Below are 142,312 nucleotides of genomic sequence, written 5' to 3' on the forward strand. Positions count from 1 at the left end.
GCAGGTTTTGAGACATTGGAAACCACCCTCCCCCCATGAGCTGGAAGAGACCCAAGCTGGTATATCACCCCTCAAGCTAATACCCCAGGGAACTAGGAGTTCCATGAAGGTGTGTCCTGTGTGCCCCACTGACCCGGTAGCTTGGTGGCCTCCTGCCCGGGGCTGGTAGCAGCCCAGTCTTGGCTTTGGGCCCCAAAAACTCTTTAGTGGGCATTGTTCCCTCTTGGCTGCAGAAACCCCAAAGTCTGGTACCACATCTGTCCCATTCAGTACTGCGTACCTGGGGCCTGGCCTGCAGTAGGTACTTAATACCTGTTGAATGGATGGCTAAACATGAGGTCTGACAGGGTGGCCAATTTGTCTAGTTTTTCCAGGACTTTCCTGGTTTTAGCACTGAAGGTCTGGCATCCCAGGAACTCTGCTACCCATCCCCAAACCCTAGTCCCTTGATGACCCTAGGCCTGAATGCCACCTCCTCCCACCCCCCAAACACACTTCCACCATACACGTTGGCCTTCTTACACTCAGTTTGAAGTAGTGGTCCTCAACCTTGGGCTTGCATCGCAGGGACATGGAAGGCCTACAAGACAGAGTGCAGACAGCACCCCCAAAGCTTCCAATTCAGCAGGTCTGGGGCAGGGCCCATAATTTGCTTTTCTAACAAGTTCCCAGAGATGCTGATTCTGATTTAAAGAAAGAGGTCTGGTGTTAGAACAGCTTGAAAGCCACTGATTTACCTGGCCTGCTGCATGGCCCACACCTAGGGAGCTTGTAAAAGGTGTTGTCCCCAGCCCACCCCCAAAGGAGACTGCAGCCCTGGGTAGCCACCACAACTACCTCTGGGTCTCTCCCGGGGAGCCTGAGGAGACCGGATCATCCCTCATACAGAACAAAGGTCTCTGGGGGGCACCAGCCCTCTCTCCAAGGAGCCTGGAGCCCTGCAACCCCACCTCCCCACCCCCAGCTATCTTACTGAAGTATAAAATTCTGAAGACCCTACTCATCTGTCCACCTCTCCTAGGTGTCCCGCATGAGCCCGGGGGACTAATAGCAGGGCATAGGGAGTAAAGGGGAGCAGCCGTGGGTCTTTCCCACCCATGCATCAGAATAGGTCCCACCCAGGCCTCCCTGTGGGATCCCAGCCCTGGCTTCACTGGCCAGGCCTTCTGGGTGATGGGTGGCACCCACCCTCCCACACTGCTATAGCACGTCTGACTCCCAGAAGTCCTGGGGAGACTGGTCCTTCCCCTCTCCCTACCTCAGACCCATGGAGCCTGCACACCTCTCTCTAGCCCCCTGACATAGCCACTTAGGGTTCACACCCCACCCTTGGCTCCCCGCTTAACCCACACTATTCTCATAATTATGTTACTTTGGGATAGTCAGCATTTCTGGGTGGTGGGAATATGCTGGGGGCCGTTGTCTCTCCCATCAGACTGGAAGCTCCGTGAGGGAGAGGCTGTGTTTCTCCCCTTAGGGCAGTCCTTGAAGGTGGGGCTGTGTCTGCTCCATCTGACTGGCACCCCCTTGAGGGCAGGGCCTGTGTGCTTCCTCCCCTTTCTTCCTACCCCTTTCTTAGAGTCCCAGGCAGGCTGGATGAGGCCAAGGCTCAGGAATGCCTCTCCCAGCTCTAGGTGCTGAGGGGAGCAGAGGAAGCAGCACCCTCCCTGGAAAGAGGGTGATTCTCCCCGCCGGAGCCTAGAATAGGGGCTCCACGGATGTGGGGAGGGCCCCTAGGAAAGTCCTGGGCTGAACAGCAAACCCTGCGCCTAGCTTTGGGCCTCAGCAGGGCAATCACCTTGAGGGGAAACAGACCAGAGGGGGGACAAGGTGCCCAGGCTGAGGATGCCACACTCCCCTTCTCCATCCGAGCCACCCTCCAGGGTGCACACGCGCTGCCCGGGGAGCTCCTGGCAAACACCCCTGGTCTGACAACCTAGTTTTGCCTGACTGGGCTGGAGCACCGGCTACAATCTATTCTGGGGTGTAGTCTTAGGAACCGTCCTGCGAAAGCAAGACCAACAGTGAGAAACAGGCTCTTCCCCCCTCCTTCCCTTACAAATACTGACTGAGCGGAACGCAGCTGCTCTACACACACGCAGTCTCACAGACCCTCCAGGGGAACAGATTTCCTGAGCAGAGGTGCGTGTGACACCCATCCTCCCCCAGGAGTACGATGGGCTCAGCCAGGGGCACTACCAGAGGCACAATCCAGTGCACCAGCCTCACCTCTACACACTCCCCCACACCCAGTCCCAGCCTGGCTCCCACCCGGAGGGGGGGTGGTCCCCACACACACTCCTCCGCACTTCAGTCAGCTGGCCTAGGAGGTGGGCAGGGGTGCGGGGCTGGGGGTGGGGGCGCCAGGAAGGGGCGGGCCAGGAAGCCTGGGCTTCAGCTGCTGCCTGTGGCCTCATTGTGTCACCGGCTCTGTAATTTACCCCTGGCAGGGCCCAGCCCCTCCACTGCTTCCCCTTCCCCACCTCCCAACCTGCCAAGGACGCCAGCTGCTGTGAATGCACACTGGCACACTTGCCGCCGGCCAGTGACAGCCATCCTCACGATGTGGGTGCAGTGTGGACAAGCACCCCTCCATTGGGCCTAAACAGACATTCACGCTACACAGACAAGCACACCTATGGAGGTGCCAGGAGCAGACATGCAGCCAAAATAGACACCCACACCTGTGTCACACCCCTGGCTCACATGGACACACGCTACACTCCAGGCTCCAGGACAGACACACATTGTCTCAGCACCTGTAACCTGGGGACAGGACAGGCAGCAGGGGAGCCCTGGAAGCCAATTTCTCAAGAGGAGAGGCTCAGGTTAGAGGCTGCGGGTCCAAGTCCCGTTGTGAGGAGTGAGAGTCAGGGGAGAGGCAGGGCAGAAATGGTACCTTCCTCAAGGGCTGCAGGGCAGGGGACAGGAATAGAACACCCCCCCTTACTTAGGGAACCTCCAGGGGCAGATTTCTGGAATCTGTTGCAATGAGGGCCCTGGTCCCTCCCTGCCTGGGGCCTCTCCATGCTCCCACTCCCTGCCAGCCCCGGAGGCAGCCTCTACCACCCCAAAGCCCTAGGTCTCCATCACCCACTTTCTCCTTGCCTCCAATTCCAGGCTCTCCTGCTGAAGGTTGAGACAGGGGTCCCCCTGCAGCACCCCCAGTGGATGTGGAGCCAGGGTGCAAAACCATGTGTTTATTTTTATTAGAAATGTTCTTGGTATAAAAACAATCATGCGCTACACATTGTCATCAATAACCATCACCAGACACCCAGGCACTGAACTCCATGTCATCAGCAGGAGGGGCAGGCGGGCAGGCGGGCAGGACTCACGGCAGACAGGCGAGGGCAGGCGGGCAGGCTGCGGGCCACAGGGACATACACAAAGGCCACCGGGAGGACGCGGCACTTCGCAACACACTCGAGATTTGTTTTTGTTTTGGCTTTTTTGTGTTTTGAATTTTTTTCCTTTTTTTTTTCTCTTTCGCCACAAGTAAGAGTTTGTGAATTGGAAGACAGTGGCAGGGAAGAGAGCAAAGGCTGGATGTAATGAAGGCGAGGAGGGGGCCGAGGACAGGAAAGAAAAATGCACGAGAGACCTCGGGTAGAGCACAAGAGAAAAAACTGGAGAGGCCTGGAGACGGAGGATGCACAAGGGAGACGGGGCAGAGGCAGAAAGGAAAGAAGATAGGGAAAAGCAGAGCACACAAACAGGTGGAGACACAGTGAGGAAAGGCAGTGATAAAGACAGGGATGGAGACAGACTGGGACGGTCACCAGTGGAACAGGCAGAGACAAAGGGAGGGTGAGAAAACCAGCATTGGGGCCCACTCGGTCGGAGCCCCTGTGATCTGGGGCTGGGAGGGGCCGTGGTCCAAGATGCAGGCTCTTGGGGTGGCCTGAAGCTGCCCTGGCCCCTTGTCCTCCTCCTGTCACCTGACCAGCTTGCCCAGGCTGCCCAGCAGTGACCGCTGGGGGCTCTGCTGTCCTCAGCACCAAGCCACGTCCGTGGGCGCTCACGGGCAGGCAAGACATCAGCTGGGCCCCTGGGAGTGGCCCTGGCCCGACGTGTCAGCCACAAGGGTCTCGGGTCCTCCTCCTCTTGTTCGGCTCTGGCGGCCTAGCTAGATTGCATGGTTGGTGTAGGTGACGTAGGTCTGTTTGGTGGCCAGTGCTGGAAGGAGAGAGACCGGGGGTACCCAGGTATCAGGGGCTGGCTTCTTCAAACACCCCCTTCCACACGGGCACTGCCCTGCCCATGGCATCAAGTCCAGATTCCAAAAGCAAGCAGTTCACAGCCCCTCAAACTGCATGGTGGCCCCCCACCCATCCCATTGCTTCCCCCTGCTGCCCTCCTCCCACCCTGGGTCCCCACCCCCAGCACCAAGTTCCCCTATCCCTGGACTCGCCCAGTCTCTGAACATCCTTCCCACCTCCACACCTTTGCTGGGGCTTTAGTTGGAACATCCCCCCTTTGAGGACTCCCTCTCAACCCTGCTGCAATGGTAGGGTCCCCAAAACCCAACCCCCAGTGAAGCCCCTGCCACCTCCCGACTCCACCACACTCGAGGAGAATCATTTTTATTTGATATATATAGCCTTAAGGTATTATCAACAGAAGTTTTTCAGGTCAACAGCACACATTCTGGAAGAGCACATGCGAAGAACAGACATGATACGTGGCCTGGCAGCCTAGGGGAAGGGAGTAGCCAGCTGGGACAGAGGGAATGAATGATGGAACCAGAGTGGCGGGCTTGCGAGGCTAGACACCAACTAGTTGACCAGCCGGGCCCTCTGACTAACTCAGCCTCCACCCCTCACTCAAGGAAGGCGGAAGGCCTCCAGGTTCCATCAGGCCTCAGTGTGGCCAACTTCCCATTTCTGAGTGCCCCTGTCTCCCCCCAGCCTTGAGTCTCCCCTCTCTGCAGCCGTCGGCTCTGGCCCTCACTCAGCCACCACTGGGACCAGGGCTGCATGTCTGGGTACCCCTTGTTTCCCGGCCTCGGCCCCCTGGGGCCCTCCTCCTCCCACCCCCACAGCTGGGTGACAATGTCAACTCTTCTGGGAAGCACGAGTCTCCTCTACCTCCATATGGCTGGGGCTCAGGCCTCACAGCAGCTTACTGACAAGGCCAGGTAAGTGCCACCCTCCTGTGACAAATGAGGCACTGAGAGGCCAGAGGGGTGAGGACCCTGGCCAGGTCCTTGGTTTTGTCCTGTCCACACCCAGAGTTTCCCTGCATGGCCCAGGACAGCTCAGTGGAGACAGGATTGCTGCCTGGGGTGGAAGCTGGGGGCTGAGTGCCGGTGTGCAGAGGAAGCTGGGTGGGAGACAGTCCTGGCGCAAAACTGCCCTGACGCTCCATCAAGGGCCTGTCTACTCAGAAAAGGAGTGCATCCACCAGGCTTGGCCAGGGACACCAAGGGGAACAGTATGGCAGGCTCCGGTCCCCTTTACCCCATTTTTGCTGGACGCAGGACAGCAGTTAAGGCTGCATTTCCCACACTCCCCACTTGATGACATTCCTGCTAATGGCATGTGAGTGAAAGGGCTGTGTGCAACCAGCATGTCATTTGATAAAAACAACCTGTTTCTCCTATACTTCCTCTCTTCTGCCTTCTGTGAGCAGAACAGACACAGAGTGACCAGCCTCAGCACAACCCCCTGGGAGCTGACGGAGCAAGATGAAGAAACCCGGTTCCTGATCCTGCTCACCCACTGCACCCGTGTAGCTGGAAGCCCACCAACATAGGCAGGGTGCTGGGCCCAACTCCCAGAGGGCCCATCAAGTGTGGCCAGAAGCAAACTTGTCGGGGTGGGGTGAGCAGAGGGGTACAACGTAGGGCCAATGGGGCAGCACAGGGGTGGCATGGAGTCCAGGTGCACTAAAGGAAGAACTTTCTCCTGCGTGGAGAGGGTGGCCCTGTGTGGTGGCTCAGTTCCCTACTTGAAATATTCAAGCAGAACATGAACAATCACTTGGCTGGGCAGCAGCCAGGAAGTTGCGAGTCTGCGGTGCCACCCGGATAGGTACAATGGGAGGAGACGGGCGCTGCGACTTCAGAAGAGGGTAAGAGCCCGGCACCTCACAGTGTGCCAAGACGTGCCCCCTTCGTTTCTAAAATGACCCATGTGCCTCCAGGGTGCCAGCTGACCGGGAGGGAAGAAGGACCATGGACGGGGCTGTTTTTGAGAGGGGAGCACCCAGAAGGGGACTGGGCTGGCACACTTGGGCACAGGAGCCAGGCCACGAGGGTAGAGGTGCTGAAAGGGAGGCGGGAGAGTGCACAGATCAGCACTCTGGGGACAGAAGCCTCTAGCTCCCTCCCTCTGTGACCTCTGGCAGCTCCTGCCCTGCCAGGCCTCAGTTTCCCCACCCACAACATGAGAGCACCCTTTTTTGCCCAGACTTCTTTCCCCAAGGGGCTCCCCACAGCCCCACATCTCCACCCTGCTCTCTCCAGCGCGGTCAGAAAAAGAGCCGGCTCTGTGAATCACGAGCTGCAGGCCAGGCCGGTGAGAATCAGTTCCCCAGGGCTCCATCACCCCCTGGGTGAACTGATAAAATGGAGTTTCCAAACCTGTAAAGCCGTCAGCAGCTGTGGCTCAGAGGTGAAGGAACACTGCAGCAGAAGCAGCAAAACCTCCACCAGCTGCAGGGCAACGGGCACCCGAGGGCAGGGGCAACGAGGCAGGCAGGCAGGAGGAGACAAAGTGGTGAGGAGGTGTGGGACACTTGGGCCCTGCTGTCCCTCTAAGACCAGAGCTGTCTCCAACAGAAAATCCAGTCCTTGGGTTCCAGAACCTGGAAGCGCATTCGGCCCTCAGCTACAAGCCAGGGGCCCCAGAGTCCTTCAGCGGAGCTTCGGTCTCACCATCTGGAAAATGGGAGCAGTGAGTCTGCCCAGGCCCCCCGGGAGCTAACTGTGAGGCTCCAAAGGAAGCACTCTGGCCGGGAGTCAGGAGACTTCGGGTCCAGGCCTGCCTTCCCCAGTATGGGGGATCTCAGCACCTGCCAGGTGGCCCTTCCAACGAATTGAACCTCTCACAGCCTCGATTCCCTCATCTGTAAAATGGGGTCATAAACCTGGCTGGCTCTCAGCCACAGGGTGGACAGAGTTACTCTTCAAAGCTTGTGAAGTGGTGGGCAGAGGGGCAGGGCTGAAGTCACAGCAATAAGGACAGGGTGGGGAGAGCCACACTTCAGGGGCTTCCCCAGCCTGGAGGGAGGGACGGGGTGTACGAGCCAAGAGCCCCGACCCACCCCTTGCCGGTGACAGGCCCCTGCTGGTCTGCAGTCCCTGCCGCCTCAGATAACAATTAGCCGGGCGGCAGCAAGCACAAGCGGACAGCCCCCATTTGTTGCCTGTGTCTTTGCGCCCCATCAGCCCACAATCGGGCCCCTGAATTATTTATTCTGTTGTTTGTTTAAAGATACATGGCCTGCCAGTGACAGAGTGAAAAATGTCCCTGCTCCACAGGAGTGACATCTCCCCACTCTTCCTGCTTACACCCCCCCAGTCTGGCATCCCCAGAATTAATCACCTGGCTCCCACCCAGCACCTCCACAGCCCCTGTTGTCGCCAAGCTAAGGGACAGGGGATGAACGAACCTGGCCTCTGGTTCCCACTGCAGGGTGGAAGGAGCAAACAGCTCTCATCCTTCCCTTGCAGAAAGTGGGGCCCGGAAGACTGCATCTCCCTTCACTGTGCCTCCACTGCCCTCCTTGTCTGGTTAGGGGCGGGTGGAGTGGGAAGGGGCATAATCCTACCCTGTACCCATGTGACCAGTGAGGTGCCATCAGAGCTGCCAGGGAAGGACCTGCCCTCTGGTTTCCCCTGGCCAGTGACAGCACCATAAGTGTCACCCTTTGGGGTTAGGGCATTATGTCCAGTGAGACTCCCCTCTCCCCATAGCCCCCAGAGGGCTAATGCTCCACTCTGATGGGCCCTGGAGCAGAGCTCATTTGACAGACCCACTCCCACACCAGCAGAATAAGGCATGACAGATGAATCCAGGAAGGATAAAGCTCCGTGGGAAAGAGGAAAACGGCAGTCAGGAGTGTGGGGTGGGGAGCAGTGAGGGATCCCTGCTTAGAACAGAAGGGTCTGCTTAGGGGCTGCATTTGGGGTCTCTGCAGATCTAGACACAAAAGGCCAGAAGAGGGGAGTCCTGGGAGGACCATGCCCCTTCCCATCTCAGAGTGGAAGGCCCAGGGGGCACCTGAAGGGAGTCCCAGGGCTGTAGGTTCCCAAGAAGCTGGTGGTCCGGGAGGAGGAGCAGGATTGAAGAGAACCAGAGGTCCTCTGGTAGAAGACGGGGCAGGGAAAAACACCTTGTCATCAGGATGTCAAAGAAGGGGGCATGTCAAAGCCATGTATCCTACTCCACACAGAGCATGGGACTCCAGAGATAGGGACGCCATGTGAAGTCGGGGTCAAAGGAGAGACAGTGTGGGGCCAGCCAGCCAGCCACCGCCTTGCTGTGTGACCTCAGGAGAGTCACTCATCCTCTCTGGGCCTCTGCCAGGGATCAAACCTCTAGCCCTATCCTGACCTCACAGGACAGCTGTGAAGATCACTCAACAAGGAGAGGCTTTGGGAGTGAAAAATTGTGTGTGGATGTAGGAAGTGACTTTCCTTCTTTCCACAGATGGCAGTCTCTCAACACGTGGGGGCCGTGCTAAGAAAGGAAGAGAAGATGCTTCCCTGGAGCCACAAGGCGGGGAGCCCATGAGAGGTGCTGCCTCAGCCAACACACACCAGGGAGGCCAGGTCTCCTGTTCTCCTGACCTCCTGGCAGGTGACCGTGGGCCTCCTCTCTGGAGCCTGTGTTCCAGACCCTCCTGTAGTCTAGCCCATGTCCTCCTGCTGCCATCAACAATGTCCATTTCTGGCCTTCTCCCCAGGACAAGACGGAAGAGCTGAGTGCTAACTCCCAGGTCCCGCTGATGGAAAGTCTGGGGCGAGGGGGTCTTCTCCTCCCTCCCCACCAATAAGAGCCCCCCAGGACTTTCAGAGAGCCGAGGAGGCAGGAGAAGCTGCCACTCAAACTATTTGGACACTTGGAGGATGTCCAGGGAGGGAGCCATGGTCTCAGTGGGGCGGGGATGACCACAGCCACCCCCACCAGAGCAGCTGGAAGTGAGGCCCATGGAGGTCCACCCCACAGGCAGGAGATCCCATGGCTCACCCCAGGGCAGAGGACTCCAACTCTTTGGAGGCGGTAGGGATACCACTGTGGCAGTCAAGTCCAGCCCCGCCACCTGCTGGCTGTACAACCCAGGTGAGTCCCTAACTTTGCTGAGCCTCCCTTTCCTCATCTGTGTTACACAGAGGATAAAAAATAACCTGCCTTCCAAGGTCGCTGTGAAGATGAACACTGGTACATGGTAGTGTGGGACACAGTCAGGGTTCAAGAGACAGTCGCCATTATTACTGGTGCCCCCGAGGTCTGATCTGTCCTTCACATGCCCTGCCCCTCTCTCTTTCTATCTCTTCTCCTCACACAGGGGAGGCTTCAGGGGGACCAGAGACGCTGGCAAAGATGGTAGTCTTGGTCCCTCCCATGCACATCCCTGCCCAGGCCTGGACCTTAGGCCTGCCCCTCAGATGCCGAGGACCCCCTCAAAGCATGACTCTCTACTACAGAGGTGTCCTTGGACAATCCCTTCAAACACCCTGCCACCTGAGAACTGAGGTGCCTGAAAGCCCTCCATCCAATCTACTCTTTCCCAGACCCATCCTGGGGACTGGCCTCCTGAGTCCCCATATCTCAGGGCCCTGATCAGGGATGGCCAGGCTGGCACCGGGCCTCCATGCCCAGGAAGCAGAGACCCTCCAGACAACCCCTTTTCCCAGAGGGACTGAAAAGGCACAGGCCCAGATGTGGGTACCAGGGCAGAGAAATCCCAGAGTCCCCTTTTACCCTTCATGAACCAGGTTCCCTTCATGGCCTTGCCCTTGGCGGGCAGAGGTCCCTGGAGGGGTGCAGGGAGGGCTACGTGGGGTGGGACCCTGAGGTTCTCTCCAGGTTACCACGATGGGCGGGGCAGAGGGGCACTAACTTGGTGCCTCAAGGTTCTCCTGTAACTCCCACTCACCTGTGGCCTTAGGGCTCTCCCGAGACCCTGGAGGACTAGGCTCAGGAGGGGCATGGCCAGGTTCAGGTTGGAGGGGGAGGCTGGCCTTCTCCCAGAAGGAGGCGGGCCTGGGTGAGCCCTGAGGGGAAGGGGGCAGGGCCGGGCGCTCACCTGGCGTCTCGAGGTTCTCGCAGAGCTCAGACTTGGCCTCACCATTGGGCCGGAAGCTGCCCTTCTGCGTGAACTTGTTGGACATGGTGGCGGCGGTGACAACAGCTTTGAGGCTGCGCTTGCGCTTGGGCACATTCTGCTCCGGGTGGAAGAGGATGATGTAGACCTTGGGCATGTAGAGCATCCCCAGGGACACCGAGGCGCTCAGACTCACCGAGACCGTCAGCGTCGTGGTCTGGATGTACAGCTGGAGGCGGGCGGGGGTTGGTGTCAGAGAGGGCTCCGTCCAGGCCTCACCGCCCCCAGAGACAGGCACGGGGGGATGGACCCAGGAGCCCCGCGCTGGGTCCCACGGACTTGGGCAGAAGGGAGTCTGAAGGGAGTCGTGGTGGAGCTGGGACTTCAGACCAGAATCTCTGGATTCAAAGCCTGGCCCCACCACTTCCAGCCGTGTGATCCTGGGTGAGTCCCACCCTGTGCCTCCGTCTCCTCACCTGTCACCTGGGTGTGATGTTACAGTACTTACCTCATGACAGGACTTGGTAAATGGCGACCGTATGTACAAGGGCCGGCACATGGTAGGTGCCTGGGAATGCTGCTCGCTGCTACATGCAGATACTGGGGGTAGCGCCCCTGGAAGGGCCCTCGGGGGATCACAGGGCCAGGAGTGAGATGAGCGTCTGCTGGTGCCCTGGAGTAACTCCCAGTGGCCGTGCCACAGCCCCTCCACCAGGTCCCCATTCAGTGACTGCGCCTCCCACCGCCACCCTGTGCAGAGCCGGCCACTGGCACAGGAGCCACAGCGCCCAGCCAGATATGGCGATGGCAGCACAGTCAAAGCTCATTTCACGCTCGCGAGCCAGCACTAACGGTGACAGATGTTTAGCAAAATGAAAGTCCATTAATCTGGGTGTCGGATAATCCATTCTTCAATAGTGGGGCCTTCCAGGCAGGGCCTGACAATTCCCACTGCCCCCCCCCCCGCCCCTCCCCGCCTCCTCCCTCCTTCCTAGTTCTCCAAGCCTCTGCTGTCCCTCCAGCACTCCTCCCCACCAGCCTGTGGGAGGTCAGAGGTGGCCAGGCTGTGGCCCCCAGGTCCAGGCATGGAGAGGGCAGGAAATGCTCAGCTTCCTAAATCTGCTGTTTCTAGGCCTGGGCCCCCTCCTGTGGGGCCTGGCTGAGGTGCCACCTCCTGTAGGACGCTCTCCCTGACCCGCAGCTCTATCCAACCCTCTATGACCCCCATTCTCATATTCCACCCATCTCCTGCCCTTCTCCAGAAATGCTTCGTGACCTGGATCTGAAGGCTATCATTCTGGCTACCCTTTGGGAGAGAGGCTGGAGAAGCTCTAGGGTCTGAAAGGAGGGAGGGGTGTGATCCTGAGCAAGTCTCAAGCCCTCTCTGGCCCTCAGTTTTCTCATCAATACAATGGGATGATAACTGCTACCTCTCCCAACCCACAAGGTCACCCAAACCCAGACTGTGAAGCTCTGTGAACTTGCACAGCACCATGGGGAAGGAGGCTGGGACTGTGGAGAGGCTATTTCATTTGTCACCATTCAGAAAATGTCATGGGCCCAGGGAAATGACAGCCTGGTCCCCAGGCTGGAGGAGTAGGCAGGGGGACAGGTTCCACACCACTGGGGAAAATAATGAAGGTCTGGGCTAATCAAGATGAGGCTTGTTTTCTGGATCTTCACCATTGGATGGGGAGCTCCCTGGGTGAGGGTATATGTCTCCCTCATTAGATTGGGTGTTCCCTAAGGGCAAGGGCAATCTCTCCTGTTACACATGGGTTCTTGGGTACAGGAGTTGCATTTCCAAGTCAGATATCCAGTTTAGGCTCTCTGTCCCCACCTTGTTGATTGGGGGGTGGGGCGTGCAGTTGGGCCCATATGGAGTTGATAGAACCAGGGATAGAGGCCCCCTCTCTGGACAGAGTGAGTCCTGCAGTGGACACAGCCCTGTGCTGGGCGCCAGATTCTACTCTTCCCTGACCCACTGTGGGACGCTAGGCCCCTCCACTAACACAGGCAGAGTCAGCACCATGGGTACACACACTTGGTTTCATGAAACCTGAATCTTGAATCCTGAATCAATCATTTTTGAGCAAGGGGCCTTTACTCGCTTTTTGCACAGCGCCCTAAGAACTATGGAGCCAGCCCTGAGCATGGAAAAGAGGACAATCTTTGGTGTTCTTTTTTGCTTTTTCAGCCTAGGACCCTTTCTGCAAATAAAATAAAAGATGGGGTATCAACAGATCAAACCCAAGCAAAGCTGCCCCCATCTTCTGGGGCCCTGCCCTTCCAGCATGAGCCTCGGGGGCTCTTCTAGCCATCACACATGCATATACATGGATGTGGGGGTCTCTCCTTGCTCTGAGCACTGGAAGTCCCACCACACCACCGGCTCAGGCATTAGAGCCCCTGTGTGAAGGTGCATGTTGTCACCAGGAGGTAGTAGCGTGCCGATTCTATCAAAGAAGCAGTGGTCCTCTAGAGCCACTAGAACCCGGCAGGTACCTCCTCCCCCCTAGGAATGGGGCCCAGGCACACATGCAGCTCTGCAAGGCAGGTGGGGTGAGAGGCGACCTCCAGGATGTGATTTCATCTTGTTTCCCAACCACCCATCTTCCAGACAGAGGTGTCTGAACTCCTGCTCCCATCTCTGATTAGGCCAGGCCTGCCTGCTACACTCTGTCCTCTGCAAGAAATCCTGTCTTAGCCTCACCAGTGAGTGCTCCTCAAGGTGAAAGAGGTTGTCAGAGCTAGGTCTGATGGGTGTGGATAGAGGTCACCGTAGGTGGGGCAAAGGGCAGAGTCCGAGGGGCCCTGTTGGGGGCACAGAGGAGTCCTGACGGCTCCATGCTTCTGTCCAGGTGGACCCAAGTGGCTACTAAGATCCCCAGAATCTCCGCAAACCGGATGAATGAACTTCCCCACAAGCTGGTCAGCCTGTGGCCAGGTCCCGCTCAAGTCCAGCTGAGCCGTAACCCCACGCGGTAGAGAAAGGACGCTCCAGACGGCTCAGAGTAATGCCTCGCGGCAGCAGCGACAACCCCTGAAAATCCGGACTAAGGCAGGGAAATCCATCCTCCTGCTCACCAGAGCAGGCTTCACTCTGCGCCACCATCTGCACGCTTGGGGAAATGGGTGCAGCTGAGCCCCTGAAAGTGCAGGTGCGCACACACCTGGGCATACCCACATGCCCACAAACACACACACCCATCTACGCATGCATCTCTGCATTCACACACACACCTGAACTCACAGCTATACACTCATACCTAACTCAGAATCATACTTGGGCATGCGCGTGCACACACACACAACACATTCTCCTTCACACACACTCAGGTGCATACACACAGATACATTCACCCACATCTCCACACATTACTGAATATGCATATACAAGCGCATACACACATCTGCAGACACCGCTGGGCACACACAACTCGTCTGCACACCCACACCAGCAGCCATGAACCTCTCAGCATACACACCTGCCCATCCCCACTCAATGTGCACACATGCGCCCACCTGCACACAGATCCACATACCACCCAGCCACCCCTGAACATAAACAAAAAGGCACACACACCTCTCTAAGCCTACCACAACTCCCCACAGCAACCGCACCCACTCTATCTACACACACACACACACACCAGCCAGGCCTACAGCTTCCAATGCCCACAACATTTTATAGTGCTACAGAACATGCACAGATACACCCCCAGGGCTGCCTTTGCCTCCTCACTCAGAAGCCCGGGAGGCAGGTCCACGTCCCCCCACCCCAGTGGGGGGCAGAGCAGGGCCTTATGGCCACATGTTGCTGTGAGGCTGGCCTGCTGTGTGACCCCAGGCAAGTAAGCCTCTGCCCCTTTCTGAGCTTCAGAGGAGATCATTTCAGAGGCTTCCTTTCAGAATCAATACTGAGCGGAGCCTCCTAAAAAGGGAGAAGTCAGAGGCAGGCCTGGGCGCCAGGAGAGATGTGGGGGCTGGGAGGGAGGGAGGGCCCGGCAGCTGGAGTAGGTGGGTGTGACACCCTGGGGGGGGGGGGGGGCCAGGGCAGCAGGATGCTGGCGGTAGCCCGAGGAAACTACCAGAAGCAGTATAAGGGGCTGCTACCAAGCTGTGGGCCTTCCAGCCAGGTACCTTTCCTCCCTGAGGAACCAAGGGAAGGGGCGTCCTGTCATTGCTGAGGCTCGTTTCTCAAGCTGGAGTAGGGATGGCTTCTCTGGTGGGCTCTATGGGCCCCCCCACCCCCACACTGCAGGCCAAGGGGCTTCTGCCTGCATCTGTCCTCACCAGGGCGGGCCCCCCACAGGCCCTGGGTGCAGGAGCCCTGGCTCATAGTGTGAGCTGGGCCTGGTGGCTGCTTTGGCTCAGGGCACTCACTGCCAACCCCAACGTCCGCTTCTCCGAAGCCCTCAGCCCACAGGCCTCCCTGAGCCAGGCCAAGAGTTTCAGAACAAGAGCACAGCTCCTGCCTCGAGTTGCTGCGGCAGAAGAGGTAGCACCTCCAAAGGAAGCCCCAGGGCAGGAAGGTGTCCCAGGGCTGCAGGGACAGTGTGCACTAGGCTTGGGGTGGGGGGCTCCTGAGGTAGGCCAGCAGGGTCAAGTTCAGCCGTGCCCCTACCGGCAGGAGTGATCTCAAACAAGTCACTTGGCCTCTCTGTGCCTGTGTCCTCCCCTAAATGGGGACAGTGATCCCTACCCCTACCCTGCTACAGCGGAGCCTGCTGGCCAGTAGGTAGTGCATCAGGCACATGACAAGCACCCCACCCATCGTGGCTTTGGCAGCAGCCTCACTGAAGGCCATGCATCCCCGGTAGTTCACACCTGGGCGGGCTCTGCTTCGGATGCTGTCCATGGGCTGAAGACCCCCCAGCAACATATCCAGCCCGGGCTGCTTGCCCTCGGCCCCCAAACAGGCTCCTCTAGTGTCTTCCCCACCTTAGGACGCAGACATTCCTTCCTTCCGATCCTCACACCAAAAACCATGGAATATCATTCTTGATCCTCTGTACTTCTTACCCCACATGCAATCCATCCAGAATCCAGCCAGCCCACCTGCAGACACATCCAGGAGCCCCCACTTCTCATCACCCCTGCCGCCAGCAGCCCCTTGGTGGGGTCCCTACAGGCACCACCACATTGGCCGTCCAGCTCCCAGCTCGCCTTCCTCAGGGCCCCACCCAGCAGCCAGAGGGATCCTTCTAGACCTGAGCTATGTCACATTCCTCACTGTTCAGAACCCCGTGGTGGCTCCCTTCTCACCGACAGTAGGAGCCAGGATCCTTCCCACAGCCTCTGTCTTCCAGCATCTGCCCTGTCATCCTTCTGACCCTGCCTCTGTCACCCTCTGGGTTCCTCAGCCCTGGGCCTCCCTGCATTGGGCAAACTGTTTTCATGCCCATCATGCCATGTGACTGTTACAACACCTTAAGGATTGCTAGAGAAGAATCATGGCCCTAATACACTAATGAGGAAACTGAGGCAGAGAGGCCAGCTGGCTTGCTCAGGATCATGTGGAGCTCAGACCAGGCGCTGGGGTCCTTTGTCCCCACAATTCTCCCCTGTTTCTAGCCTCTGGCTTCAGTGACTCCCAGTCCTTCAAGATAAAACCACACGGGGGCACCCGGGGCACCACTCAGGGGCTGAGTGTCTGCCTTCGGCTCAGCGGGTGATCCCAGGTCCTGGGATTGAGTCCCACATCAGGCTCCCCTGCACGGAGCCTGCTTCTCCCTCTGCCTGTGTCTCTGCCTCTCTCTATGTGTCTCTCATGAATAAATGAATTTTAAAATCTTTAAAAAAAAAGAAAAAAATAGGTAAGACCCCCCCCCCGCCCCCGCCAGAAGCCAGGCAGTGCTGGGGCTGGGATATGGGCAGAGTGCACAGGGCCCCAGGGTGCATCCAGGCCCATGGGATGGCCTGACAGAGCCAGCAGGAGGCAGCCCCTCTGCAGCTCTGGGCCAGTGGAAGGAAGGAGCCTCAGCTGACACCCCAGGCTCCCGGGCTTCGGAGGCTTGGGGACGAGGAGAGAAGGAGACAGTGTCGGATCCATCCCCCACCAGGGACCCATGGGGATCCTATCCTGTGAGGACAGAGAGAGGGGCAGACAGAAGATGAGGAAGAGAGGAGTGGATGGCAAGGCTGATGGGGCTGAGTAGGGAGAGAGGTGAGGGAGAGTCTAGAAGAGAGGGAAGGCTGACAGGAGAGAGGAAGAGGATGGGAGGCAGAGGCAGGGAGGGAAAGAGAGAGGAGGACAGAAGGAGAGGGGGAAGGGAGGAGGAAGGAAAGAGATGAGATGGTGGGGAAGGTAAGCTGGAAAAGAGGAGGGGCGACTCAGAGATTGGAGAACAGACTGGAGGCAGAGGAGGCAGTGAGGCGTGGGAGAAGGCATCTCCAGAGCAGGTGCGAGGCCAGGGAGCCCCAGAGGCTGCCCCCAGCTCAGGGCCCTCACTCACCCACCCCCACCCTGGCGCCATCACTCACCTTGTCTGCCGACTGCGAGGTGCCAAAGAAGATGGGGATGAAGGCGAGCCAGACGATGCAGGTGGTGTACATGGTGAAGCCAATGGGCTTGGCCTCGTTGAAGGTCTCGGGCACACCGCGCGTCTTAATGGCGTACACGGTGCACGTGACCATGAGCAGCATGCTGTAGCCCAGCAGGCAGATGAGCGACAGGTCTGAGATGTCGCACTTGAGCACGCCCCTGGCAAAGCGGGGGTCGAGCGTCCGCTGGTCCTGGAAGTCTACCACCGAGTGGGAGGGGTCCACCACAAACCACACACAGATGCCGAGCAGCTGCAGGGAGATGAGGCTGAAGGTGATGGCCAGCTGTGAGGCAGGGCTGATGAAGCGCGGAGCACTGACCGACCGCTTGCCCTGCTCGAAGATTCGGTAGATGCGGTTGGTCTTGGTGAGCAGGGCCGCATAGCTGATGCTCATGCCCAGCCCCAGGAAGATCCGGCGCAGAGAGCAGGTCCCCAGGTCAGGCTCAGCGATCATGAGGAAGGTGGTGGCGTAGCACAGGAAGATGCCGGCCAGCAGCACGTAGCTCAGCTCACGGCCTGAGGCCTTGACGATGGGTGTGTCATTGTAGCGCACGAAGGTGACCACCACGAAAAGTGTGGCAGCGATGCCCACCACCGCCAGGAAGAGGGGCAGCACAGCCCAAGGCGAGTCCCACTCAAGCTTGATGATGGGGATGGGCCGGCAGCCCGTGCGGTTCTCCGTGGGCCGCATGTCATACGGACAGGTCTTACAGGTGTAGCGATCCACCTGATACTGGTACCCCGTGCAGGGCTCACAGTGCCAGCAGCAGGGCATGCCCTTCACTGTCTTCTTCCGCTCACCCGGCTGGCAGGGCAGGCTGCAGATGGAGCGGGGCAGCTGCTGCCCACTCCCTGGCCAGTGCATCCGCTCTATCTGGCAACGACAGCACAGGGGAGCTAGCCTTAGGATACGCCGTCCAGTGCCTTGGGCTACCCTCCTGGCTGGCACCCTGGGGCCCCACACCTCCATCACCTGGTTAGGTGGTTAAAATCCAGCTGTCCTTCCCAACCATGAGCTGCTGCATCCAACAGCTGGATTTAAATAAGCCCACCCACATGACTTAGACACGGCATCTGGACCAAACCCGAAACCCTCAAGGACCATATGGAGACAGCAAGCCCAGAGAGCAGCAGTGACAACCCAGAGTCACATGGGGAAGCAGAGGGGACTCAGGAGCTCTGACCCCAGATCAGCATCAGCATCACCCAGGGGCTTGAGGGAAATGCCACATTTTGGCCGACCCCAGACCTTCTGTTTCAGGATCTGAGTTATAAGTAGGCCCTGCAGGTGACCATGCTGGAGATGCGCTGCCCCACAATTCAGACCATGGGGTCTCCTCTGGGCAGCCCAGGAATCTGAGCTCAGCAGGGAGCAATGAACAGAAGTTTATGCCGAGGATACATAATCTGTGCCCAGGGGTTAGGGTTTCTTTATATTGTGCTCTAAATTAGTGCTAGTCACCGTTACATGTCTCCAAAGACACAATCGCTGTGAGCAAAGGAGCCACAGGCATGTTGGCACACCCTACTGAATTCAATGTTAGAGAAGCCTGGAAAGTAAGAAAAGTTCAGGGAAGTAGCTTATCCTGTGGCTCTGGGCACGACAAGGCCATGTGGTCCCCTAGAAGCCAAAGAGCACAGCAACAACCAGGGCCACCATCCTGTAGGAACAGTGAGGCTGGACAACCCCCATGCACGGGAGCTATGAGACCACAAGGGACACAGCGCAATGGTAGCTGTTCTGGAAAACTCTGGCTCCCGGGAGAAGAGCCGCGAATGCAGGCAGACCCTGCGATCACAGATGTGTTGCTAGCTGGCTGCAAGCCCTGCAGCAAACATCTCAACCCTTCCAAGCTTTTGTGTTCTCACCTGACCAAAGGGCAGCAGATATGAGGCCACTTTGCCCTTTGCTGCTTATTGTACCACTGCTATTGTGGCTTCCTCTGGCAAGTCAAAGCAGAAACTCTGAATATTTCCCCAGAATGGCTCTGTGCGTGTTCCCTGCCGCGTGTCTGGCGCCCAGCACAGGGCTGGCACACAGAGGGCCCAGGGAATCTCTGCGGAATCTGTGATAGAGGTAGTGAGTCCCAAGCACCAGCCACGAGAGGCCACCTTGCTCTCAGACCCTGGAGGAAGATAGCAGCAGGCGGGGCGAAGTCTCCTCCTCAGCGCCCCCTATCCCAGCCTGGCCTACTCAGTGGACCCCAAACTGAGCCCTCAGGAGAAAGTGGGGAGGGTATGAGGGCTGAAGCCCAGTTCTCCCTAACCCTCCCCACCCTCACTGCCCCAATCCATGCTGGCAGAGGGGCCTCGTATCATCAGGGAGGAGTCCGCTGTGCACCCCACACCGAGGCCCTGCTTTCACTTACCACATCTGTAGAATGAGACAAGAATAGTACCTGCCTCGCAGGGCTGCCGTCCACACAGTAAGGTCACATGCTTACAAGGGTCCCTGTACACAGCAGGTACTCAGTAAGCATTAACTGCCGATGCCGCTAGTCAACTGAATCACAGGCCCCCACCGCTCCTCCCACTGCACCCAAAAGAGACACGCCTCCACCTGGGGTATCGCCTCACTTGGCAAAGTGAGTCTCCGTTCAGCAGCCCAGGGAGCATCACGACAAGAACAGGTTCGGCCCCTGCCCTGCTACTTGGCCTTCAGAACATCCCTCAGGCTGGGCTTGCAGAGATAGTTCCTTTGACTTAGAAGATCATCGGAGCTAAATGGGATCATGGGCAGAAAGGGCTTTGAGGAGTTCAAGAGGTTCGCCGCTGGAACAGATTCTTACAAGAGGGGAGAGCAGGGACACGATGCAACTCTCCCAGGATCTGGCTCTAGGGTAGCTGTGGCCAGACATGGGCCTGGGCCTCCTGAGTCTTCTGGTCCATCCCTCTGACTGTCACACTGTGCCCACCCCAAGCTTGGCTCGCCCTGCCACCAAGGCAGGGGCCAAGTCCACTGGCATTTCCTCGGGGAATGAACCACAGGTCCTCGCTCTCCAAACACCTGGCTCTGTTCACCGCTGGGTACACTGAAGGAGAGGGAGAACCACCTTGTCCCTGGGACGATCACGGGCTGGGAAGATGTCGCTAAGAGGACCCAGGAGAAGACCCCCCACACCCACCCAGCTGCCCCAAAACCCAGAAAAATGATGACCTTCTGGGTGCACTTTGACAGCTTTAAGAAACGCTCTCGAACAATACTGTGCCCTTTGCCTTAGGCCACTGTCCTCCTTCGCCCCATGGCAGCCCCTCCCCACCCCTACTCACCTAGCTTCCCGACCCCTGCTGAGCCGCCAAGGCCCTGTTCCTCCATTTCAGGCAGGAGTGGTGCCCAGGGCCCTCAGAAGCCAGAGTACGGCACGGAAGGAAGCCCCAACCTGGCAGCAGCGCACCTGGGCTCAGGGCTGACCCAGACTGATCGGGGGCTGCCTCCCAGGGGCTGGGTGGCACGAGTGACTCTCTCCATCCCTCCAGGGGCCCCTCCCTGCCCTCCTGCTGGGCACTTACTCTGAGGTGCAGGTGGTCAGTCCAGGAGCCGATGACCTTATACTCAGCAGAGCCATTGCGCAACTGGTACTGGTAGATGTCATAGCGCCCAGGGGCGTCTCCGTTCTCATTGAAGGTCACAGGGTTCCCTGCGATGCCTGGAGGGGCCGGTGAGGGTCACACACTCAGTATATTGGCTGAGCTTTTACTGAGAAGCAGGGAGTACCACGAGGCCAGTGCAGAGACCCCTCGGGGGAGGCTCCTGCATGGAACATGCCCTGGAAACATCTGAGGAGACCGCCCCCCACACACTCCTACCCTACGGAGCCCCAGGACCCCTTCCCCTGGGCTTCAAGGCCCGGGACGCTCACCTGAGAAGTTGACACTGCGGATGTACTTGAGCAGTTGGGTGCCATCCACGGGGTCCATGCGGGGGCAGAGACCCACGCGGCCGGGACACAGGTCACGGTGCATGGCGTGCAGCGCATGGCCCATGGCATACACAGCATCGATCACAAACTGCACCTTCCCCTCCTGCTCATATGCTGAGTCCTGCCCAATGCGTTCTCGGTCTGCAATGAAACGCGCAAGGCGGGGGCAACCATGAGGCTCACCGTCCTCACAGACCATGTGGCAGGGACCAGAGACGAGAGAGGTGACACAGCCCGTGTCTGCACACCTGGGCCTCCTGGCTCCTAGCCCAGGGCTTGCTCTGCCACACAGGAGATGGTCTTATGGAGGCACACGGGGGCACAATTCCAAAAGGTGAAGGGGAGGGTCCACTACCCTCACCACGGTACTGCCAGACCCTATCCTCTGAGGCCCCAGAACAGCCAGGGCAGGTCCCCGTGTCACAATCGCCTTCAGAAGGCAATCGGCCAGGGGGTTTCCCTGTGGCTGTGGCCTCCCTGCTATCCCCCAGCCTGGCCTAGACTAATCTGGGAGCAGCTGGCCCCCGCACAGGCTGGGAAATCGCCAGGACAAAAGCTATGTCTTGCAGTGGTACCCTATGGCAGCCCACTGATGGGCAGCCGCTCCAGCCATGGGACAGATGGGGAAATTAAGGCCCAGAGAGGGTGAGAGCCTGGCTGCAGATCCCAGGACACCTGGCGCCCTCAATGGCTTCCAGTCACCCTGGACACCAGAAGTCACCAGCATCCCCACCCACTCCATCTCCATTAGCCAGGCTGAGTGAGATTTGCCAAGTGGGGAACCACTCCCACCTCTACCCTCACCTTGCTGCAAATGGCAGTAGCTCCCCAGGGCAGCATGGTCTTGGGGCTCTGGTCTCCTACCCTTACTCCCTGGGCCCAAGCTCCTTGGCTGCCTAAAGCTTCAGTGTCCTCTAGTAAAAAGGGGATCATAATCCTGCTCCACAGAGGCTTACATGAGAAGAGGTACAGAAAACACTTGGCACTGAGGTGACTAATCCATGTTATTGTGCAAAGTGGTCAGAGTGGGGGGTTTCTGAGGTCCCTGAGCCAGAGCAGGCCAGGAAGGCTTTCTGGAGGAGGAGGCACTACCTGAGCCTGGGCCAGGGTAGCAATCATAAGGAAGAATAAGGGTTGCTAACTTCTAGCGAGTACCTGCCCTATGCTCAGCATCATTCTAAGCTCTTTATGCATATCAACTCATTGAAGTCTCACCAGGGTGCTAGGAGGTGAGCAGTTATCCCCATACCAGAGAGGAAACTGAGGCACAGAAAAGCCCAGTGACATTCCAGAACCACGAAATGCCGATTCTGAACCCAGGCACGCTGGCTCCCAGCCTGGGCACCACTCTATGCCTGAGGGATTCTAAGAGCGGGATTGGGCGGCGGACAGGAAAGCAGGGAGGTTGAGAGGAGGAGGGGACAGGAGGTGGCTGCAAAGTGGAGGGAGGCAGAGGATGGCCAGAATGCCAGAGAAGCCTGGCTTCGCTCCTGAGGCCACAGACCCTGCCCACATCACAACCTGGAACCTCCTCCCTGGAGACCAGGACAGAGAAGCCCGGCCACAACAACCACCGCCTCTGTGCCAGAGGGCCAGTGCCACACCTTGCAGAGGTGATTCCCCAGCGGGCAGCAGGATAAGTGGCTGCACCCCAGCCTAGCCCCATGGGCCACAGTCTGAGCCTCTCATGTCTACTGTGTGGGGGCCAGGCCGGGCTGGGTCAGCCCCAGGCCCTGCTCCCCTGGGAACTCCAAAGGTCACTCTGTCCCTCCCTCTCCCTTGGATACCTCGGAAGCAAACACCGGGTAAAGGGAAACACACTGCTGTCCCCAGGCTCTCTCTACCATCTAATCCTCTCACCCCGGAAGGACAGATGCCACCCCACCCAGATGTGGGGATGGCTGGGCTATGCATCAGTCACCCCTCAACTGGCCAGGTCAGGTGGCCAGGACCCCACCCCATTCTCAGCTTTGCTCAGGGTTGAGATTCAACACTTGCTGAATGGACAGCAGAAATCATGGGATCATAGTGCTAGGAACAACAGGACCAAGGCAGGTCATCTGTTCCAATTCTGCTATTTTACAGATGACAAAACTGCCTGCCCAGGGCTCCTGCAGAGCTGGGGGCACATTTCGTATCCCTGCCTTGGCCACCAAGACTGACCAAGGGCAGAACTTGACCCCAGTCACCCCAACCTCGGGGATCAGAGATCAACAAGAGTCACTAGTACTCAGATTGCACAGCTGGGGGGCAGATGCCCACTTAGCTCGAGGCGGGGGGGGGGGGCACCGTTCAGTCCAGACAGGGCCCCAGCTCCTCCAGGGTGGCCTTGGGGCTGGAAGCAGGCCAGGCTTCGGAGCTGCCTCACCGGCTCTCTCCTGATCACCAAAGGCCCTCGCTACCTGCTGTCACTGTCCTCTGTGTGCAGGAGCCTGGACTTGAGTCCAGACTGTCTGGGCTGGAACCCCAGCTCTACCACCCACTCTAGCTGTGTGTGACCTTGGACCTGTCACTCCATCTCTCAGACTTCAGTCCTCTCAACTGCAAAATGGGGACAGTGATGGTACTGATCCCAGAGGGTCAGGATTAATAGGTTAGTATGTACAAGACCTGAAGAGAGGCGTGGTGCTTCCCAAGTGCTACAGAGGTTGGTTAAATCTTTGCACCTGAGGGCACAGAGAGGTGTGAGTCCTGCCTTGCCTCAGAGCTCCTGGGCCAGCAGAGCCTTGCTAACAGGCAGCATTATTTCTAGGCCAAGGAGCAAACAAGAATGAACATGAAAGGCAAGTACTCCAGCTTTCCAGCCTGCCCTTGTGTCTGAGCTTCTGATGACAAGGTTCTGAGAACCAGAAGAGAAGCACAGGGATGATCCTGTCCCCAAAGGGAGGGCAGTTGGCGGGGGAGGGTCCTAGAGCAGGATTGCCTGGAAAGCTCCAGCCCTGGACCCTAAGGGGACCTGCTCCACTGAGCCTGAAGAATGGAAGACATAAAATCCCACTCAACAACCCACATTCCCATCACACCTTCATTTCATCTGGGTGAGAGACTAAATTATTAACCAGGACGGAGGGAAGGTTGTGGCCACTAAAGCAAGCTGGCAGCTCTCTCCCAAAGCCAAGGACACATGGGGCTAAGGGGATCTGGCTGCACCACCCCAGCTAAACTGCCCTCACCTCTCCTCTCTCCTCCTCCAAGGGTCCCTCCTCAGGGGGACCAGCTGAAGCATCCATTCCTGGGCCACTTTGGTCCAGGACAAGTGCCCTCGCTGGGGTCACGAGCCGCCTGCACCAACACCAGATTGAGGACCACCCTCACTGGGAGAAGCCAGCTCTGGCTGGGGAAGCTCCCACTAAAGGGGCTCTGGGCTCCTGTGGAGCTGTCATTGCCCCCTCAGCGCAGCCCCTCCAGAATCTCTACCCCAGAGCTGTCACAGTGCCAGCCACAGACTCCTAGAGACTTCTCGACACACCCGCACATCCTTGACTTTTGTCTCACGTCCAGCCCCAATGACAGATGAGAAAATGTGCAGCAAGGCGGCTTGCAAAGGACCTTTATTTTCAAGGGTACCCCAGGCCTCAAGCATGTCCTCTACACACAGGCACCCCTCAAACCCCAAGGGCCCTTCCCCTGCACCCCTTGGAAGGCAATAATGAGAGGGCCTAAGTGGCTCACATGGTGGGGGGCGGGGAGCAGGAATCATAAATACAAGTTAAAAAGGACAAGATGCTCCATCCTGAATGTCTGAAGCTGTGCCAGTAACCAGCGCAGCTCTCCACGTTCCTCCTGATTCCTCAGCAAATAACCTTTTGGCGTAGCTGCTGCTCACCGAGAACCTTCACATGCCTGGCATTTTCTGTTCTGGGAGGCTCTGGGAGGTAGGCAGGCTAAACTGGCCCCTCTCACAGAGGAGGTAACTGAGGTGTGCGAGTGGCCGAGTGATGTACCAGAATCTTACGGAATCCTGGCACCTGGCATGTGCTCCTACGTCCCTGGGGATTGGCCTGGCTGGGAAGTGGCTGAGCAGGGATTTGAACCCGGATCTCTCTAGTTCCATAAGAGTTTTCCACCACCTGTACCATCCCTCTCCTACTTCTTCCACCCAGCCTCTAACCTGCCTCCTTCCCCTTTTCTGGGGTCCAGGCTCAACCAGGAGTTAAGGATCCCTGTCTGTGGGGCTAAAGCAGGTGGTAGCCGTGGAGAAAAGTGGGGATCAGAAAAATCCCCTCATGGGTGGGCAAGACCTTCAGAAGGTCCAGGTGGCTCTGGAAGGAAGCATGACACACACCCCTGAGAGCCACTGTAGGAGATAAATCCCAGACATACGGTGGCAATGACCGCAGCAACAGTTTGAAGATGTCCTAATTGTGTCCCGGGGTACAGTGAGCCAGGGATGCGTTTGGCTCTGCCACAGGTGACAGCCAGCGGGGGAAACTATTGGGAGAGGATTTTCTTCGTCAAAACCCTGCAGCTATGGTTACTACAGTGACTGCAGCCTTTGTAAGCAGGTTGTAAATTGTAATTGAAATGAGTTTTCAAGGTTGAAATAATCAGAGTGCCTCCTTGTCTCTCTCCCATCACCCGCCACGACTCACCCCGCCCAACTCACCCTGCCCAACCGCAACCCTCCGGAGTTCTACGCTCCCTACCCACGCACGCACCCAGTTCTCGAAGCGGTTCCCTCACATAAAGGAATATGAAATCCATTACGTACGCACGCACGTATATTCACATCCACCCATCCAGGGTGGCTGCACGCAAACCTGCAGGCGTTGATACACATGTCTAAACACACACCCATGTTCAAACACAGATAATCACAAGTATATGTATAAACACGGGTAACACATACATCGCTACACAACTAGCATGGCACTCATCCAAACACAGGGTCATCCAGAGTCACCCACTGTTGGGCTGAGATGCTCACAAGTGTTTTCTTTGGGAAGTGATACCTGGAAGGACCAGTAGGGGTAGGAACCTGGGATGGGGAAGGGCGGCCACTGATGCCAGGTGTGCGGCTCCATCCCTCTGGGGCCCTCCAGGAGACCATGTAGAGGACGCCTCAGGGCTGCCCATCTGAGGAGACAACCACTCCCGCTCCCACCAATCTTAGGCCAAGGCCTGCTTCCAAGGGCACTAACTGCACTGGCAAAGACGGGGCTGGTGAGCACTGCAGGGACCAGGGAGTGGCAGCGTGTCTGTATTCACAGGTAGAGGCCCACATGTGCAATCCAGCATAGGTGCACGTACACACATCTGCACACAGAAGCTTGCATTTACATACAATATACAAACGTACACACCAGCTTTCATCTCTTGGGCAACTTCCGGGGAGTAGGATAAGAGGGTCCCAGGGTCCCCCCAGGAACAGCAGCCTAGCAAATAGCTGTGCCTGTCTCCCAGCCTGCCACGGACCAGCTAGTGATATGACCTAGGTCAAGCAAAATGCACATTCCTCAGATGTAAATGGGGGGTAATAATACTGGCCTGCAGGGCCCCTCAGAGGATTAGGGAGGTACAGGTACAACACACAGCATCATACCTTCTATACAGAAGCACTTTATAAACTTGTTTCCTCTCCTCCCAGGCACTCCTCCACGGGATAAGATCCCACATCCCGGGCCTCCCTGCTCCATCCTGCGTGGTGCATACAGGCCCTCCTACCCTCAGGATGACGTGAGCACAGGGTACCCGACCCCATGCAGACCGGGGCCCAGCTGAGGTCCGCCCGCCGAGATCTAGATTCGAGGACAAAGCTGCCACACTGTCCTTCCTGGCCATTCCCCTTCTTTCCCGACTCACCGGTGGTTGATCCATCCTCCCCAATATCTCCCTGAAACACCCAAGTCTTGGCAAGCGATAAATGCCATATAACTATTAGCTGTTATTATCATTGGTGGTGGTGGTGTGGATGCTGGCACAGGCTGGGCGACAGGAATCCCCCACACATCCTCAGCTGCCATGCACCCACCCTCCCTCTCAGAGCTCCCAGCCCCTGTGAACAGAAGGCAGTAAATTTTTCCTATTTCCTCATAAACCGGGCCTTCCTCCGCTCAGCCATCACCTGGCTGGCAGTGCTGTCAAAAAGATGGATGCCACATCTGCCTTGTTTACAGCTTTAATTCCCAAACCCTCTCTGCATGCTCCCAGGGAGGGGGCCAGGAGACAGAGAGGGAGGCAGGTGCTGCCCCTCCCTGGGCCTTGACAGCTGCAAGCCTCCCCCTCAGTGACTCCTTCCTGGCTCAGGTGTGGGGGGAGTCCCTGGGCAATCTGCAGGTGCTTCCCACAGATCACCTCCATCCCTTCTCCGGGAAAAGGTGAGCAAGGTGGCTCTGCAGGGATGGGGCTCTGTGGGGATGGGCGTGGGTAATAGGATTCCCATTTTACAGATGAGGAGACTGAGGCCTCAAGAGGTATAAGGCCCTGCCGAGGTCACACAGCTAGGAGGCAGCAACAGGGGGATTCACACCCAGCTCTGCAGGACCCTGACAGCAGAATGTGTGTACCCTCTCCCTCTTACCACTTTGAGACACACCGGCCCAATCTCCAGCTGCCAGCATCTACTGCTCTTTGGAGACTTTCTGTGGTCACAGCAGCTCTCTGCCCAGCCATCCGGCAGGCAGGCTGGAGGCGCTGAGGAATTAGCACCCTCCAGGAGCAGCCTGTGGAAGCAACAGGCAGAGGCCAACTGTGCAATCTGCTGGCCTCAAGGGGACCAGAGTGGGCCAGTACAAGGCCACCAGTGCAGATGGGCAGGCCTCCTGGAAGAAGTGAGTGGGAAGCCAGGCTGGGAGATAGAGCAGGGGTAGGTGGAGAACACAGAGCACACCTGGGCTGGCTGGAGGCAAGAGGGGGTGCCTGGGAGAGCAGGAGGGCAGGAAATCGGAGATTGGGCAGAGCACCAGCCCTAGAGCCAGGCTGCCTGGGGATAAAGCCAGTTCTGCCAATTCTGGTGCCGTGATGTTCTCAAATGGCCTCTGCAGCCTCTTCTGCAAAATGGGTGCTGCACCTGCAACAGCCTCTACCAACTGCCCTCCCTCATCCTGGATCCTACAGCTGACATGCAACACCAGTACCAACAGATCTGGCAATCCCATCACTCCCACTCCCTATCCACATCAACAACCATTTTACCAGCACCGATCATGCACATCATCTTTCAGCCAGCCTCTTCCTACCCTTCACCTCCAATCCTCACGGCAGCCCACTGAGATGGGCAGTGACTCCCATCTTCTCTGAGACGCAGAGAGGTTAAATGACTTGTCCAAGGTCACACAGCAGGGAGGACACGGAGTCAGATCCAGGCCCGGGGCTGCATCCTTCTCCTGCCCCCCACCAGGTGCCCAGTGCAGAGCCAGCCCCCCACCACTTCCCGTGGGTGTCACCCTGGCCCTCCTGCCTAAGACACTCTCCCAAGGGAGTGGCTCAGCTCAAACCTGGACGGGGCCACGGGATGCTTGAGCCGCCTCCCCCTCACCCGGAGTGGGTCTCAGGTCCCGCACACATTCCCAGCGGCAGCCCTGCTCCTCCCGATACCCTGAGGTGGACCCGATACCCTGAGGTGGACCCACTCACCGCGCCTGACGTGGGGCCACACGGGGACTCTTAGCAGCCTCTGCTGCCAGAAGAGCAAGACGCAGCAGGAAGGATCGGGGTCAGCTGTGAGGTGCCGTCCTCCGCTCCTCCTCCCCACCCTGTGTTCATTCCAGCCTCTGCTCCTTGGTTCGCACCTTCCCCCTGCCCGGGGTGCGTGCCATCACTGCCTCTCCTTCTGAGCCAGGGGCTCCCACACTTTGCTGCACAGGAGAACCACCTAGGCCACTTTAAAAAAAAATCCCAATGCCCAGGTTGTACTCAGTACCAATACACTTAGAACGTCTGGGGGTCAGGCATCAGTAGCTTTAAACAATCTCCAGGTGACTCACTGTGAACAAGGCTTGGGGACGACAGCTCCTACTATGGTCTTCAGCCCTGAACACACACAAAATCACCCAAGGAGCTTTCATGAAGTCCACAGCCCAGACCCCACCCCTGAGATTCTGACTGAACAGGTCTGGGGGTGGAGTGCTGGCATAGTTTTAACAGCCACCTGGTGATTCTAATGCACAGCCAGGCCTGAGAGCCACCATTTTACAGTTCACGAAGTACCTCCATCCATGCTTTCTCATTTCCAACCCAAGACACTCTCTGGGCTGGCTCACCATCAATCCCATTCCTCCAATAAGAAAGCAAAGGCCCGAAGAGGTTAAAGAGCTTGCCTCAGGCTCCCAGCGAAGCTCTACACTCCTGAACTGTGCTCCAGCCCTCCCTCCTCCACCTGCTCTGACAGCCCAAACACCTCCCTCAGGGCTGCGGAGAGATGCCCCTGTCCCCAGTTCACCAGCCAGGCCGAAGACATTTGTGAATCCAGACCCCAGGACTGGGAATCTAGGTAAATAGAGTCTACAGGAGCTGATCAAGGTCCTCTCCTCTCCTGCCCCTCCCAAACCAAGAAGTGACTCCAGAAAGCCCTTTGCCCTTGGCAGGCTGGACACTGGAGGCCCTGTTACCCATCCTGCCCCCATTTCCAGTCTCACCATTCCCCATCCTCCAGCCAGGTCTGGGGATTTATAATCAGGGTGAACATACAATTTTCCATCCCCACTTAGGCACTTTTAAGAATAAAAGGGATGTGGGACGCCTGGGTGGCTCAGCAGTTGAGTGTCTGCCTTTGGCCCAGGGCATGATCCCAGACTCCTAGGATCAAGTCCCACATCAGGCTCCCTGCATGGAGCCTGCTTCTCTCTCTGCCTCTGTCTCTGCCTCTCTCTTTCTCTCTCTGTGTCTCTCATGAATAAATAAATGAAATCTTAAAAATAAAAGAAGAAGAAGAGGAGGAGGAGGAGGAGGAGGGATGTTTTTAGGGGCACCTGGGTAGCACAGTTGGTTAGGCATCCAACTCTTGGTTTGGGCTCAGGTCATGATCTCAGGGTCATGAGCTCGAACCCTGCATCAGGCTCTGTGTTCAGCTTAGAATCTGCTTGAGATACTCTCTCTCTCTCCCTCTGCCACTCCAGCTCATACTCTAAAACAAATAAATCTTAAAAAATAATAAAAGAGATGTTTTCCAAAATTATGTAAGATGCATAGTCACCCTACCCATGAAAGCTCAGTCTCCTGTGCTGTCATTTTTGCATTTCTTAAATCTTCAATTACTGCCTGACAAAGGCATTTGCTGTACAGCCTTTGGCAAGTTGCTTGGCCTCTCTGACTCTCCAGACCCTCCTCTATAATATGGAGATCAGAAAAGCCCTTAGAGCTGTTATAAAAGTGAAAAAAGTGAAATGGGGTAATGTGTATAAAGTGTCTGGAACACAGAAGATACACAACAGTGAGTGATATTTATGGTTATTAGCTTGCCTAGGAACATAAGCCCCCACATCAGACAAACACACACACCCCTTCTCCCATAGACGTACTGACTCATGTACATACACAGTCACACACACCACCATGTACACCCACACATGAGCTTGCCTGCTGGGCCCCTGGGGAATACCCATGATCCTAACTAGCCAATATTCCTGACTCCCAGAGGACCCAGGCCACCAGAGGGCAGCACCCTTCCCACCTGCCTGCCAACCTCCTCAAGCTTCCTCCTCCTGAGTTCTGTGACTCAGGAACCTAAGATCCCGCAAGCCAGGCCAATGGCCCCTTGCTCACCTGGCCCTCTGCCCAAGCCACTTTAATCCGTCCAGGAGGATATGAGAGGGAGATCACCATCCCCTCTCGTGACCACTCAGGTTGAAGGCACCCAGAGCTCCCTCAGTGTCACTAAGGGAAGGTCCTGCTGCAGGCTACCCAGATCAAGAATATACAGGGACCCACATCTGAATGTATCCAAATGTGGACATACCACGATGACTACCCTAGGGGACTTAGGGCCTGGACCTGGGTCCAAATGCTGCTCAACCACCTTCCATCCATGGGAACTCAGATCCTTTTACTTTCTTGCACCTACAAATTGTTTTCCAATCTGTAGAATGGACCCACTGTCCCATTCTCAGGTGGCCCATTCCTCACCCTTTTCAGGACTCTACTCAAATGTTACCTTTATAGGAAAGCCATCTCTTTGTTCTAGTTGTTTCTAGTGTACATTTCCTTTCTGATATATTGTACAGTTCACTATTTATCTCGTTTAAACGTTTTCCTATTAGGATAAACATTCAAGAGATTTTTGACTCACTCATTCAGCGCCATATCCACAGTGCTTAGAACAGGGACGAGTATACCCTAGGAGTCAAATTGGTGTTTGTTGAATGACCAAGGGAACCGCAAGGGATTAGAGATGGTTTCTGCAAAATGCTCTGATGGGTGAATGTCTGGACTCCCACACGGGGCAGCTGGGGTCAATTTCGTGGGCTCATCCCCCAAGGTGGCTACAGGCAGGAGGAACCTCTTGCAGAGACCCAGGAGCCTCCTCCTGCCACACCCCACACCCCAGCAGCATCCCTGATGGCTGAGAGCAAGGCGGCTTCTACTGTTCTAAGCCCTCCTGCCCCAGGCCTCGGAGCCAAAGGGACCCTCCTAGCCCCGCCCCTCAGGCCCCACCCTGCACCCGCAGTCGGCCCGCCCCCAGCCCCTCCTGGCCCCGCCCCTCAGGCCCCGCCCCGCACCCGCAGTCGGCCCGCCCCCAGCCCCCTCCTAGCCCCGCCCCTCAGGCCCCGCCCCACCCCGCAGTCGGCCCGCCCCCAGCCCCCTCCTGGCCCCACCCCTCAGGCCCCGCCCCACCCCGCAGTCGGCCCGCCCCCAGCCCCTCCTGGCCCCGCCCCTCAGGCCCCGCCTCACCCCGCAGTCGGCCCGCCCCCAGCCCCCTCCTAGCCCCGCCCCTCAGGCCCCGCCCCCAGCCCCCTCCTGGCCCCGCCCCTCAGGCCCCGCCCCACCCCGCAGTCGGCCCGCCCCCAGCCCCTCAGGCCCCGCCCCCAGCCCCTCCTAGCCCCGCCCCTCAGGCCCCGCCCCACCCCGCAGTCGGCCCGCCCCCAGCCCCCTCCTGGCCCCACCCCTCAGGCCCCGCCCCACCCCGCAGTCGGCCCGCCCCCAGCCCCTCCTGGCCCCGCCCCTCAGGCCCCGCCTCACCCCGCAGTCGGCCCGCCCCCAGCCCCCTCCTAGCCCCGCCCCTCAGGCCCCGCCCCCAGCCCCCTCCTGGCCCCGCCCCTCAGGCCCCGCCCCACCCCGCAGTCGGCCCGCCCCCAGCCCCTCAGGCCCCGCCCCCAGCCCCTCCTAGCCCCGCCCCTCAGGCCCCGCCCCACCCCGCAGTCGGCCCGCCCCCAGCCCCCTCCTGGCCCCACCCCTCAGGCCCCGCCCCACCCCGCAGTCGGCCCGCCCCCAGCCCCTCCTGGCCCCGCCCCTCAGGCCCCGCCTCACCCCGCAGTCGGCCCGCCCCCAGCCCCTCCTAGCCCCGCCCCTCAGGCCCCGCCCCCAGCCCCCTCCTGGCCCCGCCCCTCAGGCCCCGCCCCACCCCGCAGTCGGCCCGCCCCCAGCCCCTCAGGCCCCGCCCCCAGCCCCTCCTAGCCCCGCCCCTCAGGCCCCGCCCCACCCCGCAGTCGGCCCGCCCCCAGCCCCTCCTGGCCCCGCCCCTCAGGCCCCGCCCCACCCCGCAGTCGGCCCGCCCCCAGGCCTCGGCCCGCCCCCTACCCCTCCTGACCCCGCCCGCGCGTGCTCACTGGTGCACTTCTTGACGTGGCTGCCCTTCTTGAGCGCGTGGCGGCTCAGCTTGCAGTGGAAATTGTCCTCCCAGAACTCGGCAAACCAGATGTTGCGCCGGTTGTTGTCCAGCGTGCGGCTGGAGAAGTAGCGGTCGAAGCCTGGCGGGGAACCTGGGCATCAGGGCCTCGTGCCCCCTTCCCTACCTGCCCCCAGCCCTTCCAGCTCCCGCATCCCCCAAGGGTTAGAGATGCCCAGGCAGAGGGAGGGAGGAAGGCAAGAGCAAGCCTCTGATCCAGGGCCCAGCTGGCAAAAACAAAATGTGGAGCATTTCATTTCATTCAAAATGAAAAGAGCTGTATTAAGTCCCAGGGGTAGCATGTGTAATCTTACAACTGCTGCCTTTATGGAAGAGAGGTGCGTGGGGAGGATGCTTCACGCTTGGCCTTTTAACCACCAAAATGCTAATATCCGGGCTCTTTGAGAAGAAGCCACCTGGGGGTCCTGAGATTAGAGTAGAGAGGCTGTTGGGGGCTGACCAAAGCTGGGGGCACCTGAGCTCTCTGGTTCTGAAGAGGAGGCCAGACAAGAGAGGGAAAAGGGTGACCCAGGTCACATAGCAAGACCAGGGCCAGGATCTTCTGCCTCTGCATCCAGAACTTCCCCATTTCTGACAGAGGCGGCTTCCTCCTCCAGATGTTCCAAAGGAGACTCCCACCTCTGCTCTAAGTGCAGAAAACCCCACCCCAGGGTGGGCAGCCTGGCCAATGAAGAGTGCCTACTCTCTCCCCACAGTGCTCCTTCTGCATTGATGACTGTTCCCAGCAACATGCAGAGTTGACTGAGCTGCTTGGGGTGGGCCCAAACACCTGAGAGTTCAGTAGGGTCCATGCCATGCAGTGAGTGTCCTGCCTGGGGCAGCGTTCAGGTGGAGATTCAGTGGCTGTCGGAGCTGTAGGAGAATGCTGACATTGATAAGGGATTAGGGTTAGGGCAGGGTTTCCCAAGCCGTGGCACCATTGACAGTCTGGGCCCTATCATTCCTTGTTGTGGGGGGCTGTCCTGTGCATTGTGGGATATCGAGCAGCACCCCTGGCCTCTACCCACTAGATGCCAGTAGTATCACTCCCGAGTTGTGACAACCAAAAATGTCTCCAGACTCCCTTGTCTCCCTTGGGGGGTCAAATCGCTCCTCTCCCCTATGAGAACCAATGCTCAAAGTCTTCTCTAGTATCATAGGGAGAAGGGACTTGCCAGACAAGTTCTGGGTTCCAATCCCAGCTATGCCACTTAATAACCATCATATGTCACTTCATCTCTCTGAGCCTTAATATATTCACTTACTAAATGTGTATAAAAGTGTCCTGTGGGGTTGCTGGTAAGAGTAAATGAGATGTCTCTCAACAGCCATAGTCACTACTGTTTTGTGTTTACCATAGCTCGAGGCTGAGAGGGATAATGTGGAAACTTCTGTGGCCTGTGTCCCCTCTAGCTCAGGGTAAAGAACACGCTGCCCTGTGACCTTGAGCAAATGCCTCCCGTGCTCAGGCCTCCATCTCTTGGAAAGCTCAGTAGAGACGGATGTCTGCAGGCCTTCCCCACAATATCAATGCTGGCTTCTATTTACCGAAGCAAGAGCAGGGGAGAAGGCCCTGGGAGCCTGCCTCCCCCCATGGTGAGAACAGTGAGGTCCCTGCCAGACTGGGCCACTAATGGGAACCTCACGCCTCACTCACAGAGAGGTTCTAGTCAGAGCAGGTTGTTCCTACCCAGGGTGATTGTGGGTTCTGCCCCGAGAGGAAGGGATGCCGGACAGGACAGGCCCAAGCTCAACAGCACCCAGGGCCTGGATCTGGCAGGCCCTGCACGGAGAACCTGCCTCCACCCCCACCCCAGCACAGCATCTTCCTCTTGTCTCCTGCTCCCAGGCCCTTTTGACAGAGGACTGGCCCCAGGCAGGGAGAGGGCCTTGGCTCTCCGTCTCAGATGGGAGAAGGGATGGAGGTACGTGGGGATGAAGGGAAGTCCCTGATAAATAACCTTCCTGTATGTGCCACGCATCTCCACACCCAGAAATATCTGAGAAGGAGGAAGAAAACTTCTGAATCTGGATTTGAATCCTGCTGGGTTGAGTGTAGCCAGAAAGGCCACCCAGCCTAGACGGTCAGCACCAAGGGGATGTGGACCAAGGAAGAGGAAGGACAGGATGTGGGAAAATGAGGAATGGAGTAGGGGGACAATAAAAAGGGACAGCTGGGGAGGATGGTGGCAGCAGTCAAGAGCGGTGGGCGTGCCTTGCCCAGTCCTACCTCGCACAGACATCCTCTTGGGGAGGATAGTGACTGCACCCTCAGCCACCTCCTCCAGGTGCAGCACCGGTGTGCTCTTAGAGCCCCAGCTGTCCGAGCCCATCCAGAAGAAGTGGCCTGTCTGGTTGGCCTTCCGTGCCGCCTCTAGCACACGCCTGTGGGAACACACACCAGCCCAGCCCAGCCGTGTCTGCCCATGCCACGACCCCACCCCAGCCACACCTGCTCAGGGGCCGTTAGCTGACCCTCCCCACCCCAGGCACACACACATCCCCCTCATAGCCCATGCCTGTTCCACCAGGCCCATGCTTCCACCTGCATCTGGCCCACACCCTCCTCTGGCCCAGGGTGCTCCCCCAGACCCACTTCTGCCCCTAGGGCCACATCTGTCCTACAAAGACAAACCCATTTCCCTAGGTCCGTGCACGCCCCATATCTGACTTGCACCCCCGGCACCACATCTGCCCAGTCTGTGTCCTCTCAGGCTCATGCCACCCTGGTCCTGTGTCACAGCCACATCTCTTGGTTCATTTTCACATCTATATGCCTGCAAATGCGTACATACACACGCACGTGTGCAAACATACACACACTCCTCTACATGGTTACCCCTCTGCACCTGCTGCTCCCCTGCCAGCAGAGCCCTCTCCAGCCCACCCCCTTCTGTGCCAAAAGCCTGGGCCTCCAAAGAGCTGCTTCCCAGACCCTCCTGGGTAGATGAAAGGGTGAGAGGCAACCAGGTGCTCACCTCACCCCGTCCACAGTCCTACTGTGACAGTGGTTGTAATCAAATCAAATTGGGGACCCTAGAGCCCAGCACAGGGCGGTACCCACAGGAGGCACTCTGGAGGAGAAAACCAGCCAGAACTCCCCCAACCCAGCTCTGGGGAATGCCTCCTCAGAGGAGGGGAGGCAGAGGGGGGCAGGGAGGCCGGAACTCCAGGAGGCAAGCACCGAGCTCAGAAGCTCACAGTGAGGGAGAGGCTGTGATACTAGGAACTGGGACACGGCCCCCAGGGCTTGGGGGTGCTGCGGATCCTGGGAGCCTGTGCAGGAGGCAGCCGCTGGGGCCAGACAGCCCAGGGCTGGGGGAGAAACTCGCTAGCAGGCCCCAGAGCCCACGCCTTCCCTCCTCCAGCAGCTCTCGACTCTCCAAGTCCCCAAACCCACCCTCCCCAGGGCACATTAATGAGGGGGTGAGGGGGAGCTGTTCCCAGAAGCCATGCCCACAGCCTATTAGTACCCGCTAGCATCAGGCCAGCCAGAGATGACCAGAGCTCCCAGACCTTCCTCCCTGCAAAGTCACCTGGGTTTATTTTTACTTCTGTTTGCTTCTGAAAATGCATGTGGATTTCCCGAAATGCCTCTGCCCCCCCTCCCTGCGGCATTCCCTCTGGAGTCAGCCCCTCCCCTAGGTACCTCTGCTCTGGGAGGCATGGCCCAGCGCCCTCATCTTCCCTTCCCAGCACATGGGTCCATCTGAGCTAAGCAGGAGGCCTGGAGCAGGGTGCACTTCTGGATGGGGTATGGGTTCTGAGTCCTGGGCTTTGAGGTGGGGATAAAGATAGGAGTGCAGGGACCAGTAACTGAAGGAGAAGGACTTCTGAAGGGAACCTCCTCCTCCAGGAGCTGGTGACCTGTGGATAACAGGAATGTCCCGATGGCAGAATTTAGGGGGCCTGTAGGCCTTGAGGGGGTCAGGAGCAGCCCTAGGCTCCACAGCCTCTGACTCCTCCCTCCCAGCCTTGGGCTGCCTGAGACGCTGCCCTTAGAGCTGGTCTCTTAGCCGTTTGTGGCCTTAATGATCTTCCAGAACTTCCCCCTCCATCCCTGCAGGGACCTGGCAATGTCTCCTGGGGGAAATCTGTCCAGGATGGGGTCGTCACCAAGTGGGGAAAGGGCTGGAAAGAAGAGGACCCAGATGGACACTGGTTAGCAACAGGGAGGGAAGCACAGGGGGGCAAGGGCAGACAGGCAGCCCTGGCAGAGCAGGAGGGCAGGGGAGGCTGAGGGCACAGCAGGCTATAACACGTCAGGCCAGCCAACTGAGGGGGGAGGCCTGGGGAGGATCACATCTACTGACTCATCCTCCCCCGCAAATGTGGGGGCCTGCCTCCCCCATTGGACTCTAGCAGGGGCTGTGTGTCCCCTGAGCCTGGGGCTTCCTGAGCTCAGAGCTTGCATCTCTCCCCTTGGCCAGGACAATCACAGAGGCCTGGCACATCTTGGCCCTGACATCAGTCTGAGAGGTAGTAGCAGGGAAAAGGCAAGGCAGGAAGAAGGGAAGTAGGTTAAGATGGGTGCTTTGATGTGCACCAGACTCGGGACCAGAAGAGATGGGCTGGCCCAGCACTGCATCACATGGTCCTGGCACCCTAAAGTCCACCTGTTTCCTCAGCAGATGCAGAGACTGAGGCCAGGGAGGGGACGACACCGCCCACAGAGAGTGTGCACCAGAGCCAGGACTAAACCCACAGCCCAGGCCTCTTCCCACTACTCCAAGCTTTGCCAAAGAGAAGAGGCAGGGGCTAACAGAGGTGGGGGTGGTGGGGACTCCACACGCCCCAGGCACTTGCTTGGAGCCTGACTTTAAGCCCTTTAAGCACATTCCTGCATTCAGTTCTCAAATAACACTACCAGGCTTGCATCCTTAGCACCTCCCTCCTTTTTTTAAAGCAGAAAAGAGGCACAGAGAGGTTGAGAAACTTGCCTCAGGTCACACAGCTAGGAGGAGGGAGAGTAGGATTAGACCTAGTTCTTTGGCTGAAAGTCCAGGGCCTTAGCTCCTTTGTTAAAGTACATGCTTACCATCCCCAGCTGATAGAATGGATGCGGGGGAAATAGTGAGGGGGGATAAGAGTGCCCATTAGCAGTAGCCTGTGCCCCAGCTGTCTCCCACCCCACCCCTCCAGATCCTACAGTGCAGTCAGGCTTGTCTAGGAAGGTCTCCAGCGGGACCCAGGGCTCTCCCCGTGACTGGCTCCCAACCCTCACCCCGCTGCCGCCTGCTCTCACCTGATGTCATCCTCATTGGCAAAGATGATGACCGCCCTGGCGTTTGAGGTCTCCAGGAGGCGACGGATGATCTTGTCAAACTCCCCAGGCTTGGGTTCCCGCGGTATCTTCACTGACTGCGCGATGCACACGCCCCCTGTGGGAAGGGCGCCAGTCAGCCTGGGGCAGGGGGCAGCACCAGTCTCTCCCCGCTTCACCCTACACCCTCCAATACATACTCCCTCCAGGAGACAGAGGCCAGGGCTGCCCATGGCCCCCCCAGCCAGACTTCTAGCTCACAGGTCCTGATCTGTGCACAGGCACAGGCTGTGCAGTCAGAACTGCCACGGTACAAATTTTGGTTCCACCACTCACCAGCTGGATGGCCCTGGGCATGTCACTTCAGTTCTCTGTGCCTCAGTTCCCCAGCCTGTAAAGCAGGCTGGTAGCGAGAGGCAATACAGCATCATGTTTAGGAGCTAGACTGCCTGGGTTTCAATCTCAGCTCTGCTGCTTACTGCAGTGTGACCTCAGGGTGGTGACTAAACCTCTCTGTGCCTCAAATACATCATCTATAAAGTGATGACACTACTACTTACTTCACAGGGTTGTTACCAAGCTAAGTGAGTTAGTGCACACAAATACAATAATACCTGGCACATAGGGAGTACTTAGTAATGGTGGTTATTTTCGTTGAAACCATCTCATAAGGTTTTTTTGGAGGAGTAAATCTGAGAAGAGAGCAAGTTGCCCACCCTGGGCTATCAGATCACCACGCATCCACATCCGTGTCATGTGCACCTCCCAGGGCTCTTGTCCCCAGGTCATGTGCTCATCAAAAGGTCCCTTGATGAGACCACTGTGCATGGCTGCTGACTCATACCTGTGCATCTGAGGCCTATCCCTCCAGGTCTTCCCACCCTTTCCAGGCTCTTCAGCAGGTAGGCTCCCCAGCTCCCCCTCTATGCCCTGACCCCCACAGGGTGCCTTGATGCCTGCCTCTCCCCCCATTCCCAGTTCAAGAACTCACAGGAAAGCCATTCTAATGTGTGTGCTTCCGGTGGAGTGACCAGAGGAGCTCTGAATGGGTCAGGGGGTTTGGGAGCCCCCCTGTCTCTCCTCCTTTGGCCCACTGCCTGCCTGGCTGGGTCCTGGAGGAGGGGCCAAGGGCCGGAGCCTGACTATCTCTTGAGCTGTCTGCCTACAAGAAGCCCAACCCCCATGTCTGCAGAAGCATCCAGGAGGCAGAGTCAATACATCCAAGGCCAGATTCACATCCAGGCTGCAAGGCTCACAGAAACCCTGGGAGCACTTCAGACTTCACCCAGCCAGTTCCTAGCCTTAGACACGTCTCCAGTGTTGGCAGGGGACAGATGTCATTCGTGCATTGAAATCCCACCTGACCTCCTGGTACAAAAGCACCTATGGATCACTGTTGCTGTTATCAACAGCATTTGACAGATGAGGACGCTAGACAGGAGGAGAAATCACACAGTCCCCTGCCCCTACTGAGATACAGAGCAAGGGAGCCTCCAGGGGCTGAGAACACCAGGGTCCCTGGTGGCAGAGTCAGGGCTCAACTGATGGAAGAGCATGGGGGATTATTCTTAAGGAAACAGATCTTTTATCTAAGACTGTCAGCCCCTCTGGGTCCTACTCAAGGGTCACAGCCCAGCTCCACCCCAAACAGGATCCCCTGGGGACCCAGCAATGCCTCAAACCATCTACCTTGGCTGGGCACCTGGCTGCTGCCCACGCTGGGGCCACTTGACACTTCTGCACAGACTCCATGTGCCTCTGTGTGGGGCCCACCCACCAGCCCCACCAGAAGTGCCAACAGTACCCAGCTCCACTCCAGAAGGAGCCTCTAGGGGCGCCTGGGTGACTCAGTTGGTTAAGCCTCTGCCTTCAGCTCAAGTCATGATCCCAGAGTCCTGGGATGGAGCCCTGCATCAGGCTTCCTGCTCAGTGAGGAGTCTGCTTCTCCCTCTCCAGCTCCCCCTGCTTGTGAGCTCGCGCGCGCGCTCTCTCTCTCTCTCTCTCTCTCTCTCTCTCTCTCTCTCGTAAATAAATAAAAATCTTTAAAAAAAAAAAAAAGAGCCTCTACCCTTGGAACAGAGGTGGCAATCAGGGAAGGCTGTCCAAAGGCGATGACCCTGAGCTGAGTCTGAAGGAGGAGGCATAAGCAGCCAGATATGAGGCATTCTGGAGAGGAACAAGGTACACTCACTAGAAGGGGGGTAGTTCTGTGCCAGGCACCTGCCAGGCCTGAGGCCACACGACACATGCACACTCTCACATCCCTGTCCCCAGGAAGTAGACCCCACCCTGGTTCTCCACAGCAGGCAAAGCAGCCATGGTGCTCTGCCCTCGCCCCTGACTAGAACCCACCTCCCTTACTTTCTGCCTCTTTCAAGCAGGCCAAGCTCCTCAGGTCTCTCCTAAGGCACCAAAGAAATCCAAAGCACCAGAGAAGACCATGGTCACCAGGAGCTCATGGGGAAGGAGGGAGGGTCCTTGGGCAGGACTGGTCCCTCCAGACCCAGGTCCCACAGAGAGAGCCAAAGGGAGCCAGTCTGCTGCCCACAGCACGGGCCATGTGCTAATGGCAGCTGGGCAGGCGCTCAGCTCCCAACTAAACCTCCATATGGTTCCTTTCCAGTTAGAAAGTGGGCCAATTGTGACATTTCCCTCCCATCTGGAGAGACAGATGGACAAGGGGAGGCGGCTGGACAGGGGGTAAGGGTGAGCCACCTGGCTCCAGGAGGGAGGAGGGGGGCCAGGGGCATAAGGAAATGGGAGTTAATTGTCTTCAAATGGGGAGAAACTCTCAGAAAAGGGGTATTTCTGGGCCACGCCCCTCCCCCCCCCCCAGGAGGATCCACGGGATGGTCCCACCTGACAGCCCAGGGCCTATCTTGCATGTTTCATTTCTCTGGTGAAAGAATTAAATGACCACCACTCCATCAGCTAGAATGAGAGTGAGCCACGAGGTACCTGAGATGGGAGGATAGTCCAAGCAGGATACTCTTACAACCACAAGAGAGGGAGGCAGTTGGAGGCGGGCGGGGGGGGGGGGGGGGGGGGCGGGGAGGATGTTCTACAAAGCTCAAAAATACCAGTGAACATTTATGAAGCATCTAGTGTGCATTGACTATTACTCTGCAAATTTTACATGGATTCATTCATATGGGGTGTCATCAGCACATCTCTAATTTCTAGATGAAGAAACTGAGGCACAGAGAAGTTAAAGGGGCTTCCCAAGGTCACATAGATAGTCAGGGGGAGGGGGAGGGTTTAAACACAGGCCATCTGGCTCCCCCATTGTGTCATGGCTCAGGCCATGTGGGGAAGGGGCTGGTGTACAAGGTCAAGGGAACACCTGCAGCCCGTAGACATGGGCATGTCTGGGCACACTGCCCGTTCTGGAGTAAGAGCCCACTGGCGTCCGGGGTAAAAAGCGAAGTACCCACAGGGTCCCTTTGCATTGCTGCCCAAATGTCAGCATGGCTGCTCCAGGGACCCCAGGATGGGGATTAAGCAACTGGCTCACCGGGGGCTGTGCCAGTGTGACACAAGCTCCCAGCAGTGAGGGGCATCTATCTCAGCTGCCCTCCTGGCCCCTTGCTGCAGCCAGAGAGGACCGGAGTAGCCCCAGAGGGACCAGCATTTACTGAAGCATCCACTCCAAGCCTGGCACGCAGTGAGGCCTCACACCCCCCAGGGCAGGTGCTAGTAGTCCCATCTTACAGATGAGGGCTGAGGCTCAGAGGTGCTAGGCAGCCTGACAGAGGTCACACAGCCCGGAAGTAGGAATGCAATCTGGGTCTGTGTCCAGACCCTCTCTCAGGCAGAGAAAGAAAAGGCCTGGGTCACTGGGTCTCTGTTGAGCTCTGCTTCCCGCAGCCCCTCCCCACCCCTGGAAAGACCCCAATCACATGCCAAACCCGCCAGCCCTCTTGCCTGCTATCCTGTAGCTGTAGCTCCATCACCATCGCTGTGGGGATCATGGCTAACACACCCCTGGGACCCCCTCTTCAACCCTCTCTACCAGGGAGGGAGTTCTCCTCACCCTACTCCTTTCCCCCATGGCCTCCCTCATTGGATAAAATACAAACCCATGAGTCCATATGGACAGTAAACAGAATTGAATTAAACCTAAGTAGCAAGAAACAAGCCCACTCCCTATCTCTGCTCAGAGGTTGAAACCTTCTACGTCTCCCAGACTCCAGGCATAGGATCATAAGAAAGCAGGGAGCATGGAGGAGTCCCTCCTAAGCGCCCCCTTGGCCAGCCCCTCACTCTACACCCCAGCCTCCCAGGCCCTGGGTGAGCACCCAGCTGCCAGCTACAAGCTCTGCTGCCCACCAAGTCAGTGCATCCACTCACAGGGCCACGGGCACGAAGCCATGACCGCTTGCCAAGCACATCTGAGCACTTGGGAGCGCAGGGACCTCACAGACCTCCTGGCCCAGGTTGGACAGGGAGCAAGGAGGACGAGGCCCGAGAGGAGGAGTGCTTTCCCCAGGGGCACACGGCAGTTGGGGCAGAGCCCACCTCCAGATGAGGCTCTCGCCACTGCACCAGGGGGTTTAAAATCCAGGCCAGCCCTCTGTGGCTTCTTCCCACCTGCTTTGTCACAGAATAAGCAGAGCCCCCCCAACTAAACCCAGTGAATGTTGGGACATCCCCTTACCTCTCTGGGACCCCTCCCACCCCCGCCCTCCCTCAGCTGTGCAGTGAGTGCCCCACGTACCCCCAGCTGTGGCAGCCCAGAGCCTGCCCTCTCTCCACGCCTTCCCCTCCCACTGGTCAAAACTGACCCATCCTTGGTCCCCTCAAGGCCCTGCCTCTGCTCCCAGAAAGCTGGGAGAGTGGCCACTGAACACTTTGGAGACTACATAGAGACATTCAGTAAAGTGGGGTGCGCTGATCGCCTATAAGCTGGCACGCCCCTTTCTACATTCCTCCCACAGGAACGCACACATGGGCACAGGAGCCCCACGCAGCCATGCACTGCAGCACCGTTTGCAAAAGCAGACTATCGGAAATGACCTAAATACTTTACAACAGAATGGATAAACTGTGGTGTTTGTACAGTGGAAAGAAAATAGCTCTCACAACAGTACCAGCACAACCGAATCCTGAGAACAGGAAGTTGATCAAAAAGGCAAATTGCAACATGATGTGTCCCGTCTATGAGGAGCTTAAAGATCACATATAATAAGACTTAATGTATAGGGAGACACACATCCATATGAACAAAAGCTGCAGGAAGGCAGGAGCTTCTGTCTGTTGCACTCATCGCAACCTCCCCGGAGCCTAGAACAGTGCCCAGCACATAGTAGGTGCTCAATAAAAGTATGCTGAATGACTTCCTTCTACCACCTTCAGAGTTGTGGTTACCTCAAGAGAGGAAAGCAAAAGAACAAGACTGAGAAGGGCTCCATGGGGTGGGAGGGGGGCAGGGGGATTGGCTTCTAGACAATCCATGTTCCATGTTTTACTTCTTTAAGCAATAATCAGAAGCAAATATGGCAAAATGTAAATGCTTAGTAAATGTGGACCACAGAATCCAAATCAGACAAAACTTTCAGACACAAGGCACAATGATGGTATGCTCGTCCTCATGTGGTTTGTGCTGCCCGATGGAGGACACAACGGGACACACCCCAGCCTTTCCTTTCCATCTGTGGAATGGAGCCCCTTAGCCGCTCCCAGCCCAGTGGCATCCACAGGGCACTGGAGGGCGGGGAGTGGGGAGCCTGCCAGAGACCGCCCTTCTCCCACCAGCCTTCTGGCTCCTGAAATCCTATCTGCCCCTGAGGACAGGCTATTAGCCCTCCCCTGTGCCTCCCCCAGGGTCCAGACACCTGCCCTGACTTGAATGTGACATAGAGACTCCACTAGCAAAACTTGATACTGGCTTCCTGTTGTATTTTGTGGTCTCTGAGCCCCTTCTATTTGCGGTCTGATGACCTTTCCCAGTGTTCTCCAGGTCCAGCCAATGTATCTGTGTCAGTGTCTGCCTCCAACTGCACTCCCCAAGGGCAAGGCCGGGTCCGTGCGTTCGTGTGTTCCTTCATTCATGCATGCTTTCATCCAAGAAGCGCCCTGCTCAGTTCCCAGCACAATCGGATGCTGAGAAATGATAACAAGCGAGGTCCCTACCTTGGAGCTCATGGTCTAGTTGGGAAAAGCAAGACCAGGAAAGAGAGCAATCAGCCGGAGGAGAAGTGCAAGGGGACACCCTCTGGGCTGGCAGGAGTAGACAGTGGCAGGGGATGGCCCCTGGGTGCCAGGCCCACCGCATGCTTCTCTGCACTTCACGCATCCACCAACACACCCTGCCCGCATGCTGCTACTTTCCCTTCATGGAGTCAACAAATGTTTACCGAGCTTGTCTGGTGCCTGGCAAGTTTTAGATGCTAGGGCGCAGCCGTGAGGATGGGGCCCCTACCCTCACACAACCTGCTCATGGTGGCAGAAAACCTCTTGGAGGCGGGGCAGAGGAGGAAACCAGCAGGGTGATGGGGGGCAGGGGTGGGGGCTGCATCCCCTCATTCCACCCCGTTGGGTCCTAAAGGACAAGGAGGGTCAGGCCAGGCTGTGTAGCTTAAGAGGCAGAGGCAAATTTGAGTCTGCTCTGACTTTTCCCTTGGAGCTGCTGCCTTGCCCGAGAGCCAGGAACTGAAAACACTTTAGACTTGTAAATCCCACCCTCAAGTGAGAGCTCGCTGCTAAAATGACCTGGTTTCTCTGTCCCCCAGTGCCTGGGATTGTCAGCACCTGGCTCCCTCCATCAGCACCGGTGACCCAGGGAGTTTGTTTGAGCACAGGGACACAGAAACCGCCAGGCAAGAAGGGACACCCCGGGGGAGCCAGTCAGCCAGCCTTCCTACCTGGAGGGCTCTCCCTCGTGCCCCAGGGGACTCAGGTTTACACACACTGCACCTGTGCCCAGCTTCCTCGTCCTCCCCACACCTCCCTGCCCCCCACTAGATGGCTCTTCCCATTCTACCAGTCTAAAGAAGCCCTCCCCACCATCCTGCCACCCGCCCCCAGGGAACCTCCAGGTCCCCTGCCTTTGCAACACCCCACTTGAGGTGGCCTTCCACCAGAGCAGCCTGCTTTCACCTAAGTCCACCCCACCATGTTGGGGGCAGTCAGGGGACCCGGGCTCTCTCCTTTCTCCTTCCTCCTTCCTTCCAGAGGTCTCACCCTCCAGGCTTGGGCATCTGTCTCTCCGTCCTAGTCTCATTCTCTCACTCACCAGGAGACCTACCCTTGCCAGGCCCTGAGTAAGGAGCTAAGTGGCCAGCATGCAGGCAGCGGGATGGGCCCCGTTGGGCAGAGAGGCCAGGACAGGGCGCCGCATCCATGGCTCCCCAGGGGACTCCACGTCCACCCCGTCTTTCCCCAGCTCCCAGGGCCCTAGGGTCACACTCTTCTACCCAGGCTGTTCAACTGGCCTGAATAGCACCCTGAGTGCTAGGCTCTAGACTAGGGAGGAGAAATTTCCCTACGGTGGAAGCATGCAGGTGGCCCAGGAAGGCCTGTTCCCTCACAGCACAGTGAGCAGCTGCAGACCAGCACAGACACGGGCTCCTCTCCTCTTTTTCTTTTCTTGCTTTTTTCTTTTTTTGGTCCTTTTAAATTTAAAAAGGGAGAAAAACAATAAAAAGACAAATCCTGGGAAATCAAGTGGAAAAATCTACATTACAGCAAAATGTGAAGACAGCAAATTGCAACATAGAAAGAAAGGTGGGGGGAGTTACACAACCCAAGGGGGGTCCCAGGTTCCTATAGGTTCCCAGCAGAGGGGGAGGTGGGAGGAAGGCATGAGGCAGGCTAGGAGTTACCCTGGACCATATGGCACCACACACATACACATACGCACACGCACGGGCACACACACACATGCACAAGCACGCACACTCAGCCCTGCCTCCCACTCCAAAAGCCAGGTCCTCTTCCCAAATCCGCTTTCAGGAGAGGGACCCACTCAGGGGGTCAGTGACTAATCCAGTGCTACTTTTGTTTTCAGGCAGCAGAGCTGTGGCTGGAGGGTGTTTTGAGGTCAGGAAGATGCCAGGCCCTGAGAGACTGCCCCTGATGCCTGGCTGTTCCAGGGTGAGGAGGGCTGTGGGAGCAAGTGAGAGGTAGGCCTGGACTCTAACCAACCCTGGCTCCTGCTGGGTCTGGGGCTCCCCAGGGGGCTTAAGGCCTCTAGTTGGGGGGAGGGTGGCCATTCAGGACTGGTTCACGGCCACTGTCCCTTTCTGCTCCTGCTCCCAGACCTACTCCCCACTACTCTCCACTTGACACAGCTCCCTGCCTACAACCCCCAGTGACTCTGTGCGTGCATGCACGTGAATGTGAGACAGAGATGGAGACAGGGACAGGGATTCGAGGTCCACCCCTCCTCCTCAGGTCTCTAACATCCAGCCTTACCCGGGCCCCTACAAGATCTGCTATCCAACCACATCTGCTGCCTCCACAGGCCTTCGCAGAGGATGCTCCCTCTGCCAGGCCCCCACCTGGTGCTGCAGGGACCCTCTGCAGCCTTCCCTCCCTGCACCTTGGATATATCCTTAGTGTCTGTAGCTCTGCTCAGAGCCTCAAAGGGCCCAGGCCTCGTGCTGTACCTGCTCGAGAGATAGGCACTGATTCATGCTTGCTGCATGAATGAGCCACTGCATAGCTAACTGAGGGGGATGGGAGGGACAGAGGGACAGAGGGACAGGGGCAGCTAGCAGGGAGTAGGGGCAGAGGCTCTGCAGGAATCCAGAGTGGGGACCCATACCTGCTCAAATCCTTCTGCCTCCTCTGGGAGCCCCTGACCCCTGCACCTGTGACCTCCCCTTTGAGTTGCCGCCCAGTCATGCTGAGTGCCCAGACATTTGTATGCCAGGCACTGGGCACCCACTTTGTGCCTGGCACCTCGTCCATGCCAGACTCTGGGCTCCAGAGATAATCCATTCACAGCATCTGCCCTTGCAGGATGCACTTGTGAGCTCTGCGCACATGCATGGGCCGGGCATCACACACACTTGGACATCTTCCTCAGTCTTGCCTTGCTTGGAGATTTTATTTCTCCAACTAGATGAAAATTCCTTGCTGTGAACACTTAGGAAAAACAAGAACAAGTGAGGGGGCACCTGGCTGGCTCAGTCAGTGGAACATGCAGTTCTTGATCTTGAAGTTGTGAGTTCAAGTCCCACGTTGGGGATAGAATTTACTTAAAAAAAAAAAAAAACAGGAAGTGAAGAAAAGTGTAAGAGAACCATACAAACTGGCAGGTCCTCAGAGTCTGAAGATAGCAGGGCCGGTAGAAAAGCATGAAGTAGAATATTCACCCTCCCTGTATGACCAGGGTGACTCTACCCCTAGGGAAGAAGTGGGCCAACTGTGAGAGATTTGGCTGGAGCCAAGAAGACTCAGGTACCAAGGGACAATGAAGAGAAGACAGTCCCCCAGTTTCCTGTCCAGGTGCCTCCCTAACACATGCCACCAAAGGTCTGTGCCAAGCATGAACACTGCACCTGCATTCGGCTTCCCCCCACCCCCGCCCCGCCCCTCCAGCTCAAGAAAGAGCATGCTAGCTGCACAGCTTACTGGCTGTGTGGCTTTGAACAAGTCACCTAGCCTCTCTGAGCAAAAGACCTTCCAACTACAAAATGGGAAAGGACTGGGACACCTGGGTGGCTCATTGGTTGCGCATCTGCCTTTGGCCCAGGGCATGATCCTGGAATCCCGGGATCTTGTCCCCACATCGGGCTCCCTGCATGGAGCCTGCTTCTCCCTCTGCCTCTATCTCTGCGCCTCTCTCTGTGTCTCTCATGAATAAATAAGTAAACTCTTTTTTAAAATGGGAAAGGACTTAAAGAAACTGCACCTGATGGAGTTGCAGTGAGGGTCAAAGGCAGTGGCGCCTGTGAAGACCTGGGTCTGCCTCCTGGGGCCAATGCCTTTGGGGACAGTTGAGGACAGTGGGGGTAGGAGCTGCTCACACAGGAGGGCGGGAGCTGGGAAGACAGAGAACTCATTCCCCAGGCCAAATCAGGACCCAGGGCTGCTGAGGTGTGCTCTGGGGGACCAGGGACACCATGATAAACCAGGACCTGACCCCGGAAACAAATGCTGGGCAAAACATACACGTTTCCCTTCCTGAATAATCTCAGCACCTAGCATCACTCCCAGCCACACCCCAACACACACATACACACACACGTGCACACAGGCAACACACCCCTTCACAAGTCACATACCCCAACCTCACACTACCTTAGGGCCATGGACCCGCATGAGGCCAAACCCAGCCCCACCCCATCACCAGCACGAACCTGATGACAGCCTGTGCAGAGGACAGGCACATGGCCACACTCAGGCACCAACGCACAGTCCCACTCACACAACCAACAGCCACACAAGCTCACGTGGTGACTGCAAGGCCTCACATGACCACTCGCCGCACCCGGCCTCCCTCAGTCACTCAGCCACAGAGCTGGGTACACCAGCACACTCGTGTGTCCACTCCTCCTTGAAGCTGCCACACCAGCAGGACCACACCTGGGCACCATTCATACCTCCCCTGCACTGCTGCCTCTGAGGCGGGCCTGGCTTGGGAGTGCCAGGGGGGTGGGTTAGTGACCTAACGGCGGGGTATGGCACCCCTGTCTTCCAACAACTATTTACCAAGCAGCTTCGGTGGCTTCTCTGTCAAGGCAAACCCTGTCTTCCTGCTGAAATCCTGTCCCTCTGCCTCCACTCCAGCCCAGCCTTGCCCCTGTGGAGAAGCAGGCTGGCTCTGGGGATGCAGGGGACACAGATCCAGAGCCCTGGCCTAGTGTGACATAGGAGGCTGAGTATGGGCACAGAAGGGCCCATGTCGCACTTCAACCACCGGGTTGCTTTGTGGTAAAAGCTACTTTGCCCAAGCTCTCCGAACATCCATTTCTGCATCTGTGATGGAATGACATTACCCCCACCCCCAGAAATACAAGGTTGTCGTGAAGATGGACGGGATCCCCCGTGGACATATCTGGCCTCCAGGGCAATACTTAGGGGAGGGGGAGAGGGCAGGTTAGGGGAGACTTATCAGGGCAGCTGTGGGGCTCACTGCCTTGGAGCTGAGAGCTGCTATCTCCTCCCCAGGAGGCTGCTGGGCAGTGGCAGCCTTGTTCAGAGCTGCATTATTCATGGTGCTCAGCTCTGAGCAGAGGGAAATTTGCTGAGTGATCGACCTAATATCTTAACACAAACCCATTTAGGCAAAACACCTTTGAAGCAAGAAAGGCAGGAAAAAAAAATAGAAAAGAAAGCAAAGAGGTTCGGAGGCAGGTAGTGACAAAAGGCTGGTTCCTATCTGCCCGCACCCCCAGCACCCCCCCCATCCACAGGATACCCCTGCCCCGACTCAGCCCCCCCAACCTCCACTTTCCCTGACTCTCAGGCATCCTTTGGTTGAAGGAATCCCACCCATTTCTCAGATTTGGCTCAGAGAGGAAGGAGTCTGCCTAAGGTTCACACAGCACGTCAGGGGTCAGCCGGACCCAGGTCTGCTGAGTGCTAGCTCAGAATTCTCTGCTAAGGAGCCCTTCACAGAGCAAGACCCCAGAGCTCCAGTGACACCCCTGCTTCCTCAGCCTCTAGCTCCATACCCTCATACAGCAGGACCTCTTTCTCCAGATCAACTCTGATTTTCCCGCCCTCAGCCTCTGCTGGTCCCTCTGCCAGAAATACCCTTCCTGCTCCTCTACCCATCCAATACCCTGGAGGGGCTCATTTTCTCCTCCACTTCCCCCTGGAAACATGCCAGCTCTCTGGCCCAGCTGGAGCTCACCATGCCCATGTGGGCTCTCCCCACACCCTCTCCACTGGCACACGGCATCCTCCTGCTTGTGCCGTGGCCCATCTGCTAACTCTCCTGCTTCAGGGTGCCAGGGCTCCCAGCTCGGCCACCTCTAGGCTGGGTGACTTTGGACAAGTTACTTACCTCTCTGAGCCTTATTTCCCTGTACTACAGTGTGAAGAATACACATAAGAGGTTAATACACATAAGGTGCTCCGAACACAGCCAAGCGCACACGCACTCAGTAAGTGTTTGCTCTTGTAATATTGTCGGGTTTCTCCCATCACCCCATAAGCCCCTTTCAGGGGAGACCATGTCTTTCTCCTCCCTAACTCCCCAGTTTCCAGCAGAGTGCCAGGCACACAGGAGGGACTCATCAACATTGGCTGAACTGAGCCTCATTTCCAGCAGCATCCTCCACCTGGCCTCTCCACACCAGACTCCTTGAGAGGAGGAGTCAGTGATGGGCTGGTTGCGGGGGTGGGGGGTGGGGAGGGGTGTCCCCTGGGGGGGGCAGGGGTGTGAAGATGACCTCTGGCTCGCTCCACCCCCACAGCAGGAACGTATGCTCGGATGGGCAGAGAGAAGCCAGGGCGAGGGGCCGGCTGCCTGGCCTGCGGTTTGGCCAGGGAGGAACAGGCAGCTGCAGGCCGGGATAAAATATTTAGGAGCCCACATCCCCAGGAAGTGGAGACTGACAAGCAAAATGAAATGTTGAGATGTAATTACCCGGGCAGGCCAAGCATGTCTCCCCGCCGGCGGCGGGCTCAGCACCGCCCCAACTGCCACAAGCAGGCACTGGGTAATGAAGTCCTCCTGGGCCCTCTCCCATGCCAGCCCTTGCCCCCTCCTCTTCCGGCCAGGCCAGCAGGAGGGGCAGCAGAACAGCAGGACATGCAGCAAACAGGGCGGGCGGGGAGGGCATGGTCCAGCCCTGGCATAGATCCACCCAAGCAATCCCTTCACCTCCACTGGGCCTCAGCTTCCTCAGCCAGAAAATGGGGCTGCTGAGCCATGCCCAGGAGGGAGGACCAGACGGCGAATGTGCGCGTGCTTCATTAACTGGCATGGGCAGAGGACAATGAAAGGACAGCAGTGAGGACAGCAGCAGACACCAGCCTGACCCAGCATGCCACGAGAGGCATTCTTGAGGCGCTGGGCTGCCCAGGACTCAGCTTAGCAGAAGCTGGTAGAAAAAGGTCTGGGGCTGAGGCCCAGATGTGGGTGGGCCAGTCTGCTGTGCTCACCTCACCCCCAGAAACCTTCCCCAGGCCCTCCTAACATGGTTAGGCCACATCCAGGAGCAGAGAGACAGGCACCTGGACAGGGGCTCCAGGCCTAGATCCTGCTTTGCTCAGACTCTTATTTCTGCCTTAGTGCCCAATCACCCTGCCCAGACTCCTCCTTCCTCAAGTCAGCACCTGTCCATTCTTGAGGATTCAGGGCATGGCCTACTCCTCCAGGCAGCCTTCGTGGGTATCCCCAGGCTCCTTCTCCCTTGGGAGCCTGTAACAATTCCAACATCTCCATCACTGCACTTAGCACAGTGAATGAAAATTATGGGAGATGGCCGCTGTGGGGCCCAGAGCATTCACTGATTCAGCAACCACTTGCTAAGCAGCCCTCCTCCCAGTACCAGGCACTGTCCTCGACACCTTGGCTACAGTTACTAATAGGACAACCAAGAATCCTGCCCTTGTGGAGCTGATAGCCATCTATGGAGTAGACAACAGATGCTGAGGAATGAACGAACTAATTAATTAAGAGTCAGTCTACCGTCCAGAAGGTCTTGGCCTCAGCTCTGCTCCTGTCTTTCTACTTTCCTCTTCCTGTCCTCTCCCACCCCATCTTCTGTCTCTTATCTCTCTCTCTCTCTCTCTCTCTCTCACACACACATACACACACACACACACACACACACTACCCCATTATTCCACAGACCCTCATGTTCATACAGTGCTCACATGTTCTCTCATTAATTCCTCCCAATCAGCCCACAGCTTAGGTGACCATTTTACAGATAAAGAAACCAAATCTCACAAGCCAGAGCCTCATCCTGGCTGCCTCCCTGTTCCCTTTTGCCAGCTTCTCTTCCCACCCCCTCCACCTTTCTAACTCTTTCTCCCACCTTCTGGGGTGACTGGCAAGTTGCCTCCTCTCTCTGAGCCCATTTCCCTCTCTGTAAAATGAGGCAGGCAAGGCAGGCTCTGGGAGATGGTAAATGGGACCCATGCTTCTTTCCCCCATTCTCCACTCAGCAGCCCAAGCTGTGTCCCTCTCCATCTTCATTCTCATCCCTCCCTCCCCTCTCCTCTTGCTTGTCACCTTGTCCTGCTTCCTCCTCCCATCCCAAGGCCTCCCTTGGGTCCCAAGATGTCTGTAAAATGGTCGTTAGCTTTCCTTCCGGCTCATTAAAAATGCGAATTTGCATAGAATACCCATATGATCATTCTGTCTACAGCAAAATGGGACATGAATATAAGGCACCATGCAAGTCAGGGAGAAAAGGGAGGACGGTCACAATGGGAAGGGCAGGAAGAGGCCAAATGCTCACCACTAGAGTCTCAGGCCTCAGAGTCAGCCCCCCTCGGGCCCTTCAGCCCTTCCTTGCCCTTTCTGATGGCTAATTCACCTGTTTTTTCATTCTTAACAGTAACCAGCAAAATAGGGACTGCAATTATCCCCATTTTACAGATGGTAAAACTGATAGCCAAAGAGGAACAGTGGCCTGTCCAAAGACACCTACAGCAGGTCTGTGGCATTCCTGGGGGGCAGCACTCTCTGCCATGGACTAGACTCCCCCAACCCACGTAGGCCTGCTGCTCTCACCAGAATGCTGCCCCTCCTCCCTCTCAGAAGGAAGAGGTCATGAAGAGCCACACCAGTCATGCAGTTCTTCTACCCAGAACAGCCCCTGCTCCTCTGGGACAGGCCCACCTTTTTTAAATTCTCCTCCCATTGCCCTCTCCTCAAGGAAGCTTCCCCTCTCCAAAACAACCATTTAGCCAGGTGCAGAAATTTTTGGAGACAAATGTTTCCAAACCTCTTCTCCCAGCTATAGACAGTTGACCCTTGAGCAACACGGGTTTGAACTGTGCAGGTCCACTTGTACGTGGATTTTTCTTGGCCCAGTAGAGTACTGTAAACATCTTCTCTCTTTCTTGTGATTTTCTGAGTGATATTTTCTTTTTTCTAGCTTGCTTTATTATAATATCACATACAAAATATGTGTTAACCAACTGTTTATGTTATCAGTAAAGTTTCTGGTCGACAGAAGGCAATTAGTAGTTAAGTTTTGAAAGAGTCAAAACTTATATACAGATTTTCAACAGCACAGGGGCCAGTATTCCTAACCCCTATGCTGTTCAAGGATCAACTGTAATTACATTTAGACCTGCCTCATCCCAAAAAGAATTTGCAGCAGTGCCCAAAAAGAAATATACTTGGCTAAAAAGAATTTGATAACAGAATTGAGGAGATAGAACCTCTACTCTATAGATGAGGCTTTGCTCAGCAGCCACAGACTGGCAGAGAACTGGCAGTTTGTTGGGACCAGAGCCAACCAGGGCTTCCCCCAGATGGCCCACCTTGGGGCAATTGTCACTATCCGTGGTGCTGAACCCAGGTGTGCACGCGTGACCTCCAGTCCACATGCAATTTAGGAGCAAGTCCTTCGGGCTGGAGCTTCAAAATACACCCTAAATCTGTCCCTTATTATCAGCCCCACCCCCAGCCTAAGCCAAATCACTTCTCACTTGGATGATGGCAATGGCCTCCTCACTTGCATTCCTGCCTCAGTGCCTCCCTCTGCCCAGTCTGTTCCCCACACAAAGCCAGAAAGATTCTATTAATCTCAAGTCTGTTAACATCCCTCCTCTTCCCACAAACCTCCAATAGTTCCCATCTCATTCAGAACAAAATCTAAAGTTCTCCCAGTGGCCTACAAGGCCCCATGTGACCTGTCCCTCTTCTTCTACTTCCCTCTACCTCACTCACTCTGCTGCTTCCTCTTGGCTATTCCCCAAACGCCAGGAAGCTTCCCACCTCAGGCCCTTTGCACTTGCTGGTACCTCTGCCTGGGGCACTCTTCCCAGAGATCACAAGCCTCACTCTCTCACTGCATTTGGGGCTCTTCTCAAATGTCCATCTCTGCAGAAAGGCATTCCCTGACCACCTTATATGAGATAATCTCCCCTATCTGGCCCTCTCTGTCACTTACACTGATTTATTCTTCTCCATAGAATGTCATCAGCTCCTATCTAAAATTGTATTACACAGTGATGCATTTACTTGTTTGTTATAAGCTCCTTTGGCCCTCTCCCCAAATGGGAGCTCACAAGGCCAAGGATCTTTGTCTGTTTGGTCCACTGCCATAGGCCCAGTGTCCTGGTTGAATGCCTGGCACACAGTAGGTGCTCAATAAATATTTATCCAGCAAATGAATGAATTACCACCCAAAGGCAAAAGATGAAGGAGGAAATCCCTCACTCCTCCTCACCAGCTACATCCCATGGAGCTGGCTCTGTGTAATTTAGAGGCCTAGACTCCATCTTTCTGAGTCCCTAAGAACTCTAGGAACGAACACGAGGGGAGCTAGCATTGAAGAAGTGACTAGCAAGGGATGTGTCCCTCTCTATCTTTGGGGACTGTTAGACAGGGCCTCTCATAGGCTCATACACAGCCATCATGATGGTGACACCTGACCCACCTCCCACCACCACCCCACACACACACACTCTCCATCAGAGGAACCCCTCTACCCTCTCCTCCTACTCTGGCTCTGAGCAGAACCTCTGGCCTTTCTTGGGGACAGTCCCTGTAGGTCCCTCCCTCTGGCTGACCCACCAGCATTTCCCTGGAGAAGGCCAGGTAAAAGGCAGGCTCAACTGCCTCAAAGAAGGCTCTACCTTCCTTCCCTCAAGTTCCAGAGTCACACAGACCTAAGTGTCAACCCCAGCTCTGCCACTGCCAAAGCAGTGAGGGCCCAGGCAAGCCTGTGGGTAACCTGAGCCATACTCGCCTCTACTAAAAAAAAAAAAAAAAAAAAAAAAGGGACAAGTCTCAGAGTGGCTGTGTAGGGGCTCATACTGGGGCCAGAGCCTAGCAGCTTCCGTGAGGACAGTTAATGAGATATCCCCAAGAACTATGTATATTAAAACAAAAGGAGATTCAGGGGTTTTCCCCAGGCCAGGCCAGCAGAGGAGCCAATGCAGGAGTCAGAGCCTGTTGGGGCTCAAAGACCCTGGGAAGGGGCTGGTGGACATAGAATAGCAAGGCAAAAATGGCTATGAGCATCCCTCTGTGTGTCCATGTGTGTGACCCCATTGAAGAATGGCACCCAGCACCTTTGTGGTCTTACTGATAAAGAACTGGAAGCTCAGGAAGGGAAAGGGACTAGCTTAAGGTCACACACGGTAGAGGATAAGGCTGAGAGTCCCCCCTGCCCCAGGACACTCAGAAGCCCCATAGAGGCCTGAAGCAGGAAGTCTTAGGGTGGAGAAGAAAGAAAACGGTGAGCTCACAGGGTCTTTCTAGAGCTGCAGGGAAAAAGCAGTCTGGAGCTTGCTTCAGCTGCATCTCCAAGGAGCTCAGAGTGAGGTGGACCCCACCTCAGATGGGAAACAGGACTGGGGACCCCACCTCAGATGGGAAAACAGGATGAAATCCAATAGTCAGCCACTAGGTGCAGAGGGTTCGTGTAAGTCAAGTCCCAAACCCCAGCAGGGAAAGGTCACTGGTCTTCACTGCTTGCTTTTTAACAAAAGGGAAGAGGTCAGAAGGGATCAGGTTGCCATGCACAGGGCTCCTCTGTGGGCTCAGGTCCAGACCCAAGAACCAGACACACTGGCAGCTGAAGGCCAAGCCTATGGTATCCAGATTTTCATGTGATGAGGATGGACAGAAAAGCTAAGAGAGGTGAGTGAGGCATGCAGAGATGCATGCTGGGGGAACTCGCAGGTCCCCTAACCTATCACCTTCACATTGGCCATCAAGCTGACACTCCAAGAGGGAAAGTGACTGGTTACACAGCCACCCAGAGACAGAGTCAGAACCAGACTGGGCCCCAGTGCCCCTACTCTGATTCGTCATGGTGACAATGGATGCACCTTTGGTAGCCTGGTGTTTCACTTAGGGACCAGACTGTGCTAAATGCCTTACACCAATTCATTCACTAAATGCTCACAGCAACCTAATGGGGGTACTATCTATATCCCCCTTTCATGAAGTAGAAACTGAAGCCCAAAGACCATAAGGGACTGCTCAAGGCGGTGCAGAGTCTGGCGGCAGAGACAGCATCTGGGCTCTTAACCACTCCACTCTACTACAGCATCCAGAGGACAGGGTTCAGAAGGTCAAAGCCACAAAGGGGCTGCAATCCACAAAGGGAAGTTTTTTAAACCCCAAAGAAATCTTCAAACATGTTCCACAAAGGAGGCTGGTGAAAAAAAAAAAATGTTGCTTCCTGTCCAAGAGGGCAGGGATGCAAATTCAGAGCAACAAGGGCTTGGTGTCTAATATTTTCTTCCTCCTGTAACTCCCATCAAGCTTAGAGGCAAACCCAGAATGGAGCACATCCCTGCTATGATAGGCCAGGGTGAACACATCAAAGACGGAATGGAGAGAGAAGGAAAAGTGACCCAATGCCACCCATACCAGGGGACTCACAAAATAAAGAGGTGTCAGCACCTTGCCAAAGGCCAGAGTGGCAGAGAAATCAGAGTGGACAGGCAAAGTCCCCAAGGCAGGTCAGGCAAGCTTGGGGTTATCTTCACAGCAATACAAAGATTGACCTGGAATCACCGAGCAGTCACATTGATGCCAGCACCTTGCCAATCTCCAAGCACTGGCCAGGAGACTCAACTGGCTCGTGGTAGGCCTCATGGGTTGGCAGGGGGTACCCATGCCAGGTCCACTTAATTTCCATCTATAGTAGAGTGACAGGCAGCAGACCAAGGCAGGGGAAGTCATGATGGGTATCAAGTTCAATGAGGACTGACTACTAAGCTAGAATGGTGGGTACTGGCTGCAAGGTGGGGCCCACTTCCCTTCCGCATCCTTGGAAAATACATGGCTAGTGGGCAGGGCATACTGGGCCCCAGCTGCTGGGTCCCTGTACTGTGACTCCCAGAAGCAGCTGGGGGGAGAGTCCAGAGGTCTCCCCCTCAGAAGATGCTACAAGCTCATATATACCAAGCTAAAGCCAGCAGCAGGACCCCTCCCTGCTTCCAGCTCCCCAGCCCTTTGGCTAATGTCAACCACATTTCATCTGATTACATGCTCCAGGCTCTGTCCCTGTACAATTGGCCCAAATCATCCCTGAACCAAAAGACCAAACTCTGAAGTGCTACCATTTGATACTCATTCCTCTGGGTCTTCAGGGATGTCTTCTTTTCCAGCACTCCTCTGAGAGCCTTTGCTTATGGAGAAAAATGCCTGGAGCCCAGGGCCATAGACTGTGAGGACACAGCCTGTAGGGGGCAGAGTTAGACACTGGAGATGAACTGATTACAGATGAGGGAAGGAGGGCCCAGAAGGACAGTGATGGGCCCAAGGACACAGGGCTGGTCATCTGCTGGCCCACATGTTCATTCCATAAACATCTATTAAGCTCCTGCTGTGTGCAAGAGAGGGCAAGGAGGACAGAGCCAAGGAGCCCTTCCTTTCCCAGCCTCAAGAAGCCTAGAGTCAAATGGAAGAGGCCCAGGGAAAGTTCAGTAAGCACTGGGGTGGGTGTGCTTGAGGCTTCCCAGGTGGTGAGCCCTGGGGACAATCATCCTCCCTCCTGGTGAGCATCTCTGCCTCCCAGGGAGGAAAGCAGATGACAGAAGCCCTCAGGGAGGCAGGGCCTTGGCCTGAGCCTTAAGGGCAGAGAGGACCCGCCAGGGCCCTGAGCAAATGAGACACAGAAGGTGGAGACGGTGTGTGCTAATACCATCCCTTGGGTAAGCACACATGACCCCAACTGCCAAAAAATTTTTAAATAGGATTGGCTTGAAAAAAACTCTGTTCAGTTCCATGTCACACTACTCCCTGTCCCATGGCCATGAGGACCAGGCCAAGCCCCTCAGCGGGGTCCCACCTGCCTGACTCACTCCTACCTCCAGCCTCTTACTCATGCTTTCCCCCAGCTGGCATGCCCTTCCCCTCCTCTTCACTTGTCTAAGCTATGTCTTTGGGCCGATCCCCTGCAACCCTGGAGTATATCCCTTACTTTACCAGATGCATGGTAAACTCTACTGAGCCCCTACTGCATGAAGGGCAGGGCGTGAGGTCAGGTGGTACACTGCTCCCCTCACCCTACCCAGAGCCAGCAGGGCCCCTGGGACCTCTCCTCGCCTCACACAGGAGCTGCATACCTGGAGGGTGTGAAGCCCAGGCCAGCTGGGAAACTCAAGCAGGTCTGGAAAGCTCAGTGTCCTCCCCTTGCTGCACTCCAGGAAGAAAAAAAAAAAAAAAAACACCCCCAAGCCAGGCACTGCAGCAAGAAATGAGAGGAAGCAGGGCCCTTCATGGCAGCCTGATGCAGCTGCAGAGCAGCTCCGAGCTCTCATATCCCTGCTTCTGCCTCCGGGAAAGGATTCTGTCCTTAGGGAGTCAGGAGAGGGTCACTGGCCAGGGAGCTTAGTGGGAAGGGAGCTGGGGTCTCAGGGCCCCCGGACCTAAGCCCAGGTGCCTCTGCTCTGTCGACCTCAGTCTGCCCTTCTGCAGGTTGGGAGAACAACCTCAGGCCCCCTAGGAGAAGAGCTAAAGAAGAAAGCAGCTGGGGGTGGAGTCTGTGATCGATCAGCCACTCGTTCCCCAGATATTTACTAGGCAGCTGCTATATGCTGGGGACTTGCTGGGGATTCAGCAGAGAGCAAAACGGGCAAAAAAAAAAATCTCTGCCCTCGTAGACCATAAACAAATATAAATTGATTTGTCAAGTGCTATAAGAAAAACAGAGCCAGGAACGGAATGGAGAGCAATGGGCCAGGGGAGGGGCTATAATACTGTGGTCAGAAAGGCCTCTCTGAGGAGGGGACAGCTGGGAAGACACCTGAATGTGGTGAGGATGTGGGCATACGGACATTCACAGAAAGATGGCTCCAGGCAGAGGGGCCACCAGCGCAAGGCTCCTGAGGTGAGCTACTACCCAGTGTCAGAGGAGCAGGGAGGAGGCTGGTGTGGCTGCAGCAGAGATGGAAGGGAGGAGAAAAGGCCAGGGGCAACGGGAAGGGAAGCAGGCATTCGGTCCACTCTCAGGGCTCTCTGGATCCTGGAGGCACCTCTCTGCTTTCCCAGATACATAAGCAGAGCTAGCATCCCCCAACCCCGGTGGCACAAACCTTTCCGGCTGGCCAACCTCTTCCCCATCCCCTTGGAGCCTCCAGGAGGTGAGTGTTCCCTTTACAGCCAGAGAAGCTGAGTCCAGAGATGTCACATACACAACCGGACGAGGAGGCGCCCCAGCCTTGAGCCTGGGCTGCCGCCCCGCCAGTCACTGCCCAAGCTGCTGCGCTGCTGACAGGGACCATCTAAATGCAAGCCTGAAGCTCAGCAGTGGGAGCTGGAGCTGGAGGTCAGACCAGTAACAGCTTGACTCACCAGTGTCTCCGGAATATCAATAGGGGACACAGGGACACAGCAGGGAGATGAGGCTTTGGAACTCCTCACTGTGCAAGGGACAGGGTGTCCTCCAAGGAGCTGGCCTGATCCATCCACCCCCGCCCTCTCCTGCTGCATCGAGTGGCCACCTTGTTCCCACCTTAGAAGCCCATGCCTGGAGGCACCCAGGAGGCTGGAATCGCTCCCCAGAAAAGACCAGAACCAAACTCCCCAGGTAATTCCATGGAGACGCCCTTGTCAGGAGCTGACCTGTGTCCTTCCTGCCACATGCACTTGAGGTGGGGGGACCATCAGCTGGATTCAAATTCCACTCCTGCTATTCTTCCAGCTGTGTGACCTCAGGGAACTTACAACTTCTCTGATCCTCAGTTTTGCCATCCGTGTAATGGGGTTGTCTTGAGGGCTAAATGAGTTAACATGTATGAAGTACACAAAAGGAGATCTGGTCCACAGAAGGGCTCCATCAATATTACCTACTACTACCATCCACTCTCCCGTCACCCACATAGGAGGCCCTAGGATGCTACTCCTGTTTGACCTTAAGCAGACCTTAACTGACCTTAACTTCTCTGAGCCTCCATTTTCCTCATTCGTGAAATGGAGCCCTACAGGAAATAAACCGAGGCTCACATAGGGCCCCATGGACAAAGAAAGGTTGTGGGGGTATAAGAATTTATACCCCAGGCCCCACCCCTGAGAGGGCCCAGGATGGTGGAGGGAAGCACCCAGGGCAGGGCCATGTCTCAAGGGTACCACCCCCTCATGCCTGGGTGACTCAGTCACATTATCTCCAGAGCCCAGGCGGAGTCTGCTCTGCATGCCTAATCCCAACATCGGTTTCACTCCTGCCTCTCTGCCTTCCCCTCAGCACAGGCTCCCCCTGGCAAGGAGGAGGGAGTCCCGGCATCCAAAGACGACGGGAAGAGCACCAGACACCGCACGTGAGCACGCACACAGGCCCACCAGTCACATGTCCAGAAAATCACAAATGTGCACCCCCACCACCACGTGTGTCCTGCCCTCACGGCTTCTGGAGCTCACCTGGCTGCCCTGTGGCTGCCAGACCAGCTGTCCTATAAGTACCAGCAGGCCTGGGCTCCTATGGCTTTGTCCCTAGCCTTGTCCCTGAACATGAACTACAGCTTCAGTTAGCGCCCAGCATGGTCCCCTCGGGCGTTCCAGCTCACCCGGGGCCTCCCCAGGAGTTGCCGGGCAATGGGGAGGCCGGTAGCCACCAGATCCCCCAATAATAACCCTCCGATATGTGTTCCTGGGCTCCCACGGCTGTGGGCCAGAAGCATGTTCCACTCTGGTAGCAACCAGGTTTATCCTCATTTCACAGGTGAGAAACCCAAAACTGAGCAGCTGAGTGACTTTCCCGGGTTCTCACAGCCAATAGGTGGACAAGCCAGAGCCCAGATCTGCCTGCCAGAAGCTGCCCGCTAGCCACACGCTGCCGCCTCTGCTACGGGGGCCGCGGGGAGACGGGCAGCATAGTGTTGAAAGGCCTGGGTGGGGGATCCCTGGGTGGCTTAGCGGTTGAGCGCTTTCCTTCAGCCCAGGGCGTGATCCTAGAGTCCTGGGATTAAATCCCGTATCGGGCTCCCTGCATGGAGCCTGCTTCTCCCTCTGCCTGTGTCTCTGCCTCTCTCTCTCTCTCTGTCTGTGTGTGTGTGTGTGTGTGTGTGTCTCATGAATAAATAAATAAAATCTTAAAAAAAAAAAAAGAAAAAGAAAAGAAAAGAAAGAAAGGCCTGGGTGTGACAGCCACACTCCAAGGCCTGCTCCAACACCTCACTGTGTGAGCCTGGGCAAGCCCCTCTGAGCCTCAGTTCCCCTATCTGTAAAATGGGAACAAAAAGACCAGCCCCCACAGGGTTGTCACCAGGATTCATGATGGTGCAGGGAGGGTGCCTGGCACAGGACAGGGCTCAGTCAAGGGCCACAGGAAGGTCTGGGGGCTGAGCCACAAGACTGAATGTTCAAAGTAGGAGCACACAGCGCTGATGCGGGCTGGGAAATGCAGGACCAGGGCTTCCTTTAAGCCCCAAGCCAATGGCCCAATCCGTGCTGGGTGCAATGCAAGAGCTCCCCACACAGAGGACAGAGCTGGGTTTCAGTTCCTGGTCCTCCATATCCTGGTTACGTGGTTGGGGAAATGACCTACTCTCTCTGGCCTTAGTTTCTTCTCTTATAAAATGGACACAACTGTGCTCCCCTACAAGACCCCAAGCCCACACAACAGGCACCCAGGACTTGCTGGCCAAGCTCTCCCCTCAGCTCTGATGTGTGTCCTCAGCCTAGCAAGTGCACCCTCCCCTCTACTCTGCTCCCTGGCACTCTTCTGAGCAACTCACAGATGATTTATATTTCAGAGAGTGAATCAATACAATATACGGCCAAAGACATCTTTAATCTTTCACAGGGATTAGGCTACAAGGTACAGTGGCCTCTTTCTACAGGCCGCTCAATTCTGATTTCAATTTGGCCAGCTGGAGCGCAGCTTTCTCTCTCCTTTTTCTTTTCACCACCTAAAGACGTTCCTCCAAATCAAGTTTCATTTTAGCAGGTGGGGTGGGGAGACCTAGCTGCCCATACCCGAGGGGAAGCCTAGCCAGGGCCCTGGGGCTGCAGGGGGACAGAAGGAGCTTTTAAGGACATGGAAGTTCAGGCCGGGTGGGAGGCCAGGCCCTCGGTGATGGGAGAGCACACAGAGGGCAGGGGTGCGGTGACGGACACCTGTACCAGGCCAGGAGAGCCCCTGAGCTGCAGGCGCTGGCAGCACAGCTAGTTTTCTTATTTTTCTAGAATTCTTTGTTTTTAAACCTTTTGTAACAAGATATTTTGTGTGTGTGATTTTCTTTATTTATTAGAGAGAGAGAGACAGAGATAGTGACAGAGAACATTAGCAAGGAGGAGAGGGAGAAGCAGCTCCCCGCTGGGCAGGTAGCCAGATGCGGGCTCGATCCCAGGACCCTGGGACAAAGGCAGACGCCCAACTGTTCCAGCCACCCAGGCACCCCTTTTTAAAAATCTTGAGTAGGCTTTATATTTTCTAGCCACCAAATGAGATGCTTGTGGAAAATTCAAACAGTAGTCTAAGTTTCAGCCAAAACACAAATACCTAGAGCTCATCCCAATCCCATGCTTCTCCCACTCTTAACACACCAGCAAGTGTCCCTCCAGGCTCTGTGTGTGTGTGTGTGTGTGTGTGTGTGTGTGTGTGTGTGTGACTGTCATCCCCCCATCCGTGGGAAAGGGGGGCAGAAGATGGAGCGATGAATACAAAAGCAGTTCCGACGTCTCATCCTGGAGCCAGACAGCCTGGGTTCAAATCCCTTCTTCAACTCATACGTGGATGGCCTGATGTCGGTTTTCTTTCTCTCTATGCCTCACTTCCTCCCCTGTAAAATGGGGATATCCACCTCACAGGGTAGGGAGGATTCCCCAGGACCACAGGTGTGAAACAGGTGTTCAGCAGGGGCCAGGCATGTAGGGAGAGCTATGTAAGTGCTGGGAGTGGCTCCCAGGGCCCTATGGCTGTGTCTGAACACAACTGAAAACTAAAGCTCTAGACCTTCTGTCCGTCCCTCTAGCACCTTTGTTCCCAAAGCCTGTAGAGGTTACACCATAAACAGGGAGGTGGTGGGCTTGTTTGGGAAAGGATTCCAGCCAACGGGCAGAGCAGGGGATGGGGCTACCCCAGAGAGAGGCACCCACCTCCGAGCAAAGCAGCAAAGGACCTGTAGGCAGCCAGAGGGAGGGGGCTGTGGCACCAGGGTCTGACACTACGGGCGGGGGGGGGGGGGGGGGGGGCGGCAGGGAGCTGCAGCCCGCCTGCTTTAGGTGGGAGTGGGACCCCTCCAGCCCGTGCTGCCCTCTGCCTGGCCAGCTGCCCGAGCGGGGAGTGGCCTGGAGCTGCGGCCATCGGTCAGCGCCGCCCCACTTCCGTCCTCTCCACCAGGTTGCAGGCACCCGAGCTGCTCTGGCTGTACAATTAAAGGGGCTTATCTGAGATTTATAGCAGGATTATGTCCGCAGGGTGTTACCAACACCAGCCTCTGGATACTCTGTGGTCCTTAGGAAAAGCAATTAGAGTCCTGAGGTTATTCGGGTATAAATATACAGATGCCATCCTCCAAGGTCGAGGGCGCCACAATGAGCTATTTAGAGATAGAGCCTTGGGAGAGGCCAGGGGCCCCTCTGCGAGGAGCTGCCAAGAGGGGAAGAGCCTGTCTGCCTCCCCCGCACACCCCACCCATGTGCAATGAACCATCCCGCTTGGCAAGGCTCACCCAGACCCGGGTGGAGCCCCCAACCCGGGGCCTGACCACAGCGGCTGGATGCACACCACCACCACCACCACCACCACGGCCCCAGGCAGCCTGCCCTCCTCAGCACCATCAGAACTGAGCCTTGCAGTGCTGGGGGCTTCAGGCTTGCCTAGGTATTAACCCTTGTTATACCAGTCTCTTACCGCTGGCTGGTATCTAAAAGCGTTACCCCTGGAGCTTCTGAGGACAAGTAAGGGAATGGGGGGAGTTTAAAGGGGGAAAGCTGGCTTGTGGTAAGGGTAGGGGGAGGCCTCCAGGAGAGCACATCACTTTCCCAGGTCCTCACATTCCCCCCAGGGGCACCAACTTCCCTGAAGACACCAGGAACCAACACAGCCCTGCTGGCCCTGCCTCTCACTCCCACCACACAGCACAATCCTTCCAAGAACCTGCTGGTGGAGCCCCTGTCTCCCGGGTCCCTGAGACACCCCCCCCCACCGCCCCAGACAAAGCCACCTCCATCCCCACCCCTTCCCCTTCTCCATCTGCCTGAAAACAGCAGCTGTTCCACTGGATCCCATGCCAGGAAAACTGACACTCCCTCTGTCTGCCTGGCCACGCTGGCAAAAGTCATTCACATCCCCTCCTACCCCTGGGGGGTTACCCAGCCAGCTGGGGAGGCCACGGACTGCTCCCCAGGGCTCAGGGGGCTGAGGTCCCTGAGGGGAATGGCCCAGGGCGGGCAGGGCCCACGGCAGGACCCAGAGAGCGGCTCTTGGGCAGTGCTTGGCCACCAGGCCCTGACACCCGCCCCCCTTCCCCCCCTGGGCCCAAGCACGACTCACCATCCTCCCGGGACTTCTGGATGAAGGCCTCCACACCACTCTCACCATAGCTGCCTTCCGAGGCCAGCGTGGACACGTAGTTCCACTTGAGGGCACGGACGATGTCCACCATGGCCTGGGCCTGGTACGTGTCCGACGGGACCACACGGGAGAAGAAGTCGTAGCGGCTGTTGTCACTCAGGTCGGGGGCTGTGGAGGCGTAGCTGATCTGGGGGATCTGGGGGCGAGACGGGCCGCTGATGGGGCGGCTGGCACCCCCTCCACGCCAGCCAACACCACACCACCACTCCACACCGACCTCCTTCCCATCCCCAGAGCCACAGGAAGTTGGGGGGAGACCCCTGATGCGGGCTGGATGGGTCCTAGCCCACCTGACAGAGGAGGAAACTGAGGCCCAGAGAGTGTGAGCACCTGGTTGGGTGGCTGTCCCCTGGCTCCAGACCAGGGTCCCAATGCCTCCCACCTCCTCCTGGTCCCCGCCAGTCCTCCCCATGTCCTCCCCATGTCCTCTGCATCCCCGACAGGAATCAGACTGGCATCAGAGTGAGAAGTAACTGGTGCACCAGCACAAACCCTCCTCTTCCAGAAAAGTGTTCCAACCAGCCTCACTGGGTCCTGTGAAGTCCTCACCACATACCCCATATACATATGTGCACACACAGACACACACACACACCAGAATCATAGAGGATTACACGTGTAAACACACACCAGAGCCTCTGGGTGCCTCCATTTACACAAAGAACTGGAAGATCCCAGGAGCAGATGTCCCCAGATGGACACCACAGCGCAGCCCAAGGATGGGGTGGGGCTGAGGGTGTCAAGATAGACCCCTAGAGGTCATTTGGCCCATGACCTTCCCCCAGGCAGCCCCTCCTGTCACCACCCAGTGGACCCTGTCCCCACAGCTCCTTCGTGCTGCCCAGCTCAGAGGAGACAGAACCCAGGTCCCTGCTCTCCCACAACCCTGCCCACCCCGTGGATGGACTCGCAGGAAGACAGAGTGTGTGGGGACCCCGGGAGGTCCCTCCCTCTGCAGCCTGCAACACAGGCCCCAGACAGGCCTCCATGGCAGACTCCAGCCCCCTGCCTCCCGCCCCAGCTCTCCCAGCCACAGAGCACCTTTCTGCCCCCGCAGACCTCACCGAGGCCCTCTTGACACAAAGGTGAGCTGCAGAGCCCTTAAGCCCTTAAGCTGACCCTCTTCCTGTGGTTGATATCCAACCATTCCCGAAGGACAAACACCTCTCAGCCAGTCTATGGCACCCTCAGTTGAGGGTGGGAAATGTTGCAGGGGGCGAGAGGATTTGGGGTGCACCCTGGACAAGTGGCTGCCCACCTGGCCTATGCCTATGATGTCCCTACCCCCAGGGACAGCAGGGTCCGCCTTCCACTAAGGACACCCATTGGGACAAGGACACGGCTCAGCCCCCCATGAAGTTCCCCAGATGGGTCCTCATTGAACTCACTCACGAGAAAGGTAAGGATGGGGTAGGAAGGACTGGTTTTCCAGATCTGGGGAGCCAACTAAAGGTAACCCCAGGCCGTCTCACGTAGTTCTTGTGGTCCTTCTAGGATGCCATGAAACCATTGTGATGCTGTTTGTAATAGCAAACCTTTGGAAATAATCCGGTAAAAGAAGCCAGGGCCCCACAAGAAGTACATCGGCCGTGAAAAAGAACCCGGCAGCTTTCCATGCGCTGCTCTGGATAGCTCTCCAAGACCCGCAGCAGGAACCGAGCACCCAGACACAGCTCTGTGTGTGAGCGGCACCTTGCTTGTCGTGTGCGGGGGGCGGCACAGATTCTCACTCTCTGACGCAACAGGGAACCAGGTGGCTGGGGGGCAGGGTTGATGGGAGACCTTTCCCCTGATACCCTTTGTATATTTTGCATGTAGAATAATGCAAACATACCACCTGCTTGGAAAACAAATCACGCTAAAATCTTCCCTCTCCTACCTGTGTCGACAGCCTCCAAAAACTAGCCAGTCCTCTCTGCCTCGGAGAGCACTGAGCATGAACACAGCACCCTCTAGAAGTGGCCTCTGGTTGGAGAGTTGATGGTTAATTTTAGGAGTGTCGTTACTTTTAGGGTTGTAGGGGTTGGTTGGTGTTTAAGGGGCTATTATCCAGAGCAGCATCTCAGCCTTGGCATTGTTAACATTTTGGGGTGTAATTCTTTCTTGGGAGGCTGTTCTGGGCACTGAAGGATGTTTAGCAGCATCCCCATCCCCTACCCACTAGATGCCAGTGGCATACCCCTCCCCAAATTGTGACAACCAAAAATGTCTCTAGACATTGCCAAGGGTCCCCCAGGGTACAGAACCAGTGCAGAACCCCCCCCCAAGTGGGGACCTACTATTTTAGAGATCTGTACAGAAACATTGAGGGATGCGGTGATACAATGAGGTCGCGGGTTTGCTTCAAAAGAACCACAGTGGGAGCACATGGAAGAAAGAATAATAGCCAAGAGCAGACAACTCAGTCCCACGTACACGGGGGCTCACCGTGCCATTTGCTTTGTATGTGTCTGAAGTATCCATATTTAACAAATTTTTTTAATGTTCTATTTATTTATTTGACAAAGAGCGCGAGAACGTGCACAAGCAAGGGGAGGGGCAGAGGGAGAGGGAGAAGCAGGCTCCCACCCAGCAGGGAGCCCGAGGCAGGGCTCGACCCCAGGACCCTGGGATCATGACCTGAACTGAAGGCAGACGCTTAACCAACTAAGCCACCCAGGTGCCCCTGTACTTAACAAGTTTTTAAGAATAAGACAAAATAAAACAGACGGCACTCCAGGGTCATCCCTCTGAACAGGAGAGCCCCGAATTTGGAGCCGGAGCAGGTGGTGGAGATCGTGAGGCCAGGGCCTGCCCTACCAGCCTGCCTTCCCAGCAGGTCCCTGAGAGAAGATGGATGTTTGTCAGCTTCCCTCTGCGCCTGGCCCTCAGCAAGGAGCGCTAATCAAACACCCAGGAACCCACTCTTCCTAATTAGAAAAAGCTGGTCTCCTACTTCTGATGTTTTCTCCCAACCCGGCGCTGAAGTCAAAAGGGACTGCGGGGATCCCTGGGTGGCGCAGCGGCTTAGCGCCTGCCTTTGGCCCAGAGCGCGATCCTGGAGACCCGGGATCGAATCCCACATCGGGCTCCCGGTGCATGGAGCCTGCTTCTCCCTCTGCCTGTGTCTCTGCCTCTCTCTCTCTCTCACTGTGTGCCTATCATAAAAATAAATAAATAGATAGATAGATAGATAGATAGATAGATAGATAGATAGATAGATAGATAGATAGATAGACTGCGTACAGCAGAGGGGTGGGAAGCCCAGGGAGGTCTCGGGGCCTCTCACACAGGGGCCTTCTCACTCTTCATCCCTCACTCCTCCCTCCAAGCCACCTCCCACCACTGCAGTGCAGGACTCAGCATAGGCTGGGACGACAGATGGACAGATGGATGTCCGGACATCAGGACCCAGGCCCTCCCCGCACTGCAGGCCTTCATTCCCACAAAGTGGGGAGCCCCAAGCCTGGGGTTCCTGCAGGGGAAGTCTGTCAGCCTGCAGGGGTGCCCCGGCCTCAGATTTCAGGAGCCCAGGAGGGGCCCCTGCTCTGCTGCCAACAATTCCTGAGACCCGGGAAAGTGACCCAGCCCCTGCTGGTTAAGAGGGAGGAGCAAGCCTCCAGAGCAGAGTCAGGGAAACAAGCCAGCATCCCTGCCTCCTCTCCCCCACACCCCCCTCACAGGCTCCTCCCCAGCTCCAGGCCCTCCCAAGCTTCCTAGCACGCTGGTTTTGAGTAGAGCTTTGGGAGCTCAACGGCTCAGATTCAAACCCCAGCTTAGCCCCCCACCAGCTGGGAAGCCTCCAGCAAGTTACTTCACCCCTCCAGACCTGTTTTCTCAGCTGCAAAATGGGAATAATTATAATCCCTGCCTGGTATGGTTGTAAGGGTCATATGAGGGAATTTCCATGAACTGCTGACCAGCAGTAAGCACTCGAAAGGTTAGCTCTGAGGCGAGCTACAGTCCCTCCTGCTACACCCTCCTCAGCCTCTGGTCCCTGTGCCAGCTCTCTCCCAGCTACAGCTGTGCTCCTAGGGGTGAGGCACCTCCTCCTGGAATGCTGATGAACTGGCCGGCCCTCCAAGGGCCTCCCTCCTGGGCCCACCCAGGCCTGCAGGGGGCCCCCCCCGGGATGCCCTGGACGGGGTGCCTGGGACAGCCTGGCCTCACGGGGCTCTGAGGTCTCCTCAGCTGTGTCTTTGCAGCCCTGCTGGAGCAGGAGGGGCGCCTGATTAACATTCTTCTCAGAGAAGTCTTCTCCTCTGACAACAGCAGCATGGCAGAGGAGGGGGCAGCCACAGCCATGCCAGTGCCAGCACAAGTGTCAGCTGGAACCCAGATTCCAACGGCGCCTAACCAACCACAGCTGGCCCACTCACAGTCCACCTGCCTGGCTTCCTCTGCCTACAGAGCCCGTATCACCTCCTCCAGGCAGCCCTCCCTGCGTTCCAGAGAGCCTGCTCAGACCTCCCACAGCACCAAGTGGAGGTCCTCTAGGGGCACCAGGCCTGTCCCCCTGGTGTGAGGCCGCCTGGACTACTTGCCAACTCAGCAGGCATTCTAAGGTGCCCTCGACATGCTGGGCAAGGCCACTTGTGGAGATTCAGAAAAAAGTGGACTATTCCCAACACCCACTGCATCCCCCGAAAGGGGCAGGTGGGCCACCCCAGAGTGACACACAGTGTGTCTGGAGCTGGCACCCTGCAGAACTTCCCACCCAAGGATGAGTGACTGAGGGGAGAGATGGAGGAAGTGAAGAAATCCCCCTTTCTCTCCACCCCCCCACATGCTCACGTTTGTGCTCGCGCAGTCTCTCTCTCTCTCTCTCTCTCTCTCTCTCTGAGGTTTCTGGAGTGACAAGGAGGTCCATGCCACGTGGGGAAAGACAAAAGCTGCTTCCGGGCTTGAGCAACAATGAAGATGAATGCCAAGCGCATCAGACGGGGGCGGGGGGCAGGGCGTGTGCGCACACGCGCATGTGCATACACGTGCTGGAGCGTGTGCCCTAAACACATGAGCGCAGGGCACGTTCATTCATTTATTCCTCCTACCAATAGTCGCTGAGTATGGACAGCCTGCCAGGCATAGTTCTGAGTGCTGGCGACAGACGGGTGGACACTCTGACCTCGTGCAGCTCCCAGTCTACACGGAGGCAGGCCATGGAGGGGTGATCCCAAGCTGTCATATGGGATGAAGGATCCAGGAGAGAAAGGAAGAGCAGAGCAGCGGACGTTAGAGGGGTTGGGGGAAGTCTCTCTGACCAGGCAACATCTGAGTCAAGACTTAAGGAGGTGAAGGAGGGAGCCACGTGGGTATTTGAAGGAGGGCATCTCAGGCAGAGGGAACAGCCTATGTGTGCATGTGTAAGTATGTTACATGCATGTGTGTCCAGGCACACACACACATGTGTTTAGAGCCTGAATTTATTTTCAGGCTGTCCCAGGCCTGGCCAGCATCAAGAAACTTCTGAGAGTGGCTGCTCCATGTCCCATACCATCCAGAGGAGTTTGGCCACCTGCCCAGCACCTCAGAGCCCCCCAGAGCATGGTCCCCTGAAAGCTGATACTTCATTCAAGTCTGTTTAAAGCACTCAGGGATGAAATTCTACCCTGACCTCCACGAAGCCTGCAGCACCCCGAGCCAAGAAGCTGGGTGTCCATGACCATCACACGGACACCTCAGGGCCACCCCGCAGTAACACCAACCCTCTTCCTGTGAGCTTTAGTGTTTAAAAGCACCTCCCCTTCCTGCCTCTTCCCTAATGCTTTGCACAGCACATAAGCTTCCAGCACACCCTGGAGCCATCCTCCCTGGACTGTGCAGTGACCCAGCCTTGTCATCCAGCTTTGTGACCTTAGGCAAACGAGCAACCTCTCTGGGCCTCAATTTCCTCCCCTTTAAAGAAGCCACAGTAACAACAGAGAGGACTGCACTAGCCTGGTACATGCAAAGTGCTCAAAACACACAGGCCCTCAGCAAATGCTAGCTATTTGCATGAGAGGAGGAGGTGAGGCAAGGACCATTGTGCCCATTTTGCAGATGAGAAAACAGAGGCTCAAAGAGATGAAAGTATCCTCTGAGTATCACAGCCAGAAACAAGGCACAGACGGAGCTCTTCTGCCTCCCTGCTCACCATCCCCAAATCCCCAGCACAGGGCCCTGCCCAGCCCCTTCCAGCTGACTCTGCTCCTTCCACTCCACCCTGAGGCCAGGCTGGGCAGCCACAAATGAAAGCTGGACCCTGCCCCCACCTGTGGCCACCAGCCCCAGCCAGGGCCCTCGTGGACCTCGGGACCCCACCTGGCCGGCTGCAGCCCCTCTCACCTGAGCAGCAGGGAGGCCCTGCATTGGGCTGGGCAGACCCTGGGCCAGCTGCCTGCTCCTTGCCTTTCTGATCCTGGCTGCTCAAGGCCTCAACTGCCCGGCCCTCAGCATCAGCCATTTCCCCGCCGGATGAAAGGCAGCCAGGCTTTTAGGTACATGAAAGCGGCACAGGCAGGGACGTGTAGTTCAGAGAACCGGTCAGAGGAAAGAAGGCCTGGCCTGCACTAGGTCAGGGCTGAGAGACACCATCCCCCACCTCAGCACCCCCCACCCGCCTGAGCCACACACAGTCTCCCAAGGGGCATCTGCTGCAGACGCACAGCACCCAGAGGAGCAAGAGGTGTTGCCAGCCACCTCTCCTCCCTCTACGGGGCCTCAGGAGGGAGTGTGTCTCCCTCCGAGCTGGGCACACGGTAGGCACTTCACACGCTCTAGTGGGGCACCAAGCACCTCCTCTTAGCCGGGTGCTGAGGACCAGCCTGGTGGGGGCGGGTAAAGGTGGTCCTCAGAGGGACATGCTGTCTCCAGGCTGACACGCCAGGTTTGGGGCAACGAGGGGTTCACTGGGGGCCTCGCAGAGGAGCTGTGTGAGAGAAAAGGTGGACAGTATGGGACATGGGCTTGGACGGGCCGAGGAGGTGCACAGAGGGGAACACAAGGTCAAGGAGGTTCAAAGCAGCTAGGCAGGGCCGTCACAGTGAAAGACCAGAGGTATGGGTGAGGGGTTCAGGAAGACATAAGAGGAGCAGGGGCAAGGGGGGAGGACCAGCACATGGAGGGGGTATGGATGGCCCCCCCGGCCTCAGCCCTGAGGTGGCCTACTTCTAACAAGGACCCCAGAGTATAAGAGCAAAAGAGTGACCCTATATCTTAGGGCCCCCCTCAAAAAAAACAGAGGAGCAGACTTCCAAGGCCTGGGAAGTGGGCAGGGGCAGGACGGGGCACCCTGGGCATGAGACTGAGGTGGCATCTGGGTCATCTTTGGAAGGATTAGGATAGACCCAGGTAGGCCTGTCCCATAAGCCAAAGGCCTTCCCCTGTACTCAGTAGGTCACTTGGGGGCTGCTGGCCACTTCCCCTCAGATCCTCTGGGAATTTGGGTCAAGCTGGCCTGCACCACCCACTTCAGGATGGCCTCATCAATCAGACCTCATTACCCTGCTCTGCAGACACAGACCCGCCACCAACTCCCAGCCCCAGGTGTCCAGCCACTCGGGGGCCTGGCCATGCACCCCACCGGGCCCTGAGCCAGCCTGTGCCTCAGTGCTGCCAGTCACTCAGCGCTGGGGGCTGCGCCCACAGTCTCCAATCTCGGTGTCCATCTCTGCTCCCCGGGGCACTCGGCCTCCCTGGCCCTGCCACCCCCCCAGGCCTGGAGACTGGGTGGCCCTGGCCCTACTCTACCTTTACACGGACCCCCTTCCTCTCACACCGTGCCCCATAGCGTCTCCTCACTGCCACTAAGCAGTGGACATGACTCTCCCAGAAGACGAACGCTATCTTAAAAGACAATCAAATTTGCCCATGGGACCCCCGTGTTTCCTCTGCCACGGCCGCTCTCGGGGCCACCAGCCTCCCCTCCCCCACTCTCCAGGCCTCCCCGCACTCCTCAGAAACTGTTCATTCACCCACCCAATAAAGGTTTACCCAGCACTCACTGTGTGTCTCGCCCACTCTTCGGCACAGGGGTGAGCACCCAGAGACACATCCCTGCTTTCATGGAACAGACATTCTAGTGAGAGGTAACAAACGAACACGCACACAGTTAACGTTGTCCTCAGAGCTGCTGGAGGCATCTCCAGCTCTCGGCCTTCCCGCCGCGTGGTCAAATTCGACTCCCTGACCCTTATGGTTGGCTGGGGCCGTGGGCCACGTTCTGGCTAATGAGGCGCAAGCAGAAAATGCCATTCCTTCGGAGCCAGAGCATTTCACTGCAGTTGTGAGACCCTACAGGGTCCACGTTCCCTCTGCTACCAAGACCAGCCTGGGTCCCTGGGGAGACGGGGCGGAGCACTCAGCCAACCCACACAGAGCTAGTAAGCAGCTTGTTCATGCATTTTAAGCCACAGAGCCTGAAGGGTGGTTTGTTCTTTCAGCACAGCCTCACTGATGCTGACGACAGTGGCAGGAGCTTCGGGACAGCCAGGCATGAGTCTTCTTTATCACCACCTCACGAGCCTGGGCATGTCAAGTTCCCATTCGGTACATGCTGGCTTGGGCTGAACTGAATTACATTCACATTCACACACACACACACACACACACTCACACACACTCGCAATCATCATCACCGTGTAAACTAGCACTTAGGAGCACCTGGGGGGATCAGTCAGTTTAGCATCTGCCTTTAGCTCAGGTCATGATCCTGGGGTCCTGGGATTGAGCCTCAGATTGGGATCCCTGCTCAGCGGGGAGCCTGCTTCTCCCTCTCCCTCTGCCCCTCACCTCGCTCATGCTCTCTCTCAAATAAATAAATAAAATCTTAAAAAAAAAAAAAAGAAAAGAAACTAGCATTTATTGAGTTTACTATGTGCCAGGACCTGTCCTCAGTGGTTACAAATGCCTTCACATCTTTGATCTTATGAAAAGCATATGAAGTAGACCCTTTTATTGTTCCCATTTTCCCAAAACTGAGGTACAAAGGGATTAAAAACTTGTCTAAGGTCACACAGTTAGCAAGTGGCTGAGGCAGGATTTGGACCCAGAGGGACAAGTTCCAGAGCCCAGTCCACTGTCATGTAAAACCCCAGCCTCCCCCTTGTACCGGTTGGCCCAGACATACGTGTGCGTGCACACACGCGCACACAGAGTCTGAGGGTGTGGCTGACAGCCTCCAGGGACCCGGAGGGCTGCCCACACCCTCTGCGGGGCAGGGTCCTCAGGGCAGCAACCGAGGAAGCCACCCCTGCTCGCCCTCCATGCCCAGTCCCTGCCTCTCCTCCTGGCTGTCACACTCTCGGCTGAAGTGGCCCATCTGTCTCCAGCATAAAGGATCAAGCAGAGGTGAGGCTGGGGCCCTAGAGGGTTGTATAAATGGCTCTGCTTTGAGCAACAGCTAATTTCTAAACACAATTATTAATTTCATGCTTATCATATGCAAACCTCTGTCTCCCAGACGAGATGAAATTGATTTAATTAGAAATTCCATCATCAAGCCTTTCGGATCCAAGCTTTTAATTAGGATCACCAACCCCACCCAAGGCTGCCAGAAAGTGTGCCCTGGCCCCTGCTTCTCTTCCTGAGGCCCCAGGCACAGCCAGGATGTGTGGGCCACTCCGCTGTCAGCAGGGCCCCACCGGCCAGGTCAGCGCCCATGACCTATGTCCCACCCCAAATGGGGGACATGGCTCCACAGTCACCAGCAGCCTCTTTCCAAATGGCATCATAATGGGGGAAACAGCTTGGAGAGAACTCGTATCATCTTGCAGCAAGAAGGACTGGGGTGTTAAAGGTGAGCAGGAGACAGGAGATGAACAGACCTCCACTCTTCATGCAAAATTCACATACGGCCTCCCTTTGGAGCACCTGCCAGGTGCTAATAAAATGCCTTTCACAGCTTAGCTCAGGGCAGTCAGTCAAAATTATCAATAGCACTTGGCGTTTTATCAAAGCATTTCCAGCACATGACCTCTGACCTCATCCCACCTTGGCCTAGCTTGTGTTCTCGGGGCCCCAGTCACACAGGTCTCCTTGCTGAACCCTGAACATACTGGGCACGCTCTGCCTCAGGGCCTCTGTGCTGGCTGTTCCTCTGCCTCAGTGCTCTTCTCCCAGGCACAAATGTGGCTCACTCCTTCCTTCACATCCTTCCCTTGGAGAGACTGCTCACATGTCACCTTCCTGGGAAAGCCTTTCCCAACCTCCCAACTTAGTACCCATGCTGCTTCCAGACGCTGCACCCTGCTGTCACTGCCCTTGCTTGGATTTTCCCCCATAATAACGACCACTTTCCAGCACGCTCAACCTTTACTTACTTTTCACTTAACATCCACCTCCTCCTGCCACGTGAGCTCCACAGATCTGGGGACCTTCCTTTGATTCCCCACGGGGTGCCTGGCGCAGCACTTGGCACAGGGCAGGTGCCCCATACTCAAAGGGGCTCCTTCATTCCTGCCACGTAAGTGGCCCGAGGACAAGCTCACGATCTCACAGACGCCTTAGACAGGTGAGGAGACCCAACCTCACAGCCCAGGTCACAGAGCCGGCCAGGGGCTGAGTTCCAATTCTCCCGTGCTCCGATGCTTGACCTGGACAAGCAGGCCACTCTGCACCAGTGCCTGGCACACACAGATGCTGCTCTGAGGTCTCCATTCTCCCTCCCCAGGGCTCAGCAGGGGCATCCCTCACTTCCTAGGGCCTGCCGTGCCCAATTCCTACCCCCCTCGGCCCCCTGATTTCCCAGCAACACCCTAGAAGGCAATCATTGTGGGGCCATCCCACACCCACCCCTGTCTCCCCCTCCCTGGAGCCCACCTGGACTCTTATCAGGACAGCAAGCAGACACTTGGATTAATTTCCAGAATGGTTCTGAATTATGCTTTCCAGGAGAGAACCCGACAGATGCAGGCAACAGGCCTTTGAACAAATATTTCCCCAGAAAGTGCTTTATTCAGTCCCTTGTCTCACCCCTTTAAACATTATGTGTTTTCTTGGGAGCCCAGGAAAAAGGGGGCTCAATAAGGCAAGGAGGCTGGAGAAGAAGAGGGCATAGGGGTAGGGCGGTGGGGGGCCTGGGAGGGACGCTGACAAAGAAACTGTTCAGATGCAGGGGTGGAGGGCCTGCATAGATAAGAGCACAGGCGGGGAAGCAGGCGGTGCAAGGGCAAGAGCAAACAAGATCCTCAAATCAGCACTTGTCCTATTTCATAAGCAAAATGTAGATCAATAAATTACACTCACTTTTACAGGTTTTACATGCTGACTCCGTAACCTTGTCAAGAGTGATACTTACGGGGGGAGACTAGGGGGTGGAGGAGCCCAGAGACCTAGACAGGAAGGGCCAGGGACCTGGTGGAGCCCCTGGGGCCACAGGGCCTGCACCCCTTTTTCCAAGAAGGGCTCAAATCCCAAGTTCGCAGAGGTAAGGAAACAGGCTGCCACACCCTCAGCCCACTGCCTCGCTTGGTAACCGTGGGCAAGTCACCACCCCTGTGAGCCTCTAACTTCTCATCTGTCAAATAGCCCCAGCAGTGAGAGCCTGGGCTCTGTAAGCCTTACTGTGAGGCTCCTATGGAAGGAGGGACGTTAAGTCTTAGAAAACAGACTAAGACGCTAGAATCATGATACCTCTTGCACACACGCACGCTGGGTACAGTCAGCCTATACAGACTCTCCTTTTGTTGATTCTCACCACAGCCCCGAGACAGGGAGCCGTAGCCACATTTATATGAGGCTCAGAGGGCTGAGGGGCATGCCCAGGATCACCCAGACCCATCTGGGTTTCTCTGTGCCACAGCACTGCCCAGAAGCCGGGGAGCTGGGCAGCACTGGGCCATACCCACGTGTCCAAGGGGGCTCCTCAGACAAGCCCAGGGTGGCCGCAGCTGGCACCCGTAATGGGCTCAGCAGGGACTGGGCATGGGGGGGTGGCAGGCAGCAGGCAAGAGGCTGCTCAGTGTTGGTGGTGGTCATAACAGGCCTGGTAGCTGTGCCTTCATGAGCACCTACTCCACGCAGAGCAGGTCACGGGGATTATCTCATTTAATCCTCACACAATAACCCCATGAAGCGAATGCTATTTATTACCTTCGCTGTTCAGAAGAGTAAACAGAGGCCCAGGAAAACACAGAAATAAAACTAGAGCACATGGCAAATCAGGACCTGAACCCAAGGTCTGACTCCAGCCCCTGAGAGCTCACAAGTGGCCACACCGGGCAGGCCCGCCACGTTCATTGCCAGGTCCTGCCCTTTATCCACACCATCCCCACATGGGGGCAGGGGGCGGCAGCCGGGATGGGGAGTCCAGGGTCATGCTCCAGGTCTCTCCCCAGCACATCCTGTGAGCACAATGCTTTGCATCTCTGAGCCTCAGTTTCCACATCTGTTCAAGGGGACAGTTAATGACCCCTACCCACTGGACTTATAAGGTTGGGACAGAGGGAGGGGCCTCCACAACATAAGAGTGACATCTGCCCACAGCCACCAGCCCTGGGAGGTGGAGGCGAGGCCGGGACAGCGTCAGCCACTGCGGCGTGCCTGAGGCTCCAGGAATTAGCCCTGCGCCCCACCACCCCGCTCCTGCGCACTGAGCACCAGCCGTGGGGCACAGCCCAGCTAAGGGAAAATTACCCACGGCGTCTGCCCCAGTGTTCTCCCAAGTTAATGCGCTGTGCCGTGGGTAATATACGGCTCTGTATTAATATAATATGATATAATGGGATGTATTAACATTATTGAATACATGAGCCGATAAAAGTCACATCACCATCACTCCGTGTAATTTATATCACAGCCTGGGCCAGAGCCAGGCTGGCGGGGCCGGGGAGGCCCCACTGAAGCTCTGGGGCTCCTGCTGGGGGAAGGGCCTGAGCCCTGGGTGGGGGAGTGGAGCCAAGACCAGAGAGAAAGGGATGTGCCACCAAGCAGGCAAGGCCAGGTGATCCCCGGGCCAGGGTGCCAGGCTATGGTCTGGGAGCTCTTGACCTGAGCCCTCTGGCCAGTCCTCAAGCACTTGACCCCACAGCGACATCTGACCCAGCAGTCCCTCCACTTGGCTGCCTGGCTCCTTGCTCCCCTGGGGCCCTCCTTCCTCTAAGACAGCACCTCCTCAGCCTCCTTGGCTGGTCCTGAAGGCCAGCAACCCCAGGACTCAGTCCTCCATTTCCTCTCTCTCCACTCATTCCCAGGCCACCTATAGCCTGATGACCCACCCCCAAACTCCAGGCTCCCACCCACTGCTTGCTCCTCTTGGCTGTCTACTGGGACCCCCAGATCCCCCCAAAGGCCTTCCTAGCCAGGATCAGACACATCCTTGATTCCTCTCTCTCATGACCCAAACCTGATTTATCAGGAAATACTTTTGGCTCTATGAGGAAAATAAATCCAGAATCCAACCACAGCTCAACCATGCTGCCACTACCACCCTGAGCCATGGCTCCAGCATCTCTGGCCTGGACTAACCCAGCAGCCCCCTTCCCTGGTCCCCCAGGTCCCATACTTACCACCCATCTCATCACCCATTCAAAATTCAAGCTAGCACCCATTTAAAATTCAAGTTAGGGGGCACCTGGGTGGCTCAGTCGGTTGAACATCTTTCTTTGGCTCAGGTTATGATCCCGGGGTCCTGGGATCAAGTCCTGCATCAGGCTCCTCTGCTCAATGGGGACCTCCTTCTCCCTCTCCCTCTGCCTGCCACTCTGCTGGCTTGTGCTCTCTTGCTCTCTCTCTCAAATAAATAAATAAATACATAAAATCTTTAAAAACAAAACTCAAGTTAGATCATGTCCCTCCTCTCTTCAAGAGTCTCCCATCTTGGGCAGCCCGGGTGGCTTAGCGGTTTAGCGCCACCTTCGGTCCAGGATGTGATCCTGGAGGCCCGGGATCTAATCCCACATCAGGCTCCCTGCATGAAGCCTACTTCTCCCTCTGCCTGTGTCTCTGCCTCTCTCTCTGTCTCTCATGAATAAATAAATAAAATCTTTAAAAAAAAAAAAAGAGTCTCCCATCTTAGCCAGAGTTTACCAGGCCCAAGGAAATCTGCCCCCTTAGCCTCCTGACCTCACCACCCACCCCTCTGTCCCTCACTTGCTCTGCTCCAGCCACTCGGGCTTCATGCTGTTCTTCCCAACACACCAGGCAGGAGCTTGCCTCAGGACCTTGGCACTGGCTATGCACTCATCACTGCCTGTTGATACTATACATTCCATTCATGTGTCCTCTTGACCATCTGCCTCACCAGCACTGCCCCCAGTGGGGCCCAGGGTGAGCAGGCTGCTGAGCACCCAGCCTGCAGGTGGTGCTACCACCCTCCTAGGGCTTCTCCGATCCCTGGCTCCCCTCACTGCTGTCCTCAGGCACCAGCAGCCCCTTACTCTGAACCATCATCTTCAGCACCATCTAGAAGGGGACCCACATGTGGCATACTCCAGGTGGTATCCCACCCCAGGGGTCCTTCTTGGGGGACATTTGTTGTGGAAGTCCCATCTCAGCCTACAAAATGAAGGCTTCTGGTCCCTGGCAAAGGTAGAGGTGGTATGGGCTTCCCACCACATCATGCACTCATTCAAAATATGTTTACCAAGCACTCACTAGTGTCCAGCACTATGATAAGCACCAGGGATGCCAGAGTGGGCAAAAGCAGACAAATATCTGTTCTCATGGAGCTGAGTCTAGTGGAAGAAATGGCCCATAACCAGATATGCACACCTATACATACATAATCACAACCTCTGAGATGTGCTGGGAGGAAGAGGCAAGGTGCCTGTGAGAGCCTGGAATCAGGGCCTGGATCTGGTCAGGGGAGCCAAGGAGGCTTCCTGAGGAGAGGTAGGAATCTGACATCCAAAGGATGGACAGGCAATACCCAGGTGAAGAGGGAAGGAAAGAGCATTCTGTGCAAAGGCCCTGTGGCCAAGAGCCCATGGCAGTTTCAAGGAAAAGCAAGACCACAAAGAAAATGGGAGAATAGAGCATGAGATGCACCTGTAGAGAAAACAGATGTGGGGACAAGATGGGGACCAAGAACAGCAGTGGGAAGGCCACCACACTGGTCCAGGTGCGAGGTGAGAGCAGCTGGGCCAGGGGGTATCCGTGGAGACAGAGAGAAGTATGCCCTCCCACAAGCTCTCCAGCTCCCGAATATCTCCCTCCTTGTGACACTTCGTGAGCTCTTCACTAAACTCCAAGCTCACCAAAAACCAGAGGAAGGGCCTGGAGCTGAAAGACTGGCAAACGGGGTCTCGGGTGCCTGCCTCTCCTCAGAGCCAAGCCCATTCCTCCAAGATAAGCAGGCTTCCCAGGGGTTCTACAGCTGCCCCAGTGACACAGGCAGGGTGAGGAGGCGGCCAGGGTGTAGACACAAAGCAGGAAAGGGCCACCCTTTGCCTCTCACTTCCACTGCCATCACCCCCTACCTACAGCTCTGTGAGCTTGCCACGATGGAAAGAACCTGAATTCATCAGCCACCAACTCACTGCATGGCCTCGAGCTAGATGCTCCTCCATCTGTGCTCCAGGTTTCTCATCTAAGAATCGTAACAACTACAGTAATAACTTACATGTATTGAGCGCTTACTATATGCCAGACTCTGTTCTCAGGGTTAATTTCTTTACTCCTCCCTAGAATTCTGTCACAGAGATACTAGCATTCAGCCCATTTCACAGGTGAGGGAACTGAGGTACAGAGAAGTTAAATTACTTGCCCAAAGACATGCATCTGGTAGGTGGCCAAGCAGGGACTTGCGCTCTTGCAGCCAGGCTGTCCTGCCTCCCCACCGAGATAAGGACTGGATGGAATCCCCTCTAGGACCCTCCAAACTCTGCTGTGGCTGCCTCCTGGGATCTCAGCCCAGAGATCCAGCCTCCAGCCGGCAACTCCGGAAGGCTGGCAGCTTGGACTTGGGGTGGATCTCACCCCAGACCCTTCTACTTCTCTCTACCTTCTGCAAAAACCTCCAGATGTTGCATTCTATTCAGCAAGCACGTTCCACTGGCCCACAGTGTGCCAGATATTAGGACATGGTGGGGGCCAGCACGGTCCCTGCCCAGTACCATGGACCTGCTCTGTGCCATGTCCCAACAGTCCCCAGGGGCATGGGCCCTGGCCACCACTGAGCAAACCTGCTCTTTAACACACCTGCCTGGCTCCTCCCCTTGTTCTCACTTCTCCTCTATCACTGGTACATCCTGAGGTCACCTCGAGGGGACTGACCCCAGATAGAACTTTCTACCATTCCCTCACTTAATTTACTCCTAACAAAACCCTTCCAGGTTCCATTATTATCTGCATTTTTAGGCAAAACTTAGAGACTGGGAGAGAAGTCGTTCTCCCTCTGTCACTCAGCTACTGATTGAAACCCAGGCCCACCAATGCCAGAGACAGAGCCCACGGCAGGAACCACCAGCACGTCTGGGTCCTGTCCAGATAATGAAGGGACAGGCTAGAGATGCCCACAGGCTCTCCCTGTCCCAGCCCGACGTGTTCAGTTTCCAGAAACTGGTAATCCGAGCTGACACGGCTCTCTGAAAGGGAAGCTCTGTGTGGATCTTGGGCCCTTCCACCCTGTCTCACTCACTCAGGCCCCTGCCTCAGGATCTCTGGGGTGAACGAAGCTCTGCCCATTAACCCAGGCCTCAGCAGGTCCCACTGGGGGCAGCCTCGGGTAGCAGAGCCTGGAGAAAGGTCCTGCCACCGTCATAGCTGGGAACCCCAGGCCCTCTCTCAGTGCCACCAGGCAGCAGGGTAAATTCAGAGGAGCACGAAGCTCACCTCAAGTTCCCAAGCATCTCCCAACTCCTGCCCCACAGGCCAGAATCCCCATCACTGGGATCAAAGTGGCCTTGCCAGGGACCTGTGCTTACCATCTCCTAGAGGGAGCCCATCCCAACTCCCAGGCTTGCCAGGCTTTTCGGGACTCTGAATTGAAATCTACCTCTTTGTCACTTTCATGTGCTTCTATGTAGTTCTCTGGAGCAGCAAACACCCAGCCTGTGCCCCCAGCTGGAAGGCCCCCCAGGGCTCCTTGACTCTACTATATTTACACCCCTACTTGCAGCCCTGCTTGGGCTTCTGGCCTGTTCTTTGTCTGGTGGTCTAGGTCTGCACGTGTACCCACATGGACATGCAGGGGCACAGTGGAGCACACCCGGGCAAGACCACCACTCTCTCCCCAACATCCCCCCCAGCCCCCAGCCTCCCCCTTGGAAGGAAAGCCCAAGCCCTGTGTGAGCCCTGCTGCCTTGCTGACCTCAGCTCTTACCAACTGCCCCACTTTACTCCTCAAACAGCCCCTGAGCATCGAGCACTGTCTAGCCTCAGCCTCTGCACCTGCCATGCCCTCTGCCTAGGTGGCTTTTCCCCCCACACAGCCACAGAGCATACTCTTTCACTCTATCCTCATCTCTGATCAAATGTCACCCTCTGGGATGCCTGGGTGGCTCAGTGGTTGAGCATCTGCCTTTGGCTCAGGGTCCTGGGATCAAGTTCTGCATTAGGCTCCCCACAGGGAATCTGCTTCTCCTTCTGCCTGTGTCTCTGCCTCTCTCTCTCTCTCTGCATCTCTCATAAATAAATAAAATCTTAAAAAAAAAAAGTCACCCTCTCAAAGATGCTGTCACTCATCTAAAGCAGCCCCACCTCACACCCTGTCCCCTTACCCATGGCCCTTCTCACCCCAACTATATATAACATGTCTCTCTTCGAGTAAGTGTCTAGCTGTCTTTTGGCTGTGCCTCACAGGATTGGCAGCCCCAACAGCCTGAGAGCCACAGGGGCCAAGGCCCCCAGGCGCTGGAGATCACGACTGCACCCCTCCCCTGGCCCTGGCTGCAGGCCCTGTCCTTCACTGGACTCATTCCTCCAACTTTTTTTTTTTTTCTTTTTTTCATTCCTCCAACTTCCATCTGAAGATAAGGAAGGCCCTCCAGGGCAGGCTGTGGGTGTGGAGAGTCAGGAGCCCACAGGAAATGGCCCCTCTCCAAGGGGACCCTGTGACCACAGGAGCCAAGTGGAGACAGTCTTCTCCACGGTCACCCTTGGGGCTGCCGTGGCCAGGCGGACAGCTCCAGACAGTCCAATCGCACGGTCCATAGTACCTGCTGATGGTGGCAGGGGCCAGGAAGGAGGAAACACACATACAGATGGACGTACACCCTATAACTCAGCCCTGCCAGGCCCAGCAGACTCAGAGTCAGTCCACCCAAATCGAAGGACCTGCACACACATGTGTGCCACAGGAATATCCCAGAAAGGCTCACTCACTCATGTGAGTGCGCACATAGACACACACACATACACACCCCACTCTGGTACAGTCTGGTGGAATCATGATTTACAGCACATTTGGGGAGCACAAAAGAATGTTCATCCCCCACCCCGGAAAAGTCACTGCCCTGCCCAACTGCCCATTAAGCAGCTGGAATTCTTAACTGCCCACATGTGAGCAGGAAAAGTGCTGACCTGCTATCACCCATTAACACCCAGCAGGTGGCAGTTTTTCTGCAGGGCTGGAGGGAGCCAGTGGGAGATCCAGCCTGGCAGCCGCAGAGCCCAAGGTGAGCGAGAGCTGATGGGCCGGGAAAGGGTCAGACCAGGCAGTGGGGGGGCCCTGGCAGCAGAGGAGGATTGAGGAACTGGGCACCAGCGTGGGGCAGCCCAGAAGTTGTGTACCCACCTACTATGCTCACCTGCCCATCTTGCTCCCACAGATACCAGGGTGGGGGCTGGGGTTGGCAGGCCTACCTCCTGCCCCAGGCCCCAACCTGCCCAGGTCATTGGCATTGCCGGGAGTAGGCTGTGCTGGCAAGCACCCTGTGCTCATCTTTCTGGTTGTCCAGATCGCCCATGAGGCTGTGAGGACATGAAAACTCCAACAAGAAACAAAGGGACCTTGTGTAGAGATCCTACGGTGAGGAGGCCCTTCCCTCAACCCAGGTTGCACCTAAATACCCATAGTGGAAAAGCAGGGGGGTGGGGGGCAGAATCACTCCCTGTAAGCCAAGGCCTGCTCCAGCCTACGGAGGAGAGGGCAGTATCTGTAATTTGTTTTAATAATCCTGCTGAACAGGGAGAAAATTAACAAACGAGAAACCAGCTGGAAATTAATCAAACTTCTCCCTGTCCATCCCCCCACCTTCCATCTTAATGAAGGTTATTTATCCAACGAGCAATAAAACATGGAATTAAATTAAACAGGCCTTTTCTTTTGGTGCTCTCCCCCGCCCCAGGGAGGCGGTGTCTCCTGCTTACAGCTCTATAAGCCGGGCCACGGGGAGGAACACGGCGGAGCCATGATTCCCAGATGCCTATCACAGGGGTTTCCCCAGAAGGAGCCCCTCAATTAGCACGCTCCCAGTTTAGGTCTCCCTGCCAGCTCTCTGCCAAAAATATGAACGGCAGTTAACTCAACCACCCTTCAGAGATGGGACAGAGGGAGGTTCCTGTGGTTAGATGGGGGACTCACCAGCTTCCCTGTGGGGAAGAGAAGGGCCTGGATGTGGAAGATGGGGAGCATGAGCATCCCCCCAAATGAGGATACTCTGATGCCCACGATTCTGGCTGGAAACACCATCCTGGCCCCAACCTCTTGGTAGGAAGGGGCTGGAGGGAGTGCAGGGCACAGAGGATGCTGAGGAAGGACCTCCCTTGAGGACAGGACTCAGTCTCCCCAGCTCAGGGCACAAGCATCACAGGTCAGTGTACCTGCCCTCGGGCCGAGACTGCGCCCTGTACCCTCAATTTCCTCTGGCAGTTTCTTGGGCAGCTGAGTCCCCAAATTTCTCCTCACAGCCTTTAAATCCACTTATGCTTCTGTCAGGCCATGTCTTGGAGTCACAGGTTCCTAAATAACTACTCTCAGGGTCCCTCCTCAACCACCCTCTTTGGTCTTCCCTCTGGCTTTGAAAATGTATAATAATTGCCTTCCATTTACAGCTTTCACATACATTCTCCCTTTGAAACCTCACATCAGCCAGGTGAGGGTTTTTCACTGATGCCCACTTAACAGGGGAGAAACCCTGAGGCTCAGAGAGGACCATGGGCAAGGTGCATGTCGCTGTGGCTGGGGGTCCTAGCCTTGGTGGGCTGGGGCTTGGGGACCAGGGGTGTGGGGCAGGCAGCAGGGCAGGGGTCTTCAGAATTGCCAGGTCCCTGGGAAGCCTCTTCAGGCACTTTTGGTGGAGGACGACTGGGAGGTCGATTGCTGGCCTGGAAGGAGGGGAGGCGAGGGAAGAGGGGAGGCAAGAATGGAAGAGAGAGGGATGGATGGAGGATGGAGGGTGACTGCAAATAAACTGCTCTAAACTGGCCCCCCCGACAATGCTGCAAATCCAGTCTACACGGGGCAGCCAGAGAGCACCCTGGAAACCATGCAAAAGATCCCATCATTCTCTGCTTAAAACCCTCCAAAAGGGAACCCTGGGTGGCGCAGCGGTTTGGCGCCTGCCTTTGGCCCAGGGCGCGATCCTGGAGACCCGGGATCGAATCCCACATCGGGCTCCCGGTGCATGGAGCCTGCTTCTCCCTCTGCCTGTGTTTCTGCCTCTCTCTCTCTCTCTCTGTCTATCATAAATAAATAAAAATAAATTTAAAAAAAAAACCTCCAAAAGCTGCCCAGAACAACTGGAGGGAACAGTCCAACTCTGTCCCAGGACCCAGGAGTCCCTGCTGGTCCAGCTGCGCCACCCCTTCCCCACCTCTCTGAACAGCATGCTTATTGTTCCTCAAATGAGCCATGAGTATTTCTGCTTCCAAACCTTTGCACCGCCTGTGCCCTTAACCCAAACACCATCCAGCCACTGGCTCCCTTCCTTACTTGCCTGCATCTATATTCAAACACCCTCTCCCCGACCACCTTGTGTAAAATAGCCTTCTCTCTCCTCATCTGTCTCAAAACCCCTGACCTGTACGCTGTTCATCCACAGTGCCTGTCACCATTTGAACTATTGCTCACCTCATTTACTATCTTCTCCCCCTCTAGAGGGTCAGCTCCATGTGGGCAAGGAGTGTATGTGTGTGTTTCTTCACTGATGTATTCCTAACCTAGCCCAACATCTGACTATTTGGTGAATGAATGAAGGAATGAATGCTCAAGGCCATTATTTGGGCCATCATCACCTCTCGTCTGAATTGTTCCACTGGATCCCAATCACTCTCAAGACTCAGGCCTCAGCCTACAACCAACCTTCCACTCTACACTCAAAGGAATATTTCTAACCCCCAAATCCAACCAGGGCACTGTTCTACAGGATCAAGTCCACACTCTTGGCCTAAGCCCCCAACCCACCCCAGCACCCCCCTCCACTTATCCACCACCCAACCCTCTCCCCCCAATGCCACAAGCCTTACTGATCCAACCAGACATATCTGAAGTTTTAGCCCTTTCCACTTAGAGCACTCTCATGGCTCCCTCTCTGCCTACAGGATACTGACCACCTCCTCTAGGCAGCCACCCTATGCATGCCCTGTCAGAAGTGACTTCTCCCTCCTCTGAAACCCCATAGACCCTCACTTGCACCTCCACCACAGCCGTCCCATACCCCAACTTAAGCTATGACAAATCACACATATGCCACACCTCCCATTCCAGGAAGGACACAGATTTATTCACTCTGGCAATCTCTGCCATCCCTACCACCTGCTCCAGTAGCTTGCACAAACTCGGAGCTCCATAAACATTTGCTGAATCAAACTGAACCAGTTCAAACACAGTCCAGGGAGAGTGCCCATTAAGAGGGGTCTTTCCTCCAGTTTGCTGGCATTTCAGGCTGGTCTGAGGACAAACGGACTTTTAAGTACCTCTTAATTGCAGCACATGGGAGCAGCTGGCCCCACATTCCACTAACCTCTCCTTGAGGGATGCCTGAGAAGAAATCAATTCCCCAGGGTTGAGAGGTGGCCAGGGCCCTGTTAAAACGGCAATGCACGGAATGAGCACTGGGTGTTACACTATATGTTGGCAAATCGAACTCCAATAAAAAAATATACCAAAAAAAAAAAAAAAAAAACGGCAATGCCCTGCCTCCAGTCCAGCCCATAATAGCAGCTCCTGGTCCACCCAGCAGCCTGCATATATGAGCACAAGCATGGCCACCCCCATGGGTGAGGACAGCAGGCACAACACAGCCACTGCTGAATTATTTATTCCTTACATTGTTAGCACAGTAGAGAGAGCAACCGTGTCTCCAGGCTTCAATTAAAATATCAAGGCACTCGCACCGTCTGCCGGGCCACATGCCCAGCTCCCACCAAAACTGGCAGGATGGGACCGCCTGGGAAGCCAGAAGCTCCCCAAGGCCAACCCTGCTGCCCTGCTTTGCCTGCCCTCAGCCAAGTCCTGTGTCTGGACCACAGACAGGGACCCCTCCTCTAGGGGTCTGCAGTGAACTTTAACCCAGAGGCTGCCCCTGAGGCCCCTGGCAAAACCGTCAGGGCTCTAAAAGACCACTTAGTACTTCAGTGACCTAAAGGAGACTCTCTGGCTTCCCAAGGCGGCCCTGGGACAAGCCTGGCTGGGTTTGAACCTTACTCCAATTCTCTATCAGCTCCCAGCACCCCCCGAAACACTTCACAGCCTGTGGCTGGGAGGCAGGAGTTCAAGGCTCACCCCAGCTCTTCTCCAGCCTCCACGATGAACTCTGGCCACATCACACCACCTCCCTGGACTCTGCTTTCCTTTTTTTTTTTTTTTTTTTTGGCTCTGCTTTCCTCACTCAGAAAATGCAAATGACGATGCCCAGGCTGTGACCCCATGGGAGCGTCACAATCACTGGAGAGGGGCTTGGGAAAAGTAAAATGAGGTATAAATGTTGGCCTTGCTAGGAGAGGGCTTTCATTTCAGAAGAGTGGGTTCTACAGCCTTGCCACCCGTACCCCAACCTGAAAACCCCTGATTCTGAGGCTCAGACTCAGGAGGAAAAAAGGGCTGGCAAAGCCAGGAGCTGGCTGGGTCACAAGCTAACTAGGTCACCCACAAGATTCACTTCAACAACCCCCGGACTGGAATATGAGGCCGAGTGAAATCAAAGTGGGCGAGCTGAAAAAGAACAAGAAATTGCAAACACATGCCGCCAAGAACAGTGGAATGAGCACAGGTTTCGGGGACAGGCGGTGCTGCAGGCCTCCGCTACGCCCTGGACAAGCCCGCTTCCTCACCTGTAGGATTTCCCAGCTGGTCACTTACATTAGATAACCGTTATGAAGCTCTGACTCAGTGCCAGGCACATAAATTCAACCATGGGTGTTATTAAGCACCTACTATGTTCTGGGCCAGGAGGTAGAGCAGTGAGGAAGAGAGGCAGAACCGTGACTTGCAGAGCTTGACATCCGAACCATCACTGTTATCCATCAAGATGATGACAGAGGTAGCATTTGAGATGGGCCTTGAAGCACAGGAGAAATTTCCACAGCAAAAAAAAAAAAAAAAAAGGGATCCCTGGGTGGCGCAGCGGTTTGGCGCCTGCCTTTGGCCCAGGGCGCGATCCTGGAGACCCGGGATCGAATCCCACATCGGGCTCCCGGTGCATGGAGCCTGCTTCTACCTCTGCCTGTGTCTCTGCCTCTCTCTCTCTCTCTATCATAAATAAATTTTTAAAAAAAATTTTTTTTAAAAAGTGGCAAGAAGGTATAATCCTTTCGGAGAATTGTTTGGCAGTACCTTTTTGTTTTTTGAGATCTTATTTATTTGACAGAGAGTGAGAGAGCACAACAGGGGGAGCGGCAGGCAAAAGGTGAGGGAAAAGCAGACTCTGCTGAGCAGGGAGCCTGCTACAGGGCTCGATCCCAGGACCCCAGGATCACGACCTGAACTAAAGGCAGAGGCTTAACAGACTGAGACACCCACCCTGTGGCACTGTCTTTTTAAGCTAATCATTCATTTAGCTGATGAGCCAGCAATTGTGTGTGTGTGCATGTTTGTGTGTGTGTTCATATACATATATATGTACGTGTTTGTATATGAAATGAGTGCTCGTGTCCACTAAAAGACATGTCTACAAATACTCAGAGTACCTTTATTCATAATAGCCAATCACTGGATTCACCCCAGATGTCCAGCAGAAGCAGAATGGGTAAACAGTTATGAACCAGGCAAACAACCACACAATGGAATAGTATGGAGCCATGAAAAAGAAAAATGCCAATTATTCTTTCATCTAACTACATGGATGAACCTCCCAGACAATGTGGGTGAAAGCAGCCAGATACAAAAGACTTACTGTTTGTGTGATTCTGTTTATAAGAAGCTCAAAGCCAGATGCAAGTAATCTATACTGTTAGAAGTCGGGCTCGATTAGCCTTGGGGAAGGAAGGATATGGACTAGGAGAGGCTCAAGGGAACACTCTAGGGTACTGGAAATGTTCTCCGTCTTAATGTTCATACAGGTACATGCATTTTTGAAAGCGCATCAAGTAGTACACCTGAAATTTGTGTACTTTACTATATATAAGTTATACTTCAATTTTTTGTAATGTAGAAGAAAGAAGAGGTGGACAGAGTATTCTTCAGGGACTGAGGGAACACTAGAAGCAGAAGCCAGCAGATTGGACTTTAGGAGGCATAAGGAGTGGCACAGGGGACCTGGAGCAGGAGTGACAGCGGCCAGAGGGAAGGACTAGGGTGAAGGTCGGCCGGATGGGCTGCTGAGGCAAAGCCACTCTGGGAGCCCAGGGGCTTCCACCTCCTTCTCTGGGCACCCCCTGCCACACTACCCCACCTGTGCACAGCAAGTGGTACAGGTGAGGTCATTCCCCCTCCCTGCCAGCCTGTCCCCCCACCCCCACCCCCACCCCTCCCTCAGCCACCACCCTGAATCGGAATCCCTGAGTTTAATTTCTGGGGCTTTTGGGAGGCTTTCATCCTGAGCAGAAATAAAGTGATAGCCACAATCTCTCACCCCCATGCCTGTAGTTCAGCCAAGCAGGTTTCTCCAGGCCCCCGTGTCCCACGCCCACAGCATCACTGAGGACACCTGGCTCTGCCTCCTACGCTCCACCTGCCATGTCCACCTTCCCATCTGCCCTCTCAGGGAGCTCACCTGAGCACCTGTCTCTCCCAGGATAACTGGTCCAATTAGGTAGGACCCTCCCACCTTCTGCTTCCTACCACCCAGCACCCAAGCCTTCGCTATCACATCACCCCTTGGAGAGAGAGAGAGCACTAGAAATGCACGGCTGAGGGAGCAGCCAAGAAACCTCACACCCCACCCAGCCACCAGTGAGACATAGCACATAAAAGGGCCCCCTGATGGGGGATTACGGAGCCATTACACACCATGTTTCAAAGACTATTTAAGGATAGTGGAAAATGCTCCCAACTGTAGTCTGGTGGGCAAAAGCTGGCTACAGAACCACAGAGGTGTTATTGTCTCAACCTCGTAAATTATATATAAGAGAGGCTAGAAGGAAATACACAAATGTTTCAAGTTTGTCACTCTGGATGGTGGAATGAGTGGGCAATTTTCATTCGCTTCTTTATGCGCTTCTGCTTTCTTCCAAATCTGCAATGAGCACATTGGCTTTTAGAAGGAGTCGGACCATCAGGCCACACTCACACATAAGGACCCCGGGGCTGATGGTCCTACGCTCCACAGGGCAGAGGAAGACCTACACGATGCCAGACTGCAAACCACCTTCAGCACCACCCACAGACTCCCACACTAAGACAGGTGGCCTCAAAGGACCTGCATGTCACATCCAGCTATGTGGAGGGGACGGGCACAGGTCTGGGGATCTAGGACCGGGTTTTTTGTTTTTTTTTTTAAGATTTTATTTATTTATTCATGAGAGACACAGAGAGAGAGGCAGAGACACAGGCAGAGGGAGAAGCAGGCTCCACGCAGGGAGCCTGACATGGGACTTGATCCCATGTCTTCAGGATCACGCCCTGGGCTGAAGGTGGCACTAAACCGCTGAGCCCCCCGGGCTGCCCCTAGGACCGGGGTTTAAAGCCCATCTCTGATTCTGACTAACCAGGTGGTCTCCACACATTAACTTCTACGGGCCTCAGTTTCTTCCTGGAAAGTAGGGCATCTGTTCTGAGCACTCTGTAGTACCATCGGCCTGTGGAATAACCAAGAAGGGACTGTGAAAGGTTGTAAACTGTCACTGGTTGTAAGAGACCCTGGTGTCCCATTCTTGTTTTTCTGTTTTTCACCAGGCCCTAAGGCCCTACCACGGTTTCTTTTTTTTTAGATTTTATTTATTTATTTATTTTGTTTATTTATTTAAGAGAGAGAGCATGAGCAGAGGCAGAGGGAGAAGCAGACTCCCTGCAGAACGGGGAGCCCAATGCAGGGCTTCATCCCAGGACCTTGGGATCATGACCTGAGCCGAAGGCACACTCAACCACTGAGCCACGCAGGTGCCCCCCTCCCATGGTTTCCAAGAAATGCTCAGAAGCTGCCTACAGCAGGTGCCTGAAAGTTCCCCAAATCATGGACCGTACCCCTATGCTGAATCCGAAGCTGTACAGAAAACATACGTATTTTTAATTAAACTGGAAACCCAACAAAAGCTAAGGAAAAAGCCACTTCCTCCTTCAACACTGCCAAAGACCACTGTGCACACTAGAACAAAACCCACTCACTTCATCTCTATGAAATAGGGAAAAGTTCAGTGTCGAAGCATTCTTACTGCCTAAGTTCTAGCCAACTCTGTGCTGGATTTCCTTTTGGAAAAGAGGTTCGGTGGTTTGTTTTTTTGTTGTTTTTTTTTTTTTTCACGTTGACATCTTTCTGTTAAAAATATTTTTCAGCTCATCTCTCTAGATTCTATGGGGACTCCCCAGAAGAAATAGGTGATATAGTCCCTGACTTCAGGGTCCCTCTCTTGGTGGGGAGGCTAGAGGGAATGAAAGCTTTAGGGGCCAGCACAGACCCAGGTGAGGACTGGTGTGGGAAGGGTCTCAGGGGAGGAGGTTTGTAGCTGGATATGAAGAGCGGGGAAGAATAAAGAGGGTTTTCAGTAGGGGAAGCCACGTCTCATTCAAAGGGAGTTCGGTGAATTATGTAGAATTAATATAATAAATATGTACAATGGCTGCAGGTGACAGCATCTCCCTGAATAATTTGGAGGGGGGAGAAAGGAGGCAGCAGAGCCCTTGATTCTTCAGAGGAAGTATTACATGGAAAATCCACATGGAAAACAAGAACAGCTTCAAGCCCCCCAAAAGAAGAATTCTGAGGCCCCTCCAGGAAGAAGTAAGAAAGCTCCTGCCTCACTACCCTCAGAAAGTATTCAGTAAAACTGGGTCTTGATGCATCGCGCAGATGGGGAAATGGAAAGGCAGACAGTCTAAGTGATCTTGTCAAGGGCCCAAGGCTGGTTAGAACAGAAGGGGGGCCCTCCAGCAGACAGCAGTGTCTAAACCAAGGTGCAGACGGAGGATAAACATAATGTGCGGGCCTGGGCCAGAAGCACTCCTTGGGGAGCCAGAGAGGCAAAGGACCAGCCAAACTCCAGCCCTGAGCCGCTGCGGGACCCAAGGAGTCACCACCCCTCCGAGCCGCGTCTGTTACAGGGATACACAAGGCAGCCGCAGCGTCCAAAGACAGCAGAGTATGGGCACTGAGGGTTTTACTAGGGGTAATCACACCTGAATGATGGGGGGTGGAGGGAATGGGTGGACAGATGGCCAGCCGAGCCAGGCCAGCAATGGTCACCCCCGCTGCTAGTTCTCAGCACCTTCCGGGACCTGCAGAGAGGCCTAGGGCTGCCTCCACCCCACCCTACACAGACTCACAGTGAAGAGGGCGCACTCACTCCTCTGAGCCTCTCCTTAGCTAAGGACTGAGGTCCCTGCTCCCCATGATCTGCTACACAAGGCTGCACAGAGGCCAGGTCAGCAGCACCAGCCACGGGGCCTCCTCCCAGCCCCACCCAGCTGGCAGCAGAGGTGGAGACCAGGCCCCAGGGAGTCCAGGCCCCACCCAGGGCTGGCAGGAGGCCATGAGATTACAAATACACTGGCCCTCTGACCCGGCACTCCCACTCCACTCCCACTCCGTAGGAATTCACCCCACAGAGATGTGCAAAGCAGTCAATGACAAAGGCAGCCATCATGACTCTGTTCACAAACGCACAGGGTGGGGAACCACCTAGTGTCCATCACCAGGAGACCGGAAGCAGGGAGTACTGGTGGCCATGCAAAGGACAAGGTCCTTACTCGCTGATCAGTCCCCAAGGTCACCCCTGCTGCAGTCATGTGAAGACAGTGGAGGAGAACACAGGTGTACACACCTTGCCCTGATACACTAGGTGAATGGTGCCCCCAGCGTGTGCCATACGGCAGCCCCAAGTCCAGACTCATGCCCTCTTTGAAAGGAAGCAGTGGCTGCCTCCATGGTGGGGCTGGGGTATGTCCCTCAGTACCTTTGAATACCCATGGGAAAGTATTTCACACTTAAAAAATACTACTACAGGCCTAGGGGGTCTGGGGCCCCTGGATAAAGGGCACGTTCAGGAGAGAGAAGCATCTCCATGGGAGATCCTCTCAGGCACCTTCACCTACAATCTCTCTCTCTGCCTACCCCCCTACCCCTCCACTCATCCTGTCCTCTCCCCCTACCTCCCAAACTGCTTGAGAGAGAAGCCAGGACTCAAGGCCAGGGGGGCCAGCACAGAAGTTGGGGACTCCCCAGCCTGATGCTAGAGGGGAATGGACGGGGTCCTGGTCCAGGCTGACAGGCCAGGGCCGAAGCCAGGCCCAGGTGAGCGTGGGGGAGGACAAGCAGGGGAGGGGGCTACTCTCCATCGGTTGGGTTTGTTGCACTTTCCTAATTGATTTTATGTCTGTGTCCCCAGGATACTTAGGACCATCTTAGAAACCACTTAAGCAATTTAAAATAATCAAAGTACTTAGAAGGCACTTAACATTTCCTCACACTTCAGGCTTCCCATAAACCCCCTTTCAGCTGCAACCTGAGGCCTCAGTCAGGAGAAACCACTGCCAGGAGGTAGGTGCCTATGTCAGGCCCCTACCTCCTGCCATGTCACCCCAAGCCTCAGCAGTACCCGAAGCAAGACAGCTGACCCCGACACCAGCACCAGGCTCTCTCTCTCACCACCAGGCCTTCGGACTCCTGGGTCCCTCCGCCTGCAATGCCCTCCCCTGCTGCCCAGCACAGACCTCCACCTACCTAATTGTATCCTGGCTATTGAGCTAGTTGTCCTCCTACAGGAAGCCCTCCCTGACACCTCCCACCAAGCTGAATAAGGCCATCTCATCTACCCCAATTAAAGCACTCATCTGTCACACCTGGGTGGCTCAGTGGTTGAGTGTCTGCCTTGGGCTCAGGGTGTGATCCTGGGGTCCTGGGATCAAGTCCCACACTGGGCTCCCTACAGGGACCCTGCTTCTCCCTCTGCCTGTGTCTCTGCCTCTCTCTTTGTGTGTCTCTCATGAATAAATAAATAAAATTTTTTAAAAACACTCATCTTGGGCAGCCCAATGGCCCAGCGGTTTAGCACCACCTTCAGCCCTGGGTGTGATCCTGGAGACCGGGGATTGAGTCCCATGTCGGGCTCCCTGCATGGAGCCTACTTCTCCTTCTGCATGTGTCTCTGTGTGTCTCTCATGAATAAATAAATACAATCTTTTTAAAAAATGTTTCTTTAAAAAAAAAAAACTCCTCTTACTGTCATGAAATTACTGACCATTTGACTCTGGAGTCAGGTGTCTTCACCCCAACCCCAAGTTTCAGAAGCATGGGGCATGGTCTGCATAAAGCAGAGATCTGTCACGTTTGTTGTGTAAAACAATGAATCAAGCCTGACATCACAGATGGAGTCGAGGAGACACAACCTTCCGGTGGACAACACTAGAGCCTGAGTCCTCAGTTATCCTCATCCCCATTTTATAGAGGAGGACATCCAGGCTCAGAGAGATCCAGCAACACTCCCAAAGTTGCACAGCAAGTGAGCAGCAGACCCAGAGGAAGCACCTCCAAATGCAAGTCCACAAGGCACCCGGGAGCTTGATGAAACAAGACTTCACACCCTGAGAATCCTCTTAGCAAGGCTGCGTAGGTCCAGGCACCTGGTGAAAACGTGTGTTCTAACCAGCACCAGAAGGGTCCAATGTGGAGGCAGGTTTGGAAACCAGCATTCCTGCATAAAACGTAGAGAGCAACCTGCCAGGCTCTGGGAAAGTTCAGGAGGCTTATTCCCCACGAGTCTGCAATTCCACTCCTGGGTGTGACCTACAAGAAACTCTCCCAAGAACACAAAGACACAGTGGCCAGCTTTGTCGTGCAGCACCCTTGGTAAAAAAACTAGGAAGATCATCAGGAACCTTGCTAGGTGTCCACAGTCAACAAACAAGAAAATGAACAGGGTGCTGTTCCAAGGGGGGGGAGTATGTGGCCAAGGAAAAGTTGAAGAGCAACATGATACCCAGATCCCAATTTTAGCAAGCTTAAAACACGCAAAACAAAACTATTTTTAAGTGCACAGTAACTGAAAGAATTACAAACAATCCCTACAGGACAGGGCAGTGGCTGCCTCTGAGGAGGAAGCGGAGGAGGGTGCAAGACGCACACATGGAGCCTCTGATGACATCTGCAACGTTTTCGTTCTTAAAATGAAAACAAATGTTGATATTATTAGGGCAAAACATCAGTATTTGACCAAGCCAGGTGTTGGGTACAGAGCAGTTTATTAGGCTCTCTAATTCTCCATATGCTTGGAATTTGGGGGTAATAAAATTCATGATGCCTTGTGAGAGAGAGAGAGAACCCCTTTCCTGCCAGGCTCCTGTGGATGATGCCACTCACCTTTGATAAAAGGCTCCTTTGTGAATGCTGTGTGCTCCCCACTTCCCTCACCTCCCCTCAGAACAGACCTGATTCTGGAAGCCATGTCCCTCACACACCTGGGGGCAGGGCCCCCAAATGTCCTAACCCTCAAGGTCTCCCCTGAGGGGAGGAGTGTCCTTTGCCCACATTCCTTCCTAAGGATCTAGCTTTGCTTTCTATCTGCCGCTATGGTGCAGGGGCGGGGATGGGGAGAGGGGGAGACATGGGACTGGATTCCCTGACAGCTCTCAGGCCCCAATTCCAAGGGAGGGAGGCAGCTGCACTGAACACAGACACCCACTGCCCTGACCGAGGTTAATGCTGCTGGGCCTCCCCTGAAACCACAGACCACAGGGGATGAAGAATGAGCTAAGTGCTGTCTCTCTACTCTGCAGCCCTAGCCAGAGACACCAGAGGACCATCAGGGCCCCTGGCTGCTCCTGCTCAGCATGGGGGTGCTGCTCAGCGGGCTCCCTCCCTCCCTCCAGCATATTTCAGTCTTAACAATTTTAAATTCCTCCTAGGCCCCTGGGGATGGCTAGAGAACAGGCTGCCAGGCCTGCTTCTACCTTCCTGCACCTGCACTTCACACCTCCTGTGTCATCCAAGGGGCCCCTCTCAGTGGACCCCAGGAAAAAACTAAAGCCTGGGTGGGGAGGACTCAGGCCTGAGAGGGGATAAAATAGGGGGACAGGGGGAAGAATCCAGCCTCCCTCTCATGCATGAACAAACTTCACAACAGTTACTGCTTCTTGAGGGCCTACCACACGCTAGGCACCAGGCCAGTCAATTTACCTTGTCCCATTCATGCTCACAACCGTCCTACCCATTTTACAGATCCAGAAACAGGCTCAAAGACGTTCTGTGACCTTCCCTGCCCGAGGTCACACAGCCAGGAGTGGCAGAGCCAGGATTTGCCCTGTCTGAAGTAGCTTCACATCCCTGCAACTGACCAAGTGTCCCCACCACCCTGGGATGCCTGCAGAGCCAGCCCACGGTCATCCCACCGGCAAGGGGGGGGACGACAACGACGACGACGACGATCTGAGTCGGGAAAGGGGGCCTCGAGGGGTTTGGTGCCCACCAGGAGGCTCTCAGTACTGAGATATGGATGGCCATCATCAAGGCGGGCAGGTGGTCAGAGTGGCTGGGAGGCTAGGGCACACCTGTCCAGCCTCAGGTGAGCTGCTGGCCAGTCCTACCTCTTGGCCTTAACTGTGGATGAGGCCACCACATGATCCAGGGAGAGGCCCAGGCAGAGCCAGAAAAGGTGGAAGGAAAGGGAGAGATGTGGGTAGAATATGAGGGAAGCAGAGAAAGCCACAGGGTCCCACAGAATGAGGCAGGGACTGGAGACTAAGGGTGGCCCTGCTTCCCTCCCCCCATCACAGCTCGGGGGTACCGCTCTCCATGGCAGCCCCAAGGCAGAAGGCTGGGGCCCGCATCTCATCCCCTCACCCAGGCCAGGCCCCTGAGCAAGTGGCAAGCGTAAAGGTCAACTGGAATATAAAGCAGAATGTGCCTTATTTTCATTTCCAATATGTCTGGGTCATAAAAATGCTAGTTTAATAAATTGGGAGGAAACCGAAAAGCACACAGCTCATTCAGGGCTGGGCAGGGGAGGTACCATGAGCTTAACAGGTCTGACAATGTGGGTCCCACCCCTCCACAGGGCCCACTCCCTCACCAGGTTCCACACCTGGTCCCAAGGCTGACGGACTCCCTGGCACTGACAGGGCCTGGCACTGGGGTGGAGGGGAAGGGGCCTAAAGGTGGGGGTGTCCAGCCCGATTCTGCCCTCAATAAGCCCCTGGACCTCAGGGAGCCCTACAAGAGCCATGCAAAGGAAAAGGACCTCACGTACCAGGATGGCTGCAGCCCACGAAGGCTCAGGGAAGTCTTGGATTTTGAGTCAGGGTTTGAAGGAGTCTGACTCTGTCCATCAGACATCAAGAGGGGCACTCGAGGGGCACCTAGATGCCTCAGTGGTTGAGCATCTGCCTTTGGCTCAGGGCGTGACCCCGGGGTCCTGGGATCAAGTCCCGCATCGGGCTCCCTTCAGGGAGCCCGCTTCTCCCTCTGCCTGTGTCTCTGCCAATCCCTGTGTCTCTTATGAATAAATAAGTAAAATCTTAAAAAAAAAAAAAAGGAGGGGCACTTGAGGAGGAGCACTTGACCAGGAAAATCCCTAAGGTAGGTTTGGAAAGCAGGGCCCAAGTTCAGAGAACATGCAGGGTTGAGGCAGGCTGGACTCCACTGGAGAGACGACCAGAAAGGCCACGGGGGCCATGGCAATCCCATGGTGACCTGACCCCTAGGAGGTAAAACTCAATGCTCCTTCTGCAGGAGAGGCCACGGGGGAGAGGAGTGGGGTCAGCCCACCTGATCCAATGTCCTCCTTCCACCCAAGGTCACACAGTGAGTTGGCAGCAGAGCCAGACCCAGAATGCAGATTCCTGAGCTATGGGAAGCCTCAGTAGTAAAAGGACCCACAGCTCTCCCCTGAGTGGGGAGCCAGTGATCACCCCAGCATCCCCAGACCTCATAGTGAGGTTCAGGAGAGCCCCAGGACCATCCCACTGGGGACACTCAGGTACACTCACCAGTCATCCCTCTGCCAAAAGCCACAGACCTGCCCAGCTCCCCAGCTTGCATGGCTCAGACCAAATCCTCTCACCTGAACCCCCCTTGGATGCTCTGTCAGCGGGAGATGAGGACCAACATTATGGAGCCCGGCTGTGCACCCACCCACCCCACCGCCAGCTCCTCGCTACATTATTCCACATCCTTGGCCTGAAAGGTACATTTGAGTCTGCCCATTTCACAGATGAGATGAGCAAGGTCCAGAGAGGTGGAGTGACCTGGGGCCAAGCTCTGGGCTACCTACCATGTGGCTACCTGCAAGGGCAGGGAGTGCTCTGGGCTTCGCTACAACCAGGCATTCAGCCGCCATCCACAGTCTACACGCTAGACGCTACCCTAGCACTCTCCATGCATTTGTGCAGTCTTCACGGCGCCCTATGAGGTGGGTTTCTGGCATTTCACGGACAAGGAAACTGAGGCACAGAGAGGTGCCCCCCAGGTAGTAAATGGCAGAGCAGGGGTTTGAAACCAGGCCCTGGAGCCAATACCTTAACCACTACATGCTACTGCCTCTTGGGGCTCCCTGTCTGGCTGGCCCTACCTGGCTCCTGTCTCCAGCTCTCCTTCCTCAGATTGGGGGAGAGTGGAAAGGGACAGCGTGGGGGGGGGGGGCATGGGTAGGAGGAGGCCAGCAGGATAGGATCCTCCCTCAGGCTCCGCCCTTATGGCTCCTCCCCCATCACCTGTGTGGCTCCAGGAGAATTGTGCAGGGACCACTTGCCTATTGTACAGGTGACAAAATTGAGGTCCTGAGAGGCCCAGTGATTGCCCAAGGTCATCAGACTCCTGCCCGCCCCCCTTCCACAACACCCTGTGCAGCAATAAGGAGCAGGATGTGGGTTTTGGAATCCCTGTAGTCCCCCTCTCCCTGCCCCCAGGGCTCAGTACTTCCTCTTGGGTTCCCAGGTCAATAACCAGGAAAAGCCATGCCCCAGGGCCTTTGTACTTGCTATTCCCTCTACCTAAACACTCCACCTCCAGATATCCATAGGGCAACCCCCCTTACTCTACCAAGCCTATGCACAAATGTCCCCTTTTCAGTAAAGCCACCCCCAACCATCCCATTGAAATTGGCCCCCCACTCCTTCACCTCTCTAGTTACTTCCCTGCTTTGTTCTCCATTAAGTATTTATATGCTTTACCTATCCACTGCCTGCCTTCCCCCTCAAACGTGGAAGCCCAGCAAGGCAAGGCCTTCCTCCGTTTTGTCTCCTGCCTTATAAGGTTCCTTAAAGCAGTAGTCCTCCACCTAGGGTGCACGTGGGTTTCACCGGGGAACCTGAGTTCCATCTCAGACCAATTAATCTGAATTCCTGGGGTGGGGCTCAGGTACTAGGATTTTTTCAAATTCCCCAGGTGATTTCATCGTGCAGCCAGATGGAGACTGCTGCTGGCAGGGCTGGGCACAGGAGATGCTCAGTATGGAGTTAGTAAACAAAAGAGTGAGTGAATGAATGAATGAGTGAGTAAATGAGTCAGTGGAGAATTAATTGATTTTTATAGGTGGACAAGCCGAGGTCCAGTCAGGAGAGAGAGCCAGATGCTGGCAGTAGTGAACTTGAGCCTCCCAGGCTCTGTCCCACCTCAACCGCAAAGTCACACCCCTTGCCCACCCAGGGGCCGTCAGCTCCCACCTGGACTCCAGGAGCCCACCAGGCTTCCCTCAAGGGCATTTCTGGGAAGTCCCCCCAGAGGCCCCACTCCCTCCTTCTACTTTCACAATAACAGACTTGTTTGCCAGTCCAGTCGCCAGGGCTGAATCCCGGCTTCCACTCCCAAACCTCCTGCATTCCGAGCGGCTCTGCAGGCACAGGGGGCACCTGGGAAGTAGCAGGCTTGCCAGGGCTGCAGGGTGGGTGGGGTGCCCCCTGGGGAAGCCAGGTGGAAGGGGAATGCCGGGCCCACTCAGAGCACCTGGTCTGGTGGCCAACCCAGCCCCCTCGCAGGTATCCAAACACAGGTCAGGCCTCCACGTCTCATCAGCCCCCTGGAGGCTGAGGAATCAAATGGCTCTAGTAAATTCCCCTGGTGGTTGCAATGAGCAGCCAGGCTTGAGAACCACTGAAGCCACACAACCTCTACCCCGGCAGCCCTACCCACCCGTCCTCCCGCTACCCCTGGATCCCCAGCATCTGACTGTATTGCGGGGGCTACCCCTCCACCATGGACAACATCCAGCTGGTTTGGACAGAGCTCAGAGGGCATGGAGAGAACTAGCAAAGGAGTAGTCAGGGGGGCTCTGAGCCTGGGCCTGCAGCTGCTTCCTGGGGCCACGTGTCCCCCCACCCCCCTCGGTGCAGGCTTCAGCCTGACCCTTATGTCTTGAGGCCCCCCTTCCCGGACTCTCACCACAGACGGACAGCTGATGATTGTGGGAAAGAGGGGCACAGTCAAGCAAGGCCTATGTGCTACCCCTGATAGTCACCCTCAGCAAGACCCCCTTCCCACACCTCCTCCACACATTCCCCACCCCTCATGCGGCCTAGCACTTCACAAACACTAACCTCTGGCAAAACTATTCTGGTGACACCAGTGTCCCCTGAGCACCTCCTCAGGGCTTTGCACACATTATCACCTCTGCCAGGCAAATACCATCATGCCTGTGAGCAAACAGACTCAGAAAGGCCACACAGAGTATCAGGCCAGGTCTCAAACCCAAGTCTTTCTGATGGCCAAGAGATAGGAGAGCAGAGTGGCGAGCTGGGTAGCTTCTGGGCCAAACAGCCTGCATTTGTATTCCAGCTCCACCACACATGCTGTGTGACCTTGGGCAAATTGCTCAGCTTCTCTGTGCCTCAGTTCTCTATTTGTACAAAGGGAATAACAATTACACACCAGGGCTTGCTGTGAAGATTAAGAAAAACCCTGGCACAGGATGTGTGTTTTGTTGTAAATGTGGGATTTTTCCACCTCAGACACCTCTCCTGGAGGGTCCCTCACTCACCCTCAAATATTTATTGAGGAAGCTTTGTTAGAACAAATCTCTAACAACAGCCTCAAATGGTACAGGATTAGATATGCACTAACAGGGAACAGAGATTTGGGTGAAAGGAATTCCATAAGTCAGGGAGGAACCGGAGGTGTTTTGGGGTTGGAGATACATCCAGGTTGGTCCTAGGATGACCAAAGTGGTGGGCACTGGTGGGCACTGGTTTAACCCAATGGTAAGATGGGCCTGGCTACAATCATGCCCACAGCCAAGAGCTGATACAGAACTCTGTAGACCATGGCGACCCTGCTGATAGCACAGAGTCTGGGGGGACATGGGGACAGCAGATGCCTCACTCTCCATGAGTTCATTCAGCCAAGATTCCTGAGAGCCTATGGGCCTGGCACCAACTGGGGGTCCTGCAGGTGCTGCTGAGAGGCTGGCGGGGTCAGCTGATGTCCTCTGACTCATCTCACTTCCCAGGTGGGAGCTCAAGTGTAGCCCTACACCCGGCTGCCTCAGTTGGTAGAATGTGTGACTCTCGATCTCAGGGTTGTGAGTTCCAGCCCCATGTTGAGATTACTTAAAAATAGAGATTACTTTAAAAAAAAAAAAAAAGAGTAGCCCTAGATTATACATAAATGTGGGCCTGGTATATACCCACAAAACTTTATTTATGGGCACCAAAATTTGAATCCCACATGCGTTTCCTGTGTCGTGACATTATTCTTTTGATTTTTTTCCTTCAACCACTTAAAAGACCAAGACTATTCTTAGCTCATGGGTCATACAAAAACAGATAGCAGGCCAGATTTGGCTCTTGGGCTAACCCCTGGTCTACAGGGGAAAGGCAACAGCCAAGAGGAAAACAAGGAAATGTGCACATGAGTACAAACCATGATGAGTACCATAAAGGGAAAGACGGGGAAACAAGACCGAATAATTGAGGGGTAGGAGGGCTTCTCTGAAGGGAGTCCATTTAAGCTTCAGGTTGAATGAGAAGTACCTATCCCCACAGAGTGAAGGGAGAACATTCCATATACAGGGGACAGCAAATGCAAAGGCCCTATGGTGGGGAAAACAGTGTCATCAAGGACCATAAGGAAAACTTATGAGTTTAAGGAGTGCACCCAGGAGAGACAAAAGATGTGGTCGGAGTGCCTGGTAGCACAGAGCCTCTCAGACAGGCAGGAGTTTGGAAATTTGCATTTTAATCTAAAAGCAATGACAGGTTTAATAGGAGTGAGATCTGGCTTTTAGAAAGCTCACTATGGCCACTGAGCAAAGGTTTGGCTGTGGAGAGGCCCATTTGGAAGGAGAGAGAAGAGAAAGTTTCTGCAGTGGTCTGGGGAGAGGCCCCAGGGGTGGGAAGGGTGAGGGGTGTCATGTCTAGGGCACATTCTAAGAGGAAAGCCTGTAGGGTTTGCTGACAGTAGAAAAAGGATGTACAAAACTGTCACCAGATTTTTTGGCCTGGTGCTGGAAGGATGAAGCTGTCTTCAAGGGAGTGGGCAAGCTGTGGGAGGGTGGATAGACTTTCTTGAAAGTTCCTCCTCGTTGTGCAGTGAAAACACTTTGAAGACACAAAGCCACATCCTCAATAGAATATCTTGTGTTATTTAAGCCATAAAGTTTCCCCCAGAGTCCTGGGTCAGGCACTGAGGAGCAGAACAAGCCAAGCACCAGGCAGGCAGCTTTCTCCAGAAGTAAGCCACAAACCTTTACAGCACTTACAACCCCATGTGGGTCCAGAGTATCACACAGCCAGGAGGGCTGGTGGGGGGTTGCACAGAAGGCCTAATGTGGCTCACCAGCGCCCCCGGCCCTGCCTTTCTTAGGAAGCTGGGGCACCTGCCCATCTCCACCCTCTCCCCAGCTCACCAGTGTCCCCTCTGCCCCCTCTTCTCCCAGCCCCCTTCTGCCCTCCCTCCATTTTACCCCACTCCTTCCTCCCATGCTCCATTGTCTGACAGTGAGACCTAGCTTGTTATCTTAAAGTTAGGTTGGCTGCTTGGTCTGCAGGAAGACGAGAGGCCCAGCAGATGGTGGGGCCTCTCCAGGATCAGCCTCAAAGGTCACCGTCTGTCACTGCCCACCCGCTCCAGCCTCTTCCACATCAATGGAGTCTCTCATGCTGATTTCAGGCCCCACAAGCTGTGCAGTGACATTTCCTGCGGGCTGACTGTGTGCCAGGCACCGTGCTAGGCCTTCTCTGGACATTAACTCTTAATTATCTCACCTGGTCTATGAGGATATGTTCTCATAGGATAGGCCTATGTTCTCATCCCCATTTTACAAATGAGGAATCAGAGGGGCACCTGGGTGGCTCAGTGGTTGAGTATCTGCCTTCAGTTCAGGGCGTGATCCTGGGGTCCCAGGATCAAGTCCCACATCGGGCTCCCCACAGGGAGCCTACTTCTCCCTCTGCCTATGTCTCTGCCTCTCTCTCTGTGTGTCTCTCATGAATAAATAAATAAATAAAATTGTTTAAAAAAAATGAGGAAGCAGAGGCACAAACAGGCAAAATAATTAGCCATGGTGACAAAGACTCTCTGGCTCCAGCATCCAAATTCTTCAACACCAGGCTGGATAACCCCACACACACCACCCTCTTCAAGCCTCAGCTTTTCTGTCTGCTGCAAATGAATGAGGGACTCAATGGAACGATTTCTGGATCCTTCTAGCCTTTATAAGTCTGGAATTTAAAAACTGCTTTCTTCCAAGGCACCTGATATATTCTTTCTCCCCCCCAACAGTGGCTGCTCTCAGGGAAAGATCTTCTTGGCCCATTCACACTATGGTATAAATGACCTACACGGTGAATGGAGGTGAGGGGACTCTGGTGGAAAGATTCAAACCCAGGCCTAACTCGTTCCAGAACCTGGGCTGTCCCAACATAGCATTGCGCTAGCCACATCCTTGGGCTTTAGGAGCTCTTCCAAAAGGTACTCTTTACACCCATCAATATTCCCTGTTCCCAAAGAGAGAGCCAAAATGAGGATGAAGGAAGAGGATGGGAACAGGAAGTAAGGGATATAAGCTATCAAGTCAGACCCACGACTTCTGAGAGTCAGGGCTTCTGGTCCCCATGAAAGCCTGGGTCCCACTTCCAACCCAGTTTATTTGGACAGGCATTCTGGAAGGAGTCAGGCCTGGGAGCTGAGGACCTAACTTCTGGCCCTGCCTAGAAGGACTTAGATTCTACATCTGTACGATGGGGAGTTGGCCCCTTCCAGCTCTACTAGTTTTGAGTTTTGCTCATACCCTGACCCCAAAGGCACCCCATTAGCTTTCTCCAGGTAGGAAATCACCTCTAGTGCCCCCAAGCCCAGAGCTCCTCTCTGAGCTGTGCACAAGAAACTCACCTCTTAGAAGAAGGGGAGCTATAATCACAGCCTCTGGTAGAAGTTCCCAGCAGGCCCCACTTATTGGCCTTGGCAGAGCAGGGCTGGGGCTGCAGTGATGCCCTTTGAAACTGACACCTGACACAGCAGCTCTCCTGGCCTGGGCGCCCCTCCCTCATGCTCCCCAGGCAGTGGCCTCTGCTCCTGACCGCCCCCAACAAAGTTCAACCTTTTTGCCTCTGTAAAAGGCTTTTAAGTTTCTCACCCAGCCTCTCATTTCTCAGTTTAATTATTGAGGAGCCCTCTTGCCGCCAGGCTGGAACATTAACACTGTTAAAAAGGAACCCAAGGAATGCAGACCACAGATGACTGCCTCCCTCTGGCTCTCTCCCCATCTCCCCTGCCCTGAATCTCCTTTCCAACATGTCCCTCCTGCCCCCATTCCTTCTCTCCTCCCCAGGCCCCCACCTCCCAATCCCATCTCACTTTCTGTGCAGCAGGGAGGCTCCTGACCCCCTGCCTCAACCCATTCATCTCTCGGGCAATCTGAGAAGGCACAGATAAAACTGAGGCCTCAGCCATGTTCATAGGTAACCAGATGGGCAGAAAAAAAGGAGTACCTGTGAGCCCCTAGGCTGGTGAGGCCTGGCTCCAGGCACCCTCACCCTACCAGAGACCTTGTGCCAACTAGAGAGAGATTAGCATGGAAGTCACAGTGCACTCCCAGTGGAGTCATTGATGCCTCACTCCAAAATATCCATGTTTCCAAGAACTCACAGATACCATTCTTGTACCCTTTACCCTGTGTCAAGTGACACCTCTCCACTCCTTTAGCCTCTCCATCTCTCCATAAAGTGGGTACTGGCTCATCTCTGGGAGATGGCAGGGAGGCACTCACTGAGGTCATGGACACAAGGGTCCCATCACCTTTGGTTCAGGATGTGATCCCAGAGTCTCGGGATCCAGTCTCACATTGGGCTCCCTGCACGGAGCCTGCTTCTCCCTCTATGTCTCTGCCTCTCTCTCTCTGTGTGTGTGTCTCTCATGAAAAAATAAATAAAATCTTTAAAGAAAAAAAAAAAAACAAGGGTCCCATCAGACTGTCTTCTAAAACACCCACAGTCCCCAAAAGTGTTTTTTTTTTTTTAAGATTATATTTATTCATGAGAAACAGAGAGAGAGAGGCAGAGATACGGGCAGAGGGGGAAGCAGGCTCCATGCGGGGAGCCTGATGTGGGACTCGATCCTGGGACTCCGGGATCACACCCCGATCCGAAGGCAGACAGACACTCAACCACTTGAGCCACCCAGGTGCCCCCAAAAGTGTTTAATAAAAAGCTCCAATAAGGAAACTGCAACAGCCCCATGTATATAGTCTGGGCCTCTTCTCCAAGGCCGAGGACCTAGGCCCCACCCAGACAGATTGACAAGGAGTCTGGGGCTTGTCCTTTCTGCTGATGGCCCCAGGTGGCCTTCCCTCTCAGGCCTGGGGCAGGCAGGCTGAAGCAATGACTCAGCTAACCTAAGCCATTGCCAGGACCTGGCCTGGGCAGCTGAGCCCTGCTTTCTCCTCCCCTCTGGGTCTCCACTCCTCAGTGCGGGTGGGAGAAGTGGACCAGGCTACCCATTCCCAAACCATCTGTAAGGAATGATCTCTGGCAGCACAGCCCCCTGGGGGCTGTTTGGATTGTCTACTGCAAGGGCAAAGTTTCCTTCAAGTTTTCTGTTCAGCTTAATCTGGCATTCTTCATAATTCATCCATTTGCTTAAAAATTAAGATAGTGTTTCCATTTGGATTATAAGTAAAACCAACACCCCAGGAAGAAGGCCCATAGGTAAGGAGCACAAGGCACATGACCCCACAAAGTTCTAACTCCCACCCCACGCTGTAACAGGACAACTCTAGCTTCATTTCTTTCCCACTCCCACCCCATGCCCAACTTAGTGGACTTCTACACCATTCACCTCCACTTCAACCCAGGCCCCTAAAAATGCTCCCAAAGTACTGATGCACTATGGGACTGGACAAATGGGCTCTTGAAAAGGTCTAGGTGAGAGAGTCACAGCCTCACCACTTCCCACTCTGCATGGGCCCAGACAGCCTCTCTCAGCCCACTGGGTCTAACTTTGGAGACTGAGGAGGGAAGGGGCCACCTCCAGAAGCTGGGAACCTGACACCAGGATGAAGGAGGGACCCAGTGGCTTCCTCTGTGCTTTCCTTCCTCCTCCTCCCACATATTTTCCCTCCCTCCCTCCCCCCCCACACCCCGCACCCCTTACACAACACACACACACACACACAAGCACACAAGCACACACAAACACACAGCAAAGAAGGCAGGCTCCAAAGAAGAGCGGCTCATAATTATTGGTAAAATGCTTGTAATGTTTTTCTCTCTACCCGGTAGCTTTCAGTTGTTTTAGCAGCTTAGCGAAGCACTTGGCTCCAATTGAATTGCAAATCAGCAGCTCTTGCCCCAGGAAGAGAGGAAGGGAGGTAGCAAGGAGGGGGCAGGGAAGGATTCCAGACGAAAGGGAGAAAGGTGTGCAAGGAAGAAGGGCAGGAGGAAGGAAATGAGCAAATGAGCAAGGGAAGCTTGGTTCTGGGCCCAGAGCAACAGCTACAGAGACCGCCTGCTCCTTCGAGGCCCTTTCCCTGTCCTCATCCACCATCCACCTTCTGCTGTAGCCCACTGCCCCATCCAAAATATCAAGACACATTTTATAACCATAATCTTGGGGTGAAGTGTGAGGGCCACACTGGGCTTTCTCAACTACTACAAGAAAAGCATATCTTTCTAGGGAATTACAATTTATTTGAAAACAATGTCAAAAACAAAAGTCTTGCTTTATCTCTTTGGCAGTCTCCAACATTCATATTTCCATTTTATCTATTTCTTTGACTCTGTTTCTCTTTCTGACTACATGTATTTCTACATATCCATCTGTCTGTCTTTTTACACATCTGTCCACCTATCTCCTTCCTTCTGTTCACCAGCACTTCATTCTCCCCTCTTGGTTCAGAATTCCCCACAGAGGAGCGGAGTTGATCAGGGAACTCTGGGCGGCCGTGCTGTTTCAGCACCATGGTCAGCACCCGGAGCCGCTCCTCCCTGACACCTACACTCCTCGGATCCTCAGCTCTCACCACAGGACTGCCCCCAAATTCTCAGATACTGTTGTGGGGGATGGTACAGTCCTCAGAGTCCAGGAGGGAAGAGGAGAAAGAAACTAGCCAGGCCTGGCACCCTAGGTTGTTGGCGGAAGACCACGTCTGGGGCCAACTGGCCAGACACTAACCTTGAAGAGGCGAAGGATGTTGGCCACCATGATGGAGACAGAGCTCCCTGAAGCACCGATGACACCGACCACACGTTCCGGTTTGGTGATGATGGGGGGGCCGCCACTGCCACAGCGGACCTCTGTGCCATCCTTCTCGATGAGCGCCTGCACAAAGGTCAGGGACTGCTCGAGGGCATGGGTGTCCCTCGAGCAGGTGTCCAGAATGCGGGCGCCCAGCGTGATGTTGGGCAGCAGGTCCGGGTCATTGTTGATGCGATCCAGGGCAAAGAGCATGGCCTCCAGCCGATGGATGCCCTTCTCCTTCTTAAGTTCTCCACAGGCCTTGCCCTCTGAACCCCGACCGTGCACTGGGAACAGGCCGCCCAGTGTGATGTCCCCATCTATGCGAATGGAATTCATGTGGGGGTGGCCCTTGGGCTTCCCCAGGGAGGAAGGCACCCAGGGGCCATAAAGGCTAAGGAGCAGGCAAAGAGGCAGCCGGGCCCACCACCAGCCCCAGCCTGTCTTCCCAGGCATCTCGGAAATCCCTAGAGACCCATGAAGGGCAGGCCCCACTCCTAGCCTTGGCAGGCCCCTGGCCCCACAGCCTGGGTGAGCATGGGCAGGGCAGCCCCCACAAGTCTCTCCAGGGCTGCTTCAGCAGCAGGGTGGCTGAGGGCAGCCAATGGGGTCACCCATGCTGGTGCTCCTCGCCACTCAGGCAGTGCTCAGTTGCTGACATGGGCCATTCCCACAGGCAGCAGGGAGTGGCCAGGGAGCAGCAAAGCTCTAGTCTTGGTCCTCACGTTCTGCGGGCCTGTTCTTGACAGATGAATGTGAAAAGAGAGTGCTCCTAGCTTCACGTATCTTGGCATCAAGGAGAAAACAGCTTCAATGCTCTCCTCCTACCAACCTTAGAAGGGAGAGAGAGGGAGAGGGAGGGGGAGAGGGAGAGGGATGGAGAGAGGGAGAGGGAGGGGGAGAGAGAGAGAGAGAGAGAGAATCAAACAGAAGCCCAAAGAAGACATTAGCTATTCTGATCTCTCATGAGGAGCCTGAGAGAAGGAGATGCTGGAGGTTATCGCCACAGGCTCCACAAATCTGAACTTGGTTTTCTCCCAGCTGCTGCTCGACTTTGGTTCAAGTGGGAGAGCCTGAGGCAGAAATTAGGTCATGTTTGAAGATTTCTTAGGCCTAGACCCACTGCCATCAGAAACCAGGGGATCAGAGTGCACACTCCCCAGGAACAGCCTGAACTGACTTGAGAGGAAGAAGGGTCTTCCTCAACACTCACCCACATGAGGGAACAGCAAGAAATCAGGTCCACAGGATCCAACCCCATTTTAGAGATGAGGGAACTGAGGCCCAGAGCAGAAGAGCATTTTGTCCAAGTCACACAGGTAGTGAGAAGCACAATACCACGCGGACCCCAGCTTCCCAGCTCTGGAGCCAAAGACACTTAGGTTCCTTGGGGACTGAGGAATAAGGAAGCCAGCAAGGCCCCCTGCAGAAGAAACCAGGCTGGGAGCTGCTCACTCTGAAGACCAGGGAGAAGCTGGGGCTGTCCCAGCTCAGAATCCTCATCCCAAATCCAATCGGGCAATGCAAATTTCACATTTCTACCTCAGCCACACCCCTGGCAGACGGTAACCCCAGGGGCTCCAAGCTCAAGGAGGTAGGCCTCCTTTTCATTTGCTTGGCCTCCCTCCCCCACCATCTTTCTCATGGTCTTTAGCTCTCAATTTCTCCACTGCTCTTTCTCTCTCCCCCACTTCCTCCCTCTGAGAGGGGGGGCTCAGGTTATGGCCTGAACTACTGCACATTATTATGATCATTGTCATTATTATTGTTGTTGTGATTAAATATTTATCTGCAAGGGTAGAGGAGAGAACACCAGCTCTTCCTCATTCTCACTGCTAATTTGGGCTAATTTCCCCTGGGGTTCCTTCCCTTGCCCCAGCCTCCCACTCGCTCAAAACCAGCAACCTCCCTCCCCTCAACTTAGAAGGCCACAGGGAGAAGCACTGGAAGCTGAGTCAGGGATTGGTTGGGGGGCTGACACCCAGGCTCCCATTCCAATGGGTTTGTCAAATGAAGACCAGCAAGCCACTCACCCATTCTGTGCCTCAGTTTCCCTAGCCATTTAGAAGAAGGGCTTGTGTTTGGATTAGGAGGTTTTCCTAGAGATGCAGTCCCTGCATCCAGGCCAAGCAAGCCTCTCAGAGCCACCTGTCCCCTGCTTGGACTTCCCCCACACAGAGGCCCCAACTGCTCCAGTTCTGGGAAAGGAGAGGAAGAAGAGAGTACAGCCTCAATTCCTGAGCTTCCCTGCCTAGCGCCTTCTGAACCCTCACCTCACACATCTGACCCCTCATCAAAATGTTCCCCCACCCTTTAGCTCCTCAGAGGCCAAGAACAGCTATTAATTCTCCTTCAGCCCATGCCACAGGGGAACCAGAAGCCCCGAGGAATCCCATAACCCTCCCAAAGTCACAAAGCAAGTCAAGATGGGGCAAGACTCAAAGCCAGCACCAGTCACACTGAGAGGTCCGAGGTAGCCTGCAGGAAAGCTTCCTAATCCCACAGCCACTCCTGAAGCCAGGAGCCAGTGACCTAGTGCTGGGGCGGGGCGGGGGTGGGGTGGGGTGGGGTGGTGGTGTCAGTACCTGGGGGAAGGCTGAAGAGTAAGAGCTGCTAAAACACCGGAGGGGGGCTACACCTCAATGGAACTGTCATCCCCACTTCCACCTCCCTGTGAGTGAGTTTAGCAGATGGCTTTCTGGGTGGCCACGGGGAGTGAAGGGCTGTGGGGTAGTTGCCACTGATGCCAGCACCAGGCAAAGGCAATTCAGACAGGAACACCGGCGGTCCCTGCCCCTGCCATCCCCTAGAGAGATCTCCTTCCCAGATCTCCAGAACAGAAGGGGATGGATGAGGATGCGGTCCGGGGGAAGACTGCCCCTGCAGGGCACTTTCAGCTGGCACAGCCATGGGAAGGAGTCCCCTCCCGGCCGGTGTCCCATGGGTGGGACAGCCCACACAATGAAACACTGTCTTGTCCAAACGCCATGGTGGCCCTGGAGCGATGACAACACTGCTGTGTGCCGGGCACCACACTAAGTGCTGGGCGTGCATGGCAGCGGGCTCACACCCCGGAGCGGCGGGCTCAGAGGAGGAAGGGGAGCTCCACCCCAGGCCCAGGCCTGCAGGCCCCCCGGAGCCCGCGCTCTGCTGGCGGCCCTCTCCTAACATCCTGCCATCCTGCGGGCCGGGCCTGGGCGGCCTGGCTTAAACATGGAGGGAGTCCTGGCCTCAGATGGGCCTTGTGAGGAGGCCGCAGTGGGGCCGATGCTGGCGGAGGGCCGGGGCTCCTCGCGGTCGGCCCAGCTCAGGCTCCAGATTCCTCGTGAAGGCCCAACACCGGCTTCTCCTGGGAGCCCACGCACCCCAGGCGGAGCAATGTGCACACACCATACAGACACAACACACACTGTACACACAGCACACAGACACGAACGTACCACACCACACACACACCCCATACACACAACACAGATATAAACGTACCACACACACCATACACATAACACATAGACAAACATGCTACACACCACATACACCAGACACAGACCACATACCACATACACACCATACACACACACTATACACACACCAAACATACAGCACAGATACAAACATAGCACACACTATACACACATACCACATACACACATCGCACATGCATATACCACACACACCCACACACCATACACACATTATACACACATGCCATACACACACACCACACATATATATATCACATAGACACAAACATACTACACACCACATATGCCACACAGATACAAACATACCACACAGAATACACACATACCACACGTGCATACACCACACACACACCATACAGATACACCCATACCACACACATATAACATATATCACGTAGACACAAACATATCACACAGCATGCACATACCACATATACCATATGCACACACACCACACACATATATACCAAACATATCATACATACACACTTGTACATACATATATCACATACACATAAACACATTACACACATGCCAGACATGAACACAGCACATACCAATACACACCACATGCCATATGCACACACACCCTACATACATACTACACACCACAGACACCACACACACATACACCACAGACACAAACATACCACACACCAGACACACACACACACAATGGGGAGAAGCAGAGGCCACATGGTGGAAGGAGGCCTCAATGAGGAGAAAAGCAAATTCTTGCAACATTAGAATCAAGAGCCCAAGGCCCCAGGCCCTGCCCCCTAACTGCTCACAGGCTTCCCTCCACCCCGACGGCCCTGCCCCCACCCACAGCAGTCCCGCTCCATCCCTGGTCTTCCCCATCCCTGGTCTGCTGGGTCTGCCTTTTCTGAACATCTCCAAAGAGCTGGGCAAACCACCGCCTCTTTTAGCCTCCCCTCCTTCTTTTGATCCTGTAACAGGAACAAGGGAAAAGTAAAAATACTCTGAGTAAAAGGCGCCACCAGGAGCAGAGGCTGGGGGTGGGGCAGCAGGGGGAGCCAAGGCCATCCTTCCATACCCTTCCGTACCCCCACCGGGCAGCCTCCACCTTAGCAAAGAGGGGCCAGATGGGGGGAGGTTGAGTCCTCAGGCCACCCCCTCAATTCTAAAACAGCCAGGGAAGCTCACACTTCAGACGTTTGGGGGCTGGAGGTGGGGGGTAGGGGGTGGGGAGTGGGGGGCCTCTTATTCTACCCTTCCCTCTCCTTCCCCACCTCTCTCCTCAACCTGTCTATTCCCTTCCCTTCCACCCCCTGTCAGATCTTTGGCTCCAGATAGGCAGGGAGGGACAAGGAGCAAAGGAAAGAGCACATGGTCATCTCCACACACAACAGCATCTTTCAGAACATCCTCCAGAGAGGGGATGTAAGGAGAGCCAAGGAGGGAGGGTGCAGTCTGCCCTCCTCCCCCTCCAGCCCAGGCACCCTACAATCTGAGGGCCTCTCTGATATCTGCAGGCCTGCAGGGAGAAACTCCCCAACCTGCCTTAGTGATCCTTCCAAGTCCCATGCTTCCGCACGTCTAACCTAAATCCTTCCCTCCACAACCAGGGCCTGAGCCAGGAAGAACCACAAACCATGGAACGACAAGCGGCTCCAAAGAGAGCTACTGCAACGTTTACTAAACTCACTCAGCTTTTTATTCTCCCAAAGCTAGGGAAAGAGAATTCTCCCCAAACACCAAAGTAAGGGACAGAGTCAGAGGGAATGACCCTGCACTTGGCACCCAGAGCTGCTCAAGCAGGCTTTCAGCCCCTGCAAGGCCACTCAAGCTCTGGGCTCTTCCCCCTGCCCTGCCCCAGCACCCCCTCTCAACCTCTGCCTTCCTTGAGCCAGGCCTCCTCCCTCCCCTCAGCTTTTCCACATTTCCTCCCCAACTTCAGTCCTCTCCATTCACCTCTGTCTCTGTGGCCTGGCCCAGCCCAGGTGCTCAGCAAAGCTGGGCGTGGCGTCTGTTTTGAATCTCTGAGCTGTTTAGACACTTCATCACCCACAACTCACACTTCCACGGGAGGGGCTCTGCTCCCCAGCAGGAAACATGAGGGAGAACCAGGGCCCTTCCCCTTCTTCCCCCACCACCCCAAGCCCACAGGTGCCCACGCAGACCTGAGACGCTGGACTGCAGGCCACCTCTGAGGCCCCCTCCCTCCTGCCCCCCTGGGGGCCCCGCACTGGTCCAGCAGAGGTGCGCTATGCTGGACAGTCTCCTCCCAAATGGACAGAGCCTAGACCCAAGGAACAAGCAAGAAGACGCTGCACCCCACAGCAACGAGGCCCATAGTTTGATCCCCACCCTTGTGATCCCTGGTCCATGGGGAAAGGGGATGGCTAATTAGCTCCCTCAACCTCAACAGCCCAACCCTCTCCCCACAGGGACCACAGCTTGAGGAGACCGTGTCATACTCCTCTTGCTATCTCTGCATCCCAGCCTGGCACATTGCCTGGCATCCCCCACCAGAGCTTGTGGAAGGGAACGAATGATGTGATGCGAGTGAAGAATTCTGGGCTCTTCCCACCCTCTCTCCCAGGTCATCAGTGTCAATATTAATAGAAACAGCAGCCCTGCTCCCAGACACTCCCCAGGGCCGTGCCAGGCCATGTTTGAAGAGCAAGGAGGAGGGCACAGTGGGGGTCCAGGCTCCGTGGATCTCATTCTTTTCCCATCCCCAAGAAGCTCCAGCCCACCAGCCTGTATCAGGAACCCTCCCAAGTACAGAAATCCCCAGATCTTGCTTCATAGGCCATCCCCTCCCTGTTTCACCGAAAGAGCCTGATTCCAAAGTGACTGGTTCGCTGGGCATGTGGTGGGCATTGCAGAAACATGCAAGGAAAGAAGAAATGATAGAGGACAGGAGGGATGAGAAAGTAATTCCTCAGCTCAATGCCCATAGAAACTAGAGAAAACTTCAAATCCGCCATTGTGGTTCCTCCAATCTAGGATTCCCTCCAGCCTCCTCCCTGTGACTTTCACCCTTCAGGTAGCAACTGAGACCCTTCCTCCTCCAGGAAGCCTGCCCTGATGATCCTAGCTCTATTTCCTCCTTCTTGCACATTCACATCTCCCTCTCTCTTTCTCTCTCTCTCTCTGTGTGTGTGTGTGTGTGTGTGTGTGTTATTTGGCAATGATGAGCCTGGAAGATTTTAAGGGCCTGTGTGGACCACACTCATCTCTGCATCTCCTGTGCCTAGCCCAAGGCTCAGAAACTCTCAATAAGCAACAACACACGGTCTTTGCCCGGAGCCAGCAGGCAGCCAAGGTGATACCCAGGGCAGGGTCTGAAGCAGCATTCTGCGTCTGCAGAGTAAAACTCTGACCTGGCACCAAATCCTCACACGTCCCTGGTGTGGTCAGGCATAGAATACATCCTTTCTGCCATAACCATTCAGTTATTGACCGTGTCGATCAAATGTGTGCTGGCTCTGCTCTGGGCACTGGAAATGTGCTAGGAGTAACAGACACAGACAGCAGCACCCACCTCTTGGGGCCAACCTGGGGGGTGGCCCAGGAGATGCAATAAACATACTTACATAAAGATATGTGGCACTTCAGGGAGTCCAGAGGTTATGAAGAAACTAAGGCAGGTAAGGAGAGAGGTCAAGACCCTGGGGTCTGTTCAGAAAAAGATAGTCAAGGCAGGCTTCTCTGAGAGGGGGCATAGGAGAAAGCAACTAAAAACAGTAGAGGTGTGAGCCACAAAAGTGTCCCAGGTAGAGAGAAGCAAGGGCAAAGTCCCTGAGCTCATGTTTAGCATTGATTGTTCAAGGACCAGCAAGGAAGCCGGAGTACCCGGAGGGCAGTGGGAACAACGGGAGGGGGGAGAGGAGGTCAGAGAGGGCATGGGTACAAGATCAGACAAGACCTGTGCTGATGGAGAAATGGGGGCCCACTGGAGGGCTCTGAGCGCAGTGACAGGCAAGGATTCATGGCAAGAGAAACCTGAGACTCAAAGAGATGCCACCTGCTAAGGCCACAGCAGCTCTGGTCAGCTGAAGGCAAAGCAAGCCCATCTCATCAGCCCAGGAAGGGCCCGACACTGACCTTCCCCCTCGCCCGGAGGGGGAGCGCAAATCTCCATTTGCCAGCCCCCACTTCCTTGTAGACTTCCAGGCCTCTCCTTCCTACCCCAACTTGTCCTGCCTCCACCTACCACCACTGCCAACCCGCCCCCCTCCCAGTCTTCTGGCACAATCCAAGTGGGCATGTGTCTTTGTTTGCAGCTGGTGCTACTGTGAGCTTCCCGACTAATACTGTTTCTTCCTCTCTCCTCCTTCTTCCTGTCCAAACACCTCCTTAACTCAGAGCTCCCCCTACTCCAGCACTGCCCCAGAGGGAGAGGGCCCACGGGCTTCACAAGTCAAAGCCCAGACTCTACCATCTTACACAGTCATAAGCACAACCAGTTGTGGGTGACCCTCCCATCCCCAGGCCACACAGGAGCCAGGCACAGGGAAGGGCCAGTGCTACCTGTGAAGTAAATGGCTCACCAGAAAGTTAAGATCAAGTCCCCAATCTTTATTCCTAAAGATCAAAAATCACCCAGTGATTTTAGAAACAATAAAGGTGTAAGCCACAGCAATGACCGTGTTTTCACTAGAAGTCACAGGCCCAACCAGAAAACAGGTCCAGAGGCCAGTTTCTATCACCCTGAAGAGCAGAGAGGTGGGAAGGCTGAGGATAGGGGACAGGGCAGGACCCAACCTCGTGGTCCAGCCTGGGACTAGCAGCCAGCTGGCTCTCCTGGGACCCCCCTGCATTACAGCCAATGGGCAGCCAGTGCTTTCTCCAGAATGGGGAGGCTTAACCAGATACTACAGCTAGCTAGTCAGCGTGGCTCAGCCTGAAATGGCATGGGCTGGCATTATGGGCTGGCATTTCCCAATTACCACAGATAATATCTCCCTTAATTGAATGGGGTCCAGATAATGTCATTATGCACTGCATTCCCCAATTTATTTAATATACATGTGTACACATATATTTATGCCTCACTGCTGCCAACGACATTGCTAAAGGTGAGGTTGATAATAAAACATTTCGACGGGAGTCATCAGCTTTAATTTAAGGGGTGATTTTTACTATCCTTGTGGTGCTCATTTTTCCAAGGAGCCAAGAGAAACAACGGACAGGCTGGAAGAGGCTGGCTCAGGCCTGCGGGCTAGGAAGTGGGGTGGGCAGGGCTGTGGGGTAAGCTTGTCTTTTCCAAGCAAGTTCTGCTGCTACTCCTCCTTCTTAGGAGTGAGTTCAGGCAGGGAAAGGGGGGGGGGACAGGGGGGAGCAGAGGCAGAAGCACCACCCCCCCCCCAGCTTGACTGCAGGACTGGCAGGGAGGAGGAAGCTTGTCTGGAATGCAGAGCTACGAGGCTGGGGTAGCACTGAGAAGCAGCAGGGTGACATACTGGGAGAAAGGCAGGGCAAGAAGACAAGGGAGGCCAGAGCCAGGCCAGAGCCAGTCCACAGCCAGGAAAGAAGCAGAGTTCCCAGGAGCCAGGAAAAGACAGTCTGCACTCTGCAAGGGTCAAAGACAGTGAAATCTCTAAACTAATTTTTGATAGTCCCCTGCTAACTGGGGCAGAGTTGACACGAAAACAAGCCCTCCTTGCTCTTTCCAGGAGTCAGCACCAGGCTAGGTGGGAGCAACGGAAAGCCAGTGTCCTTGGCCGCAGGCCAGCTACCCACCAAGGCAAGCCCCTGAGTCTCCTGCCTTGGGTCAGCCCAGCTAGCTGGCCACTCCTCTGCCAGCCCCAGCAAGCAGGACCAGAGCCCAGATGCCGGCTTCCCCCTATGCCTTTTCCGGGTAGCAAAGGCAGCTTCCACTCTGCAGAAGTGAGATAACCTCCCAGCCAGCAGCTAGCGGGCCCAGCTGCCCAGGCTGCCAGTGGGGCCTGCCCACTGCAAAGTTAGGTTCTCAGCCGGCCAAGCAGAGGAGGACAACGGGGTGGGCAGATGTCTTGGGGTGGGTGGTAATTAGGGGCTGCGAGCTCCAGACTTGTCTAGGGTAGAGGATGTGTCTGTTGGCTGTAATTATAAAGCTCAGAAACCCGTGGGTCCCCTGATCCCATCTTTTCCTGCCAGCTACCCCCCTGCAGCAGGGTGGGTTGAGGTGTGGCCCAGCATCCTGGAAGCTGGACCAGGGGACCCCCCATAGAGCTTTTTGCTCCCTCCCCTTCCTGGTAGCAGGTAGCATGCTAGCTGCTCACTTACTGGCTGGCTCGCTCACTGATGCTCTCACCTACCTCGGGCTGCCTGTCTGCCACTGTGCCAGGCGCTCCTCTTGGGGACGTCACGCCTCCAACAGAATGAAGACGCCCAGACGCAGGCTGGGGGAGGAGGGATGAGGGAGGAAGACAGGTGCGGCCTACACTAGGCCACAAAGGCCAAGAAAACAGCTCAACTCCTGACATGCTCCCGCCCCCCGCTTCCCCCTCTGCCAGCTCAGGACTCCTTCTCTGTGCCCTGCAGCCTGCCCTACCACCATCCCATATATCTCTCATTTACCACCAGTAGAGCATCCTTTTGGGTTGAGCATTGCCATCTCCTCTCTGGGCCTCTTGCAAATGCAAACATCCCAGAGAAAGGTAGCCCTTGCACTGACTGCTGCCTGGCGGGAGGAGGCGGGTAATAACTTTTTGGTATTTTTGTCTCTGAGAGGTTGAAGGCATTGACAGGTGAGGGAAAGTTTATGGCTAACAGACAGAGGTTGGAGGAAGGGGAAGACAGTGGTCATCCAATACCTAAGTGGGCAGGCATGCTCATCCAAGGCTAAGCAGAGTCTCAAGGGTACCAACCCCAAAGGCCCCCAACCCCATGTCAGGGATAGGACTCTGAGTAAGGGCCAAAGAGGCCCTCCAGTGGTCTTCTGTGGGGCCCAGGGAAAGGGACAGAGCTCTGAGCTCCCCCTCCACTGCAGACAGGTCCTCTTCAGGGGCCCTCACCACTAGCTCCCAGAGCCTGCCCAGGAGCCGGGACCACACCCAAGAGCCCCCAGACACACCTGTGGGAACTCTCTGCCACCTCAGGAAAGGTCACCCCGAAAGGCTCCCTAGGGTCCTCACCTCTTGACTGAAGTGCTCCCACCACCCAGGCACTGGCTTCTGAAGAGTTCAACCAGCAGACGCAGAACCCCAGGCCCACATCCCATGTGGATCTCAGAGGGGAAAGTGGGGCAGACCCAGCGCGCACCCTGGGGGAGTAGGGAGATGGAATTTAGAACATTCTTTATTTCCACCATGAGCTGGCCCCAGGGACGTGAGGCTGAGTAGCAGGCTGTGGGAAGGGGGTGCCCAGCGTGGAGACTCTCAGAGCACTGGCCCCGCCGCCTACCCTGAGGCCCCACAGTGGCCCAGAATGGAGGATGATGGGCGCACACGCGCGCACACACACACACACACACACACACACCCTCCCCCATCACCGAGAGCTTTCCGACAGACGACAGAGGGTCAGACAGACTAACCACGGCTCCCACTGACACGTGGATTCGGGCACCCCACTAGGCAAGCCCAGCTCAGTCCGCAAAGCGGCTCTCCCGCACCCAGGGGCAGGCACGGTGCCGAGACAGGGTAAGGAAGCGCGGAGCCTCCTCCGAAACGGACTGAACTCTAAGGAGGGGGTGTCACTCGTGGCCTGGGGGCAGGGGGCGCTCGTACGCGGGGCCTCAGGACTCCCCGCCGCCGCCACTGCCGCCCCATTTCTGCACAAACAGCTTCAGACCGCCCCGGTGCGGGGGCGCCTCTCTCAGGCCGGGCCTCCGCCTCGCAGCCCCGCCCCCGCGCGGGGAGGGGGCGCCGCCAGTTCCCGGGCGCCGGGGAAGCCCGACCCCGGAGGGGACCCCCCAGCACACACACGCGCGCACACACACACGCGCGCGCGCACGCACGGCCTGGCCACCCGCCCGGCGGCCCCACAGAGCCTCGGGTTCACCGGGGTCCCGGAGAGGGTCGGTGCAGAGTATCGGAGGAGCCCCTGACCCTGAAGTCCCGGGGCCGCGCGGAGCCCCCAGGCCCTGGGGCGCAGTCCCAAGCCGCAGCGGCCGCGAGCCAGCGGGTGCCCGGCTCGGCCAGTGGCGAAGGTGCCGCTGGGGCGACCAGGGTAGCGGGACGCGGTGCAAGGGAAAGGAGCCGAGGCGCGCGAGGCTGGCGCTGCCCGCCCTGCCGCCGGGGGACCGCGGGGAAGGGGTGCAGATGACGCCCCGCGCCCCCGCCTGCCCTGCCCCTCCGCGGAGGGGGCGCGCTAATGCCCCCGCCCCCACCTGAGAGCTGCCACGACCCCCATTTGGCAGAACCTGACATAAGCCCCACTACACAGAGACACTTTCCCCCAGGCCCGGAAAATAAATAAATAAATAAATAAATAAATAAATAAATAAATAAATAAATAAATAAATAAATAAATAATAAGCCGCTGCCCCGTCCCTCCCTCGCGGGCGTTCGGGGAGCCTGCCCTAGCCCCGAAGGGAGACCCTCCAGCCCGGGTCCCGCGCCCTCCGGCCCCGAGGGCTCCGGTCCGCCGGCCCTCCTCCGGGCAGCCCGAGCGCGGGAGCTCAGAGGCCACCTCCGCGAACCCCGAGGTCCCCGCCGCAGCCCACGCCCCAGAGGCCGGAGGGCACCGTCCCCTCCGCCGGTTCCCCGCGGGCCACAACTCACCGCGCGCCGGCGAGGTCTGAGCCGCGGCGAGGGGTCGGTTGCGCTCCCGCCTGCCCCGGGGGCGCCGGGAGGCGGCGGCGGCGGCGGCCGCGGGCTGCTCGCGCTGCCCAGAGCCCGGGCCGCGGCGGACGGCGCTGACGCTGCGGACCGAGCCGGGCGCCGAGCCGCCCGGAGTCCCGGACGCAGCGGGGATGGGCCGGCGGCCGCCCGGCCGGAGCCGCCTCCCCGCGCGCGGCGTTCTGCTGCTGCTCCGGCAAGAGCAAGGGAGCGGCGGCCAGCCCTGCCCCGGCCCCGCGGAGCCCGGCGTCCAAGCCGAAGGGAGCGGGCGAGGCGGCTCCGGGCAGCGGGGTCCGGCCGGGGGCTCCGGGCGGGGGAGTGCAGCGCGAGCCGACCTGCGAGCGCAGCCGGCCGAGATGCGGGCGCCCGGCGGCGCGGCGGCAGCGGCAGCGGCAGCGGCAGCGGCGGCCGCGGCGGCAGCAGCAAGGAAAAATGAGAGCGAGCGAGAGAGCGCGCCGGAGAGCGAGCGAGAGACGGGGAGAGCGCGGAAGACGCGCAGACGGGAGGCTGCGGGAGGGGCGGGGGCGCCCGGAGCACCAGGGGGCGAGGGGACCGCCGCGGCTCAGCCCCCGCGCCCGCCGCCGCCGCCGCCGCCGCCGCCGCCGCCCTCGAGGAGGCGCGAGCCGGGCCCGGCAAGTTTGCGCTGCGAGTGCGGACCGAGCGCGCGGCGCCTCCGCCGGCCTCTTAAAGAGCGAGCACCTGGGCGCCCACCCCCGACCCCGCACCCGCACCCGCACCTCCGCCGCCGGAAGGCCGGGCGGGCCGAGCGCCCCTCCGCCTCGCCACACCCGCCCCGCAGTTTCCCCCTCCCGCCACGCCCCAGCGGCGCCCTCCCCTGGAAGCCCCCTTCCTTGCCCCGCCCCTGCGGGTCAGCCCAGCGGCCCGAGGACGCGTGGGGGGGACCCTCCTGACTCCAACGGTCGAGGGTCAGGGAACACAGCCTCCGACACACACCCGCAGAAGTACAGCAAAGCACAGCGATGCAAAGGGGTTGCGCTCCTCCCCACCCCTGTGCGTCACGAGAACTCCCACCCGCAGGGCCTCTTCTCACACATCCGCATGCACGTGGCGTGTGCCCCCATGTGGCATGTTCATTTGCACGCCCCACCGCTCCTGGTTGGAGCATACCACGGGGGGGGGGGGGGGGGGAGGAAACTGAGGCCCAGTGAGGCAATTCCACCTGTCCTTAGTCTCAGCCTGTTGGGGGGAGGCTTTCCTCTGAGGCCCCCCTCCTCCCCAGAACCCCACTAGGCCAGGGGAACCTCCAAGCCCTGGTCCACAGTCAGCCGGTCTCCCATCAACCTTGGTTTGCCAAGTGTAACAGGTGGCCTGGCTGCCAGGCTAACACAAGCCAGGGAAAGAATCCCTGTTGGGGAGAAGCTGGAGCCCCAGCTCTCTTCCTTCCCTGGGGGGTGCTGTGAAAAATCCCAGGAGAGGGCAGGCCTTAGAGCCAGGCAGAGGAAGAAGAGAGGGAGGGAGCCATGCAGCCCTCTTAGGATTGCAAGAGCATCTCGTCCCAGACTGCAGAAGTGGCTTCAATTAGAGCTGTGACGTGTGACTGTCCTTGTCCCGGGGAGGGTGCTCAGCACAGTGCCAGGGAGCTGGGGGGAGAATGGCTGGCAATGGCCTCCCTCCCCCTCGGTCCCTCAGTCCTCCTGGCTGATCTGCAGGGTGCCACCCTGGGCTTAAATGTGCCTCTGCCCATGGGGTGGGGGGCCTCAGCCCCCCCTTACAGCCCCTCCCCTAATTGCCATAGATAGCACCCTTATAGGTCAAGGGAATGTCTGGGGAGTCTGGGGACAGCAGGAATGACCCTCCCCCCTACTCATCTGATCTTTCTCCCTCCATGCCTCATATCCACCACCCGTGCCCCTTCCCAGAGACCCACTCGGGCACCCCCACCTGGTCCAGAATTGCAGACTATGCCAGGCTGGGACCGCAACTGGTTTACCATGGTTCATCCGGTGCTTGGCACTATGCCTGGCCCATAGTGTGAACTCAATGAATGTTTGGTGAAAGAAGAAATGTTGGCAAAGCATGAACTCTCTTTGCTGACACATTAATGGCCCCAAATACATGTCTAGTTTATCCAGTCAGACCAAAGTCTCTGATGGAAGGCACCTAGAGCATGAATTCATTCATACCTTTTGAAATGCAATCAACACTGGAGGAGATCCTATTCCATTCCCAGTCCTGGGAATCCACGAATGACTGAACACTATCCTGCCCTTGAGGAGCGCACCCCATGGCCATGCACACCTCAGCCTGGAGCATTTTACAGGGATGTAAGCTAAGGCCACGAAAGCTCCTGCCATCCAGTGGCTCTACGTAGCCTCATGTGCACAGCTCTGGGCTTGCAGGACACTCCTGTCACTCCTGAAGAGGCCTGCTCCCTGGGAACAGCCTGCCTGGGTCCCCCTGCTCAGGGTCCCTCAGTTTCCCTAACCGGTATGTAGAACAAGGACCACGATGCCGACCTCAGAGCAGCTGCTGGTGGGCAATAAGCCACCCGTTCAGGGAATGCTGGGAGGCTCCAATTCAACTTGCCTTGGGCTTGGCAAGTGACTCGTCCTATCTTGAGGCTGCATCTGACTAAAGGGGGGGGTCCTTCATCTAATTCATGGAAAGTTACCCTAAGAGCTAGCGGTACCTGGGTCCTACTGGCCAGGCCGTCGTGAGAAAGGAATGAGATAATGTGTGCAGAGCGCCCAGTCCTGTGTTCAGGTGCCAGCAAGTGGGAGCCACATTTTTAACACGGTATCGTCCCCAATATCCTTGTATTGAATTAATTGATAAATCAGTTCATTAATCAATAAAGCTGAAAATACATGGGCCATGGTTTATGGAGAAGGCAAACTAACACAGCCTTTCTTGCCATCCCCTGCCCTGGGTGTTGCCTTCACTGACCATAATTATCTCACCCCTGCCCCCCACCAGCTGTGTCGCAGAAGGCTGGGCAGGCTCTATTTTTCAGGGGTTAAAAAAAGAAACGCTGTTGGCTGGCAGATAGCTGAGAGTGTGCACTTGTCCAGTTTGAAGATGCCCAGCCTGAAGCCTCGCTCTGGGCAGCCGTCCCGGGCCACTCCGGGGCCTCCCTCCCCTCCACCCCCCCAGAGCACTCAGCCCCCCACTCTCACCGGTGAGCCCCAGCTTGGTCTAGCTGGGCCACCCTCCTTCTCCTACCTGCTGGCTTTGGCTGACCTGACTTGTCATGGAGACAGACATACATACACACATAGAGACACATTCAGATATACAGACACACACATATATATACAAACAGCCACACACCCACGGAGACCCTCAGACCCAGACCCACATGGAAACACACATATATACAGACAGGCACACACCCTCAGAGACCCTCAGACACACACACACAGGTACACACACATATATACAGATATTCAAATAGGCACACACCTGCGGAGACCCTCAGACACACACACACACACACATACACACACACACACACACACACACGGATACACACATACACCTCAAGGAACTTCAGTTGGTGTCCCTGACCTGGGCATGATGTGGAAACAAGGGAGATACAGTGCCACCTCTATAGGGGAAGAGTGATCAGAAGTGACCTCAAGGGGTCAGGGAACAAGGGTCCTGGTGCCTAGGGCCAGGTGGGACACAAAGGCCTGAATTCCCAGATGCCCCATTCAGCAAGCTGTACCCTGACTGTTAGGGGCTGAGGTGGGGGGAGAGGGCCCAGGACTGGAAGCAAGAGGCTAGGTCCTCTGTGTAAGACTGTGTGACCTGGGGGAGGTTGCCCAGCCTCTCTGAGCATTGGTTTCCTTACCAGTGAGATGAGGGGCCAGGCTGGTGTTTCTCTAAGCATGCTGGGATTCAGGGTTGCATCTCACTCGGAAATCTTTAAAAAAGGCCGACCTGCTTGACATGAGGGGGGTCAGGGGGGCGGTGTTGGGGGAGTGAGCATGCTGGTTGTTCTAATCCACCAATCCCATGGGCACAGGCTTCCCCAGAGAAAAGGAGACACCATCTCAGCATTGGGGGTAGGGGCTTGGTGGAGGAGGAAAAAGAGACAGGTAGTCCTAGAGAAAATAATAATACTCCTGCGCTTCATGTCGTTGTGACCTGGAAATTCTTCCCGAAGTCTGACCTAACTCCCTTATGCTGCAGCAGAGACTTCCTTTGGGCTCTGATTCTGACCTCCCTGTTATGGGGAAACAACTTCCCTGCCCCTTCCCACCCACTGTGTTGGCAACTGTATCCAAATTACTCCTCTGACTTCCTCATTTCAAAGGATGCCAAATAGGAAAGGGTGATTGATTGCCTTTGAAAATCGTGAAGTTTAGAATTTGTTGAAATAAATCAGAGTGAACTTGAAAGTGGCCAGGGCCAGAGGAGAGCCTCGCAGGCCTAGAACACCTAATAAATGGTTCCTTGTCCAGTTGACCTGACCACCGTCTCAACCTCCATGTCTGATGGGCTTCAATTTTGGTTTCCCCTAAACCAGGCCATTAGATGAAAATGCCTCTGATGGAGGAGTTCCTTTAAACAATAACTGTCCCCCAGCAGGACATTTCCAGGGTGAAGAGCTAACTGCTAGAGAAGGCAGTGGTTCCAGGCTCTCTGGGAGGGGCCTAAATTACTCTGCTGGCACTTGGCTGAGAGCAGGTGTCAGAGGCAGGACCCTGGGGTTAAGAATCCTGAGGCCAATCAGTCCTCTTCTGCCTCCTGGGGTCACACCAGCCCCTCTCCTTTGCCCCACGGAGATACTGAGTCTCAGGGGCATGGGCATGGGGACTCTGAAATTCCCCCAGCCAGGACAAGGTGTGAGCGACCCCCTCCTGACACTGCCGAGGGTTAGCAGAAGAGGGACCTGAGGATCTACTCTTCCCTTAGGCCAGTGTGGGTCCAACCTCCAGGACATTCCACTTCAATGAGCTCTGGGACTTTCTCAGGAGTCGTGAACTGGCTAAAGCTATGATCCCCTTTTCACAATTCCAAAGTCCAGAATGCTCTGAAAGCCACAAGTTGGTCCATAAGTATTCCACAAACTCCTCTGGCTGCAAAAGCTGATGTGAGAGCGAGTCATTGCCACATCTGGCTCCCTTGGTGGGAGATAACTCTGCTTCACCGCAGGCATAGGAGCCAGCATATTCCTTTGGGGAATACTGCTCCAAGGCCTCCTGGGGTATTGTATAATAGATAATATTTGTGCCATATTTTCTTCTAAATTCCAAAAAAATCTAACTGAGGTTTCTGACAAGGGTCTGCTCCCCTGGAATGATCCAATTGGGACCAAGGACTCTCCAGGTTACACAGCATGGTCACACCTAGGCCCTCCCACCTGCCACCTGCCTTGTGAAGGGAGAGAGGGGACCCAACGGAATAGAGAGCAAAAAAGAGCAAATTCTGAATACAGCTCTGCTAAACCCAAGTGCATGGGACCAGAGGCAAAAGCCAGACGAGATATGCAAGGATTCAGGGGACATTCAGCAGCATCTTGCTGGAGAGAGGTTAACAGAGGCTGCAGGAGCACCCCACAAGAATGGGGGTACAGGTAAGATGCTGGGGGACCCTCCCTGCCTGTGTGGTGATGAAGCCAGCTGGGAAGGAGAGGAAGTTCATCTGGTGGGTGGGCAGGGGAAGCATGGTGGGTGGGGCGGATGGAGGGAGAGAAATGGTCTAAGGTCAATTTTAGCTGCTTCCCTCTGCCCCTCAGCTCTGAGGCCTGAAAAATGATGCTTCCCCTTCCCTTCCTCAGCCTCACTTTCCCCCACCTTTAGGGCAAAAGAGGGAGGGGAGAGGAGAAAGGTAAAGGAGGGGAAGCATCCGTGCTGTCTCAAGCTCAAGGGTGGCCAGGAAGGGAGGTCAGGGACTAGTGTCACTTAGACTCTGACAGAGGAGCTGAGAGACTCTGGCCCCATGCACAGGGCAGTGGGGCGCACGGCCCAACTGGGCTTTGGATCCTCCACAGCTGAGCCAGTGCAGAGCATGCAGTAGGTGCATGTTCGCTTGTTAAACAGATGAAGGGCTGACCCCCCCCCCCCCAGTCCCTAGGCATCCTCCTTCTCCTCCCTAGTTTCCACTTTCACCTCCTCCTCTCTCCAGCAACCCTCCCTCTCTCTTTTTTTTTCTTAAGACTCAGGATTTTCCAGCCTCTTTGCCACACTGCAATTTAAAACTACTTATCATCCCTCTCTCTCCACATGTCCGGGGGCTGTCAGCTGCAAGCCAAATGTCATTAGGATGGATGTCACAGGCCGGGATGTCAAAATACAATTAACATTTAAAAACCCCTCCCGCCTGCCAGGCCTTGTGGCCAGCCTGCTCCTTGGGCTGAGTGGCAGGGCTCTGGGTGCCAGGGGGACCAGCCAGGTGACAGGCACAGGAGGGGACACAGTCCAGCTGGCCATGGTGGGAGGGGGACAGGCCCAAGCTGGAAAAGGCATGTGTTCTCTCGGCTGTACCCCACTCACAGGGTCTTTTTCCAGGTCTGCTCCCCAACACATCTCTCCAGTCCCAATCACACACTCCATGGGCAGCCCAAGGGCAGATAGACCCCAGGACCGCTGCTCTAATCCAGTCCCATGCCACTCCCCTACTTGGAGCTTCAGTGTCCCTCCTGCCAAATGTGGATCGTGATGCTGCTGGGGCTCTGTGAGGCACTGCGATTAGAGCCTTAGGTTGTCCTCCAAATGGGCCCCAGGCCCTTGGGAAGAGGCACAGGCCACACAGACTGGCCGACCGATTGACAGCTGGGCTAGAAATTGCCAGCAAGCCCCTTTGTCAATCCCTGCTGCCCCCTCAACACACGCCAGCCTTGGTCCTCCTTAGGAACCTCCCAGACAGTGCTAGAAGGGAGCCCCAGCATTTGCTCCCTCTGAAGGAGGACCCAGACAGCTAACAGGACAGAAAGCTGGAAATGACCCCCAAGACCTCCCACTATCAGAGCCTCGGATGCATCTCTCTGCATTCGTGCTGTCTCCAAGATTCTTGTCCTCACTGCTGAGGTCTCTAACTCAGCCCTCGAGGCAGCGCCAGGGAGGCTTCCACTGTCCCGTGGGGGGGCAGTCATAGTCAGATCACAGGGCTGGGGTCACAACCCCACGGCCTCTCCTCACCCCACACCCTCAGTTATCCTGGAAATCTGAGCCACATGCAGGATCCGATTCCTTGCTAAGGCAGCGGCATTCCTGCAAACACCCTTTGCCCTCCTCCTTCGCCCATTTTCTCTTGCCTCTTGCACCTGCCTCACAAAGACCAACCCATCACACAGGACTCCCCCCCCCTCCAAGAGGACAAAGCAGTGCTGGGAATGAAAAGCCCACACCCATCAGCTCCTCCCTTCGTGGGCTGCATTTTAATGGCATTTGATTGGATTGGATGCGCTTTTAATTCCCTCCTGGGACATCAGAAGGAGGGTAGAAAGAATCTTTAATTCATCAAACTGAAATATTAATAGAACACCAACCAGCTGGAGTGGGGTGTGAGACCCCCCACAATTGAAGACGAGGATTGCGCAGGAGCAAGGTGGGAGATGGCTAGGTGGGAAGGAGGGGCCTCTCAGCTGGGCTGGGCGCGGGAATGGGTAGAGGACCCAGGGCTCCCAGCCCTCCCAACCCTCCCACCCCATGCACGAAGTCCTACCCAAACATCCCCTCACCTGGGCCTCCCCTAGCCCTCACCGCCTCAGGGGTCTTTACCACCCCTTTGGGCCTGTACACCTGAGCAACTGAGGCGCAGAAAGGGGGAGCCACCAGGCCAGTGCTTCACGTCAGCTTCACCACAGAATTCAGCCTGACCTCTGGACCCAAGGCCTCCCTGGCCCCAGTCCCTGGGGGTCACAGGAGGAGTGGGCACCCTGAGGCATTGGCTTGGTCCCACCAAGCGTTCCCCACCTGCTGACAGAGCCTAACTCACCTCTCCAGGGGCAAAGGCTTTTCCCACACACTGCAGAGGTGGGGGCTGACGGCAGACCCTCTCCCAAGAGTAGGGGGAGCTTCAGAGGCGCAAAAGTAGAAGCAGGGGCATGAAAGACACCCTCTGTTTCTGGCAGGCGGGCATCAGGGTGTAAGCTGACACCGGCTGACCTTGGGGCGGCTCCGATTAAGGAACTCTGTGGTTAAAGGCCAGGCTCTTCTTCCGCCTGAGCCTAAGACACCTGCTCTCAGCCCCAGCCACGACACTCACTGTGTCACTGTGGGGCCACAGGAGGTCACTTGACCTCTCCAGCCTCAGTTTCCTCACTAATAAAGAGGGGCTGACACAGCTCCCTTTGCAAGGTTGCTCTGATGACCGGCCCCAGAGATAGTAGAGCTGCTGGCACGAGGCCTCCCGCTGCTCCTCCCTCCCCTGCAGCCTCCAGCCCAAGTGGGACCCTGGGCCCTCCTTCTCTGTCTCACCTACATGGTGGATCACCTTCTCTTCTCCACCCGAGACACCAACAACCCCCCCCCCCAGTCGCCCACCTCCAAGCCCCAGCTTAACCACTACCCCTGTGGAGAATTCCTGAGCTTTCAGTCTACATCCCCCATGGGGAAGGATCATCTCTTGCCCCTCTATTTCCTGTGCCCGGTGGGTGTACAGCCTGTGAGCACCAGGGTCCTGAATAGACAGGTGCATGGACACACAGACAAACGGTTAGATGGACAGGTGGTCCTGACCTCCACCACCAACCCCTGTCCCAAAGTTCAGAATTCAGGAAGCCAGTGGGAAACGGACAGAACGAAAACCAGGAGCGCAGGGCTGGTGGCCCCGCTCCTCTGCCGGCTCCTGCAGGAGGGGGTGCGCCCCAGCCTCCTCGGGCAGGGCCCATTCAGCCCCCTTCCACCCCAGAATTTCAGGGAGACCACATCTCAGGGCGCTCCAGATCGGGAAGGGGCGCGAAGAGCCTCCTCTCCGGAGAGCGGCCCCGCGGGCCTTCCCTCCCCTCTCCCAGGCCCGGCCGGGAGCCCCAGTCGCCGCGAAGGCGCCCCAGTGCGGACAGCAGCGCCTCCCGGTGGCCGAGCGCCCTCACTGCAGCGCTGGCCCGGCCCCGGGCGGCTCTGCCCGGACCTGGGCTGGACCGAGGCCCCGGCTGCGCGGCGCAGAGCGCTCGGCGCCTCCTCCCTCCGACGCCGGGTGCGACGCCCCGATTGAGAGGCCTGTTTTTCACCTGAACAGATTCCCGGACAAGGCAGCGGGGGCGGCGAGGGGTCTATTTCAAGGCTGCTTCCCAGCTGGGCCGCCGCCCCCTCGGATTCTTGCGCAGCCCAGCTCACCTGCTCTGACGGCAGGGAGGGAGGGGGCCCCTTCTGATGCCCCGCCAAGTCCAGGGGGAGCCGGGCAGACCCGGGGCAGGAGGCGGTAGGTGAGGGGATGTCCTGGATTCCTAGGTGGGCAGAAGGCAGTGTAAGGGGGGGGCGGAGTGCGATGAGGAGGCATGAAAGGGGAGCGAGGGGGGCGTCAGCCCCAGGAGGTTGCATACTCCAGCCTCCCAAACCAGCCTCACTTCTCTCTCTGCCCAAAGTCAACATTTGCTGCACTCCCACTATGTGCCAGGCCCGTGGCTGGCAGCCTTACTGACCACTGGAGTCACCTGGGAGCTTTTAAATATATATATTTTAAATTTTTTATTTATTTATGATACTCACAGAGAGAGAGAGAGAGAGGCGCAGAGACACAGGCAGAGGGAGAAGCAGGCTCCATGCACCGGGAGCCCGACGTGGGATTCGATCCCGGGTCTCCAGGATCGAGCCCTGGGCCAAAGGCAGGCGCCAAACCGCTGCGCCACCCAGGGATCCCACCTGGGAGCTTTTAAAACTCTCAATGTGGGCAGCCCCGGTGGCTCAGCGGTTTAGCGATGCCTTCGGCCCAGGGCGTGATCCTGGAATCCCGGGATCGAGTCCCACGTCGGGGTCCCTGCGTGGAGCCTGCTTCTCCCTCTGCCTGTGTCTGTGCCTTTCTCTGTGTGTGTCTCTGCCTCTCTCTGTGTCTCTCATGAATAAATAAATAAAATCTTTAAAAAAAATAAAACTCTCAATGTCCAGGCACATCCCAGACCAATTAAATCAGCCCCTGTGTGGTCATCTCAGGTGATGCACAGTCCAAACATGTCTACGGCCTCAGTGTCAGGCATCACCTCAGGCATCACCGATAGCATTGACAAGCTCTGTCGGGGGTAGCCGGTTATCTTCACCATGGTCCTGAAAGGCACTTGGAGTAGTCCCCATCCCTGCAGAGCTTAACAGAGAGCTGGTATGGAACCCCCTGTGTCATGCCTGTGCCAATAACCATGTCCTCCCAGGGGCCCCGAGGACTGCATTCTGAGGGGACAGACTGGAGATCAGGGCAGGTGAGCACTCTTGGAAAAGAGCTCTTTCCAAATTTGGAAGTGTAAACAGCAAAGGGCCCAAGGGTGGAGAGGTGCATGTGTTTCACCCATGAGGGCCCATGGAGCTCCAGGGCTCTGAGCCACAGCTCTGCTTGTTAGACAAAGGGAGTGGTTCCAGGGGCACTGGATGAATCCTCAAAATAGATGCCAAGTCTACTCAACAGCGTGGGTGAAACCCACTGTCATAATATTGAGCAGAAAGAAGCCAGACCCAAGTATACATACTGTGTGATTCCATTCATGCTAAGTATAAAAACAGAATAAATAACCTATGGTGAGAGAAGTCAGAGTACTGGTAATCTTTGAGGGGGTAGTGACCGAAAGGGGCATGAGGGGACTTCTGGGGACTTCTAGGTTCTCTCCTTCGTCTGGATGTTAATGGCACGGGTGTGTTCACTCTGTGAAAGTGTGTTTTACTTCAGTAAAAGTTTAAAAAAATACACAGAATTATGAAGCTGCCCGGTTCCCAGAAATGCCCCCTGGGCCTCAGGATCGCTTAAAATCAGGTCCAGAGCTCCTCCACCTCTCTCCCCAGCTCCCATCTGCCTCTCCCTGCAACCCAGCTCCATCCAGGGTAGCCGGAAACTTGGTGTCAAAGCTAGGATTCTTTGGTTGCCAGCAATAGGACAACTCTGGTCAACTTAAACAAAAATAAAATAATGGGGACTGACTTGATAACTCATGTGTAACTTGCCAGTGGTCACTGCCAGTTCTGTAAAAGTACCCAGGCTGGGTTTCAGGCCGCCTTAGGATAACAGCAGCAGCCTAAATCCAGATCCCTGCACATATCCCCCCAAAGCCATGCAGAAGAACGAGGAGAGTGATAAAGGCACCCAGGCCCCCTACCCTCAGCGTTACCAGGAATCAGAGTGCTGCGAACTTCAGTCTATAGCTAAGTACAGAAAGAAAGCAGCAGAGCAAGCCCTGGACCCCACCGAGTAGAGAAGGTCAAGTGGAGACTCCGTGCAAAAGAAAAAGAAGGCAGCAAGAGCCTGGATGGGGACACAAATAAAATGATCCTGAGAGAGAGTGAACCCTGCCCTGGTGGGAAAATACTGCGAAGAGGTCTGATGCCCAGTAGATCAGAGCGCTGGCTGCTGCCAGAATTGAAAGCAAGGTGTTTTGGGGGCACCCGGCTGGCTCAGTCGGAGGAGCATGAGACTCTTGATCTCAGGGTCGTGAGTTTGAGCCCCACGTTGGGTATAGAGATTACTTAAAAATAAAATCTTTTTTAAAAAAGAAAGAAAGGAAGGAAGGTGTTTTTTTGAATGTGTGCAGCTGGAGTAGCTGTCTTAAAAAGGCACCAGTTCTGGGTGACAGGGACGACTGGGGAGGGTGGTGGCTCTGGGAGGCTTGCTGGTGAACAGAGGGAAAGACATAAACTGTCAGTGAAGTAAGGGATTAAGTTTACAGAAACGAGAAGATCCAGTAAATTAAATGCCTCAGTCTCCCCACCCCCAAAAAGGTGTCATCGGTTTGCCCAAAATGTCACTTCACTCTTGCAACAGAAGACAGTGCTCCTGAACTAAGAAACAAAGTAAGTCACCCAAACTTCTCACCTGGTCTGCCAATGCCTAGTATTGCTGGTCAAAATAAACAGAAGTAGGACGCCTGGGTGGCTCAGCCATTGAGCATTTGCCTTTGATCAGGGTGTGATCCTGGAGTCCGGGGATCAGGTCTCACATCGGGCTCCTGCAGGGATCCTGCTTCTCCCTCTGCCTGTGTCTCTGCCTCTCTCTCTGTGTGTGTCTCTCATGAATAAATAAATTAATTAATTAATTAATTAAATCTTTAAAAACAACAACAAACAAAACAAAACAAACAAAATAAACAGAAGCTACCTCTGGAAGAACAGAGAAAAGAAGACGTTTATACAAATCCACTCTGTAAAAAAAAAAAAATGAGAATCAAAACATTTCAGCTGAAACTTCTACTTATAAAATAGATAAGTCATGGAGATGAATAGTACAGCAGAGGGAATACAGCCAGTGCTAAAGGAGTAATGTTGTGTGGTGACAGATGGTGACTACACTTACCATGGTGAGCATTGAGGAATGTGTAGAATTGTCACATCACTGTCATACACCTAACACTAGTAGAACATTTTGTGTCAACTATACTTCAATAACTTTTAAAGTTTATTTACTTATTTTAGTAATCTCTACAACTAATGTGGGGCTCAAACTCATGACCCTGAGATCAAGAGTCGCACACTCCACCAACGAAGCCAACCAGGCGCCCCTGCATAATTAAAAAAAAAAAAAAGAAAAATATTTCATCTGATGAGAAGTCTCCTCCAGAAAAATAACACCAGGCAGAGGACAATTCTGACACAACACCTCAACCTGGACTAAATATTCTTTAAAAAAAAAAAAAGAATTTTATTTATTTATTCATGAGAGAGGCAGAGACACAGGCAGAGGGAGAAACAGGCTCCCTGCAGGAGCCCGATGTGGGTCTGGGACTCGGTCCCAGGACCCTGGGATCACGACCTCAGCTTAAGGCCTACGCTCAACCACTGATCCACCCAGGTAACCCTGGACTAAATATTCTTAAACAACCATTTGCAGAGATGAAAGACATTTTTTTTAAAGATTTTATTTATTGGGATCCCTGGGTGGCGCAGCGGTTTGGCGCCTGCCTTTGGCCCAGGGCGCGATCCTGGAGACCCGGGATCGAATCCCACATCAGGCTCCCGGTGCATGGAGCCTGCTTCTCCCTCTGCCTGTGTCTCTGCCTCTCTCTCTCTCTGTGACTATCATAAATAAATAAAAATAAAAAAAAATTAAAAAAAAAAAGATTTTATTTATTTATTTATTTATTTATTTATTTATTTATTTGAGAGAGAGAGGGAGAGAGAGCGCACCAGCAGGGGGAGCAGCAGGCAGAGGGAGAGGAGGAAGCCCACTCCCGATGAGCAGGGAGCCGAACGCAAGGCTCCATCCCAGAACCTGGGATCATGACCCAAGCCCAAGACAGATGCTCAACCAACTGAGCTACCCAGACACCCCAAAAAACACTTTAAATCAGAAATTTTGGAACATCCAGCAGAAATAGGCCAAAAAATTAGAAGCAGAAATAAGAGTTAACAAAAATCAAGAAATTGAAAAAAGAAAGTCGAAGTCTTCTCAGAAGTGATGATTAAAAGGCAAGATACTTAAGAGAAATTAAATTGAACTGAAAATATAATAAGAGGCATTCATATCAAAGAAGGAATTAAAAGAACCAAGAAAACAAAAGTAAAATCAATAATAATGTAGGGGCACCTGGGTGGCTCCATCAGTTGGGTGTCTGACTTCTGATCTTGGCTCAGGCCATGATCTGAGGGTGACGGGATCGAGTCCCACGTTGGGTTCTGTACTCAGCACAGTCTGCTTAGGATTCTCTGTCTCCCTCTCCCTCTGCCCCTCCACCCCTTAAATAAGTAGATGAAGCTTTAAAAAATCAATAACAAAGTTAAAAAAAAAAGTGTTAGAGAGAAAGAGATGGCTGAAGAAGATATACAAAGAGAATACATCATGCAAACCACTGGAGTGCCCAAAAAAGAAAAACCAAACGGTTGAAAAGAACTAATATCAAACAAAAGTAGAGCTCCCTCACCCCCCAAAAGAAGGAACTTTCTAGAAATACACAACAAAATCTACACATTGAAGGGGCATATCAAATACTTAGAAATGTTGACATGGAATGGCTGTCTCTGGGGTAAATCTTAATAAATTTCTCCCATTTACTGGGAAAAAAATGGTGGGCCCCACCCTAACCAGAGGCAGCTCAGCCTTCCCAGGGAAGAAGAGAGAAACTGATGTGGGTGCCCCAAGTGTGGTGCAGGGAGCCTGCCGTGCCCTCCAGGTAGCATTCTTGCCAGGAATATTTTCACCTGAATCTGTTCATGAGGAGACCACTGGATAAATATGGATTGGAAGATACTGTGCAGAGACCCCTGGATTTTTCAAAATCGGCAACATCATGAAAGACAAAAGACACGGGGCGCATTCTAGGACACGGCGGAGTCATGACAACTCAGTGCACTACATACCTTTGATTGGTTCCTGGATTTTTAGAAAAGAGTTATAAAGGACATTACTGGGACAAAGTTTAAATAGAGACTGTGTTTTAGGTAATATTACTGTGTTGACCTTAAATTTACAAGGTTTGGGGGCGCCTGGGTGGCTAAGCAGCTAAACTTTGCTTTTGGCTCAGGTCATGATCTCAGAGTCCTGGGATTGAGTCCGCAGAGAGCCTGCTTCTCCCTCTGCCTCTTCCTCTCTCTGTATATGTCTCTCATGAATAAATAAATAAAATCTTTATTTTTAAAAAATATTTTATTTAGGGCAGCCCGGGTGGCTCAGCAGTTTAGCACCGCCTTCAGCCCAGGGCCTGATCCTGGAGACCCGGGATCGAGTCCCATGTCGGGCTCCCTGCATGGATCCTGCTTCTCCCTCTGCCTGTGTCTCTGCCTCTGTGTGTGTGTGTGTCTCTCATGAATAAATAAATAAATTCTTTTAAAAAAAAATCAGGAGGCTATTAGCTGGAGATGAGGGAAGAAACCATGGATGTTCTACCCACATGGACTGCACAAGCTTCTGAGTTTAACTTCTTACTGCTTCCCACATGAAAAGGGGCTCGACCACTGCTCCCTGGATTCTAGTTTCAAAAAATCCACAGGGAGGGATCCCTGGGTGGCGCAGCGGTTTAGCGCCTGCCTTTGGCCCAGGGCGTGATCCTGGAGACCCGGGATCGAATCCCATGTCGGGCTCCCGGTGCATGGAGCCTGCTTGTCCCTCTGCCTGTGTCTCTGCCTCTCTCTCTCTCTCTCTCTGTGACTATCATAAATAAATACAATTTTTTTAAAAATTCTTAAAAAAAAAATCCACAGGGAAGGGATTTATTCTATTCTCCTGGATCCAGCTAGCTTTGGCCAGGGTTAAGGTGATATGACAGGACCAATCCAGACCAGGTGCCTCCTCCAGAACCAGCCACCTGTGGCCGGGGGTTTGGGTCCTATAAGAACGTGGCTGCTGTCTATGTTACAGAACGGATCTTCAGAACAGGGGAGATTCTGAGCAGACATTATCCACAGTGCAGGGTAAACGCAGGATATCTTGGGCACCCAGAGGAGAAGCACCAGGCTTGGGGCCCAGGGTGGCGGGGGGGCGGGAGGCAAGGGGGCGAATGGGAGCTGCCCGGGCATTTGGAGGAGGCTTCCAGACCTTGGAGAAGCCTGTTATGATGGGCATTCCAGACCCGTGTGGAGCCTCCTCTCTCACCTCCCGCCTCCCCTTCCTCCACCCACACCTGCAGTGAGTGCAGCTGGGAGACCTCACAGTGCAAAGGTCAGATTTGGGGGCTGGGTGTCCAGGCCATTGCAAATGTGCACATGTGGCTACTGATATCTGTCCCTACAGGGACAGAAGCTGCTCCCTCCTCCCCAGGAGAGTTCTCAGGACAGTGGATGGAACAGCTCTGTCCTCAGGGGGCCCCACACGGGGCCCTGGAGTCCTGATGGGTTTCCCTGCCCCTCTCTCACCTTGGCAGCTTCCAGCTCGGCCTCTGATCACTAGTGACCAGCAGAGGGCGCGCCCACACCCCTTTTGGCCATTTCAAGCCCCGTCCTTTCTCCTATCAATTCCTTCCTTATAAGGGTGCTAGGACCCTGGCAGGTGTGAAGGAAGGAAGTAGAATAACTTACTGAGCACCTACCGTGTCCCAGGCACTGCGGGCTATTTCACTATCCCGCACACTTCATTTGCCCCATTTACAAGGGAGGAGACGGGCTCAGGAAGATGGTCTTCAGGGACATTTTCCATCAGGTGTACACAGCTCCTGAGAAAGGTCCACCCTCACTCACTCCGCAAGCTGGGGGCTTAGGTGAAAAGGCCTAACGAAAGCAGTAAGGGGAACCACCCTGCTGCCTCTCGATCATGTGCCCCCAGCCAGGCCTGGGCTCAGAACACCCCCGGGAACCGCCACCTGTGTTTCTGCCCTGGCCAGCCTCCCTCTTCCTCACTGAGTCCAAGGGTTTGCTCCTCTGGGCTCCAAGGACCTTGGCTGTGAGCTCCCCCTCTCCTGGACGTGACCCCCAGAGAGAGGATGGGAGGGCAGAAGGGAGAGCGCCTCCCCCCCCCAGGATACGACTTCCAGTGGGGCACGGATTGCCAGCCTAGAGCTCCCTTGATGACATTAGCAGTTGCCACCCGGAGCCCAGCAAGGACAGGGGCTCAGCCTCACTCTGGGGCCACTCATCCCCTAGACTCTGTGCCACTCCTCACCTAGGGCCTCTAGCTGAGCTGGGCACTTGGGGGCACAGAATGGGTACTCTTGGCGAGGCGGCTCTGGCCACTAGATCCCAAGGCGCTCAGCTCTGTGGGACTCTATCACAGTTTCCCCCCAGATCCAAGCTTCAGCCTCCCCTCCCATACCTTCCCACCATCGTGGCAGATCCTGTGGCTTCCTGGTGATTTTCAGATACAAAAAAGCCCAGTCCCATCTAGTGCCAACTTAAACTCTACCTCTCAGCTAATCAGACGCTCCCTCTGCCCTCATGGTGGGGTAGGGGGAGGCTATGGGGGAAAGAGAAAAAAGATGGGGAGGAGCTCTATGTTTCACTGCCCCCTGGCATTATCTCCTCCTTGGGGTGTCAATGTCTCCCTTCCCTGTGGCTGGTGTCCAGAGCAGTGCCTCTTGTAGGATGCATGTGGGTGGCAGAGGTCTGGCTGGGTCTGTTCAGTGCCCTGTGCACGCCTCCGCCCCCTGGGGCCCATCCCACCACTGCTGCTGCTGAGGGTCCTCTGCCCGTGGCCAGCCCTCCTAGGGGATGACAAACAAAATGGCCCTAGCACTCCCACAGGGTCTACTCGGGGTCCAGGGGAGACTCCCTCATCCTATTCCTGCCTGCAGATGTCCCCACTCCACCCCCACCCCTGTCCACTGCTCAGGTGGGCATGAGGAAGATCAGCTGGGCCACTGAGAAAGCAGATGTCCAGCCAGAGAATGAGATGCCAGTCTCCACTCCCCACGGGCACCCTGCCCATTGAGAGGAATCTCTGGCGTTCATCTTCATGGCTGGCCCTCCCCCCTATGCCCTTGATTCATGTGATTTCTTGGACTTCCTAGGCTCTTGCCCATAAAGACCCAGGTGGGAGTTGGGGGGCAGGTAAGGGTTGGGATAATAGTGATAATAATAAGTAATAATAATAGCAGATATATACCGCTTCCTAGGTCCTGGTCACTGTTCTCTTTTACATGTACTGCCTGTTAGTCCTCAGCAACCCTACAAGGTGGGCACCATTTCGCAGACAGGGCATCTGAGGTCCAGGGAAGTTCAGTAGGTCCCCAGTTCCCTGGCTCTGTTACTACACCATCCCTGCTGGTACCAGAACTGTGGGCTGAAGCAGAACAAGTTCAGCCGCTTTCCAGCAGCCCCTGGAGGGGCAAGTCTGCTGCCTGGGCAGAGTCTTCTTTCTCCAGAATGTGAATCCAAATGCCTCTTTGTCCCAGCTTTGGTTCCTAAGTAACAGCAGGAACAGGGTCTTCCAGCATTGTTTTTCACAGCTGGCCAGCACCTGCCGTTTGACCTTTCCTTCTCCACCACCAAGACCACACATTGCATCTTGAGTTTGTGCTCAAGTGAGCTCAGTGAGTGTTGGCAGCTGGGACACCTCACAGTGCAAAGGTCAGGTTTGGGGACTGGGTGTCTGGGCCATTGCAAATGTGCACAGATGGCCACTGATGCCCGTCCTTATAATTGGGGCCTGTCTAATCCTTACAACCCTGCACGGAGCCCATTTTACAGAAGAGGAAACTGAGACTCGCCTGAGACCACACAGCTTGCTGGTATCAGGACCAGTCCAAGAAGGATATGGGATGCCTGACTCTAAATCTGAGGCCTGGCTTGAGTCACTTATTCAAACCATTTCTTGCCAGGTGAGTGCTGGGTGCTGAGGCAGCCCCTGAAACATCACAGGGCAGTGAGGCAGAGGCAGAGGATGGTACCCGTGTGGGGACTCCAGAGCCACTGCCCCGTCGTCCATCAGGGCCACCACAGACATTCTGCACAGCAAGGCCAGGCTGCTTTTCTTGGGGAAGGTACATGTTTCCCTCACGGTTACCAGAGCAGAGGCAAGACTCCTCACCCACTCACCGGGTCCCTGCTTTTGCCAAATCCAACACGTGGAGATTTCATTTCACAAAAACCAATGAACCGGGGCAGCCCCGGTGGCGCAGCGCCGCCTGCAGCCCAGGGCGTGATCCCGGAGACCCTGCATCGAGTCCCACGTCGGGCTCCCTGCGTGGAGCCTGCTTCTCCCTCTGCCTGTGTCTCTGCCTCTCTCTCTCTGTGTCTCTATGAATAAATAAATAAAATCTTAAAAAAAAAAAACAAAAACAAAAACCAATGAACCTGGGTGGCTCAGCGGTTAAGCGTCTGCCTTCGGCTCAGGTCATGATTTCAGGGTCCTGGGATGGAGCCCCACCCCCCACCCCACCCCCACCCCCACCCCCACCCCACCTACCCCCGCATCGGGCTCCCTGCTCAGTGGAGGGTCTGCTCCCTCCCTCTGCCCCTGTGCCCATTCCATGCTTTCTTTCTCTCAAATAAATAAATAAAATATTTTAAAAAATCAATTAAGGTGAGGTTATTTGCTTCACCAAAAAAGTGAATGCAGGATTTTTAAATAATACATTTGTTTTATTTTTTTAAATATCTAGATGGCAAAACATTTTTAAAATACAAGGAGGCAGGACAGCCCCGGTGGCTCAGCGGTTTAGCGCCGCCTTCAGCCCAGGGTGTGATCCTAGAGACCTAGGATCGGGTCCCACGTCAGGCTCCCTGCACGGAGCCTGCTTCTCCCTCTGCCTGTGTCTCTGCCTCTCTCTCTGTCTGTCATGAATAAATAAATAAAATCTTTAAAAAAATAAAATAAAATACAAGGAGGCAGAAAACAAAATAATAACCATCTATCATCTCACCGTGTAAGAGGTTAGACAGTAAAAGGCAGAGAAGCTGAGCAGCACGGGAGGATGTGCAGGCGCACGTGATCAGACCACAGATAGCTCGGGACTCCTGCAATCCCCACCCTCTCTTGCATCTTCTTTGGTCTCCCAGCACCTTGGCTCCATGCTCTGCAGGCATTCTCCCCATGTGTCGGAAGTAAGACTGCTGCCTCACTGAGCTCCCACCCTTATGATGCTCCCAAGTGGAAGAAGCGCCTCTTCCCACTCAAATTCAGAATTCCCCAGGGCAGGGCTCTAATTGGACATCTTGGGTTTCGTGACCCAACCTGCAGTCTGAAGGACGGAGCTCTGTAATTGCCAGTCATGTGACTGGGCTGGGGGAAAAACCAGAAGTTCTCCAGGAGAAGGGGCTGTTCTTCTTGCAGACAAAAGGATTAGATGACCACTTTATACCACCAGGGGGAAATCATTTTTAATATCTGGCCTTCAGTGCAGGCAACAGAACCCATGCAGGATGGTTTGTATAGAAAGGAAATTATTAGAGAATATAAAGAGTCTTCTGTTTCTGGCATTATAGCATCCGGGCTGAGGAGAACAACTAAACTCTGAAAAACATATTTATTTGAAATATAGCCAATCTGACAAGAGGTAAGGGATGTCCCTGAGCATACCGCCTTCTGGACAAGGGATTGGACCTGGCAGGGGCTGGGGCAGCAGGCAGGCAGCCAGATAGATTTCCTTCTTTTCCTGGGAAACTGAGCCTTGAGCCAAGCCCAAAACAGGGAAGGGGAGTGTTGGGGTCCCTCATTCAAGGCAAGATGAAGTAACCCCATATCATGGTGCTTCCTGGTACCAGCGGAAGTAGAAAAACAAACGCTATCTGTAGGACTGCTCCCCCAATCCTCAACTGAGACCCACAGGATTCCTACCAATTTTAAACCAGCAATAAACTCACAAAGATGACAGGAACACAAGGAAGCAAGTGACCACGTCTGTGAGTCAGCAGAAACAATGAGTTGCAGGTTTAGATCCCTAAGAACAAAGGTGGAAGGATTTTCAGATACAAAATATAGAACATACATTTATGAAAGACTTAAAGAAATAAAAGATGCAGGGCACCCAGCTGGCTCAGTTGCTGGAGTGTGCTACTCTTTTTTTTTTTTTTAAGATTTTATTTATTTATTCATAGAGACACAGCTAGAGAGAGAGAGAGGCAGAGACACAGGCAGAGGGAGAAGCAGGCTCCATGCAGGGAGCCTGATGTAGGACTCGATCCTGGGTCTCCAGGATCACACCCCGGGCTGCAGGTGGCGCTAAACCACTGCACCACCGGGGCTGCCCTGGAGCATGCTATTCTTGATCTCAGGGTTGTGGGTTCGAGCCCCACACTGGGTATAGAGACCACTGAAAAATAAAATCTATTGCGGCACCTGAGTGGCTCAGGTGGCTAAGCATCAGAGGGGCTTAGGTCCATGATCTCAGGGTCCTGGATTGAGCCCCACATCCCACTCTGCACTCAGCAGGGAGTCTGTTTGTCCCTCTGACTCTCCCCTGGCATGTACTCTCTCTCTCTTTCAAATAAATAAATAAAATATTTTAAAACAAAGTAAAATATTTTTAAATTTTCATAAATAAATAAAAGATGCAGTCATGAAGAAGCCATTCAAAATTAGGAATCAACAGATGGATTTTAAGATAGAACTTCAAAAAATGAAATAATGGTTCAAATTAAAAACTTTACTGAAGGGATACCTGGATGGCCTAGTCACTTAAGCATCTGCCTTTGGCTCAGGTCATGATCCCAGTGTGCTGGGATTGAGCCCCGCATTGGGCTCCCTACTCAGTGGGGAGCCTGCTTCTTCTCCCTCTCCCTCTGCCTGCCACTCTTCTTCCTTGTGCTCTCTCTGTCAAATAAATAAATAAAACCTTTAAAAATAATAAACAAAATTCTAAAACCTCACTTAGATATTAGAGACAGCCAAAGAAAGAATCAATGAGCTGAAACCACATCCAAAGAAATCATCTGGCAAACAACACACAGAGGGAAGAAAATTAAGAGTGTAAAAGGGATTTTAGGGTGCTTGGGTGGCTCAGTCAGTTGAGCATCTGGCTCTTGACTTCAGCCTCAGGTCACGGTCTCAGAGTTGTGAGATGGAGCCTCACTCTGGGCTCCGTGATCAACACAGTCTGCTCATCCCTCTCCCTCTCACTCTGCCCCTCGCCCTGCATGCACATGCTTTCCGCCATAAAATAATTAGTAATTAATTCATAAAAATAAATCTTTAAAACAAAAAGTTCTGAACTTCAAAAAAAAAAAAAAAAGAAAGAAAGAGAGAGTGATTTTAAGGGGCACCTAGGTGGCTCAGTTGGTTGGGCTTCTGACTCTTGGTTTTGGCTCAGTGGTGGTCTTAGAGAGGTGGGATCCAGCCCCAAGTTGGTCTCCACACTCAGCATGGAGTCTGCTTGGGATTCTCTCTCTCTCTCTCCCTGCCTCTGCCCCTCCCCCTGCTTATGTGGGCATACTTTCCCTCTCTCTCTCAAAATAAATAAAATATTTTTTTGAAGATTTTATTTCCTTATTCATGAGAGACACACAGAGAGAGGCAGAGACACAGGCAGAGGGAGAAGCAGGCTCCATGCAGGGAGCCTGACGTGGGACTCGATCCCGTGACTCTGGGATCACGCCCTGAGCTGAAGGCAGACGCTCAACCACTGAGCCACTCAGGCATCCCTAAATAAAATATTTTTAAAAAGAGATTTTTAAGGGACTTCTGGGTGACTCAGCAGTTGAGCGTCTGCCTTCAGCTCAGGGCATGATCCCTGGAGTCCCAGGATCAAGTCTGCATGAAGTCTGCTTCTCCCTCTGTCTGTGTCTCTCCCTCTCTCTGTGTCTCTCATGAATAAATAAATAAAACCTTTTAAAAATTAAAAAAAGGGGATCCCTGGGTGGCTCAGCAGTTTAGGGCGTGATCCTGGAGTCCCAGGTCCGAGTCCCACATCGGGCTCCCTGCATGGGGCCTGCTTATCCCTCTGCCTGTGTCTCTGCCTCTCTCTCTCTCTCATGAGTAAATAAAATCTTTTCAAAAAAATTTTTAAAAAGATTTTAAGAGATGTGGAGGATAGAGTAAGAAAATCTAACATATATTTACTACAATCTCAGAAAAGGAGAATAGAGAAAAGGAGGAAATGAAATACTTAAAGACATAATGACTTCGCAGGCTCCAGAAGTGATAGATAACATAAAGTCACTAAGAAAGCATACAGTCCAACCAACCAAATAAAGAGAAACCAACGCCTAGCTGCCTCATTGTAAAACTATAGAACACCAAAGACAAAGAGATCTTAAAAGAACCAGAAAAAAAGAGAC

The 142,312-nt window shown here is 55.4% G+C and overlaps 1 protein-coding gene across 14 annotated transcripts; it reads right to left on the bottom strand.

The window, feature by feature from the left end:
• Positions 1-3,185: 3,185 nt before the first annotated feature.
• Positions 3,186-119,691, bottom strand: GRM4 (glutamate metabotropic receptor 4). Of its 14 annotated transcripts, none has more exons than XM_049092028.1 (12): positions 117,990-118,132; positions 107,351-108,245; positions 64,308-64,524; positions 37,750-37,885; positions 34,735-34,889; positions 32,446-32,586; positions 20,684-20,884; positions 20,334-20,470; positions 16,762-17,697; positions 10,472-10,504; positions 10,258-10,393; positions 3,186-4,179 (listed from the first exon to the last, which is right to left on the bottom strand). In XM_049092028.1, exons 2-12 carry the CDS (start codon positions 107,867-107,869, stop codon positions 4,130-4,132), a joined length of 2,661 nt encoding a protein of 886 aa, XP_048947985.1. In that variant the 5' UTR covers positions 107,870-108,245; positions 117,990-118,132; the 3' UTR covers positions 3,186-4,129. The 14 variants fall into 14 exon arrangements, 11 of the variants coding, with proteins under 11 accessions (XP_048947985.1, XP_025274253.1, XP_025274249.1 ...); XR_007401101.1 differs by lacking the exon at positions 3,186-4,179 and adding an exon at positions 10,784-10,901 and having other exon boundaries at positions 10,295-10,393; positions 117,990-118,133; XM_025418468.3 differs by lacking the exon at positions 117,990-118,132 and adding an exon at positions 119,580-119,691 and having other exon boundaries at positions 10,258-10,504; positions 107,351-108,237.
• Between the last annotated feature and the right edge of the window lie 22,621 nt (positions 119,692-142,312).

The sequence above is a fragment of the Canis lupus genome, chromosome 12 (genome assembly GCF_003254725.2).
Source record: "Canis lupus dingo isolate Sandy chromosome 12, ASM325472v2, whole genome shotgun sequence".
NCBI lineage: Eukaryota > Metazoa > Chordata > Mammalia > Carnivora > Canidae > Canis > Canis lupus.

Excerpts from the sequence above, each read along its gene's own strand:
- GRM4 (XM_025418468.3), bottom strand. The coding sequence starts at position 107,869 with ATGCCTGGGAAGACAGGCTGGGGCTGGTGGTGGGCCCGGCTGCCTCTT. Across the intron at positions 17,698-20,333 it reads CTGACCACCTGCACCTCAGA|ATAGAGCGGATGCACTGGCC; the intron begins GTAAGTGCCCAG and ends TGTCGTTGCCAG. Across the intron at positions 10,505-16,761 it reads CCTCGCAGTCGGCAGACAAG|CTGTACATCCAGACCACGAC; the intron begins GTGAGTGATGGC and ends GCCCGCCTCCAG.